The sequence below is a fragment of the Anomaloglossus baeobatrachus genome, chromosome 5, assembly GCF_048569485.1.
Source record: "Anomaloglossus baeobatrachus isolate aAnoBae1 chromosome 5, aAnoBae1.hap1, whole genome shotgun sequence".
NCBI classification, from domain to species: domain Eukaryota; kingdom Metazoa; phylum Chordata; class Amphibia; order Anura; family Aromobatidae; genus Anomaloglossus; species Anomaloglossus baeobatrachus.
In genome coordinates, this window is record NC_134357.1 from 237,723,214 (window position 1) to 237,867,392 (window position 144,179).

General features: G+C 46.7%; 1 protein-coding gene across 1 annotated transcript; it reads left to right on the forward strand.

Moving 5' to 3' along the window:
* The first annotated feature begins 1,391 nt into the window (after positions 1 to 1,391).
* LOC142312713 (uncharacterized) lies at positions 1,392 to 105,066 on the forward strand. Its single transcript, XM_075351701.1, has 14 exons — positions 1,392 to 1,512; positions 2,169 to 2,293; positions 2,398 to 2,559; positions 14,707 to 14,827; positions 15,998 to 17,590; positions 44,993 to 45,084; positions 45,175 to 45,324; positions 45,415 to 45,594; positions 75,419 to 75,541; positions 82,881 to 83,021; positions 89,147 to 89,267; positions 94,121 to 94,203; positions 101,914 to 102,022; positions 103,455 to 105,066. Exons 1-14 carry the CDS (start codon positions 1,503 to 1,505, stop codon positions 105,023 to 105,025), a joined length of 4,581 nt encoding a protein of 1,526 aa, XP_075207816.1. The 5' UTR covers positions 1,392 to 1,502; the 3' UTR covers positions 105,026 to 105,066.
* Positions 105,067 to 144,179: the final 39,113 nt, after the last annotated feature.

The following is a 144,179-nucleotide window of genomic DNA, read 5'->3' on the forward strand; positions in this document are numbered from 1 at the left end:
CCCCATCGCCGATTTCTATACTTCTGGACGCCGCCCACTGCTCCAGCCATCCCCGCGCATGCCCAGTGCTCATCTCTCGTGGATGAGCACTGTGCCCAGTGTCACCGGTGGTGACGTGCACGCAGGGTTTAGATTATGGGCGGTGCTGTGATGTTAATTACCAAGCAACCGCCCATAATCGCGGGACCGCGCATTCCCCCTCGGCCTGCTTTCTGCGCAAGCGCGCTGCAGCTGAACTCACGTCACCTCCTTCCCATCTTGCCCTGAGGCAGGAAATAGATGGGAAGAGCGCGGAGCAGTGACTACACCGATCAGGAGGAAAGTATAGAAATCGGCGATGGGGGCGGCATACAGGAACAGGGGGCAGAATAACGGCCATCAGGCAGCCCGCCCCCGTGACACATTTAGAGAATCAGAAGCCAAAAAGGTACCTCGATATAAACTCTTTTTTTGGGTCAGAAAGGGGGCAATATAATAACAGGGACCTTTCTAGAATGCAGCCCAGGAGCTGCAGAGGGGGAATCTGTTAGGTTTTAGTCGAAATTTCTGCTGACAGGTTCCCTTTAAGCGGGCTTTACACACTGCGATATTGGTCCCGATATCGCTAGTGTGGGTACCCGCCCCCATCTGTTGCGCGACACGGGCAAATCACTGCCCGTGCCGCACAACATCACCCAGACATGTCACACATACTTACCTGCCCGGCGACGTCGCTGTGACCGGCGAACCGCCTCCTTTCTAAGGGGGCGGTCCGTGCGGCGTCACAGCTGCGTCACTGAGCGACCGCCCAATAGAAGCGGAGGGGCGGAGATGAGCGGGACGAACATCCCGCCCATCTCCTTCCTTCCGCATAGCGGCTGGGAGGCAGGTAAGGAGAGCTTCCTCGTTCCTGCGGTGTCAGACGGAGTGATGTGTGCTGCCACAGGAATGAGGAACAACCTCGTTACTGCTGCAGTAACGATTTTTGAGAATGGACCCCCATGTCACCGATGAGCGATTTTGCACGTTTTTGCAACGATGCAAAATCGCTCATCGGTGTCACACGCAACGGCATCGCTAATGCGGCTGGATGTGCGTCACAAATTCCGTAACCCCAACGAGTTCGCATTAGCGATGTCGTAGCGTGTAAAGCCCCCTTTAAAAAGACAATATCACGCTGTATCTCCCTTATATTGCATATCTGAGACTCTCATACAAGGGTGCAACAGATGTGTATAAACTGACATGAGAACCAAAAGAAGTCTGAATAACGCTTGTAGTGATCCGTAGTACGGTTAAATTGAGCCACAACATGAGAATGGCAGGTTGCCCACAAGCAAGATGGCGCTGGCTCCTCTGATCAAACGGTCATGTGACCACAGAATAGTAAAGAGTGGTGATGTGGCCGTAAACAGGAAGAGCGACGCAGTATTATTGCACACAGAGACAAAAGGTCAGGAAGTGAAGGGTGCATATAGAAGAGCCATGTGGATGTGAAGTATACGCTGAGCTGATGAAAGCAGATGATGGAGATGTAATTATTGAAATGTGATTACCGTATGTAACTTGGAATGTCTTTATATACCCGTTATTGACATGTGGCATGAACACTGTTGGAGAAAGGTCAGTTTCTGACCGAAACGTTCTGTGTTATGGGCCATTAAAGAAAGACAAACCTGAAGATAACTGGAGTGCTGATTTGTTGTATACATTGAACAGACGGTAGGAGGCTGTTTGTGAAGGATTCTTGCACCCAATTATAATCTCTCGGTGCTGCTCTGAAACATTTCTATTATATACATGATTCTGCCTTCTGATTTTATATATTTACGTATATATATATATATATATATATATGTGCGTGTGTGTATATGTATGTGTGTGTGTATATATATATATATTAGTATATACTGTGATATCTGGAACTTGTGAAAAAGCGGTAGATTTGCAGGGAATACAACATGTGAGCGTTGCCTAGGTAAGATGATATTGAGTTGAGGCCACACGGCTTTGTGAAGGTTTTTGAGGTGTAACAAGTAAAGCTAGAAATGTATTCGGAGCAGTAGTGTCTGTGCCGTATACTTCTGTTCTGAATGGTCCCACCCAGTTACATGGCCTCAGAAAACCCGACGGTGTGGCCTCACTCTTCCAACATTATGTGGCTGATGTTTGACTTGGTCTCTTTTTAGTTTTTTTAAACAGAAAAAAAGGCATTTTTCGGCCTGACCTATTAAAGATGGATGAGGACAATAAACAGATGACGGAGAGGCTATTAAGCCTCACCCTAGAGATGATCTACCTGCTGGCCGGAGAGGTGAGGGATTCTGGGAATTATGTCACACGTCATGATTTGGAATGGACATGACCAGAGAGATGATGGGAATGTATATTGTGAAATCAATGTCTCTCCGTATACAGGATTACATAGTGGTGAAGAAGATAACTGATGAAGGTGGAGGATGGAGCAGGACCCCGGATACTGTCATGGAGTCTTCACCTCACTCACTGATTGATGAGAGAAGCCATTATCAAAAAATCCTAGAACTCACCAGGAGAATCACTGAGCTGCTGACGGGAGAGGTGAGCACTGCCGGAAACTACAGGTGCCAACACCACATCAAGAGATGTTTTGGTATAGGGTGTAGGACTTGTGTGTAGGCAGTTAAATGGAATTTGTCACTAAGTTTTTGCCACCTAATCCAAGAGCAGCATAACATAGGGGAAGAGATCCTGATTCCAGCTGTGATTCTGAACTGCTTTGTGTAGTTTTGGTAAAATCACTGTTTAATCAGCAGGAGATTATCATTACATAACTACTTGGCCTGCTGCCAGGTAGTCCAGCATATTCATGAGCTCTGTATAACTGCTAGATCTGCAGCAGAGAAAACCTTGATTTTTATCAAAATGACAGCAAACAGCTCAGTAAGTGACACATCACTGGAATCAGGGTCTCTGCCTCTACATTTTGCTGCTCTCAGATGGGGGAGCAAAAACCTGGTGACAGATTCCCTTTAAGGAAATCTGTTCTTCCTATCCATTCTGTGTTTTTTGCCATACCCAAAGTCAACATGATTTAGTGCCCTAATTCCATTACATTATCTTTTGCCCTTAAAGGAAAGCGGTCAGATTGTTCATGCAGCTTGGTCTGTGGACAGCACATTATAGAGAAGGAGAAACCGAGAAGAATGATATTTTAGGTTTGTGGGAAAAGTTTCAGTAAAACTTGTATTTTGTTGATTGAAATCCCTGGTGTTTGTATTTGAGTCCAGTGGGCGGTCCTACTAGTGATTGACAGCTTTTTTGTATGACCAGTCATACACAGGAGACTGTCAATCACTAGTAGGACCGCCCACTGGACTCAAATACAAACACCAGGGATTTCAAACCATAAGATACAAGGTTTACTGAAGTTTTTCCCACAAAATGAACATTAATCAGCTCCTGCTCTATAACTTCCCGCCTTCAGATCAGACACCATTTTTAACTTGACAGGTTCCCTTTAAGCGCTAAAATTAGTTCTCTCACTGGGTGCAAATAGCTGTGATTCAGTCTAAGGCCCTGTGCACACTAGACGGAATTTCCCGCTGATTTGCTGCATGTTTCGCTGCAGAAAATGTTCGTAACATCTCTGCAGTGAATCACCAGCAAATCCTATGGGGAAAAAAAAATGCTGTGCGCACTATGCAGATTTTAACAGCTGCATGTGTTGTTGCAGGATTCCCGCAGCAAAAACAATTGCATGTCACTTCTTTTCCGCACGTCGCTCCATTGACTGCCATGTAATCGTGAAATCCCGCAGGGAATAACGCAGGCAGCAAATTCTGTGCGGTTCATTGCGTTTTCCTGCGTTATTCCCTGCGGTATTTCACCTTTTTCAGGACATAATGTACATCGCTGCCTGCGGTTTGCAGGGAAGTGATGTCATTATGACAGGAAGAGGAAGCGGAGCAGAGAGTAAACAAACACAGATCACATACACACATACACACACAGACATATAGAATACACATAGAAATCAAACGTACATATTAAAAAATAAAAAAAAAAAAAAAAAAAAGTGTGCTCCACTGTACCGTACTTTACCATCCAGCCAAGGTAAACTCACAGCAGCGGCCCGGTATTCTCAGGCTGGGGAGGGCGAGGGCCAGGGTGAATGCCCCCTCCTCCCGCAGCCGAGAATATCAGCCCGCAGCTGCCCCGGGATTGTCGCATCCATTATGCGACAGTCCCGGAGTGTTCCCGGCTTTTGCCGATTGCCGTGATGCGGTGACAATTCGGGGTTGTAACGAGTTCATGGCAGCGCATCGCTGCCACTAAGTCCAAGCTTAATCGTGGCAGCGTCTATGAGGCAGCTTACATGATTAACCCGTAGGTAAAGTTAAAAAACACACACACTGAAAAATCCTTTATTTTAAATAAAACACAAAAACAACCCCTCTTTCACCACTTTATTAACCCCTCTCACACAGCTCCGGCGTAATCCACCGTGGTCCCACGACGCTTGCATCCAGCCGCGTCTGACACATACTCAATGCAGCCGCGTCTGACACACTGTACTGAATCGAGCCTCGTAACGAGACTGCAGGGGTAACCACAGGCCATTTCTCACGGTCGGTAATGTGAACACATTACCGCTCGGGAGAACTGCAGTCTGTCTTCACAGGGACTCTATCTGTTGATTGATTTGTTCTCTATCTATTGATTATCTATCCCTCTATTTATCTATCTATTTATCTATCCATTATCTATCTATCTATCTCAGAAGGAAATTACTTTTTTTTCTTTTTTCTTCAGTGTGCTTTATTGCATTGAAAGCATTAAAACACATGTACCAACCTGCGGAAAAAACGCATGAAAACCGCAACAAAATGCATGCGGATTTCGATGCGTTTTTTTTTTCCGCGGGTGAGGAAATCTTTCAGTGCCTGCGGAATTTTCTTAAGAAAATTCCATTTTCTAGTGCGCACAGGGCCTTAAGTGGAAAGGTTTTAGCATAAAACATAGTATAATGTAATGAGAGAACTTGGTCCTGAATTACACTGCCCATGGTTGAAGCATCAATGTGATAAGTGTCCTTTACCTTCTTCCCAACCCATGACACACTATGTCATTCACAGCTGGGCCTTAATGGAAACTGCCATACCATTACAGCAATACTGATGTGTCCTCTGGAAATTTTATAATATATATATATATATATATATATATATATATATATATATATATATATATATTGCCTTATTCTGTCTGTCTGTCTGTCTTGCTCCAAAATTCTGTCGTTACCGTGACAAGCATCTCATTGGTCGCTTGCCTCGGCTCCGCCCCCCACACGGATTGGCCGCTCGCCCAGGCTCCGCCCCCCACACGGATTGGCCTCTCGCCCCGGCCCCCTGCACGCATTGGCAACTCGGCCACGCCCCGGCCCCCTGCACGCATTGGCAACTCGGCCACGCCCCGCCCCCCTCACGCATTGCACGCTCGCTCTGGCCCCGCACGCATTACCCGAACCGACACGGAGCCCCGACTCCCAGGTGAGTGCTGTACCCCCAGAAGCCCACACCAGCGTACGCCGGCAAACCAGCCGACACATACCCTCGCATTACTGGGGTTGCCGGCGTACGCTGGTGTGGGCTCCCGTGCGTGCGGGGGGCGGGGTACACTGGTAACCATGGTATACATCGGCTAATATTGTGTAGCATGGTTACCAGCGTATGCCGGCTCCCTGCCCATTCAGATCGTTGGTCTCCCACTGTCACACGCCGATGCGTGCTACACAACAGGAGACCAACAAGTGACCCAGCACTGTCTCTTTGACTCCTCACCCCCAGGACTACTCCTCCTATTATCCTCCTCTCCCACCAGGAATACTACTCCTATTATACTCCTCTCCCCCCAGGACTACTCCTCCTATTATCCTCCTCTCCCACCAGGAATACTCCTCCTATTATACTCCTCTCCCCCCAGGACTACTGCTCCTATTATCCTCCTCTCCCACCAGGACTACTCCTCCTATTATCCTCCTCTCCCCCCAGGACTACTCCTCTTATTAGACTCCTCACCCCCAGGACTACTCCTCCTATTATCCTCCTCTCCCGCCAGGACTACTCCCCCTATTATCCTCCTCTCCCCCCAGGACTACTCCCCCTATTATCCTCCTCTCCCCCCAGGACTACTCCTCCTATTATCCTCCTCTCCCCCCAGGACTACTCCTCCTATTATCCTCCTCTCCCCCCAGGACTACTCCTCCTATTATCCTCCTCTCCCACCAGGAATACTCCTCCTATTATACTCCTCTCCCCCCAGGACTACTCCTCTTATTATCCTCCTCTCCCCCCAGGACTATTCCTCCTATTATAGTCCTCTCCCCCCAGGACTACTCCTCCTATTATCCTCCTCTCCCCCAGGAATACTCCTCCTATTAGACTCCTCTCCCCCAGGACTACTCCGCCTATTATACTCCTCTCCCCCAGGACTACTCCTCCTATTATCCTCCTCTCCCCCCAGGACTCCTCCTCCTATTATCCTCCTCTCCCCCCAGGACTACTCCTCCTATTATCCTCCTCTCCCCCCAGGACTACTCCTCCTATTATCCTCCTCTCCCCCCAGGACTACTCCTCCTATTATCCTCCTCTCCCCCCAGGACTACTCCTCCTATTATCCTCCTCTCCCCCCAGGACTACTCCTCCTATTATCCTCCTCTCCCCCCAGGACTACTCCTCCTATTATCCTCCTCTCCCCCCAGGACTACTCCTCCTATTATCCTCCTCTCCCCCCAGGACTACTCCTCCTATTATCCTCCTCTCCCCCCAGGACTACTCCTCCTATTATCCTCCTCTCCCCCCAGGACTACTCCTCCTATTATCCTCCTCTCCCCCCCCCAGGACTACTCCTCCTATTCTCCTCCTCTCCCCCCCCAGGACTACTCCTCCTATTCTCCTCCTCCCCCCCCCCAGGACTACTCCTCCTATTCTCCTCCTCTCCCCCCCAGGACTACTCCTCCTATTCTCCTCCTCTCCCCCCCAGGACTACTCCTCCTATTCTCCTCCTCTCCCCCCCAGGACTACTCCTCCTATTCTCCTCCTCTCCCCCCCAGGACTACTCCTCCTATTCTCCTCCTCTCCCCCCCAGGACTACTCCTCCTATTCTCCTCCTCTCCCCCCCAGGACTACTCCTCCTATTCTCCTCCTCTCCCCCCCAGGACTACTCCTCCTATTCTCCTCCTCTCCCCCCCAGGACTACTCCTCCTATTCTCCTCCTCTCCCCCCCAGGACTACTCCTCCTATTCTCCTCCTCTCCCCCCAGGACTACTCCTCCTATTCTCCTCCTCTCCCCCCAGGACTACTCCTCCTATTCTCCTCTTATTATATATATATATATATATATATATATATATATATATATATATATATATATATATATATATATATATAGATTGTGTTTAGTTGCCAAGTGTTTGTGTAGGGGCTGTAAATGTTCTGGGTGTTGTCTGGGTGTGTGAGAGAAGTGTTGTTTGTGTGTTGCGTTGTTTGTGGAGCGCTGTGTGTGTGGTGCTGTATGTGTTGCACGGTTTGTGTGGGTGTGTGTGTGTGTGTGTTTTGGGGGGAGGTATGTTTTGTGCAGTGTGTGTGTGTTGGAGGAGTAGTCCTGGAGGGAGTGGAGTATAATAGTAGGAATAGTCCTGGGGGAGAGGAGGATAATAGTAGGAATAGTCCTCCTATTAGACGCCTCTCCCCCAGGACTACTCATCCTATTATCTTCCTCTCTCCCCAGGACTACTCCCCCTATTATCCTCCTCTCCCCCCAGGACTACTCTTCCTATTATACTCCTCTCCCCCCAGGACTACTCTTCCTATTATCCTCCTCTCCCCCCAGGACTACTCCTCCTATTATCCTCCTCTCCCCCCAGGACTACTCCTCCTATTATACTCCTCACCTCCAGGACTACTCCTCCTATTCTCCTCCTCTCCCCCCCCAGGACTACTCCTCCTATTCTCCTCCTCTCCCCCCCCCCAGGACTACTCCTCCTATTCTCCTCCTCTCCCCCCCCAGGACTACTCCTCCTATTATCCTCCTCTCCCCCCAGGACTACTCCTCCTATTCTCCTCCTCTCCCCCCAGGACTACTCCTCCTATTCTCCTCCTCTCCCCCCAGGACTACTCCTCCTATTCTCCTCCTCTCCCCCCAGGACTACTCCTCCTATTCTCCTCCTCTCCCCCCAGGACGACTCCTCCTATTCTCCTCCTCTCCCCCCAGGACTACTCCTCCTATTCTCCTCCTCTCCCCCCCCAGGACTACTCCTCCTATTCTCCTCCTCTCCCCCCCCCCAGGACTACTCCTCCTATTCTCCTCCTCTCCCCCCCCAGGACTACTCCTCCTATTCTCCTCCTCTCCCCCCAGGACTACTCCTCCTATTCTCCTCCTCTCCCCCCAGGACTACTCCTCCTATTCTCCTCTTATTATATATATATATAGATGTTGTTGTGTTTAGTTGCCAAGTGTTTGTGTAGGGGCTGTAAATGTTCTGGGTGTTGTCTGGGTGTGGGGTGTGTGAGAGAAGTGTTGTTTGTGTGTTGCGTTGTTTGTGGAGCGCTGTGTGTGTGTGGTGCTGTATGTGTTGCACGGTTTGTGTGGGTGTGTGTGTGTGTGTGTGTTTTGGGGGGAGGTATGTTTTGTGCAGTGTGTGTGTGTGTTGGAGGAGTAGTCCTGGAGGGAGTGGAGTATAATAGTAGGAATAGTCCTGGGGGAGAGGAGGATAATAGTAGGAATAGTCCTGGGGGAGAGGAGGATAATAGTAGGAATAGTCCTCCTATTAGAGCCTCTCCCCCAGGACTACTCATCCTATTATCTTCCTCTCTCCCCAGGACTACTCCTCCTATTATCCTCCTCTCCCCCCAGGACTACTCTTCCTATTATACTCCTCTCCCCCAGGACTACTCTTCCTATTATACTCCTCACCTCCCCAGGACTACTCCTCCTATTATCCTCCTCTCCCCCCAGGACTACTCCTCCTATTATCCTCCTCTCCCCCCAGGACTACTCCTCCTCCTATTATTCTTCTCCCCCCCAGGACTACTCCTCCTATTCTCCTCCTCTCTCCCCAGGACTACTCCTCCTATTCTCCTCCTCTCCCCCCAGGACTACTCCTCCTATTCTCCTCCTCTCCCCCCAGGACGACTCCTCCTATTCTCCTCCTCTCCCCCCAGGACTACTCCTCCTATTCTCCTCCTCTCCCCCCAGGACTATTCCTCCTATTATTCTCCTCTCCCCCCAGGACTACTCCTCCTATTCTCCTCCTCTCCCCCCAGGACTACTCCTCCTATTCTCCTCCTCTCCCCCGAGGACTACTCCTCCTATTCTCCTCCTCTGCCCCCAGGACTACTCCTCCTATTCTCCTCCTCTCCCCCCAGGACTACTCCTCCTATTCTCCTCCTCCTCTCCCCCCGGGACTACTCCTCCTATTCTCCTCCTCTCCCCCCAGGACTACTCCTCCTATTATCCTCCTCTCCCCCAGGACTACTCCTCTTATTCTCCTCCTCTCCCCCCAGGACTACTCCTCTTATTCTCCTCCTCTCCCCCCAGGACTATTCCTACTATTATCCTCCTCTCCCCCAGGACTATTCCTACTATTATACTCCTCTCCCTCCAGGACTACTCCTCCTATTATCCTCCTCTCCCCCCAGGACTATTCCTCCAACACACACACACACACTGCACAAAACATACCTCCCCCCAAAACACACACACACACCCACACAAACCGTGCAACACATACAGCACCAAACACACACAACGCTGCAGACACACAGCGCTCCACAAACACAACACACAAACAACACTTCTCTCACCCCCCGTCACACCCAGACAACACCCAGAACATGATTTTTTTCTAGTCTTCAGGCTGCAATTCACATGCTTGTAATGTTGCATGTTTATTGAACATTTGTCACAGCTCAGTTTTTTTTGGTGTTTTTTGTCTGTTATCTTGCTTTAATGCAAGTTGGGGGTGCAGCCCTCCTGATACTGATACTGAGGCTGAACAATTACCTGCTTCTCACTTTTTGCTGTGTATTTAATCTGGGACCCAGCTAACCACTTTACCATCCATATTGAAGATTTGACATGACACTAGTCAGGTACAGAATATGTTTTTAACTTTAGTAGGTTAGGGACTGTCTCAGATGGGTACACCGTGACGAGGTGAGACAGCTTCTTACCTTTTTGCAAAAATGTATATACTAAGTACCCTGTTTATTAAGCACTTGCAATTTATTTATTTATAGTCAGGGTATTTTTTCTACAATTTTCTCCTTGGTTTTTTTTTTTTTTTTTTCTAGTCTTGAGGCTGCAATTCACATGCTTGTAATGTTGCATGTTTATTGAACATTTGTCACAGCTCAGTTTTTTTGGTGTTTTTTAACACCCAGAACATGTACAGCGCCCTACACAAACACTTGGCAACTACACACAACAACATCTATATATATAATAAAAATCATACAGTAACTACACAATAAATTCTAGAATACCCGATGCGTTAGAATCGGGCCACCTTCTAGTGTGTGTGTGTGTGTGTGTGTGTGTGTGTGTGTGTGTGTGTGTGTGTGTATATATATATATATATATATATATATATATGTACATAAACATATGAAAAAGTCTGGGCACCCCTATTAATGTTAACCTTTTTTCTTCATAACAATTTGGGTTTTTGCAACAGCTATTTCAGTTTCATATATCTAATAACTGATGGACTCAGTAATATTTCTGGATTGAAATGAGGTTTATTGTACTAACAGAAAATATGCAATCCGCATTTAAACTTTGACCGGTGCAAAAGTATTGGCACCTCAACATATTTACTGTGGGTAGCAAGTGCTTTTCTTGGAATGCCGTGTTTTTTTTGCCTCCATGCATAATGCCTTTTTGTATGACCAAACAACTCAATCTTTTTTTTCATCACTCCACAGGACCTTCTTCCAAAATGTAACTGGCATGTCCAAATGTGCTTTTGCATACCTCAGGCGACTCTGTTTGTGGCGTGCTTGCAGAAATGGCTTCTTTCGCATCACTCTCCCATACAGCTTCTCCTTGTGCAACGTGCGCTGTACTGTTGACCGATGCACATTGACACCATCTGCAGCAAGATGATGCTGCAGGTCTTTGGAGGTGGTCTTTGACTGTTCTCACCATTCTTCTTCTCTGCCTTTCTGATATTTTTCTTGGCCTGCCACTTCTGGGCTTAACAAGAACTGTACCTGTGTTCTTCCATTTCCTTACTATGTTACTCACAGTGGAAGCTGACAGTTTAAATCTCTGAGACAACGTTTTGTATCCTTCCCCTGAACAACTATGTTGAATAATCTTTATTTTCAGATCATTTGAGAGTTGTTTTGAGGAGCCCATGATGCCACTCTTTATAGGAGATTCAAATAGGAGAACAACTTGCAAGTGGCCACCTTAAATACCTTTTCTCATGATTGGATACACCTGCCTATGCAGTTCAAAGCTCAATGAGGTTACAAAACCAATTTAGTGCTTTAGTAAGTCAGTAAAAAGTAGTTAGGAGTGTTCAAATCAAGAAATTGATAAGGGTGGCCATACTTTTGCATCGGTCAAATTTTGTTTAAATGCGGATTGCACATTTTCTGTTAGTACAATAAACCTCATTTCAATCCAGAAATATTACTGAGTCCATCAGTTATTAGATATATGAAACTGAAATAGCTGTTGCAAAAACCCAAATTGTTATAAAGAAAAAAGGTTAACATTAATAGGGGTGCCCAAACTTTTCCATATGACTGTGTGTGTGTGTGTAACTCTGTCAGATAATACTCAGTGTCTTCTTGAAAATAATTGCAATCACAAATTATTTGGTATTATTATCTTCATTTAATCTTTCTTCAATGAAAGAAAAAAAAAATAAATTGTCATTTAGCCAAAATGGATATAATTCCACCAAACATAAAATAAGGGGGTGGACAAAAGTATTGGCACTGTTTGAAAAATCATGTGATGCTTCTCTAATTTGTGTAATTAACAGCATCTGTAACTTACCTGTGGCACCTAACAGGTGTTGGCAATAAATAAATCACACTTGTAGCCAGTTGACATGGATTAAAGTTGACTCAACCTCTGTCCTGTGTCCTTGTGTGTACCACATTGAGCATAGAGAAAAGAAAGAAGACCAAAGAACTGTCTGAGGACTTGAGAATCCAAATTGTGAGGAAGCATGAGCAATCTCAAGGCTACAAGTCCATCACCAAAGACCTGAAAGTTCCTGTGTCTACGGTGCGCAGTGTCATCAAGAAGTTTAAAGCCCATGGCACTGTGGCTAACCTCCCTAGATGTGGAAGGAAAAGAAAAATTGACGAGAAATTTCAACGCAAGATTGTGCGGATGGTGGATAAAGAACCTCGACTAACATCCAAACAAGTTCAAGCTGCCCTGCAGTCCGAGGGTATAACAGTGTCAACCCGTACTATCCGTCGGCGTCTGAATGAAAAGGGACTGTATGGTAGGATACCCAGGAAGACCCCACTTCTTACCCCGAGACATAAAAAAGCCAGGCTGGAGTTTGCCAAAACTTACCTGAAAGCCTAAAACATTTTGGAAGAAATGTTCTCCGGTCAGATGAGACAAAAGTAGAGCTTTTTGGGAAAAGCCATCAACATAGAGTTTACAGGAAAACAAAAAGAGGCATTCAAAGAAAAGAACACTGTCCCTACAGTCAAACATGGCGGAGGTTCCCTGATGTTTTGGGGTTGCTTTGCTGCCTCTGGCACTGGACTGCTTGACTGTCTGCGTGGCATTATGAAGTCTGAATACTACCAAAAAATTTTGCAGCATAATGTAAGGCCCAGGGTGAGAAAGCACACTTCAAAAAGCACTAGAAAATGGTTTGATAGAAAGCACTGGAGACTACTAAAGTGGCCAGCAATGAGTCCAGACCTGAATCCCATAGAACACCTGTGGAGAGATCTCAAAATGGCAGTTTGGAGAAGGCACCCTTCAAATCTTAGGGACCTGGAGCAGTTTGCCAAAGAAGAATAGTTTAAAATTCCAGCAGAACATTGTAAGAAACTCATTGATGGTTACCCGAAGCGGTTGTTCAGTTATTTTGGCTAAAGGTTGTGCAACCAGGTATTAGGCTATGGGTGCCAATACTTTTGTCTGGCCCATTTTTGGAGTTTTGTGTGAAATGATCAATGATTTGATTTTTGTTTCATTCTCTTTTGTGTTTTTTCATTGCAAGTAAATTAAATGAAGATAATACCAAAGAATGTGATTGCAATCATTTTCAGGAAGAAACTGAGTATTCTCTGACAGAATTGCAGGGGTGCCAATACTTTTGGCCAGCACTGTACGTACACACACACACACACACACACACACACACACACACACACACACACACACACACACACACGCATACACACACACACATGCATACCCGCACATACATAACATATATACACACACATACATACACACAGACGCACACACAGACACACGCACACGCACAGACACACATGCATACCCGCACATACATAACATATATACACACAGACGCACACACAGACACACGCACACACACATGCATACCCGCACATACATAACATATATACACACAGACGCACACACAGACACACGCACACGCACAGACACACATGCATACCCGCACATACATAACATATATACACACAGACGCACACACAGACACACGCACACACACACACACACATGCATACCCGCACATACATAACATATATACACACAGACGCACACACAGACACACGCACAGACACACATGCATACCCGCACATACATAACATATATACACACATACATACAGACGCACACACAGACACACGCGTGCACACACACACACACACATACATGCATACCCGCACATACATAACATATATACACACATACATACACACAGATGCGCGCACGCACACAGATGCGCACAAAGACGTGCACGCACACAGACGCGCACAAAGACACGCGCGCAGACACAGACACACGGACACACGCACGCAGACGCACGCACACGGACACACGCACACAGACGCACGCAGACGCACGCACGCTCGCAGACGCACGCACGCAGACGCGCGCAGGCACACACACACACACACGCGCGCAGACACGTGCAGGCACGCACGCAGACACGCGCGCACGCACGCACACAGACAGACAGACACGCGCACAGACACACGCACACACACTTTCAATGGGTTTATGAAACATTCTAAACTGGTTAACCCTGTAATAAAATCAAGAAAAAAAGCGCCACAATTCACAATTTATGCTTTAGTCACCTTGTTCACCTTCAAAAATGTGATAAATATGGTTGTTAAAAAATGTACACAATACCTATGTGTAAAAACAAGTGACCTAATTTACATAATGGGTGCAGAGATTCAGCAATATCAGAAGCTTATTTTGGGAATGTAATCTTACAGTCCATGGGGCTGTTAATGTTAGAAATGTTTTGTGGACTGCAAATGTGCAGCGTCAAAATCTCATCGTGTGCACACTGCCTAAAAGTGTAGAACTAGTAATATTTGCAAAGCATAGTACAGTATGTTCAGTGAATGAAAGTACTAAATAATGGGCTGTAATCATATCTGGTGGGCTATTTGCAGTACAGAAGCCAGAATGGTTCATACATTGCACGGATAACCATTTCGCCCCTGAGTTTTTAATCTTTGTATATGTCAGGTTCCTATAAGGTGTCAGGATGTCACTGTCTATTTCTCCATGGAGGAGTGGGAGTATGTAGAGGGGCACAAAGATCAGTACAAGACCATAGCGGAGAATCATCAGCCTTTTACATCATCGGGTAAGGAAACCTTCCATGTATAGACAAGAATTGAATGTGCCTGATTTTTTTCAAACATTGGAATTCTCCAGAAGTATTTTTTGTTTAAATTTGCTTTGAGCAAAATCAGTGAATTGTAGTGAGCAAACTGGCAGAAAACCCCCACTCACTGCTCATGTGTCCTGCAGGCCAAAGCTCGGCTCTCTGTTGTCTTCAGTGAGCTGCACTCAGCGACAGATGTGACAACGTGCATTAATGGGGCAGAGTCAGTTTCTCGGGTGTTGTATGTTGTGACGTTATCCTGTCATGAAGTTTGAGGCTTACAAGATGCCGAGGCATTGCAGAAGCAGATATGAGAGGGCACACTGAGCACAAGACGATGAGCGTCGGTAGTTGGGCAGATAAGCAACAAGCAGAGTATTATTTATTTCATCACGTTTGTGTTCTGGGATCTGCATAGACTCCATTGAAGAATAAGGAACATGTGATACATTTGATACAATTTGGATTTCTTTGCAAAATTGGAAAGATCTACTGAATGTTTTGTTTTTATGAATTTGACTCTCGTCAGATTCGCTTGTCTCAATTTCATTGCCCTTGATTAAAAAAGATTAAAAGATTAAGAGCAATTTGTTTTCTAAGATGTCTGCTTTTTTTTTTTCTATTTTTGTGTGCTTTTTTCTATTAGGGTGATTTTTTTCTGGCTAGGGAAAATTGTCAGCAAGTATTGTAGCTTGCCGAAGTCTAAAGGCCCTGTCACACACACAGATAGATCTGTGGCTGCAGTGAAATTGTGGAGTTGTGGACAATCAGTGCCAGGTTTGTGGCTGTCTGCAAATGGAACAATATGTCCATGATTTCACTGCAACCACAGATCTGCCAAAGATTTATCTCTGTGTGTGTGTGACAGGGCCTTAACAGTACCTACGCAGTTGGGTTTCAACTCTGCTTGTCATTTTGACTGCAACAATGTGATCTGCTTACTTTTCGCAATGTTCTTTATCACTAACCCGCTAGCAGAACCAAATAATAGCCTCTTTCCCAGAATACCCCTTTAAATATGTTACTGTTATATATAATATAAGACAGAAAAATGTGCATAACTTATTGGCAGTATTGTATGTGATGTTCCTTGAAATATCCAAGCTATCATGTTCTGCAGAAATGTAATTTTGTTTCTATTTCTAACAGAAGAATACACCAAAAATATGGAAAATCAACTTTTACCTCCAGATTGTGATGTAAAATATAAGAATATCATAGAAGACAATGTTGGAGAATATTCCATAACAGTCCTTACAAACAATATACCGACAGAGCTTCAAAATGAAGATCTATTTACTGATCCCAGTAATCACAAGGAACCTGCACCCAGAAAATTGTATTTTGTTAAACAAAGTGCAAGTGAGATTGGAGATAAAAAATTTCCTTGTTTTTATTGTGGGAAACATTTTAAAAAGAAATCTATTCTGTACATTCACAAAAGAATTCACAGAGATGAGCGGCCATTTCCATGTTCAGAATGTGGGAAATGTTTTCGCCAGAAATCTGTTCTTAATGTACATCAAAGGCGGCACAGAAGAGAGAAACCATATTCATGTCTAGAATGTGAAAGAGCTTTTCTACAGAAATATGATCTTATTGCACATCAAAGAACTCACACAGGAGAGAAACCATATTTATGTTCTGAATGTGGGAAATGTTTTAGTCGAAAGTCTTCTCTTGTCACCCATCAAAGGACTCACACAGGGGAAAAGCCATATACATGTTCTGAATGTGGGAAGTGTTTCACCCAAAGGTCAGTCCTTTCTATACATCAAATTACTCACACAGGGGAGAAGTCCTTTTCATGCACTGAATGTTGCAAATGTTTTAGCCAGAAGTCTGATCTGGTTAAACATCAGGTAATCCATACAGGAGAGAAGCCATTTTCATGTTTAGAATGTGGAAAACGTTTTACCCAAAGATCAACCCTTGTTACTCATCAGAGATCTCACACTGGAGTGACTCCATATTCTTGTTCTAAATGTGGGAAATATTTCCGCCAGAGCTCAGATCTTCTTGTGCATCAAACTAGCCACTTGAAGGAAGATTCATTTTCTTGTCCTGAATACAATAGGGATTTTGTTCAGGCATACAATCTCATTGCACATGAAGTAACGGACACTGGGGAGAAGCTATATTCATGTTCTGAATGTGAGAAATGTTTTACCCAGAGGTCGTCCCTTGTCACACATCAGAGAACTCACACAGGGGAGAAGCCATATTCATGTTCTGAATGTGGGAAATGTTTTACTCAGAGATCAGTTCTTGCCATACACCAGAGTACTCACACAGGGGAGAAGCCATTTCCATGTTCAGAATGTGGAAAACGTTTTAGTCAAAAGTCCAATCTTATTAAACATCATGTAATCCATACGGGGGAGAAGCCATTTTCATGTTCAGAATGTGGGAAATGTTTTGGACATAAGTCTGATGTTGTGAAGCATCAGAGAATTCACACTGGAGAGAGGCCTTATCCATGCTCAGAATGTGGGAAATGTTTTGGTCACAAATCCTCACTTGTTACACATATGAGAAGTCACACAGGGGAAAGGCCATTTTCATGCTTGGATTGTGGGAAATGTTTTAGCCAGAAGTCCGATCTTGTAAAACATCAGGTAATCCATACAGGGGAGAAGCCATTCTCATGTTCACAATGTGGAAAATGTTATAACCATAAATCAACTCTTGCTCAACATAAAAAGCGAAGCCATTTTGATGTTCAGACTGAAGGAAATGTTTAACCTCAGATGTAGCCACACAAGGTAATAATTTGGAAAAACATTATCAACAGAATTTAATTTATTTAGTTTTAAGCAAATTTCAGGGGAAATATAGTTAATATAATGATTAGTGTTTTGAACAGTGCTGCAGGTGTCTTGTGCCATCTTCTAATTTTCATACTGGATATAGAAGACCCTTTTTAAATACAGTTTTTATTATCTGTCTCAATGGTAGAGGTAAGCAAAGTAGTACTACAGGTGCATCTCAGTAAATTAGAATATCATAAAAAGTTAGTTTATTTCAGTAATTCAATGCCGCTGGCACAGACAGGAGGACATCGCAGTTCTACAGGGGAACGGGGATGGCTCCACTCAGCGGCCGCCGGCAGCCAGGAGGAGATCGCGGTGCTGCAGGGGAACGGTGACAGGTGAGTATACTGATTCACTGCACCCCGCGCTGATGATGGTGCACGGAGGGCAGTGAATACAGCCCAACATGATCACTCCAGGCTGTAGTTGCCAGGGGTGATCATGTGGGCCGGCTGTTTATCCCTCTCCCACCATCCCGCCCACCTGTCAGCGCTGAGAGATGGTGGGCGTGCATATTAAATGAGCGGGTCCACGTGGTCACGGCAGGCGCTGCTGCAGCCTGCTCATGCCCCCGATGACCCGCTCCACTGCAGCACCCTCATTCCGCGCAGCCCTACATTCAGACCATAAGACGCACCCCCCCCCACTTTCCCCCAACATTTGGGGGAAAAAAAGTGCGTCTTATGGCCCGAAAAATACAGTATATAATATATAGGAATAGATCTGTGTGTAATGACTTATATAATATAATGTTTCCCTATTTGTTTTGAAATACTGAAATAAATTAACTTTTTGATGATCTAATTTATTGAGATGCACTTGTATATTCGCATCAATAACTAGGGAATATAGAAAGGAGAAACTAAAGAACTGGCTTTCTCTATGGCAAACAGCAGTGCACAAGATCGAAATCGTTTGACAACCAATTGTACATTTTATTCGGAATCTCAGTCCTAGCACATAAAGTGTACTAATTCAAAGAAATATTAAGATAAAAAAAACTTGATACACACTCTGATCCGCAGGATATACAGAACTATATGTAGTTTTCAAAACCCATTTACACATGATTGAAATAATATCCAGTTGAAAACATGGTGCAGATTTTCATACTCTATCTGCTGTATTTCAACTGAGCCTTTAGACCTTACAGGAATCATGTTGTGTTTTTAAGCAGAAATGTTGATCTACATTATTATTTTATCACATATCCACATACTGCTGTGAAGTATTACTATTAAAGGGAATATGTCACCACATTTGACCTATCTAAGGGGTACTTTGCACGTTGCGACATCGCTACTGCGATATTGTTGGGGTCAAATGGAAAGTGACGCACACCCGGCGCCAGTAACGACGTCGCAACGTGTAAAGCCTAGATGCACCGATAAACTATCGCAAAAGCGTCGTAAATCGGTGATCTGTGCAGTGTCGGACATTTCCATAATGTCGCACCAATAGGAGATACGATGTTGTTCCTCGTTCCTGCAGCAGCACACGGCCGCCTGCCGTGTGACGTCGCTGTGACGCTGCACGACCCGCCCCCTTAATGATAATGTTCGCTACGGCAGCTATCACAAGATATCGCATGTGCGACAGGGGCGGGGACTATCGCACTCGGCATCGCTACAATCGGCTAGTGATGTCGCAGCGTGCAAAGTACCCCTAACCTATTACTATGGGCATACAGGTTATAGATTGCTGAAAAAGTCATACCTTCATGTCTCATATCAGATGCGTTGTGGATAAATCATCTTTTAGCACTTAATATAAATGAGCTCTTCCAGGCTATGGGGCGGATGCTGCCTTGAAGATAACTCCGTCTCCTGAGATTATTTTAACCCTTTTACCTCCAGGTGATTTTCCGTTTTTTTGGGGTTTTTTCTTCTATTTCTTCCGAGAGCCTATTTTTTTTGCGGGACGAGTTGTACTTTTAAATGAAACCATGAGTTTTACCATATAGTGTATTGGAAAACAGCAAAAAAATTCAAGTGCGGAAAAACTGCAAAAAAAAGTGTGATCGCGCAATAGTTTTTGGGATATTTTATTCACCATGTTTACTATATGATAAAACTGATGTGTCGGTGTGAGTTTCTAGACACCAAACATGAATAAGTTTACTTTTATCTAAGGGGTTAAAAAAAATTCACAAGGTTGTCCAAAAAAAGTGGCGCACTTTTTGCGCCATTTTCCAACACTCATAGCGTTCTCATTTTTTTGGATATATGGCTCAGTGATGCCTTATTTTTTGCGAGATGACGTTTTTAATGGTACTATTTTTGTGCAGAAGCTACGTTTTGATCGCCTGTTATTGCATTTTGCACAAAATTTGCGGCAACTAAAAAAACGTAATTTTGCCGTTTGGATTTTTTTTTTTGACGCTACACCGTTTACCAATCAGATTAATTGATTTTATATTTTCATAGATCGGGCATTTCTGAATGCCGCGATACTAAATATGTGTATATTTTTCATTTTTTTAACCCTTTAATTTTCAATGGGCCGAATGGGGGGTGATTTTATTTATTTTTTAATTTTTTAAAACTTTTTTAACTTTTTTTTTGTTTTACTAGTCCCCTTAGGGGTCAATAATGATCAGCAGTCTGATCGCTCTTCCATTTCTCCAGATCACAGCTACACAGCTGAGATCTGGAGAAAAGTGGCTTTACTCTCACACACTGCCCTCTACCGACAGTGAGAGAAAGTGACTCATGATAGCTATAGGAGTCATCACATGACCCTGTGTTACCATGGCAACCACCGGAAGTCACGTGATCACGTCATGCGACTTCTGATGGGGGTGGGTAAGTTATGCTAATGGCGGCACGCTCATACAGCTTGCTGTCAGATTTTGGCAGCAAGATGTAAGGGGTTAATAGGCGCAGGTGGAACAATTCCACTCACGCCTGGCAGTCACACATCTCACCTGTTGAAATCAGCTGAGATGTGCGCTGATCGCCGCAGACTGCCCACGGCAGCCTGCAGGGATTAACCTCACACGATCGATAACGTACCCAGTATGTCATGTGTAATGAAAAGGTTAAATAAAAGGGGCGTTACCAGTTTGATGGCTGCTCTCCAGATCTCACTACAAAGCTGTGTGTGAATATAAAGGCTCTTTTCCACCTGCAATTTTCATGTGTGAGTGCAATCCGATAAAAAAATCGGATTGCACTCGCACCGGTGTTAATTAATGAGGCAGTATCCTCTGTGCTGATTTTCTCCACACGAATCATGCTCTTGGTGCAATCACAGCATGCTGCGTTTTGCACTGAGTCTCGGCTCTTGTGTGTGTAAATTCGCACTGCACTCGCATGTTATGCAACTACAGTGCGGTGCACACAGAGACAGACAATGGAGGAGATGGGAAAAGATGCTCCCTTCATCTTCTCTGTATCTGTGATGCGATCGCAAGATTGCATGATAGTCGCATGACCCTCGGCTGACACTGCAGCAGGGGGTCATTACCATATCGCTTTCGATGCCCCTGCATCGGAAGCGGTATGCAAGTGGAAAAGAGCCCTAACTGAGACTTCTGCAGGTGCCTCTCAGCTTCAGCTTTAGGCCTAAGACACACTGCATGAAAATCGGATCGAGTGTAATGCGATGTTTTATCGCATTCCACTCGGACCAATATTAGCCTACGTCCCAGCTCCCATGAGCGATTATTTTCTCAGACCTAATCGGACCGAGAAAACAATCACAGCATGCTGCGAGTGTAATGCAAGTCTTTTTCTCTCACACCCATTCAAGTCTATGGGGCGAGAGAAAAATCGCGCTGCACTCGCATTACACCGGTATACCGCGAGTGCAGAGCGAGAATGGCAATAGCCGGCAACAGAGGAGAGAGGGAGGTAAATACGCCCCCCCTCCCGTCCTCAGCGCCCGCCCTTCCCTCCGCAGCACCGGCCCTCCCCTCCTCAGCGCCGGCCCTCTCCTCAGCGCCGGCCCGCCCACCGCAGCTGAGGTCCGATCTCCTGATTGGACCTCAGTCGCAGTGACACTCGCATGACAATCGGCACCTGCAGTACTGCTAGTGTGAGCCGAGTGTCATGCGAGGATCGTAGTAGATCCCCGTGTGGCCCCGGCCTTAGGCGGGCTTTGCATGTTGCGACATCGCAAGTCGATGATGCGATGTCGCACGCGATAGTCCCCGCCCCGTCGCAGGTACGATATCTTTTGATAGCTGGCGTAGTGAACATTATCGCTATGCCAGCTTCACATGCACTCACCTGTCCTGTGACCGTCGCTCTGGCCGGCGACCCGCCTCCTTCCTAAGGGGGTGGGTCGTGCGGCGTCATAGCGACGTCACACGGCAGGCGGCCAATAGCGGCGGAGGGGCGGAGATGAGCGGGACGTAAACATCCCGCCCACCTTCCTTCTCATTGCAGCCGGGACGCAGGTAGGAGATGTTCCTCGCTCCTGCGGCTTCATACACAGTGATGTGTGCTGGCGCAGGAATGAGGAACTACATCGTACCTGTCGCTGCATCGGCATTATGGAAATGTCGGAGAATACACCGAGGATACGACAACGACGCTTTTGCGCTCCTTAATCGTATCAAAAAAGGTTTTACACACTACGACATCGCAAGTGACGCCGGATGTGCGTCACTTTCGATTTGACCCCACCGACATCGCACCTGCGATGTCGTAGTGTGCAAAGCCGCCCTTAATCTCACAGGCAGCCAGGGTTGCAATATTGTTGCAATACAGCAAAGCTGTGAGAGCTTTAGAAAACCTTTTTGTAAGAAGACAAAGTTAATTTCTCTTGTTCTGTGTTAGTTACTTTTCTCACACTGGTAACGTCCTCTTTTAATTTAAATAATATCTTCAACAACATCCCCCCCATAGCCTGGAAGAGCTCATTTACATTAAACAATAAAAGATGATTTATCCACAACAAGGCATCTGTTATGAGGCAAGCCATTTTTCAGCAATCTATAACCTGCATGCCCATATTAATAGTTTAGATAGGTCAAATGTGGTGACATATTCCTTTTAAGTACGGTAATATACAGTGGGTACGGAAAGTATTCAGACCCCTTTAAATTTTTCACTTTGTTTTATTGCAGCCATTTGGTAAATTAAAAAAAAAAAAAAATCTTTTTTCTCATTAATGTACACCCTGCACCCCATCTCAACAGAAAAAAAACCCAGAAATGTAGAAATTTTTGGAAATTTATTAAACAAGAAAAACTGATATCACATGCTCATAAGTATTCAGACCCTTTGCTCAGACACTCCTATTTTAGGCTGCTTTCACACTACGTTTTTTTAACATGCGTCATGAACGTTTTTTTTGCTGTAAAAGCAAATCCTGCTTTTACAGCAAAAAAACGCATGCAAACGCATGTGTTATTTTGCAGGATCCTGTCACTTTAAGTTTATGGGCGGGCATTGGAGTCATGTGATCGGGAGTCAGTGGAACTGAATGTGATAGACTGGGAGCCGGCTTCTGACAGCTGCGGAGGCTCGTAACCAAGGTAAACATCGGGTAACTTGCTTGGATACCCGATATTTACCTTGGTTACGAGCATCCGCAGGTGCTAGGAGTCGGGCTGCCTGCTCCCTGCACACGTAACCAACATAAACATCGGGTAACTACGAGAAGCGCTTTGCTTGGTTACCCGATATTTATCTTGGTTACGAGTGTCCGCAGCTCTCAGGCGGGGGAGAGGAAGGGGGAGAGAGGGAGGGGGAGAGAGGGAGGGGGAGAGAGGGACTAATCACCCGAGGCTGGTTTCTGGGCATGCTCAGTAGAGCAAGCAGGATCCTGTCTATGAGCATGTCAGCGGTCACGTACGTTTGTGTGCAGTATAGTCAGGATCCAGCAATTTGCAGTATTTGGACGCAGCTCAAAAACGCTACAAGTAGCGTTTTTGAAAAATGTTAAAAAACTGCAAGTTGCTGGATCCTCACTATAACTCACGTGAACGCATGTTGACGCGAGTCCATTGCAAATGCATTGAAATGAAAACGCATTTACACAAGATCCGTTTTTGCGTTAAAAAAAACCATTCAGGACGCATGTTAAAAAAACGTAGTGTGAAAGCAGCCCAAGCCACATGCTGTCCATTTCCTTCTGATCCTCAATGAATGACAGAGGATCCCCAAATGGCAGAGGATCCCCAAATCCAGGTGTGAAAAACTTGTTGCCTCATTGCCAAGAAGACTCATGGCTGTACTAGCTCAAAAGGGTGCTTCGACTCAATACTAAGCAAAGGGTCTGAATACTTGTGACCATGTGATATTTCAGGTTTTCTTGTTTAATAAATTTGCAAAAAATTCTACATTTCTGTTTTTTTTTTTTTTTTTTTACAAGATGGGGTGCAGGGTGTACATTAATGAGAAATACATTAACTTTTTTGAATTTACCAAATGGCTGCAATGTAACAAAGAGTGAAAAAATTAAAGGGGTCTGAATACTTTCCATACCCACTGTATGAGTATTCTTGGAGGTTGTAGTTGACAGAAAATGGATACATTTGTATCCAATCTAAATAAATGTTTTGGGAATGAAATACATGAGCTGCATGAATGTCTGACAAGGCTAGGTTCACAATCATACAGTGCGCTCAGCTGATCACTATATAGGGATTTCTGTTGGAATCAGCAAAAACAGGATTGCGACTGGAACCTCAGTAGAGCCATTTATTTAAATGAAGCTGAGGAAGTCACTGTGAACACACCGTTTGACTTCCAGTCATCAGAATGGCAGCGGGGCCAGTTCAGCCAATGCTCTATGTATACGCTCAGTGTATACTGAGCCGTGGCTGTATCCTTAGCACTGACTAATGCCAGCTTCACACGGTACGATATATCGGGCAATATGTCGGCGGGGTCACGTCGTTAGTGACGCACATCCGGCATCGTTTGATATATCGTAGCGTGTGACAGCAACGGTGAACAAGCAAAAATACTCACCTTATCGTTGTTCGTTGACACGTTGTTCATTTTCATAAAGTCGTTTCTTCTTCTCTGCGCCGGTTGTTCCACGTTCCCGAGGCAGCACACATCGCAGTGTGTGACACCCCGGGAATGATGAACACAGCTTACCTGCGTCCCATCGGCAATGCAGAAGGAAGGAGGTGGGTGGAATGTTTACGTCCTGCTCATCTCCGCCCCTCCGCTTCTATTGGTTGGCCGCTGTGTGACGTCGCTATGACGCTGAACACCCCTCCCCCTTCAGGAAGTGGATGTTCGCCGCCCACAGCGACATCGTCCGTGAGGTAAGTACGTGTGACAGGGGTTAACGACTTTGGGCGACATGGGCAACTAATTGCCCATGACGCACAAACGATGGGGGCAATTGCTCGCACAATAGATCGTACCGTGTGACGCCGGCATAACAGCCACTCGGCATTAGAGCCTACTGTCAGTCAGTGCCGAGGGTTACAGCCACTGCTCACTATACACAAAGCGGTGACTGAATTCGCCCCAGGCAGGTTCAGAGCGCTATTATCCTGCAAATTAACCCCATATAATGCAATGCACAAGTATTGCAACATATTTTCAAAAGCATAATTCAAATGGAAAAATACTCTTTTTGCCTTGTATTGACAAAAATTGATTTATTTTGAGGAAACAAAGGGAATTTTGACAAAACTGTAACAGTCCTTTACAATGAAATCAACCAACGATTAACTCTGCTCAATGATCACTGTAAAAAGTAATATATATATATATATATATACACACACACACACACATACAGTTCTGTGCAAAAGATTTAGGTAGGTGTAAAACAGATGCTGCAAAGTAAGAATGTATCACAAATAGAAGTGTTGGTTGGTAGTTTTTTTTTATCAGTTAACAAAATACAAAGTGAGTGAACAAATGAGAAATGTAAATCAAATCAATATTTGGTGGGAACACTCTAGCCTTAAAAGAGGCAACAAACCTCAATTACTATACATACACTAGAAGAGCTTTTATCTTCAGACAGAGTAGAGAAGCATTATAAATATATAAAAGACTGACCCGCACATCCCACAGGTCTGAACAGGTGCTAGCTAAAAACACATTATAACTACAAAAATATATTCAGCTGCACACTGAAATGCTAACAATGAATACGGGAACTCTGGTAAATATTCCTATAGCAGTAATGCAATAGCAGAGTTCCCTTATTCACTGTTAGAATTTCAGTGTGCAGCTGTATATCTTTTGTAGTTAGTATGGCCTTCTCTACTCTGAATATCACTGTGATGCCAATTAAATGGATACCTGCAGTGAGGAAATCTGCAAAATCTTCAATTAACCCTCCGTCACATACAATATCAGTTCTAACGAGTTCATATACAATGTGACTGTCAGGCGCAGGCTAGAAAAATACCTATAATATCTAATGTTTGCAATTTCAGTGCTCTAAAAGTGATCAGTGACCTTCATAGGGATGTAATAAAAGAGACTACACATAATCAGGTGCAAAAAAAAACCCATTTACTTAACATAAAACTAATAACTCTGAAATACAAACATTTCAAAACTCCCGCCAAATAGTCCCCAGTTCGACTCTGTCAAAAAACTCTGCAAAGAAAATTTATGGAAACAAACTTAATTTTAAGGTACCTTAAGTACTATTAAACACATATTCAATCAGAATTAGATCCTGAAGTTTCCCCAGAAAAATTACACTTGCAGAGCATGTGATGAATAAAAACATAAAATACCAACCTTATTGAGTGTGACGTGTTCACATACAATGAGCCTGAGAGATTAGCGCAGTTATATCTGTCCTCCTGAAGCTCTGCAATCCATATGTGGTATGAGGTTTCACAGAGCTGCTAGAGACAGGAGACTACCTGGAGGGAGGGGATTTCCTCACAATCTGGTGAGGAAGGAGAAATGAAAGTAAAAGAGATGTGCCTGTCAGGCCTATTGTATGTGACGGAGGGTTAAAGTTTTCATGATGACATCATCGTGCATCGCTTGTGCATCTGGGTGGGATTAGAGGGTAAGGTCTTCTTCTGCTTCTCCGCTCCTTTAATGACATTGGCTGTATGATTGGAGTCATTGTTCTGCTATAGAATGTATTTAAAGCCAAACAGACGCCTCCCTGCTGTTATTGCATGATGTAATATTAATTCGGCAGCAGGACAATGACCACCAAACATACAGCCAATGTCATTAAGAACTATTTTCAGCATAAAACAGACTAAAGGCCCTGTCACACACACAGATAAATCTTTGGCAGATCTGTGATTGCAGTGAAATCATGGACATATTGTTCCATTTGTGCACAGCCACAAACCTGGCACTGATTGTCCACAATTTCACTGCAACCACAGATTTGCCACAGATTTGCCACAGATTTATCTGTATGTGTGACAGGGCTTTAAGGAGTCCTAGCCGTGAACCCTGATCTCAGCATCAAGTGTCTGGGATTATTTGAAGCAACAGAAGGATTTGCGTAAACCTAAAGCACAGAAGATGTGTGGTTCTTTCAGATGACTAATACAACCTCCTGCAATAACTGTTTGTAGAGTACATAGACAAATTGATTCCTTGATATTGTTTTGAAGTCAGAGTGGTCACGATAAGTCTTGATTTAGAATGGTCATTAGGTCAGTCACTTTATTTCTATCAATTTGCAAAGTAAAAATGGGCCCAAAACATCCCCATATGTGCAGACCCTTCTGTTGTCTGAACACCGTCTCTGCCATTTGCTCCGGATGCAGTGAAGATATTGGGAATTGCCTACTTTGCATCTATTAAATTTACACACTATTGTCAATGTGAGGTTTGAATAATAACTACTACTTTATTTCCATGAAAACTTAATCTGGATAAATGAAAATTGAAGAAAATTCTGTGTTATGTTTTTTTTTTTACATTATGATACTTATCAGAGCACGGGGATGACTGCTAGTTTGGCATTACTTACACAATGCATAGCAACTTTCAAATTCCAAGATTAGGGTCTTTCCTTTGATCTAAACCAGTCCATTGTAGCTCTAGCAGTATGTTTAGGCTACATTCACATGACCGTTCCGTTTTTCGCAGTCTGCAAAAAAACGGCCCAGTTTTTCCACTAATGCATCTGAGTGACAACTGCATCCGTTCCGTATATGGTCTATGTGCAATCTGTGTGACTTACAGGGTTTTTTTGCAAACCGCCAAAAAAACTGAAGGAGGCATTTTATACACAGTCCACAGTATCTGGCCAGATGCTCGTCCCCATATAACGTCTATGGGGAACAGAATCCAGCGCAAAGGGTTAGGAGCAAGCACTACATATTCACCGATTACTGGGGCGGCTCACACTGCTCCCGCGGCAGCTCTTTCTTCTACCCGAGCCAGCCACTCATTAGGCTAATACATATTCACTGCTTCCCTCGCTCACTGGCATCTGTGATTGGTTGCAGTCAGACACACCCCCATGATGAATGACAGCTGTCTGACTGCAACCAAACATAGCCGCCAGTGGGCGAGTCTATATAGTACAGTAAAATTAATAATTTAAAAAAAACTGCGTACGGTCCCCCCGATACCTAGCCAAGATAAAGCTCCACAGCTGTAGGCTGGTATTCTCAGGCTGCAGAGACCCACGTTATTGGGAGCCCCTAGTCTAAAAATTTCAGCCAGCAGCCACCCAGAATTGCTGCATCCATTAGATGCGACAGTCCCAGGACTTTACCTGGCTCTTACCGACTACCTGGTGCGGTGGCAATCGGGATAATAAGGAGTTAATAGCAGCCTATAGCTGCCACTAAGTACTAGATCAGTGATGGCAGCCGTCTATAAGGCACCCCCTTGTGCCGCCCCCACGCCAGCAGCCGGGCTGCTCGGATCCGGACCCGCAGTGTGGCTCAAGGGATCTTCCGGACCCGGGGGTCGCGCGGACACATCGAATAATAGGGGGGACGATTATGTACGGTGATTGCCGTAGGTACTTCGTGACGCCGCCCACGGTGGGGGGTGAAATGTAGCACCACCGCTGCTGTTGGGGAGAACTTGGGGGCGATGGGATAGCAGCAGGATATTAACCCCTCCGTGGGTAGGGATGGATGCCCCGGGGCCCAGTGTCTCTGTGCTGAGGATGGTGGCTTGCAGGGGGCCGGCGCACCTGGTCAGACCGGGGGATGTTAGCTTACTCACAGTCAAATGAATCACACGAGTCCAATGGTAAACCAAAGTGTCGGTGGCCCGCCGCCGCGGCCGGGTGTACTCTGGTCCCTCACCCGGGGTGATGGTCTGTGTCACTTTCCTCTGTACTATTTTAGTTCTCTTTGGACTTCTCGGTGTGGAACTCAGGAGTCTGCTCCCAGAACTATGGATGGGAGCCTTGCCCGCAGACGCTGACTCTTGGGATCTAAAGGGGCCCTGGCAGATGCCCTATTCCCCGCAGTGGGCTGTTGTCTGCCTTTTGGGACTTTGGGTGGGACAGGACCTGTAATCCTGTCCTCAACTGGTAAATTACCAAAGCCGGTGGTTCCAGACTCTGCTTCGGGGTCCAGTTACACCCTCTGTGCACTGTTTCCAGGTCGGTTCTCCGGTGTCGGTACCGGCGGGCTCCTACCCTGTCCCAGTCCACCTCGGATCTCCAGCAGCCGTCTTCCCGTCTCCTGACACATGGACCACCGTCTGCCACCTAGCCAGCACGCCGGGGCTCCAACCCCGACGCTTTTCCTTTCTGACTTCACTTGCACTTTTCTCCTCTCCTCTTGCTCCTCACTCGAACTCGACTTGAACTTAGCTCAAACTGAACTCAAACTGACTCTTTTTCCGCCCCTGGTTCTCTAGACCCCCTAGGTGGGCGTTCTCCATCCGCCTGGTCCCGCCCACTGGTGTGCCTGTCCTACCCTGGGGGGGGGGGGGGTTACTAGGGTTTTGTTGGCTTGGTGTAACCCTGAGGGAAGGTGTTGTGCGGGGGCCTATTTGGTGTGTGATCACCTGGCGGCACCAGGGTGTCACATTCCCCCTTGGTTTAATACAGACCGTCCGCGGGCTGTCCGACCACCGGCATTTATTTTAACTGCAACTGCAAATAGAAAAAGGGGTAACATATAAAACATAAAAACATTTAAACATTTCTTCCCTTTATGGGAGGCACCTTTCTTAAACGTTGCAAAAATGGAACGGACCACATTCCCTGTTGCACCCGCCATCGAAAACAACCTGTTCCCTGGTGCCACTTCTAAAACTGGTGGACACCCCTTGCCCAAAGGCTGCCAGGCAAAAAGTTCCTTACCCGGCAGCCCTTGCCCAGGGCTCCATAGTCCAGGGACCCCTGGCCTGGAGGTTAGTCACCGGTTGCAATAGTGACTGGGCCTCGGCCTACTCTACCGCAGGCCCTTCCTCCAATGAGCCTCTCCAGAGGCCGTGCCGGTGCACAACAAGAAGGTGGATTTAAATATAACAAAACGTTTCAATACCGCTGCCGGGGCAGCCTCCTTCTGCAGCTTTTCCCACAAGACCACCGCCGAACAACACGGGTCCCCAATGCCACCTGCACTCACGGGCTGCACTGTCCAAAAGACTCCGTCTTCCTACTGCTGGCGGTGCGGGTACAGCTACTCCTCCGGGTCCGGCTCCATCCTCCACCAGGGGCTCCGACCCCTGATGGCCTCTTCACTTTCAACAGGCAGGGGTGAAGACGTTCAACAAGAACGGAGCTTTTTAACACTTAACTTTTTCAACTGCCCTGCCGCCCTCCACCTGCGGTGCCGATGGCCTCCTCTGGAAACATGAGGACGTTCAACAAGGGTGACCGGACTTCAAACAGTCAATTCTTAACTTAAAACTTTGAACTTGTTAACTCACTTTCGGACCCCGGTCTCTTTAAGGCCGGGTGCCTCCTGGGCACACACTGGCAAAGGGCCCAGGCAGACCACAGCGCCGACAGACTGGCACTATCACTCTCCCAACGGCAGGCGGGGACTCATCCTCCGAGGTAGACTCCGCTTCCATCTCGTACACCTCTAGCGCGTGGTACGTCCGAGACGATAAAGACATCCGGTATCCGTTCCCGCCACTTTGCGGAATATACTCAGCTGCTGGGGTGCTAGTATCGGAGTTACTCTCATCCGTCTCCTCTGACTCCGACCCCGCGGCCATAGAGTCCATTGGGCCGGGTGCCATCTCCGTCGCGGCCGGGCGGACTGCCGGAGCCGACAGCATCACTGTTGTGGAATCGTCACTGCTGGCTGGTGCCTCGGAAGTCACTGCTGGGGCTGCGGGTGATATTCCAGCGGTCCCGATCTCCGCTGCTCCTGCGTCTGGAGCGGGAGCTGCCGCATCTTCGCCATCCGCCATGTTCGCGGGCGCTGCAGCTCCAGCGGGAGGCGCTGCCCCGTCAACAACATTCGGCGCATACATCTTCCCGCTTCTCCCTCTTGGTTTTTCAGGAGTAGTGTCTTAGCGCGTCTTACTGGTTTCTTTTCTTCCAGTTCTTTTGGAGTCACTTCCGCACGCCCGCGTTCCCAGGGGGCGGGGCTTCCACTTCGCGCTCTTTCTCGGGGAAGAAGACGCTGGGTTGTCGTTTTTTTCGCGCCCAAAGATAGTGGCAAGATTGCGGCTTTTCAAGATTTTTTATAGTGGAGCACCGCTGACAGTCCAGAACAAGGCGCACTTCCACCAGGTAGGTGGATGGGTTACAATCCTGTTCGTGACGCCAAGTTTTCGAGTTGTGCCGCCCCCACGCCAGCAGCTGGGCTGTTCGGATCCGGACCCACAGTGTGGCTCGAGGGATCTTCCGGACCCGGAGGTCGCGCGGACACTTCGAATAAAAGGGGGTAGGGATGGATGCCCCAGGGCCTAGTGTCTCTGTGCTGAGGATGGTGGCTTGCAGGGGGCCGGCGTGCACAGTCAGACCAGGAGATGTTAGTGTACTCACAGTCAAATGAATCACACGAGTCCAATGGTAAACCAAGATGTCGGTGGCCGGCCGCCACGGCCGGGTGTATTCTTGTCCCTTACCCGGGGTGATGGTCTGTGTCACTTTCCTCTGCACTATTTTAGTTCTCTTTGGACTTCTCGGTGTGGAACTCGGGAGTCTGCTCCCAGAACTACGGATGGGAGCCTTGCCCGCAGATGCTGACCCTTGGGATCTAAAGGGGCCCTGGCGGATGCCCTATTCCCCGCAGTGGGCTGTTGTCTGCCTTTTGGGACTTTGGGTGGGACAGGACCTGTAATCCTGTCCTCAACTGGTAAATTAACAAAGCCGGTGGTTCCGGTCCTTGCTTCAGGGTGAAGGTACCCCCTCTGTGCACGGTTTCCGGGTCGGTTCTCCAATGTCGGTAACGGTGGGCTCCTACCCTGTCCCGGTCCACCTCGGATCTCTGGCAGCCGTCTTCCCGTCTCCTGACAGACACGGATCACCGTCTGCCACCTAGCCAGCACGCCGGGGCTCCAACCTCGACGCTTTTCCTTTCTGACTTCACTTTGCACTTTTCTCCTCTCCTCTTGCTCCTCACTCGAACTCGACTTGAACTTAACTCAAACTGAACTCAAACTGACTTTTTTCCCGCCCTGGGTTCTCTAGACCCCTAGGTGGGCGTTCTCCATCCGCCTGGTCCCAACCACTGGTGTGCCTGTCCTACCCTGGAGGGGTGACTAGGCTTTTGTTGGCTTGGTGTAACCCTGTGAGGGAAGGTGTTGTGCGGGGGCCTATTTGGTGTATGACCACCTGGCGGCGCCAGGGCGTCACACCCTCTTCACTAATCTGTAAGTGAAAGTAAATAGGCACAAACACCTAAAAAAATACTTTATTTGAAATAAATGACAAAAAAACACCCTCTTTCACCACTTCATTAACCGCCAAAACACCCCTCCAGGTCTGACGTGCTCCACACAAGGTCCCACGACGCTTCCAGCTCTGCTACATCTGAATCTCACAGCGAAAGCCATAAAACATACCGCCTGCTGTGAGATTCAGGTCGCAAGTGAAGTGAGCCGCGTGGTCAGCCGAGACGTCACTCAGGTAATTTCCAGTCACTGGTGGAGGACTTCAGCAGTGACCATACATCACCTGAGCGACGTCACCGCTAGTCACAGCCCGCGATACTTGATATCAGAACTCGGAGGACCATGGAACTCAGTGACGAGCGCTGACGTCACGAGTTCAGCAGACCTCATCACGGCAGGTAATGAACTTAGGTAACCTCATGATGTCGGCGCTCGTCATAGATAGATGAGAAAGACATATATAATATTCCATTCTCCTGCATTTTGTAATCTTGCACCCTGTTTAGCCTTGTACTTAGCCAAAAAATAAATAATTAAAAAAAACTGACATGCGGTCCCCCTATTTTTTGTAGCCAACTCAGGTAAAGCAGATAGCTACAGCCTCCAGACCGCAGCTGGCAGCTTCACCTTCACCTTGGCTGGTAATCCAAAACACAGGGCACCCCACGCTGTTATTTTAAATTAAATAAATAGTTTAAAACAAAAAATGTGGGGTCCTCCAAAATTTGATCACGAGCCAAGGTAAAGTGGACAGCTGTGGTCTAGTATTCTCAGACTAGGAAGGTCCACCGTTATCTGACACTCCCCAGCTGAAAAATAGCAGGCCGTAGCTGCCCCAAACGTGGCGCATCCATTAGATGCGCTAATCCTGGTTCTTCGCACTAGCTCATCTCGTTGCCCTGGTGCTGTGGCAAAGGGGGTAATATATGGGGTTGATGCCGGATGTGTAATGTCACCTGGCATCAAGCCCTGGGGTTAGTGATGTCAAGCGTCTATCAGATACCCGACATCAAAAACCCAGTCAGTAATAAAAAAAAAATAGACTACAAACAAGTTTTTATTTGAAAAAACACTCCCCAACCCATTTCCTCCTTCACTTTATTGGAAAGAAAAATCAAATTCGGGTCCGCCGTAATCCAATAAGGGGGTCCCACGACAATTAATACTCATTGTCCCAGTCAATCAAGAACAGAATGTTCCCCATTGGCTGGGTGAGCAGTGCAGTGACCTGAGCTAACATCATTAGGTCAGGCCAGGTCACTGCAGGGCATGATGAGCTTTGACGTCATGAGGTTAGCTAGCTACACTGTGTTCCAAATTATTATGCAAAAAATATTTTCTCATATTTTCCTAAATTAACTTTATGAATTGCAGTCATTGTTATTTTCCAGTCATCTACAATTCGAGCATAATTGAAATGGTTTTGATCAAACTGCCTATGAAAACAGTATATTTTTAAAAATAATAAACACTCAAAATGCACTCAAAATGCATGTTCCAAATTATTATGCACAGCAGAGTTTTCAACCTTTTTTATTTTAATTTTGAAAAACAACATGGTCAATTGTGACATTATAAGCATTATCAGCTTATTAAAAAATGAAATCAAACAGTTTTCAAGTCAAAACTTAATTCTAGGTGATGTTACATTTGCACATAGGACCCCTTGTTGGAAAGAAGCTTCTGAACTCTCTCGTCCATTGAATTTGTCAGTTTTTGGATGGTTTGTGCTTCAATTGTTTTGCATGTGGACAGAATACCCTCCCAGAGCTGTTGCTTAGATGTGAACTGCCTCCCGCCATCATAGACACTCCTTTTGATGATGCTTCAGAGGTTCTCAATGGGGTTGAGGTCAGGAGAAGATGATGGCCACACCATAAGTTTGTCCTCTTTTATGCCCATAGCAGCCAGAGATGCAGATGTATTATTTGCAGCATGAGACGGTGCATTATCATGCATGAAAATGATCTTGCTGTGGAATGCACGGTTCTTCCTCCTGAACCATGGCAGGAAGTGCTGTTTTAGAAACTCCACATCGATTATGGAGTTCATCTTTACCCCTTCAGGGATCCTAAAGGGGCCGACAATCTCTCTCCCCATGATGCCAGCCCAAAACATTACTCCACCACCTCCTTGTGGGCGCCTTAGCCGTGTTTTCATGGAGTGTCCATCAACCAGCCATCCTCCACTCCATCCATCTAGACCATCAAGCGTTGCACGGCACTCATCGGTGAACAAAACAGTTTGGAAGTCAGTCTTCATGTATGGTTTGGCCCACTGGAGCCGTTTCTGCTTGTGTGCAGTGGATAGAGGTGGTCGACAGGATGGCTTACGCACAGCTGCAAACCTCTGAAGGACCCTGCATCTTGTTGTTCGGGGGACGTTGGCGGCACCAGCAGCTTCAAAAACCTGTCTGCTGCTATGACAAGGCATTTTAGCTGCTGCTCTTTTAACCTGACGCAATTGCCTGTTGGAAAGAGTCCTCAATTTATTCTTATCAGCACGCACACGTGTGCTGTGAATCAGCTACATTCCTCTTGATTGTGCGATGATCATGATGAAGTGTCTTGGCAATGTTGATTTGTAGTCATGCCTTGACCTAAATACTCTACAATTTGTTGCTTCTCAGCAGCCGACACATCCTTTTTCTTTCTCATTTTGGCAAAATATGTAGGCTGCTTAATAATGTGGAACATCCTTCTTAAGTAGTCTTGCCTTTATTTGGACACACCTCCCAAACTAATGTGCACAGGTATCTGCAATTGCTTTCAGTGATATAAAGAGCCCTGACACCCATCACCAGCAATGAGTTTACATGACAAAAAGTTTCTAACCTTATCACTCCTAAACTCTTTTTGCATAATAATTTGGAACACAGTGTATATTACCAGTGGTGATGAACTCCGCTGTACTCCTAACGTCAGTGCTCATCACTGACTTTCATTGTCCGCGGGAGCCCGTGACATCACCACACCCACGAGACTTGATGTGACAATGTGTCGGGCATGGAAGTCAGTGACGAGCGCTGATGTCAGGAGTACAGCGGACTTCATCACTGCAGGTAATGAACTTAGCTAATCTCCTGATGTCAGTGCTCGTCATCCCCGTGGCTGCTCGCAAACTGCTGTGCGCACAGATGCTGACACACTGCAGTGCGAGCAGCTGCAAGGCTGGCAGGGGAGTGGGACAGACTGCAGGGGCACCCGACAAAAGATACATGGAAGTGGTTCCGTGCGGCTTCCGGGGATTTTGCGGACTTATTGACTTGCATTTTGTCACGGTTCGTTATTACGGAACAGAATAGGACATGTTCCATAATAATGGAACGGACATACAGGATCCAATGTGTTTGTTGTAGGAACTGATGGCACATAGAAGTGTTCCATGTGCCATCTGATCCTACACAAAAGACATTGAAAAGATGGTCTTGTCAGTAGGTCTGCAAAAATCAGGAACTGACCAGGCAAACAGAATTGTCGTCTGAACGAGCCCTAAAGGCTGCTTTACACGTTACAATTAATCGTGCGATCGCATTTGTTTGTGCAATTTCTTGCCCGTGTCGCACAATGTTGTAACCCCCGTCACAAGTACTTACCTTCCAAACAACTTCGCTGTGGGCGGCGAACATCCACTTCCTGAAGGGGGAGGGACGTTCGGCGTCATAGCGACGTCACACAGCGGCCGGTAGGTTGGCGGTGACTGTCTCTCCCTGCACCTTTGATGTGTTTTCGGCCCCCGATGGCTTCCCACCGGTGACCCGCTCCCCAGCGGTGTAGTTGCCAGAGGAGCCCCTTTTGCCCTCAGGCGCTGGCCCTGGGAACTCTAGCTGTGGCGGTAGCTGTATTTCCCTTCACGGTTGAGCGGTTGCCTTTGATCGGGTCTTTGCCGCTGGGAAACCCCGGAGGTTCCCGTCGCTGACGGATTTGACCGGTTTAACGGCGACTCCAAGCCTGGTCGGGGTCTGTAGGCCCTGCCGAATGGTGCTGGCTTCTCTTCGCTCCCCGGTCTGGTACCGGCGGGCCACAGCCCGACCCCGGTCCTTACGGTTGTGCGGCAATCGGCCTCTCCGGCAGACGGTCACCACCATCTGCCAACCTTGTTGTAGGTGCCCGGGCCATGTACCCGGACACGGTCAGTCTGCTCCTCTACTACTATTTCCCTCCTTCCACTTCACTCTCCCTCACTGTTCTCTACTCTTTTTACCGCCTCCAGGACGGTGAACTCCTTGGTGGGTGGAGCCAACCGTCTGGCTCCGCCCCACCTGGTGTGGACATCAGCCCCTGGAGGGAGGCAACAGGGATTTGTGTGTGACTTTGGTGTTCCTAACCGGGGTGTGGGGTGTGTTGCTGTAGTACCTGTGACGACCTGGCTTGTCCAGGGCGCCACATTCCCCCTTGGTTAAACGCAGACCGTCTGCAGGCTGCCCGTCCACCACCGGTTTTATTTTTTTTTTTTTTCAATTCTATAGAAAAAACAGTAGAACATGTAAAACACAAGCATTTTTATAAAACTTCCCTTACGGGAGGCACTTTCTTAAACGTTACTAAACGGCAGTCAACTTTATCAAACAAACGGCTTCCGCTCTCAACCCGCCCAAACAACCTGGCCCTGATGCTGCCCCTAAGAAGTGGGCAGCACCCCTTGCCCCAATCCAGAACCAAATTGCCCGAGCGGGTACGGTCTCTTTCAGGGGACCCATGTCCATGGGGGACCCCTGACCCCCGGAGGATGGCCACCGGTCCAGGTGGTGGCCGGGCCCCAGCCTACTCCACTGCGAGCCCTTCCTCCAATCTGCCTCTCCGGAGGCGGTAACGGTATAAGCCAACATTTTTATTTACATGCCACTAGTTTGTGGTTGCCCTGCAAGTTCTCGGGCTTGTCCGTAAGCAGTTTCTTACGCAACGGTGCAGAAAGTCCCAACGGGGACTAGTTGCCGGCAACGGCCGGTTCAATCACGGTGAAAATCAGGTTACATCTTCGGCTGATTACTTTCCTTTCATTCGGTTACTTAACGGTACTGGTGGTCCCAACGGGGACAACTTGCGGCGGAGGGACCGCTGACATCACTGCTGGTTCACTACAGCGGCCGGAGGAGGGGGCTGGGCTGGTGCTTGGGCCTCCTGACTGCCCCTCAGTTTGGCGTCCAGGGCAAACCAGCCCCTCTCTCCACAGTGCCGTGTGTACTGCGCTAGGTCCCCTGGGAGCAGGTTATGGTCCGGGTGGTCCTCCGGTAAATGTGCGTTGACGTCCCGGCGGGCCACGAAAACTTCGGCCTCCAGGCCCGGTTCGAAGAACCCGTATCCCCTACGGACATCGAACCTCCTCACTTGCCCCTCATGGATCGGGCCCCGTACCCAGAAGGTGGCTCTGCGGAGGCTCTCCTTCTCTGTGATGGTGCGGGCTATCATCTCCGCTCTCAGCCTCTCCCTCTCCGCGATTTCTCGGCCCAGCGGGGTCGGTTCCCTGTCCCAGTAAGGGGCTACTACTTGCCCCTGCGCGCGGGTCGGGCCCCGCGAGACTTCCATCACGCAGCCTGCCAATGGCGCCCTCTGTGGAAGATCCCGCGGTGTCGTGGCCTGGGGTGCTGCCTCACAGCAACGACCCGGCGCAGCCTCAGCCAAGGCGTGGGGGGTGGGTACAGGGTTCCTCTCCCGCTCGACCTCCGCCTCCTCCTGCACGGGACGGGCTGCCGGAGTCGGTATGGGATCAGGCACGGTCACTGCATGTGCCTCCGGTACATCTCCGCCGACGGGCTCGGTCTTCGGCAGCTTCCAGGGGAGCGGGTCAAGACTGTTATAGGCGTCGGCTGCAGGTCGGTCCGCTTGGGCGGACGGGCAGGATACCGCTACCGGTTGGGCAGGTAGCGGGCCTAGTGGCGGGGTGGTAGCAACCAATACGGGTAGCGGGAGAGGCAGCAGGGGAAGCGGGTGCAGGCCAGGCCCCTCAGCCGCTACGGCCGATCCCTTCGGACTACAGGGGCGTGGGTCGCTTACCCACCTCTCCATCTCTTCCTCCACTTCGCGTCTCCGCATAGCCACCACCACGTCCGCCATGTCGGCCTCCCACTCCTCCAGGAGGAGCTGCACACGGACTCTCAGACGGCTGCTTGACTGGACGGTCCGGGCCTCCACCCACGCCGCGGTGCCGGGCGCGGGGGCTACGGTGTTGCTGGCTGGACGGTGCATCGCTGTGGCGGCCTCTTCCAGGAACCAAAAGATGGCCGCAGAGTCCTGGCGTCCCTGCTTTTATAGCCGCGATCTACATGCGGCCAGACGCCATCCGTGCCCCCTTGGTTTCTTTCCGGCACCACCTCTTCAGGGGCGGAGCTTTGGCTTTCGCGCCTCCACTGCTCGGGAAGACGCTCGAGCGGGGAACTTTTCGCGCCCAGGATGGCGGCTTCTGAAAATTTTCGGCCGGACACCTCCAGCGGGACACAAGGCGCACTTCTACCAGGCGGTAAAACGGTAAAATCCTGTTCGTGACGCCAAGTTGTCGCGGGCGGAGGAGGGGACGCTGCGCTCACCACGCTCGGGTCCGGCGCTGCTGCTGCTCGGTGGCTCGAGCGGTGGGCCGGATCCGGGGACTCGAGCGGCGCTCCTCGCCCATGAGTGAAAGGGATGGTTTGGGTTTTGGGGATGTAGTCCGTGACGCCACACACGGTTTGTGGTGATAATGGGACACCACCGCTGCTCTGGACGGGGATCCCGGGAGCTGAGACAGGGAGCAGCTGAGGTGTTTCTCTCCCCTTCGTGGGTAGGGGGGTTTGGTGGTCCCGGGGCCCGGTGATAGCGACTGGAGTGTGGATGGCAGGAGTTGGGGAGGTGGGGCGGCAGCGCAGTGCCAGGCGGCATGGTGGTACTCACTCAGCCAGTAACGTACACGGAGTCTCCGGTAAAACAAACGACTGGATGGACTGGTCCCACAGACGGCTGCGGTGGTCACTCCCGGTAGGTTGGCGGTGACTGTCTCTCCCTCCACCTTTGATGTGTTTTCGGCCCCCGATGGCTTCCCACCGGTGACCCGCTCCCCAGCGGTGTAGTTGACAGAGGAGCCCCTTTTGCCCGCAGGCGCTGGCCCTGGGAACTCTAGCTGTGGCGGTAGCTGTATTTCCCTTCTCGGTTGAGCGATTGCCTTTGATCGGGTCTTTGCTGCTGGGAAACCCCGGAGGTTCCCGTCGCTGACGGATTTGACCGGTTTAACGGCGACTCCAAGCCTGGTCGGGGTCCGTAGGCCCTGCCGAATAGTGCTGGCTTCTCTTCGCTCCCCGGTCCGGTACCAGCGGGCCACCGCCCGACCCCGGTCCTTACGGTTGTGCGGCAATCGGCCTCTCCTGCAGACGGTCACCACCGTCTGCCAACCTTGTTGTAGGTGCCCGGGCCACGTACCCGGACATGGTCAGTCTGCTCCTCTACTACTACTTCCCTCCTTCCACTTCACTCTCCCTCACTGTTCTCTACTCTTTTTCCCACCTCCAGGACTGTGAACTCCTCGGTGGGTGGAGCCAACTGCCTGGCTCCGCCCCACCTGGTGTGGACATCAGCCCCTGGAGGGAGGCAACAAGGATTTGTGTGTGACTTTGGTGTTCCTAACCGGGGTGTGGGGTGTGTTGCTGTAGTACCTGTGACGACCTGGCTTGTCCAGGGCGCCACAGTTCGATTTTTAGAAAATGAGCGATGTGTCAACGATGAACGAGAAGGTGAGTATTTATGCTCGTTCATAGCTGTCACACGCTACGATATCACTAACGGTGCCGGATGTGCGTCACTAATGACATGACCCCGACGACATCTCGTTCGATATATCGTAGCGTGTAAAGCCCGCTTTAGGGTAATCCTACTGGAAGGTGGATATACACCTCAGTCTCAAGTCTCTTACAGCCTCTATCAGGTTTTCCTCCAGGATTTAGCTCCATCTATCTTCCCATCAACCATGACCAGTTTCCCTGTCCCTGCTGAAGAATAGCCTCCCCACATGTGATGCTGCCACCAACATGTGTAATATATAGGTTTAATTTTCTGCCACATAGTATTTAGCCCAAGTATTTTTCTTTGGTCTCATCTGACCAGAGCACCTTCTTCCACGTACCATGTAGGGGACAAGAGCTTCCATGTAAGTATAAACAGTTATTAGGCTCATTCTTTGTATTCATTCTTTTTAGTACACCCATTTATATGGTGAGATGGAAACCCAGGACAGAGCGGCTTTATCCAGACATATGTCTGGTGCCATTGAAAATCAGCCCTGGGCTATGTGCACAGGTCATTGTTAATCCAAAGGCCAAGCTGTGGCAGTTTTCAACTACAAAGCTTCTTATAGGTAAGGTCTCGCGTTTTTTTATTTTCATATTAATAATAGTGATTATGAAATCAAGTATTTTTAATACAAAATTTAATTCACTGTTTATTTAGTTTTTATTTAATTCTAGTTTTACTGAAGCACTGGGGGCTGCCATGCTGGATTTTCTGTTTGTAACGACAGTTACTCACCTCATTTACGGCAGCGCCCAGGGTACTGGGTCTGATAGACGGACTCCGAACCTATACTTTATGCAGAGACAGCGTCTGCTGTGAAATGGACTCGCCCCCTGGGCTGTCCAGATCACAGCAGAGGGAGGAGATCACCGCTACCTTTGTGGAGCTCACAACGTATGCTGTGTGCTCCACTTTCCTCCTGTCACCCGCCGGGATGGATGGTATGAGTATCGGCGCCGGGCAACGGTGATTGCACCGTAACTGATCCTGCCGCGCCCCCCCTTCACTCTGCCGTACACACCCGCACTCTGCCGCGCCCCACCACACTCTGCCTCGCCCCCCTGCACTCTGCCGCGCCCCTCCTGCACTCTGCCGCGCCCCTCCTGCACTCTGCCGCGCACCCCCCACCCACTCCGCTCACCTGACCCACTCACGTCGGGCCTCCGCTGCTCTACTATGATCGCTGACAGGACAGGCGGCCGGGGGCGCAGGTCTGAGGTGAATGCATGCGGATGGAAACGGTGAGTGCGGCATGACATCTGTAGTGCAGTGCCACTCAGGCTGCAGATCACCCCACCTCGCCGCATGTCACCTCGAACCTCCAATCCTGGCCGGCAGCACTGTATATGGGGGCACGGGATACAGCCAGCGGGGCATAAGGAAACAGTCAGCAAGGCATAGTGAAACAGTCAGCAAAGGATAGGGAAACAGTCAGCAAGGCATAGGGAAACAGTCAGCGGGGCATAGGGAATGTCAGCAAGGAATAGGGAAACAGTCAGCAAGGCATAGGGAAACAGTAAGCGGGGCATAGGGAAACAGCCAGCGGGGCATAGGGAAACAGCCAGCAAGGCATAGGGAAACAGCCAGCAAGGCAGAGGGAAACAGTCAGCAAGGCATAAGGAAACAGTCAGCAAGGCATAGGGAAACAGCCAGCGGGGCATAGGGATACAGCCGGTGGGGCATTGAGATACAGCCAGTGAGACATAGGGATACAGTGGAGCACTATGCAGCTGGCCTTATTGACACTTTAGACATATTAGGATCACTTTGTGGCCACCAACAAAATGGCTCCACACTGTGATCCTAAATTTCATTCTCCCTTATCCTCTCGGAAACCCCCAGATTGGGAGGGGGAGGTGACATCACACACAGGAGAGCGGATTCTGCCCACTTTTACTGCAGCTGTAATGTGAGCTAGTTCTCAGTAGGATTTCTGTAGGATTTCAGCAGCTGCTCCCCCTAGTGTTTAAGAGTGGAAAATATCTAACTTTTATTTTTTTTTCTTTATATTTTTCTCAATTAAAAACAAATAATTTTCTGTAAACATAACATTAAAACATTAATACTTTATATTTTTTCAGTTATTGGAAAAAAATTTTTTATGACACCTTCCCTTTAAGGAAAAAGACTATTTTTGTGTTAAAGCGCCTAGACCAGCAGTTTCTCCGTCTTTTAGTGTATCTTCTATAACAAAGAGCAGATGGCTTCCAAATGACGCTGCCCAAAGAATGAGCTTCAAGGTTTGTGAACCCTGAAGCAGATAAAAGATTGGAATATGTGCAGTGCTACGGGGATTCTACAACAGGGATGTTGATATGACATGGTTGAGCATCATCTGCACTTTATGGGTCACTTAGCCACGTTTCTTGCAGGCAAATTAAGTGCTGGATCTGCCTGGAAAACATGACGTGCACATACCCTTAGGCCATGTGCGCATGTTGTTTTTTTCTTGCGTTTTGGTTGCGTTTTAAACTGCAGCGTGTCAGTGACAAAACGCATGCGTTTTGCTTCCCCAGCAAAGTCTATGAGAAGTCAGAATTTCCATCCGCACGTTGCTTTTTTTAGGCAGCGTTTTGTTTGTTAAATATTTGTCAAAATCGTTGCGTAAAAAAATGTCACTTCATTGTGTTTTGTGAACATTTTCCACCCATTGAAATGAATGAGGTGTGTCAAAACACAACCAAAATGTTTAGCTGTGAGTCTGCTCTGCATTTTGCATATGTTTTTATCAACAAAAACGCAGGTCTCTCGCTCTGTCGGTCTCGGTCTTACCCTCTCTCCCTCACTCCCTCCTTCATACTCACCGATCACTGGCGCAGCATAGCTGTCACACAACTCGTGCAGCCTCTCTTGCTTCTGAAAATGCCAGCCGCTCATTAGGCTCATCTCATATTCACTGCTTCCCCCGACCCACCCCCTCTGATTGGTTGCAGTCAGACGCACCATGGTGATGAGTGACAGCTGTCTCACTGCAACCAATCACAGCCACCAGTGGGCGGGTCTATATCGTACTGTTAAGTAAATAAATAATTAAAAAAAAAAAATACATGCGGTCCCCCCAAATTGATACCCAGCCAAGATAAAGCCTCACAGCTTCTGGCTTGTATTCTCAGACTGGGGAGGCCTATCATTTTTAGGCTGCCCCCGAGCCTAAAAATATTAGCCAGCAGCCTCCAGGAATGCCGCATCCATTAGATGCGACAGTCCCGGGACCTTACCTGACTCATCCCGAATTGCCCTGGTGCGGTTGCGGTGGCAATCGGGGTAATAAGGAGTTAATGGCAGCCCATAGCTGCCACGAAGTCCTAGGTTAATCATGACAGGCATCTATGAGACCCCCCATGATTAATCTGTAGGGAAATTAAACACATACACCCAAAAAATCCTTTATTTGGAATAAAAGACAAAAAAAAAACCCCTTTCACTACTTTATTAACCCCCAAACACCCTTCCAGGTCCGACGTAATCCACACGAGTTTCCATGACGCTTCCAGCTCTGCTACATTGGAAGCTCACAGTGAGTGGCCATAGACCATGACCGCTTGCTATGAGCTCCAGGCAGCAACTGAAGTGAGTTGCGCTATCAGCGGTGACATCACTCAGGTTACCTGTGGCCACAGCTAGAGTCCTCCACCTGTGACAGCAAGTCGCCCAAGTGACTGAAGTGAGCCGCGCGATCAGTGGGACGTCACTCAGGTGATTTGCGGTCACACCTGTCACCGCAAATCAGGCCACGACACAGAGACAGAGCTGCGCGATGACAATGAGCTCGGGTGAAGCTCTGATGTCACAGCTGCGGGCACCGCACTACTGCCTGTGTCATGGCACTGACCTCAGAGGTTCACCCGAGCTCATTCTCATCGCGCGGCTCTGTCTGTTGTTTGCGGGCAGTCATGCTATCTACTCTTTCTATCCCTCTATGTATTCTAGCTCTCTATCAAATCCTATCCTATTCTATTTCTCCTTTAAAAACGCACTGTCCCAAACGGAGCCCAAATGCAGGGAAAACGCATTTAATACACATCGTATGCATTTTTAGCTCAGTTATTCAGTCTGCCAGAATGTGTATTTTTTTTGTCAAATCCAGAATGCAGCGAGTGGATACAGCCTAACTGGTCACCTCGGGGAGATGTCCGCTAATGACCAGCCCGTGCTGCACACCTTGTGTCTCCACACTGCCATCCACAGAACTGCAGCCAGGAACTCCTCCAGTTATACATGCCCCTCCCCCACACGTGACTGATCACATGCCCGTAATGGAATCACAGGTCCTTTACTGTTTCCTCGGACGCAGCACTCTAAGCGTAAAGCTGTGCAAACCTTGAATATACTGTTTCTCTTACGGGCCTGCAGTAAATATGCCATCTATTCAGTGTCTGCACACATATTAGCCCTTACAGTGGGCTGTGTATTATGCAATCATAGCAGCCTGCACCGCCTCCCCCCATGTGACTGATCACATGACCAGAACATCGTCACAGACTCCTCCCCCCATGTGACTGATCACATGACCAGAACATCGTCGCAGACTCCTCCCCTCCATGTGACTGAACACATGACCAGACCTTAACATCATCGCAGACTCCTCCCACACATGTGACTGATCACATGACCTCAACATCATCGCAGACTCCTCCCACACATGTGACTGATCACATGACCAGAACATCGTCACAGACTCCTCCCCTCCATGTGACTGAACACATGACCAGACCTTAACATCATCGCAGACTCCTCCCACACATGTGACTGATCACATGACCTCAACATCATCGCAGACTCCTCCCACACATGTGACTGATCACATGACCTCAACATCATCGCAGACTCCTCCCACACGTGACTGATCACATGACCATTGCCACAGTAGGTCCTTTCGCTGTTCTGCAGACAGAGCCGTTCTCCAGCTCTATCCTCTGGACTGTTATGGTCAGAATGTGATTATGTTGTACGGAGCTTGTGACATCACTATATCTGTGCAGGTGAGTATTAACCATTCGTGTTCTGTGCAGGTGAATATTAACCATTTGTGTTCTGTGCAGGTGAATATTAACCATTTGTGTTCTGTGCAGGTGAATATTAACCATTCGTGTTCTGTGCAGGTGAATATTAACCATTTGTGTTCTGTGCAGGTGAATATTAACCATTCGTGTTCTGTGCAGGTGAATATTAACCATTCGTGTTCTGTGCAGGTGAATATTAACCATTCGTGTTCTGTGCAGGTGAATATTAGCCATTCGTGTTCTGTGCAGGTGAATATTAACCATTCGTGTTCTGTGCAAGTTAATATTAACCATTCGTGTTCTGTGCAGGTGAATATTAACCATTCGTGTTCTGTGCAAGTTAATATTAACCATTCGTGTTCTGTGCAGGTGAATATTAACCATTCGTGTTCTGTGCAGGTGAATATTAGCCATTCGTGTTCTGTGCAGGTGAATATTAACCATTCGTGTTCTGTGCAGGTGAATATTAACCATTCGTGTTCTGTGCAGGTGAATATTAACCATTCGTGTTCGGATAATGCTCACTGTATACCGAGTAGTCTTCCAGTATTTGTGACAAGAGAAATGCTCTTTTTCCCCATTGACTTGCATTAGATTCGTTATTATTGGTGACGAATACCAGGATAGTAGTGTGGGATTCGCTACGAATAATTCGAACACGAGTAGTTAGTGTTCGCTCATCTCTAGTATTCGCTTATACGGACATACCTATGAATTAAGTATGAAAGATCACTCCAGGGGAAGAAAGAAGCAGATTTGTCTGATTTTTTTAATATATATATATATATATATATATATATTGTGAGGCAGCGTCGTCGGCTGCGCTGCAGAAGACACGGGATCCAGGCACCAAGGTTCACAGCACACGGTTTATTCCAAAGAAAAAGTCCACAATATTACATATGTGCCTTTCCGGCAGAGAACTCAGGGAGATGTGATCACCCCCTCACACCCAGCACACCTGCCCTTGTTCCTGAATCTATTTATCCCTCCCTTCAGCCTGTAGGGAAAACAGCATTAACCCTATAGTGGATTATCATGGAGTGAGCACAACCGGGGCGAGACATACCGGCCGTCATAGATAACCCCGGTCACAGTCTCACATACCCCCCCCCCTCAGTTCAAGCGTGCGGGGTTGAACTCCTGCCATCAAACATGGGCCGCGGGACAAGGCATCGGCGTTGCCCTGCAACCTACCGGCCCGGTGTTCAACCGTAAACCGGAAGTTCTGCAGAGAAAGGAACCACCGGGTAACCCGGGCATTCCGTTCCTTGGCGGACCTCATCCAGACCAGTGGAGAGTGATCCGTCACCAAGCGAAACTGCCGTCCCAGCAGGTAATAGCGTAGGGACTCCAAGGCCCACTTGATCGCCAGACACTCCTCCACTACGCTATAATTCCGCTCGGGAGGGGTGAGCTTCCTACTTAAGAAGGTGACGGGGTGTTCCTCCCCCTGAACCACCTGAGACAGCACTGCCCCCAGGCCGACCTCCGAGGCGTCAGTCTGTACTATGAACTCTTTCCGGAAATCAGGGTTTACAAGAACGGGCTGTCCGCACAGGACCTCCTTCAGGGCCCGGAAGGAGTCCTCGGCCTGCGGAGTCCAGCGCACCATGACGGACTTCTTGCCTTTGAGAAGGTCCGTCAAGGGGGCTGATAGTCCCGCAAAATCTTTTACAAACCTCCTGTAGTACCCCACGATACCCAGGAAGGCCCTAACCTGCTTCGTGGTCAGGGGTCTAGGCCACTTCTGGATCGCCTCCACTTTGTTAATTTGGGGCTTAATCACTCCTTGGCCTATTACGTAGCCCAAGTAGCGGGCTTCCGTGAGTCCCAACGCACATTTCTTGGGATTGGCTGTCAATCCGGCTGTTCGAAGCGCGTCCACCACCGCTTGTACCTGTTCCAAGTGGGTCTGCCAATCGGAGCTGTAAATAATGATGTCATCAAGGTACGCTGAAGCATACGCCTGGTGGGGTTCCAGCACTAAGTCCATCAACCTCTGGAACGTGGCCGGAGCGCCATGTAACCCAAAAGGCAAGACAACATAGTGGAAGAGACCCTCCGGCGTAACAAAAGCGGTTTTCTCCTTGGCGGACTCCGTTAGTGGCACCTGCCAGTACCCCTTGGTCAGGTCGAGCATGGTAAAGTATCGCGCCTGTCCCAGCCTATCAATCAGCTCATCCACCCGGGGCATGGGGTAGAGATCAAACTTGGATATTTCGTTCAATCTCCTAAAGTCATTGCAGAACCTTAAGGAGCCATCGGGTTTTGGTATTAGGACAATCGGACTAGCCCATTCACTCCGGGATTTTTCGATGACCCCCAGGCGTAACATTGACTTTACTTCCTCTGATATGGCTTGTCGTCGAGCCTCCGGTACCCGGTATGACTTCAGGCGTACCTTCAGGTGGGGCTCGGTGACAATATCATGTCGTATCAGACTGGTCCTACCGGGCAGCTCGGAGAAGACATCGGGGTTCTGCTGAACCAACCGTCTGGCCTCTCGCCTCTGTGTCTTGGTGAGGGCTTCTCCAATCCTTACTTCCGGTTCGTCCCCTCCGGAGGTCGCTGGAGCCGGATGTGAACGACCCGAAGAGGAGGGAGGTGGGGAAAAAACAGCCATCAGGTTTTCCCGTTCCTGCCAAGGTTTTAATAGGTTGACATGGTATATTTGTTCAGGTTTCCGCCTACCGGGCTGCAATACTTTATAGTTAACCACCCCGACTCTTTCCTTTATCTCGTAGGGGCCTTGCCACTGAGCCAGGAATTTGCTCTCCGCCGTGGGGATCAATACCAACACCCGATCCCCGGGTTTAAAGGTCCGCACGGTGGCTTGTCTATTGTAGCGGCCGCTTTGCGCGGCCTGAGCCTCCTGTAAATGCTCCTTCACAATTGGCATGACCGCGCTTATGCGGTTCTGCATACCCAAAATGTGTTCAATCACACTTTTATGGGGGGTGGGCTCCTGCTCCCAGGTTTCTTTTGCCAGGTCCAACAATCCCCGGGGATGTCGCCCGTATAACAATTCAAAAGGCGAAAACCCCGTGGATGCCTGTGGCACCTCTCGTATGGCAAACATCAAATAGGGAAGCATCATATCCCAGTCTTTCCCGTCTTTGGAAATCACCCTTTTGAGCATGGTTTTCAGGGTTTTATTGAATCGTTCCACTAAACCATCCGTCTGAGGATGATACACAGACGTACGCAACTGCTTGATCTGGAGTAGCCGGCATAGCTCTTTGGTCACTTTAGACATGAATGGGGTCCCCTGATCCGTAAGGATCTCCTTGGGCAACCCCACCCGGCAGAACACAGCAAACAACTCCCGAGCTATAAGCTTGGCTGCAGTATGTCTGAGAGGTATCGCCTCTGGATACCGGGTGGCATAGTCAACGATCACTAGGATATGCTGGTGCCCTCGAGCAGACTTTACGAGGGGCCCCACCAGATCCATCCCTATCCGTTCAAAAGGGACTTCTATAATGGGTAACGGTACCAACGGACTGCGAAAGTGGGTCAGGGGTGCGGTAAGCTGACACTCCGGGCAGGTTTCGCAGAACCGTTTTACCTCCCCAAAGACCCCGGGCCAATAGAACCTTTGCAATATTCGCTCCTGCGTTTTCTTGACCCCTAGGTGACCACTCATCAGGTGTTTATGAGCCAAGTCGAGGACCCGCCGGCGATACGGCTGGGGCACCACCAACTGCTCTACCCCTACGCCCCGTATTTCATCTACCCGGTAGAGTAAATCCTGCTTAAGAGCGAAATGGGGGTATCTTACCTGGGCACCAGGCAGCTGTGCCACCCCGTCAACTACTGTCACCCGACTCCGGGCATGTATTAATGTAGGGTCCTGGAGTTGGGCTGTCCCAAACGTATCCGGGGACGCCTCCAACTCTGGGATGGGCTCGACCGTCTCAGCCTCTCCTGCCAATACCTCTAGGGGCGACCTATCAGGTTCACATCCTGTCCCTATCATGGGGACCCCTACGGCAGGCGTCCCGGATTCAGGATTGTAGGGCTCAGGTCCCGGACTGACCAATATCTGAGGGGACTTAGGAGGTCCCTTCCATAAAGTCCAAAAATAGGGCAGATCCCTTCCTAGGATCACATCATAGGGAAGAGTATTAATAAGTCCCACCTCATGTTGCACCTGACCGCAAGGTGCTGTGATGGTGACTATCCCCGTGGGATAGTCTCGGCGGTCCCCATGTATGCAAACCACCCCCACGGTACGTCCGGTGGCCTTTACTTTAGCCCTTAGGGTTGATCGCACAAGGGTCACTAAGCTTCCGGAATCCAACAAGCCTGTAACCGGACATCCATTCACCTGAATTTGGCACAAGTGGGGCTCAGTCTCTGGGTAGACCAGGTCAGCGGTACACACCACCTGAGCATACATTGAACCCCGCCGGGTAACCCCACAATCCATGGGCTCCGTGGTGAGTGGACACTGGGCTTCCATATGTCCCACCCGCTGGCACCGCCAACATCTAATAGGGAAGGACACCCCCTTGACGAGTTGTCGTTTAGGGTACATAGTTTTCCGGACCTCAGGGACGGAGGGTGCAGCTTCAGACGGGACGGTAGCGGACTCCCGCACCGGTGTCAGCGGTGGGTCCTTGGCCCTAGGCTTGGAGGGGCCGAACCGCCGGGCGGTACGCAAAGTCTCAGTGTCCCGTATCAAGTCCTGCGTAGCCACATGCCGCTCTACCAGGGACACTAATTGGTCCAGGGTACTCGGGTCACCCTGTCCGACCCACCGTTGAACGGTGACGGGTAAAGTGCGCACAAAACGATCCACTACTACCCTTTCCACCATTTGCGCCGGGCTCAGAGTGTCAGGCTGCAACCACTTTTTTACAAGATGTAACAAGTCATAGGCCTGGGAGCGTACGGGTTTGGCTTCCTCAAAGAACCACTGATTTACCCGCTGAGCCCGTACATAGGTATTCACCCCCAACCGAGCCAGTATTTCGGCTTTCAGGGTCACATAGTCAATGGCGTCCTCGGTACAGAGGTCCAGGTATGCTTTTTGGGGTTCCCCCGTCAGATAAGGTGACAATACCTCAGCCCACTGCGGGGTCGGCAGCTTTTCCCGCTCGGCCACCCGTTCAAACACCGCCAGGAACGCTTCCACATCATCACCCGGGGTCATCTTTTGCAACGCTTGTCTCACCGCTTTCCGGACGCTGCCGTCATCACCCGATCCCGGGGTTGTTGCTGCCGGTCCGGCACGGATCGACTTGGCCAGGAGAACCATCTGTTCTTGGTGCCTTTTTTCCTGCAATTGCAAGGCTTGCTGCTGACGTGCATTGGCCTGCTCCATCTGTTCTTGGTGCACTTGCAAGGATTGCTGCTGACGTGCATTGGCCTGATCCATCTGTTCTTGGAATTTTTTTTCCTGCATTTGCAAGGATTGGAGCAGGTGTGCATTGGTCTGTTGCTGCTGTGCATTAGCCTGAGCCAAATGCTTTAGTATGTCCTCCATGGCGTCGCCGGGTTTGGGCTGTAGTATAGCCGCTCGAATCCAGGACATGTGCTACTGGGTCACCAGGAATGGATGCTACACCTCACCGGCTGTCATGCCCGCATTCTCCACCATATGTGAGGTAGCGTCGTCGGCTGCGCTGCAGAAGACACGGGATCCAGGCACCAAGGTTCACAGCACACGGTTTATTCCAAAGAAAAAGTCCACAATATTACATATGTGCCTTTCCGGCAGAGAACTCAGGGAGATGTGATCACCCCCTCACACCCGGCACACCTGCCCTTGTTCCTGAATCTATTTATCCCTCCCTTCAGCCTGTAGGGAAAACAGCATTAACCCTATAGTGGATTATCATGGAGTGAGCACAACCGGGGCGAGACATACCGGCCGTCATAGATAACCCCGGTCACAGTCTCACAATATATATATATATATATAATATTTCATGTGTACTATTGAATTACGTAATAAAAGTTAAAGCGATGCTTACTCTTTAACATTTAGAACAGTAACAGTATTTGACTATCATTCAGGGACCGGTCTTCGCTTCTGACTTGGCTATTTTAGTACATTACCCTGTTAGACCGCTGTGTTGTGCGGATCCTCTGTTATTCCCCCTTGAAATCTGTGAATAGAATGACAATTGGCTGCTTCTATTCATCTTTTTAGTAGATCTCCGTGCAGTCTGATATTCAGGCCTATGTTTCGCATTTTGCATTATTTGCATTTTGTTAAAGGTTTTTTGAGTATTGCAATATATAGTGTGAATCTTGGACTTCTATGAAGCACAGTCTGTGGCTTGGCTTCATTGGAGTACCCGTATGGCATTTATGGGGGCCTTCAGAAAAACCCCAGATGCCATGGCACCCCACAATCGATCATGTGCATCGGCATCTGTTCCATTTGAATGCTGTTCTCATGGATTGACAGCTAGGGAGGGGCGAACCCGAACTGTAAAGTTTGGGGTCCGTACTGAACACATAGTGTTCGTGCACACGAGCTGAGCTTTCTGGGACGTTCGTGTTACAGTTCGTGTAACCGTTCGGGTCCATGAGCTGTTGAAAAAAAAAAAAAAGCACGTTATTAAAAAAACATTCTGATAATACTTACAGGTCCCGCAACGTCCTGCAGACTCTGTCTTCCAGCGCTTCTGCTAACGCGTCCATCTGATCATTGCTGTTCCCCCTGGTAAGCTCCTCTGGCTAAAAGGACCTGCCATGACCGTGATGTCATACCCAGTCATGTGTAAATGTTGTACTACCTCATTGGCTACAGACTGGTCATGTGAGTATGACATCATCACAAGTCCTGGCGCCCCGTGATGCGAGTGTTATCGCATCACGGCGCACAATCTCCCGACGGCAGCGGCTCAGCTGTATGTATTTCCACAGCTGAGGCGCTGCTGTCGGGAGAGTGGGGTGATGCACTGCGAGACGCAAGTGCAATCATCCCGTCACTGTCAGCCTCTGCTGCATCGCTCTGTCCAGAACGATGCAGCAGACCTGACATGGCTCTGTGCTTCTCACTGTGTATAGACTGTCTCTGAACATTGATGAAGCAGAGTTGACTTTGCTCTTTGCTTCTCACTGTGTATAGACTGTCTGTGAACAGTGATGAAGCAGAGTTGACATTGCTGTCCCTGTGGATTACATCGGACTAAGGATTTTTTTTTTTATAATAAAGATGGAGTCTCTAAATGTTTTTTGTTTTATTTCTAATAAAATAAAATTCTCTGTTGTCTTTTTTACTGTTTCCTAGAAATTCATGGTGGCCGTGTCAAACTTGGCATGACACCATGAATTTCGGGCTTAGTACCATTTGAGAATACAAAGCTGGTATTAACCCCTTTTATTACCCAGCGAGCCTCCGCCATCACGGCCGCTGGATGAGCCGGGTAAAACACCTGGAAATGGCGCTAAGAAACAATGCGTCATTTCCAGGGGTGGCTGTGGGCTGCTGAGAATCGCAGTCCTCAGCTGCCTGGCTTTACTTGACTGGCGAACAAAATACGGCAGGACTCCACACATTTTTTTTTTTTTTTAATTATTTTTTTAAATAAAAAAAAAATAATGGGCTTCCCTGTATTTTGATTGCCAGCCAAGGTACCGCCAGGCAGATGGGGGTGGCAGCCCCTAGCCGTCTGCTTTATCTGCGCTGAGAATCAAAAATACCGCGGGGCGCTACGTCATTTTTTTAATAATTTATTTTTACAGCACTGTCATGTCAGGCAATCAAAATACAGGGAAGCCCATTTTTTTTTTTAGTTATTTAAATAAATAATTAAAAAAAAATGCGTGGGCTTCCGCTGCATTTTTTGTATTGCTAGCTAAGGGTAATCCAAGCAGCTACTGGCTGCCAACCCCCACTGCTTGGTGTTACCTTCACTGGCAATGGAAAATCCAGGGAAGCCTTTTTTTTGCCAAAAAAAAATAAAAAAAAAAATGATGTGGGCTTCGCCATATTCTTGTATGCTAGCCAGGTACAGCAGGCAGATACGGGCTGCCCCCAACTCCCAGCTGCCTATTTCTACCCGGCTGGGAAATAAAAATGTAGGGAAGCCCTTTTTTAAATTATTTAATGTAATAATTAAAAAAAAAGCCAACATGGGCTGCGCCCCATTTTTGTGTCCAGCCAGGTACAACTAGGCAGCTGGGGATTGGAATCCGCAGCGCAGGTTGGCCCAAGCTTTTTGTCCCCCCCCTTCCTGCTGCGAATTGCAGTCCGCAGCCGCCCCAGAAAATGGCGCTTTCATAGAAGTGCCATCTTCTGGTGCAGTATCCAACTCTCCAGTGGCCCTGGTGACGGGTGGCATGCTGGGTAATAAGGGGTTAATACTAGCTTTGTTTTTCTAGCTAGTATTAAGCCAGAGATTCTTAATGTCAGGCAAGTTTGACCCGGCCATTAAGAATGTCCAATAAAGGGTTTAAAAAAAGACACCACACAGAGAAAAAATACTTTAATAGAAATAAATACATAGACACACTTAGAGATTCCATGTTGATTACTCCCTGTCACCCCTCCACGATCCTGGTCTTCTGTCTTCTTTCTCCTTCAACCCATGCAGCTCTGCTACATCAGACAGCACAGCATGGGAGGAAGATGCTGCTGCTCCCGTGCAGTCTAATCACTCAGTGAGTGAGCAGAGGCTGCGGGTTATAAGCGGTGACGTCACCGCTGCCACCGTTGCTAATGATCTTGCACTGGCCCTAGAACCACTCCACTTAAAGGTATTTGTATAACATTCCTCCATATACCACCTTCTCCTACTATTCACCGTGCATCTAATAGTCTGTATATTACCTACACAGAGACCCTGCTGAGACTATCATATACTTTACTTATGAAACATGATGTGATATCGGGTCAGAGGGTAATATATTTTTCTTTTCTTTACCCTTACCATGATTCCTATAGTGGTCCTTTAACATCCTTTTTCATGTGGCTCCTCTGACATTGTGTTTTATTTTCTTTCATTAGTTTCTCTGATGTACAAATCATACTATAGCCTAACAGCATTGATCAATTGAGCTTTTTCTCACGTCTACAGGTACTAAAACCAAGTTTATTAACTTTGGCTTGTACATAGACTCATTTTCCTTGTTTTCCTCATATTTTTGTGCTATGATACATAAATTCATTTAACCTTTCAGATACATATTATCCTCTTGGATAGATTTTGCTGTGTGGCTAAACAGTTTTGACCTTATCCTGTGAGCAAGGATGATTGACCTTAGGGAGATCAACATCCACCACTGCGGAGACACCATCACGTGTTTCTCAACGCAGTGATTCTAGAGCAATGCCCCCTGGGAAATATTCAAAGCAAGAAGGCCTGCGGAGACACCATCACATGTTTCTCAACGCTGGCAGGTAACTAGCCAGGTCTTTCACCGGGAAGGAACAACCACGGGAAGGGCAGTCTCCAGTCAAGGAGACCACCTATGCCAAACATGGTATCCATCCACAGACAGCCGTTTCGGGGTATTTGCCCCTCATCAGTTTGGAGTAGGAATCTGGCTAGTGGGAGCATTGCCTAGTAAAAGACTATGTGAGCAAGGATGATTGACCTTAGGGAGATCAACATCCACCACTGCGGAGACACCATCACGTGTTTCTCAACGCAGTGATTCTAGAGCAATGCCCCCTGGGAAAATACAAAACAAGGCATTGCTCCCACTTGCCAGTTTCCTACTACACACTGATAAGGGAAAATATGTTCTAGTGTCACTGCGTTGAGAAACACGTGATGGTGTCTCCGCGGTGTTAGATGTTGATCTCCCCGAGGTCAACCATCCTTACCTATGTAGTCTTTACTAGGCATTGCTCCCATTAGCCAGTTTCCTACTCCTCACTGATGAGGGGCAAATACCCCGAAACAGCAGTCTGTGGATGGATACCATGTTTGGCATAGGTGGTCTCCTTGACTGGAGACTGCCCTTCCCGTGGTTGTTCCTTCCCGGTGAAAGACCTGGCTAGTTTCCTGCCAGCGTTGAGAAACATGTGATGGTGTCTCCGCAGGCCTTCTTGCTTTGACCTTATCCTGCGCATTCTTCTCATATGCACGCAGGTATTTTTTCCAATATATTCCTTTGGATATACCCCGTAACCCCATATCACATTATACTGATACATATTTTTCCTAACAGTTGTTCTGCATTCTCCATCTAGACTCATTGTATAGCCCATCCTGTTTGAGACATCTCTGTACAGTTCCTATTGGTGCGTTGTGACTACTTTTTCTGATATTTAGGTATGTCTACATATCGTCTCTTCTATCATACAATGAATGGACTTTAAGTGTAATGACAATGTTTATTAGTACCTGTATTCTTTATTTTACTGCCCCCCGCCCCATCCCGTAACTGTAAAGTCCAAGTTTGGTGTTCGGACGCAAGTTCGCGTTATCTCAGAACCCGAACGTGAACTTTACAAAACGTTCGGGCGAGTCTCCCGAATATCGGGGGGTTCGCCCATCCATATTGACAGTGTCATCTAAATGATGAAATTGCTGTAATTAGAGCTTAGCTCTCATCGCTGCTGTTAGAGACACATGCGGGCTCAGGTCCTGACCCCCCTCCACAAATGCAGATCCCAGTGTAGACATACAGGTACAGACATAGCCGAAAGTGTTGGCACCCTTGAAATTGTTCAAGAAAATTAAATATTTCTCACAGAAAATTATTACAATTAAACATATTTGTTATATACATGTTTATTTCCTTTTGTGTGTATTGTTACAAAACAAAAAAACTGAAAAAAAGGCAAATTGGATGTAATTGTACACAAAACTTCAAAAATAGGCCAGAAAAACATGTTGGCTACTTTCCAAAATTGTGCGTAAACAACTTTGTTTAAAGCATGTGATGCTCGATCAAACTGCCCTGTGGTAGCAGGAGTGCGCAATATGAAAATCACACCTGAAGCCAGATAAAGTGGGGAGAAGTGGATTCTATCATTTCATTGTGTGTCTGTGTGCCACATTAAGCATGGAGAACACAAAGAGAAGACAACTCTCTGAGGACTTGTAACTTTGAGATTGTTGATATTTTTCAACAATTTTGGTCCTCAAGTCCTTGTCCATAGATATTGATGTTCTTTTATCCACAGTGCGCAACATGATCAATAAGCTTACAAGCCATGACCCTGTTTCTGTGTCTCCCTGGACATGGATGGCAGTGAAAAGTTGCTGAAAGGTTGCAGCGCAGGATAGTCTGGATGGTGAATAAGCAGCCCTAATCAAGTTCCAAAGAAATTCAAGCTGTCCTGCAGGCTCAGGGTGCATCAGTGACCAGCACAAACTATCCGTCGACAATTGAATGAAATTAAACACTATGGCAGGAGACGGACTCCACTGCTGACACAGATATATAAAAATGCTAGACTGCAGTTTGCCAAAATATACGTGAGTAAGCCAAAATCCTTCCGGGAAAGTGTCCTGTGGACAGATGAGACCAATATATTGCATTTTGGTTAAGCAGATTATTCTACTGTTTACCAAAAACGGAGAGCGGCCTAGAAAGAAAAGAACACAATTTTTATAGTCAAATATGGTGGAGGTTCAAAGATGTTTGTGGATTGCTTCTCTGTCTCTGGCACTGAGTAGCTTGACAGTGGGCAAGACATAATGAAATCTGAAGATTACCAAAGGATTTCGGATCACAATGTAGTGTAAGAAAGCTTAGTTTGTGTCCTAGATCATGGGTCTTCTAGCAGGACAATGACCCAAACATACTTCAAGAAGCACCAGGGCTGTGGAGTCGGTAAGCCAAACCTCCGACTCTGACTCCTCAATTTCCCTGACTCCGACTCTGTCATACATGGCTCATGTTTAAAGAGAATCAACCATCGGGATTTTCATATATAAAGTAAAGCCGGTGCTATACTGGCGCTAGGATGCTGTATGTGAGTATACCTTGTGTTCAGAGATTTGGATGTTTTATTTCAGAAATATGTGCAAGTAAAGTTCCAGCAACGCACTGCTATTTGATTGAAATCTGGTCAATCTGTTGGAATCTTTTTCCCTGCAGCAATGTTTAGCCTGCTTCTTCCCATCCAAATACTTTTCAAAATTAAACTCCTCATCTGATGAGGTTGAAGATATGGCAGCACTAACCCTGCAGGAGCCAAGTCCTCTGGCTCTTGGCAGTCCTGTAACCCACAAATCCTACCTCTGTCAGAACTTCTTTTCCTTTAGTAAGCTGTTGATCATCAAGCAGTATACGATGACTTGGGTCCACATAAACAGCTGCCAGAAGAATTTTATTTTCTAATAGCTGTGTTTCTCTCTGTTTCATTGACGCAACAATGCCATCTGCAATTAAACCTGCTCTTTGGGACAGGCAAAATAGCAAGTTCTTCCACTCCTTCGTGAAAATGCCAGGAGGTACCGTATTTTTCATTTTTTAAGACACACCGGATTATAAGACACGCCCCAAATTTAGAGATAATAAAAGGTAAAAAAAAAATATGGGGTCTGTTTTATAATCTGGTGGTGTCTTACCATGGAGATGGGGCGGCAGCGGTGATGGAGCCGGGTCACAGGAGGCAGGGGCAGTGAGGAGTAGGCGATGCTGCAAGTGGTGCAGAGGGGGTCTCAGATGGTAACTGCGGGCTGCTGCTCTGTGCTTGTGCAGCGGGCGCCTCTCTGTGCTGCGGCAGCGGGCGCTACTGTGTGCTGGGGCAGCGGGCTCTGCTCTGTGCTGGTGCTCGCTGCAGGCGGAGAGGCACGGGCGATTCTGAAGATGTCGGCAGTACAGGCTTCAAAGAAATGGTGGCCAGAGTCTGCACGTGTGCAGGTGAGAGCTTGAGCCAAGAGCTCTATCAGTGCGTGCGCAGACTCTGGGCACCATTATTTGAAGCCCTTACCACTGACATCTTCAGAATAGCCCGTGCCTCGCTGCCCGCCGCACGAAGCCTCGCTGCCCGCCGCACGGAGCCTCGCTGCCCGCCGCACAGAGCCTCGCTGCCCGCCACACAGAGCCTCGCTGCCCGCCACACAGAGCCACGCCGCAGAAGGAAGGAAAATGAATGGCACCACCTAAAAGTGGGATATCCTAGGTACACAGTACAATTGTGACAAAAAAGGAGAAGAATGTACCTAATGAAGCGGGATCACCACATATACAGTATCAAAACCAAATTTCTTTTATTTGATAAATCACACATAAAAAGCCACACATGACATAGAATACAAAATGTATGTGTAATGTGAAATTTGTTTTTGATACTGTATATTTGGTGATCCTGCTTCATTAGGTACGTTCTCCTTTTTTGTCACAGAGCCACGCCACAGCACAGCGCACAGCATTGCCCTGCTTCCTGTGACCCCCCCCTCCATCATGCCCCAGTGAACTACATTTGGATTTTAAGACACACCACTCATTTTCCTCCCAAATTTTTGGGAAGAAAAGTGCGTCTTATAATCCGAAAAAGACAGTAAATCCTCACCTGGTAATTTTTTAGTCACTTAATGGGTGATGAAACAATTCTTTCAATTCAGTCACCTGTATCCATTGATTTTCATTTAGTGTTACCTGAGGGATGGTCATGTCTACAAGGAAAGGTTTCAGCTCAAGCAATCGCTAAATCATTAAACAAGTGCTGCCCCATTGAGTGGGTTGATAATTGCCCCTTTCCCAGCACGTCTCTTCAAGACATAATCAATTTCAGGGGTTCTGGCGGCAATAACCAATTTCCTCACTTTGCCAATCAGAATTCCAGCTGGTCCCTCTTGAAGACTATCTCTTATTGCCGGCTAAAGCGTGTGCACAACACAGCGCATGTGATAAATAGGAGAGAGATGTGAAGCAGCTTCAACAAGATCATCTAATTCTAAAGTATCATTTTGCTGTTTTTCTATACTAATATCTGCTCATTCCTCAGTTACAGGAGCAGGACTGTGGCTCCATCTCACACATACTGAATCTTATATTTTCTTCTAGCTTCTCTTAACCTTCATTACTCTCATTCATCAGTTTAATTGCACTGGTCATGAAGTATACTGAAGTATTATCAGTTACAATAGCAAGAACCTGTGTCCATTTTATTCCGACTCCATCAAAATGGACACCGACTCCAACTTCACGACTCTGACTCCACAGCCCTGAGCAGCCCCCAGAAATGGTTGGAAACAAAGCGCTGGAGAGTTCTGAAGTGACCAGCAATGAGTTTGGCTCTAAATCCCATTGAACACCTACGGAGAGATCTTAAAATTGCTGTTGGGAGAAGCCACTCCTCAAATACAGTGCTGGCCAAAAGTAATGGCACCCCTGCCATTCTGTCAGATAATACTCAGTTTCTTCCTGAAAATGATTGCAATCACAAATTATTTGGTATTATTATCTTCATTTAATTTACTTGCAATGAAAAAACACAAAAGAGAATGAAACAAAAATCAAATCATTGATCATTTCACACAAAACTCCAAAAATGGGCCAGACAAAAGTATTGACACCCTTAGCCTAATACTTGGTTGCACAACCTTTAGCCAAAATAAACGCGAACAACCGCTTCCGGTAACCATCAATGAGTTTTTTACAATGCTCTGCTGGAATTTTAGACCATTCTTCTTTGGCAAACTGCTCCAGCTCCCTGAGATTTTAAGGGGGCCTTCTCCAAACTGCCATTTTGAGATCTCTCCACAGGTGTTCTATGGGATTCAGGTCTGGACTCATTGCTGGCCACTTTAGTAGTCTCCAGTGCTTTCTATCAAACCATTTTCTAGTGCTTTTTGAAGTGTGTTTTGGGTCATTGTCCTGCTGGAAGACCCATGACCTCTGAGGGAGACCCAGCTTTCTCACACTGGGCCCTAGATTATGCTGCAAAATCTGTTGGTAGTCATCAGACTTCATAATGCCATGCACACGGTCAAGCAGTCCAGTGCCAGAGGCAGCAAAGCAACCCCAAAACACCAGGGAACCTCCGCCATGTTTGACTGTAGGGATCGTGTTCTTTTCTTTTCCCTGTAAACTATGTTGATGGCTTTTCCCAAAAAGCTCTACTTTGGTCTCATCTGACCAGAGAACATTCTTCCAAAACGTTTTAGGCTTTCTCAGGTAAGTTTTGGCAAACTCCAGCCTGGCTTTTTTTATGTCTCAGAGTAAGAAGTGGGGTCTTCCTGGGTATCCTACCATACAGTCCCTTTTCATTCAGACGCCGATGGATAGTACGGGTTGACACTTGTACCCTCGGACTTCAGGGCAGCTTGAACTTGTTTGGATGTTAGTCGAGGTTCTTTATCCACCATCCGCACAATCTTGCGTTGAAATCTCTTGTCAATTTTTCTTTTCCTTCCACATCTAGGGAGGTTAGCCACAGTGCCATAGACTTTAAACTTCTAGATGACACTGCGCACCGTAGACACCGGAACTTTCAGGTCTTTGGAGATGGACTTGTAGCCTTGAGATTGCTCATGCTTCCTCACAATTTGGATTCTCAAGTCCTCAGACAGTTCTTTGGTCTTCTTTCTTTTCTCCAGGCTCAATGTGGTACACACAAGGACACAGGACAGAGGTTGAGTCAACTTTAATCCATGTCAACTGGCTGCAAGTGTGATTTAGTTACTGCCAACACCTGTTAGGTGCCACAGGTAAGTTACAGGTGCTGTTCATTACACAAATTAGATTTTTCAAACAGTGCCAATACTTTTGTCCACCCCCTTTTTATGTTTGGTGTGGAATTATATCCAATTTGGCTTTGACAATTTTTTTTTTTTTTTTTACTTGAAGACAAATTAAATGAAGATAATAATACCAAAGAATTTGTGATTGCAATCATTTTCAAGAAGAAATATTATCTGACAGAATTGCAGAGGTGCCAATACTTTTGGCCAGCACTGTATGAGAGACCTGGAGTAATTTGCAAAAGAAAAATGGTCCAAAGTTCCAGTTGAGAGGTGTAAGAAGCTTATTGACGGTTATAGGAAGGATTGATTGCAATTATTTATTCCAAAGGGGGTGCAACCAAATATTACATTGAGGGTGACAACAATTTTCTCAGGTCCATTTTCGGAGTTTTGTGTGAAATTATGTCCAATTTACCATTTTTCTGGGTTTTTTTGTGTTGTTCCAATACTCAGGAAATATAAATGTGTATAACAAAATGTGTAATTGTAATAATTTTCTGGGAGAAATAATTAATTTCCTGGAACAATTTCAAGAGTGCCAGTACTTTTGGTGATGACTGTAGGAATAAGGACAAATAGTGGCCCTATAGCCAAGGCAATGTACAGTTAAATAATGTCCAGCCCAGGTACTTACTATCACAAGTGTGGCACGGCCTGTTGTGATCTCGGGGCGATCTTGGATCAGAAAATCACAGCGCATTGTGGATCACAGATCTGCGTTAGTGCCCGCTTACCCCGAGATGGAGCATATTTAATTCCATTATATCAGATAGTAATAACCTCAGCTGCAGCCACTCCCTTTTGCTACAAGTATATAAATATCCTCACTCCACTCCATGTTGGCCATAGCTCAAACTAAAGCTGTCCATGTGGAAGGAGCTTGTCCATGCTGAGCTGTGGTGCTGTCACAGTTGCAGCTGCAAAGCTCCTGTTGAAGACACCTTGGAGTTCTTGTTGTGTTTTTCCCCACCTATTTGTCTTACCTATCTGGTGTTGTCGTATTGTAGTAGCAAGACTTGCGTCTCGCTGGCTCTCACCTGCCAGGGTGAGTTTAGGGTCAGCAGGGCCTAGGCACATGATGGAGCGTATAGGGACGTTAGGAAGTGCAGGGATCAATGTCAGGTGATTATCAGGAGGTGACCCTGCTCTTTTCTCCCTAGCGCCAGGGCTCTCCATTGTATCGTTTTCCTGGTGTACCTTGTCTTTAGCAGCACTTTCTGGGAGTTCCCTTATACCTGGCAGAACCCGGTAGCCACTGCATGACTCTTACTCAGGTAATGGAAGATAAGAGATGAAGGTCCCCACCATCCCAATGCACGTTTCATTTGCACTTCCTCAGTAGGTGTGTGTTGGGAAGGGAGGGAACACTAGGATTCATATAAAGACAAGGCATGGCTGATTGGAGGAGACTTAAGGGGACTTTACACGCTACGACATCGCTAATGCGAACTCGTTGGGGTCACGGAATTTGTGACGCACATCCGGCCGCATTAGCGATGCCGTTGCGTGTGGCACCTATGAGCGATTTTGCATCGTTGCAAAAACGTGCAAAATCGCTCATCGGCGACATGGGGGTCCATTCTCAAAAATCGTTACTGCAGCAGTAACTAGGTTGTTCCTCGTTCCTACGGCAGCACACATCGCTCCGTGTGACACCACAGGAACGAGGAAGCTCTCCTTACCTGCCTCCCGGCCAAAATGCGGAAGGAAGGAGGTGGGCGGGATATTACGTCCCGCTCATCTCTGCCCCTCCGCTTCTATTGGGCAGCCGCTCAGTGATGTCGCTGTGACGCCGCACAGACCGCCCCCTTAGAAAGGAGGCGGTTCGCCGGTCACAGCGACGTCGCCGGGCAGGTAAGTATGTGTGACGGGTCTGGGCGATGTTGTGCGGCACGGCCAGCGATTTGCCCATGTCGCACAACAGATGGGGGCGGGTACCCACACTAGCGATATCGGGACCGATATCGCAGTGTGTAAAGCCCGCTGAAGGCTATGTGCCCACGGGGGAAAGTGTCCTGCGGTTATATCCGCAGGACATTCCGCAGGAGCTCCCAGAAAACCGCAGCACAACTTTGTTTCAATGCTGCGGTTCATTTGCGGAATGTCCTGTGCGGGCATTCTGCATTGAGGATACAGTACCATGGCTTGGGCACTGCATCCTCAATGCAGAACAAGTGCTGCAGTGATCAGGGGAGTTCATACTTACCTCCATCACGCAGCACTTCTCTCCGGCGTCTGTCAGCGTCTCTACACTGTGCAGGAGAAGGTGGGCGGGCCTGAACTAGCTCTGGCTGTCACATGACCGGAGCTCGTGCAGGCCCCGCCCACCTCCTCCTTCCTGCTCATGGATCCACCGCGCTCCAGCCTCCTGTGCACCGAGGGAAAGTGACCGGGTGCCTGCTATCAAGGCAGGTAAGTATGCGACCATCCGCAGGTAAATCCGCAGGAATAATTGACATGCAGTTATGTGCGGCTGCGGGACATCCGCAACATATTCCGCAGTCGCATATTCCACAACGTGGACACAGACACTCCACATTTCCCACAGGATAACATGGGGAGTGTCTGTCCATGCTAAAATCTGCGGATTTATCTGGAAAAGCCAGATAAAGCCACAGGTTTTCCGCGGCAAAATCCGCAGAAGCAAGCTCCCGTGGGCACAGGGCCTTAGGGTGTATATCTGTCATTCAGAATGGCCAGACTCAAAGGGTTGCGTAAAATGATGTTGTAATGAATTCACACATACCCATCAAGCCATAGAAATACCACATGCTTGATGGGCAGGGAAAAATAAGAAAGATCGCCGTATTATACATTGTTTGGTGGGGTAATATAATAAACACCGAAATAGAAGAACGCTGCGTATGTAAAGTCTAGCGTTTACTGGGTTGCAACGCAACCATATTGCAATTTGCCAGAACTGAGAGGGGTGGGGAACATAAGCCGCCCTGCGCATGTGCAGCCACATAGTGCTCATTTGGTTTCTACTCTACAGTATAGCAGAAATGGTCACCTAGGTATGGAACGCGAACCACCCATCGTTATAATAGAACTGGTGTATGTGAAAGTTAGGGTATGTATAAGGATATGGGTACATTGGACACTAAAGTATAAACCAGCCTAATTTATAATGAATTTAGAAGGCAGCCTGAATCATAGACGGAATGAAAATAAAATATTGAGACTAAAGGCCGCTTTACACGCTATGACATTGCTAAAGCGATGTCATTTGGGTCACGGATTTTGTGACGCACATCCGGCCGTGTTAGCGATGTTGTGTGTGACACCTATGAGCAATTTTGAATCGTCGCAAAAACGTTGAAAATCGCTCATCGGTGACATGGCCCCCTCTTCTCGATTATCGTTGCTGCTGCAGGTACAATGTAGTTCGTCGTTCCTGAGGCAGCTCACATCGCTCCGTGTGACACCGCAGGAACGATGAACCTCTCCTTACCTGCAGCCACCCGCAATGAGGAAGGAAGGAGGTGGGCAGGATGTTCGTCCCGCTCATCTACGCCCCTCCGCTTCTATTGGACGGCCGCTTAGTGACGTTGCTGTGACGCCGAACTAACCGCCCCCTTAGAAAGTAGGCGGTTTGCCGGTCACAGCGACGTCGCTAGGCAGGTAAGTAGTGTGACGGGTCCGCGCAATTTTGTGCGCCACAGGCAGCGATTTGCCCGTGAGGCACAAACGATGGGGGCGGGTACGCACACTAGCGAGATCGCAGCGTATAAAGCGGCCTTAAGGGACAGTACTAATGGGTGTGTGCGTGACTTGGAAAATAAGCAAAATTAAATTAATAGATAAACAAGGTAAAAACAACAGAAAAAAAGATGAAAAATACATGAAATGGAGTGCATAAACAATGTGCTAATGAGGATGATGATGTACCAATTAGAGGGGGAGGGATATGAGTGTATGACAATATTGAATAGAGGTGTGGGTAATGTGAGGGAGGAGAACCTGAGTAGTGGTTGACAGGTTGGAGATGAAAGAGTGAGTGTATGTGGGTTACTTTGGTGCACAACCCAATGTGCGCTATAATAACCTATATATCATTAGTTGCAGTTTTAGTCTCAAATTCATCAAAATGGAGCACACCATTCATCAATTGGGCGTAAAGTTAAAAATGGCGCCAAAAGTCACAAAAATTTGTATTGAAATACTGGCATACTCAAACATACATCAGTGAGTGGGTAGCACAGAGTTGCACCAAATTTTGCGACTTTTTAAAAAAACTGCCAATTAATGAATCAGACGAAAATATCTGGAATTACTAGACTCTGCCCACAAAGTGGAGAGCAAAAATAAAAAGGCAAGCACATATAAAAGACTTAAAGGTGCAAATAGAATAACAAAATGGGTACAAACCAAAAAGGCACAAAACTAGACAAGAGAACACTCAAAGACAACAATGAATCACGGATTTGTGCTCAGTCAGTCTACAGAAAGACTTACGGTATTTCTTCTCCTGTCACAGACAGGGAAGTGGAGTCAGAGTTGTGGGGTCAGAGTCGGTGTCCATTTTGGTGGAGTTTGTATAAAATGAAGCGACTCCTAAAATATATAATAATTTGAGTACAGCGGTTCAATGCAGAATGTGATGAATATTTTTTTCTTTGAAAGTTATGAAATGTCCTATAAATGTCTGTTCTATTCCTGATCAAAGAATCTAGGCTTTTAGCTGAGATGAGTCTGTGCTGCACTTCAGCTTCATGATATAAGTAGTGACGCTCCTCTTCTACAGAGAAGGGTAAAATCAGAGACCCAAAGAATGCTTGCAATCATCTCAGAACTGCTAGAAACTCTAGAGTGAAGTGGAAAACGTTCTGCAAGATTATGAACTCAAAAAAGAAGGTTCTTGCTTTGTAACAGACAATTCTTCAAACATGATAAGTACAATCAAACTGATGAATGAGAGTAATGAAGGTGAACGGCAGCTAGAAGAAAACATCAAATTCAGTATGTGTGAGATGGAGCCACAGTCCTGCTCCTGTAACTGAGGAACAAACAGACATTACTACAGAAGAACAGCAAAATGATACTTTAGAATAAAGGCCCATTTACACACAACGATATCGCTAACGAGATATCGTCGGGGTCACAGTGTTGGTGACGCACATTCGGCCTCGTTAGCGATATCATTGTGTGTGACACCTTTTTGCAATCAGTAACGATCACAAAAAGGTGTGAAATCGTTCGTCGTGTACACATCATTTTTAAAAAATCGTTCCTCGTTTGGAACGCAGGTTGTTTGTCGTTCCTGCAGCAGCACACATCGCTATGTGTGACACCGCAGGAACATCACCGTACCTGCGGCCGCCACCAATGAGGAAGGAAGGAGGTGGGCGGGATATTCCGCCCGCTCATCTCCACCCCTCCGCTTCTATTGGGCGGCCGCTTAGTGACGCCGCTGTGACGCCGAACAAACCTCCCCCTTAAAGGAGAGCGTGTTTGGCAGCCACAGCGACGTCGGTGAACAGGTAATTGCGTGTGATGCTGCCGTAGCGATATTGTTCGCTACGGCAACGATCACCCCGTGATACGCCACCGACATAGGCGGGTGCTATCGCTCGTGACATTGCTAGCGATGTCGCAGCATGTAAAGCCCACTTTAGATGATCTTGTTGAAGCTGATTCACAGCTTTCTCCTATTTATCACATGCGCTGTGTTGTGCACACGCTGCAGCTGGCAATAAGAGATAGTCTACAAGAGTGACATGCTGGAAATCTGATTGGCAAAGTGAGGAAATTGGTTATTGCTGCCAGAACCCCTAAAATTGATTCCATCTTAGAGACATGCTGGAAAAGGGGCAATTGCCGATCAAGCTACTCAGTGGGGCAGCACTCGTTTAATGAATGAGTGATTGCTTGAGCTAAAACCCTTTCTTGTAGACATGGCGAACTCTCAGGCAACACTACATGAACTGCAATGGACACAGATGACTGAATTGAAGGAATTGCTTCATCACCCATTTACAGTAACTAAAAAATTACAAGCTGAGAATTTAATGCTTGACATGTTCTTAAAGGAGTGGAAGAACTTACTGTTTTACCTGTCCCAAAGAGGTTTATTCGCAAGATGGCATTGCTGTTTCAAAGAAACGGAGAGAGACTGCTATTAGAAAATTAATAGCTTTGTATGTGGACCCAAGTCATCATATATTGCTGTATGATCAATAGTTTACTAAAGGAAAAGACGCTCTGACAGAGGTAGCAGTTAGGATAAGCGGCTACAAAATGGCCGAGAGAGCATGTGGATCCTGACAGTGCTACTGCTGCTGTATCTACAGCCTCATCAGATGACAAATTTAATTTTGAAAAGTATTTGGATGCCATTGAGCAGGCAAAGCGTTGCCGCAGGGAAAAATATTGCACTCTAATAGAAAACAGATTGACCAGAGATCAGCTAAATAATCACTTGCTCTCAAAGTAGAAGAGTTGAACCGTTCATCAAAACTGACTGTGCATGAGGCAATTCCTTTTATACCCTGAGATAATTGCAGATGTTGCCCATGTGGTTACGGCTTTGACACCAACCCGAGTTACTGTAGAGAGTATTTTCTCCAGCCTTAAAATGATTAGGTCAGATTTGAGGTCATCTATGAAGGAGGATCTGATGGAGGCAATTCTATTTCTTACAACAAATTCATAGACGGCACATACGTTTTTGTTGAAAACTTTTTTTTTCCACTTACTGCACAGTGTATTGCATATTTACAATTTATTAAATATTTTTATGTTCTAAATTTGTATCCAATAAATACTGTAGATTTTATGTTGTATCATAATGGTGATGGAAAGCCTGATGTTACCATTGTGCTACAGTAAATTTATCACTTAAACATGAGCCATGTATGAGCGAGTCGGAATCTGGGAAGATGAGGAGTCGGAGGTTTGGCTTACCAGCTCCACAGCCCTGGTCACAGCCCTTCTCCAACAGCCTCAATATGTGTGCTTATGAGCTCCTGTCACTCGAAGCAAACAATATTTTTTTTTACCGTAGCAGATATTAATAATTTACGGACCATTAACAGTTTCCTACGTTACAGAATTGCAATGTATCCGGAAAAATCGGCTGCCATACAGTGGCAAGTGGGCCAACAGCCCTGCCTCATTGAAAAACATTGGTCAATGTGCTCTCTATAAAGAATCGGATAGCACAAGTCTGATTTTTACGGTGGTGCGAACGAGCCCTAATACTGATTTATGACACAAAAGAGTAAACATCGTTTACGTTTTATTTCATAAATCAATAGTACACACGTAAATAAGAATCTTTGCAATATATCTTATCAAAGAAATCCACTTCTTTCTTATCTTGCATTGATGTTTCCCTCTCATTTCATGCATAAAGTCTGTATTCAGTCAAGACAGATTTCCCATTGATGTGGTAGCTTATGACAGTTGGTGCTCTTAGGAAGACCTAGAGGTGAATACAGACATTCTGCTGCAAGTTTACCTCAAAATTCAGTTACAGTTCTCCATAAACCTTTATGAGCACCAACCGTCATCTCCTGTCACCTATCTACACTGTGTGCTGAATTATTGTTAAATGAGTATTTTGATCACATGATACTTTTTATACATGTTGTCCTACTCCAAGCTGTATAGGCTTGAGAGCCAACTACCAATTAAGTAAATCAGGTGATGTGTATCTCTAATGCAGAGGGGTGTGGTGTAATGACATCACACCCTATATAAGGGGTGCTTAATTATTAGGCAACTTCCTTTCCTTTGGCAAAATGGGTCAGAAGAGAGATTTGACGGGCTCTGAAAAGTCCAAAATTGTGAGATGTCTTGCAGAGGGATGCAGCAGTCTTGAAATTGCCAAACCTTTGAAGAGTGATCACCGAACACTCAAGCGTTTCATGGCAAATAGCCAACAGGGTCGCAAGAAGTGTGTTGGGCAAAAAAAGGCGCAAAATAACTGCCCATGGATTGAGGAAAATCAAGCGTGAAGCTGCCAAGATGCCATTTGCCACCAGTTTGGCCATATTTCAGAGCTGCAACGTTACTGGAGTATCAAAAAGCACAAGGTGTGCCATACTCAGAGACATGGCCAAGGTAAGGAAGGCTGAAAAACGATCAACTTTGAACAAGAAACATAAGATAAAACGTCAAGACTGGACCAAGAAATATCTTAAGACTGATTTTTCAAAGGTTTTTTGGACTGATGAAATGAGAGTGACTCTTGATGGGCCAGATGGATGGGCCAGAGGCTGGATCAGTAAAGGGCAGAGAGCTCCACTCCGACTCAGATGCCAGCAAGGTGGAGGTGGGGTACTGGTATGGGCTGGTATTTTCAAAGATGAACTGGTGGGACCTTTTCGGGTTGAGGATGGAGTAAAGTTCAACTCCCAGATGTGCTGCCAGTTTCTGGAAGACAAATTCGTCAAACAGTGGTACAGGAAGAAGTCGGTATCGTTCAAGTACAACATGATTTTCATGCAGGACAATGCTCCATAACATGCATCCAACTACTCCAAAGCGTGACTGGCCAGTAAAGGTCTAAAAGATGAAAAAATAATGACATGGCCCCCTTGTTCACCTGATCTGAACCCCATGGAGAACCTGTGGCCCCTTATAAAATGTAAGATCTACAGGGAGGGAAAACAGTATACCTCTGGGAACAGTGTCTGGGCGGCTGTGGTGGCTGCTCCACGCAATATTGATCGTAAACAGATCAAGCAATGACAGAATCTATGGATGGTCGGCTGTTGAGTGTCATCATAAAGAAAGGTGGCTATATTGGTCACTCATTTTTTTGGGTTTTGTTTTTGCATGTCAGAAATGTTTATTTCTAAATTTTGTGCAGTTATATTGGTTTACCTGGTGAAAATAAACAAGTGAGATGGGAATATATTTGGTTTTCTTCGGCGCTCCATTGGGAGACCCAGACGATTGGGTGTATAGCTACTGCCTCCGGAGGCCACACAAAGCATTACACTAAAAAGTGTAAGGCCCCTCCCCTTCTGGCTATACACCCCCCGTGGGATCACGGGCTGCTCAGTTTTCAAGCTTTGTGCGAAGGAGGTCAGACACCCAGACAGGGGATTCTGGCGACCACACACCCGCTGTTAAGCGGGCGGTAAGCAGCACCTAGGTGCTGACCCCACTAGTGCCACAGTGTTGTTTTGTGTACATTTGTCTGTACCTATATATTGCACTGTACGGTCGCTTCTTGGCTTATACCCCTATATTGCTCTGAGGAGACAACAGCATGTCATCCGCAAAAAGCAAGGGTGCCAAGGCACAGGCTTTATATGCTGCCTGTACCGCATGTGGGGCTGATCTACCGGCAGGTTCCACTGACCCCCATTGTGTGCAATGTTCGGTCCCTGTGCCACTTCGTCAGCCGGAGTCTATGCTAGTAGTGGCCCAGGCAGAGACGCCTGTGAAACCTGCCCCGGTGACGGGGACAGAGTTTGCATTTTTTGCTGATAAGATGTCTGTGACTATGACAAAAATTCTAGAAACTTTGCAGTCCAGGCCGGTCACTCAGACTATGGGCACTGCTGATTCAATGTTCCCCGGTCCCCCTCAGTTGGAACTAATCCGTGCTCCAAGGGGGTCCCAGGCATCACAGGCTGAAGGCTCTGACTCGGACGACAGTCCCAGGCAGCCTAAGCGAGCTCGCTGGGAGAGACCCTCGGCGTCATCACGCTGGTCAGGGTCTCAGCGAGAGGATTCTCTGTATGATGAGACAGAGCTAGGTGATCAGGAGTCTAATCCTGAGACTGCTCTCAACCTGGATACCCCTGATGGTGACGCCATGGTGAATGATCTTATAGCGGCCATCAATAGACTGCTGGATATTTCTCCTCCAGCGGAGGAGGCAGCAGCACAGCAGGAGAAATTCCATTTCAGGTATCCCAAACGTAAATTGAGTACTTTTCTGGACCACGCTGACTTCAGAGAAGCAGTCCAGAAACACCATGCTTATCCAGATAAGCGTTTCTCCAAACGTCTTAAGGATACACGTTATCCCTTTCCCCCTGACGTGGTCAAACGCTGGACCCAGTGTCCAAAGGTGGACCCCCCAATCTCCAGGCTTGCGGCTAGATCCATAGTTGCAGTGGAAGATGGGGCTTCACTTAAAGATGCCAATGACAGACAGATGGACCTTTGGTTGAAATCTGTCTATGAAGCTATCGGCGCGTCGTTTGCTCCAGCATTCGCAGCCGTGTGGGCACTCCAAGCTATTTCAGCTGGTCTGGCGCAGGTGGACTCTGTCATACGTCCATCAGTGCCGCAAGTGGCGTCCTTGACCTCGCAAATGTCTGCGTTTGCGACTTACGCTATCAATGCGGTCTTGGACTCTACCAGCCGTACGTCAATGGCGTCCGCCAACTCTGTGGTTTTACGCAGAGCCTTATGGTTAAAGGAATGGAAAGCAGATTCTGCTTCCAAAAAATGCTTAACCAGTTTGCCATTATCTCAAGACAGACTGTTTGGGGAGCAATTGGCTGAAATCATTAAACAGTCCAAGGGTAAGGACTCTTCCTTACCCCAGCCCAGATCAAGCAAACCTCAACAGTGGAGGGGACAGTCGAGGTTTCGGTCCTTTCGAGGTTCGGGCAGGGCCCAATTCTCCTCGTCCAAAAGGACTCAGAAGGAGCAGAGGAGCTCAGATTCCTGGCGGACTCACTCACGCCCAAAGAAAGCAGCCGGAGGAACCGCTTCCAAGCCGGCTGCCTCATGACTTTCGGCCTCCTCTCTCCGCATCCTCGGTCGGTGGCAGGCTCTCCCGCTTTTGCGGCATTTGGCTGCCACAGGTCAAAGACCGGTGGGTAACAGACATTTTGTCTCACGGGTACCGGATAGAGTTCAGTTCTCTTCCTCCGCCTCGGTTCTTCAGAACTTCCCCACATCCCGACCGAGCCGATGCTCTTCTGCAGGCGGTGTGCTCTCTAAGGGCAGAAGGAGTGGTGATCCCTGTTCCTCTTCAGGAACGAGGTCAAGGTTTTTACTCCAATCTGTTTGTGGTGCCAAAAAAGGACGGCTCTTTCCGTCCTGTTCTGGACCTAAAACTGCTCAACAAGCACGTGAAAACCAGGCGGTTCCGGATGGAATCTCTCCGCTCCGTCATTGCCTCAATGTCTCAAGGAGATTTCCTAGCATCAATAGACATCAAGGATGCTTATCTCCACGTGCCGATTGCTCCAGAGCACCAGCGTTTTCTACGCTTCGTTATAGGAGACGAACACCTTCAGTTCGTAGCCCTGCCATTTGGTCTGGCGACAGCCCCACGGGTTTTCACCAAGGTCATGGCAGCAGTGGTAGCAGTCTTGCACTCTCAGGGAGTGATCCCTTACTTGGACGATCTACTTGTCAAGGCACCCTCTCAAGAGGCATGCCAACACAGCCTGAACGTTGCGCTGGAGACTCTCCAGACTTTCGGGTGGATCATCAACTTTTCAAAGTCAAATCTGTCACCGACCCAATCACTAACATATCTTGGCATGGAGTTTCATACTCTCTCAGCGATAGTGAAGCTTCCGATGGACAAGCAGCGTTCACTACAGACAGGGGTGCACTCTCTCCTTCAAGGCCAGTCGCACCCCTTAAGACGCCTCATGCACTTCCTGGGGAAGATGGTGGCAGCAATGGAGGCAGTCCCGTTTGCGCAGTTTCATCTGCGCCCACTTCAATGGGACATTCTCCGCCAATGGGACGGGAAGTCGACGTCCTTAGACAGGAAAGTCTCCCTTTCCCAGACGGCCAAGGACTCTCTTCAATGGTGGCTTCTTCCCACCTCATTATCACAAGGAAGGTCCTTCCTACCCCCATCCTGGGCGGTGGTCACGACAGACGCGAGTCTGTCAGGGTGGGGAGCAGTTTTTCTCCACCACAGGGCTCAGGGTACGTGGACTCAGCAGGAGTCCACCCTTCAGATCAATGTTCTGGAAATCAGGGCAGTGTATCTTGCCCTACAAGCCTTCCAGCAGTGGCTGGAAGGAAAGCAGATCCGAATTCAGTCGGACAACTCCACAGCGGTGGCATACATCAACCACCAAGGCGGGACACGCAGTCGGCAAGCCTTCCAGGAAGTCCGGCGGATTCTGATGGGGGTGGAAGCCACGGCCTCCACCATATCCGCAGTTCACATCCCCGGCGTAGAAAACTGGGAAGCGGACTTCCTCAGTCGCCAGGGTATGGACGCAGGGGAATGGTCCCTTCACCCGGACGTGTTTCAGGAAATATGTCGCCGCTGGGGAAGGCCGGACGTCGACCTAATGGCGTCCCGGCACAACAACAAGGTCCCAACTTTCATGGCACGGTCTCGCGATCACAGAGCTCTGGCGGCAGACGCCTTAGTGCAAGATTGGTCGCAGTTCCAGCTGCCCTATGTGTTTCCCCCTCTGGCACTCTTGCCCAGAGTGCTACGCAAGATCAGGTCCGATTGCCGCCGCGTCCTGCTCGTCGCCCCAGACTGGCCGAGGAGGTCGTGGTATCCGGATCTGTGGCATCTCACGGTCGGCCAACCGTGGGCGCTACCAGACCGGCCAGACTTACTGTCACAAGGGCCGTTTTTCCATCTGAATTCTATGGCCCTGAACCTGACTGTGTGGCCATTGAGTCCTGGATACTAGCATCTTCAGGATTATCTCAAGGGGTCGTGGCCACCATGAGACAGGCTAGGAAGCCCACGTCTGCTAAGATCTACCACAGAACGTGGAAGATTTTCTTATCCTGGTGCTCGGCACAGGGAGTGTCCCCCTGGCCATTTGCATTGCCTACTTTTCTTTCCTTCCTGCAATCTGGTTTGGAAAAAGGCTTATCGCTCGGCTCCCTTAAAGGGCAAGTCTCAGCGCTATCGGTATTTTTTCAAAAGCGGCTAGCACGACTTCCTCAGGTACGCACGTTCCTGCAGGGGGTTTGTCACATCGTCCCTCCGTACAAACGGCCGTTAGATCCATGGGATCTGAACAGGGTACTAGTTGCTCTCCAGAAGCCGCCCTTCGAGCCTCTGAGGGATGTTTCACTTTCTCGACTCTCACAGAAAGTGGCCTTTCTGGTAGCGGTCACGTCTCTTCGGAGGGTATCCGAGCTGGCAGCGCTGTCATCCAAAGCTCCCTTCCTGGTTTTTCACCAGGACAAGGTAGTGCTGCGCCCGATTCAGGAGTTTCTCCCTAAGGTGGTATCCTCTTTTCATCTCAATCAGGATATCTCCTTACCTTCCTTTTGTCCTCATCCAGTTCATCGGTATGAAAAGGATTTGCATTTGTTGGATCTCGTGAGAGCACTCAGAATCTACATTTCCCGCACGGCGCCCCTGCGCCGCTCGGATGCACTCTTTGTCCTTGTCGCTGGTAAGCGCAAAGGATCGCAGGCTTCCAAATCCACCCTGGCTCGATGGATCAAGGAACCAATTCTTGAAGCCTACCGTTCTGCTGGGCTTCCGGTTCCATCAGGGCTGAAGGCCCATTCTACCAGAGCCGTGGGTGTGTCCTGGGCATTACGACACCAGGCTACGGCTCAACAGGTGTGCCAGGCAGCTACCTGGTCGAGTCTGCATACTTTCACCAAACATTATCAGGTGCATACCTACGCTTCGGCGGACGCCAGCCTAGGTAGAAGAGTCCTGCAGGCGGCGGTTGCCTCCTCGTAGGGGAGGGCTGTTTTGCAGCTCTAACTTGAGGTATTAATTTACCCACCCAGGGACTGCTTTTGGACGTCCCAATCGTCTGGGTCTCCCAATGGAGCGCCGAAGAAGAAGGGAATTTTGTTACTTACCGTAAATTCCTTTTCTTCTAGCTCCAATTGGGAGACCCAGCACCCGCCCTGTTTCCTTCGGGATTTTTGTTTTTTTCGGGTACACATGTTGTTCATGTTGAACGGTTTCAGTTCTCCGATGTTACTTCGGATTGAATTTGTTTAAACCAGTTATTGGCTTTCCTCCTTCTTGCTTTAGCACTAAAACTGAGCAGCCCGTGATCCCACGGGGGGTGTATAGCCAGAAGGGGAGGGGCCTTACACTTTTTAGTGTAATGCTTTGTGTGGCCTCCGGAGGCAGTAGCTATACACCCAATCGTCTGGGTCTCCCAATTGGAGCTAGAAGAAAAGGAATTTACGGTAAGTAACAAAATTCCCTTCTTTATTAAGTTGCCTAATAATTCTGCACAGTAATAGTTACCTGCACAAAGAGATATCCTCCTAAGATAGCCAAATCTAAAAAAAAACCACTCCAAAAATATTAAGCTTTGATATTTATGAGTCTTTTGGGTTGATTGAGAACATAGTTGTTGATCAATAATAAAATAAATCCTTTAAAATACAACTTGCCTAATAATTCTGTACACAGTGTATTCACTCAAGACTGATTTTACTTGTGAATTGAGATTGATTAATCAGTCCAGAAGAAGCAGACTTCGTTGATAACTTATGTTACAGAATTTTTTTATTTTCAAGTGCATCATTGATTTATGGAAAAAAAAGTTAAAACAATGATTACTCTTCAAGTTTGGGTCATTAGGCGGTAACTTGTGAATATATTGCGTGCTTGTGAAATTTGCCTTCATGTGGTTATTTCTGCATTCTAGTGTAGGGAATTTATAGGCTGCAGCTTGCTTTATATTTATTGCCTGATATGCATTTTCTGATATAAATTTCAATGGGTAGTATTGTGTTATTCACATAGGATGAAAGTCTTGGTATTATTTCAGTTTTTCTCCTTTTTTCCTCTAGGTTCTTTAAAAAAAACCAAAACAATTATTTTCCTGATTTCCCTACTAAGGACGGAAATGAACAGTGAACAGATGACTGAGAGGATATTGAATCTCACCCTACGGCTAATCTACCTGCTGACCAGAGAGGTGAGGGATTCTAGAAAATATGTCATGTTTTGTGTCAGATAAATAAAAGATGGAGAAAATTCTCACAAAAAATGAAAACCTAGTGGTTGGGGAAGATCAGGGGACTTGATAGGATTCCTTTAACCCCATAGCGACGGCCTAACGTCTCAAGACGTCGGAAAAACAGGGTACTTATTCTGTTCCGACGTCTTGAGACGTCAGGCCGGAAAAACCCTGTAGCGCCCCCCAGTGACGAAAAATCTCGGGGGTTTCAGCTACCGGGGGAAGCTGAGACCCCCCAGATTATGAATCGGGGTGTTTTTTATGCACCCCGTTAATGCGATCGCCGGTATACACCGTATACCGGCGACAACATAAAAAAAAAATAAATGGCTGGTAAAATTTATTTATTTCTCATCTGACGTGATCAAACATGTCAGATGAGAAATAAATGTGAGCCCTTAGTGCCCCCAAAGCCCCCGGTACCGGAGAAATCCATCCAACCCCCCCCCCCTCCGGAAAATCCAAGATGGCGCCGACGCGCGCTGAAAACCCCCGCCGACGCCGCCTCTGCATTCATTTCCCTCCGATCTGAAATGATCAAACATTTCAGATCGGAGGGAAATGTCCCCCTCCTGACCCCTCCTCCGGTACACCGGAGCTCTTTGGTCCCTGGAGCCCCCTCCAGTTCTTCAGAGCCCCCCTCCGGAGCGTGCAAGATGGCGCCGACGCGCGCTGAAAACTGCCGCCGCCGGCTCTGCATTCATTTCCCTCTGATCTGAAATGATCAAACATTTCAGATCGGAGGGAAATGTCCTCCCCCTGACCCCTCCTCCAGTCCACCGGAGCCCTCTGGTCACCGGAGCCCCCTCCGGGTCTCCAGAGCCACCCCCCCTCCCCCGCATTCATTCTGCTCTTTCTGCCGCATGTGACACGTCACATGCGGCAGAAAGGTGTCCCCAGGTCCCCCCAGGTCCCACTAGGTCACCCCCCATCACCCCCCCCAGCCCCCCAGCCCCCGGTCATACGTTACCTGTCTGGTGATCCGTCCTGCGATCACGCCGCCTCCTTCTTGAATGCTGGCGGCGCATGCGCAGACAGCGGCTGTCAGCTGGATTCCTCCCCCGGTCCACAGTGGAGCAGCCTGTGCATCAGCGACGTCAGTCTTGCAGGGACGCTGACGTCGCTGATGCACAGGCTGCTCCACTGTGGACCGGGGGAGAGTGAGTGCAGTAATCAGCAGTCTCTCCATGTGAGGAGTGTGGTCCTCACATGGAGAGACTGCTGTTCCAGAAAATGGAGGGTACGTTCTGTGAGCGTGCCCCTCATATTCTGGAATGAGGTTACTGCAGGTCACTCTGCCCTAAGTTGGACCGGGGCAGTGTGAGTGCAGTATTCTCAGATTACTGCACCCACACTGCTCATGGAGAGCTTGCTCTTCCAGAAAATGGGGGATACGTTCCCTGAACGTGCCCCCCATATTCTAGAAGATCCAGAGCCGGCGTGGGACCTCCAAAATGGATTACAGCGACCGGAATTTCTTTATTTTCAATAAATTGGGGAAAGAGGAATGTTTCGGGGAGTGTTTTTTCAAATAAATTTTTTTTTTGTCTTTTTTTTTGTCTATTACTTACTGGGTTAGTGATGTTGGGTATCTGTTTAGATGCCGTGACATCACTAACCCCAGGGCTTGATGCCAGGTGACATTACAGCTGGTATCAACCCCGTATATTACCCCGTTTGCCACCGCACCAGGGCGCGGGATGAGCTGGGGCGAAGCGCCAGGATTGGCGCATCTAATGGATGCGCCACTTCTGGGGCGGCTGCAGCCTGCTATTTTTAGGCTGGGAAGAGTCCAATAACCATGGCTCTTCCCACCCTGAGAATACCAGACCCCAGCTGTCCGCTTCACCTTGGCTGGTGATCTAATTTGGGGGGGACCCCACGTTTTGTTTTTTTTTAAAAAAAAACCGCCTGGGGAGCCCTCCAAATTGATCACCAGACAAGGTGAAGCTGTCAGCTGTGGTTTGCAGGCTACAGTTGTCTGCTTTACCCTAGCTGGCTATCAAAAATGGGGGGGACCCCACGTCGTTTATTTTAATTATTATTTTTTTGGGGGGCTAAATACAAGGCTAGGCACCCTTTAGTGCCACATGAAAGGCACTAAAGGGCGCCAGCTTAGAATATGCAGGGGGTGGGACGTTATATATGTTTGACATCTATCCATTCATCCATTGTAGCATTTTAGGCTGTGCGCCCACAATCAGGATTTGCAGCGTTTTGGGCGCAGAGTGTTTTCCCTGCGTCCATAACGCTGCATTGTGCAGTAGAAGCACAGTGGAAGGATTTTTAGAAATCCCATGCCCAATGTGCTTGCCCAATGTGCTTCTTTTCTCCGCCACATAAACTGACCTGTGGCGCAGCTTCCCGAGCCTCAGCATGTCAATTTATGCTGCGGAGATGAGTGTTCTCTGCAGGTAGCATAGAGCTCCACAGCGGCCTGAACCCAAATCGTGGGCATGGGCAGCTGCGTTCTCCCGTGGATAACACTCACATCTCTGCAGGAGGCTGACACTGTGTACTAGACGCCGTGTCGCTGGATCATGGCCACATAGCCTAAAAGTGAGACATTGGTTGCTACAGCAACATTTTTGTGAAGTACCTGTGGATTCAAAATGCTTACTATACTCCTGAATAAAATCCAGTTTCCAAAATGGAGTCACTTGTGGGGGGTTTCTAATGTATAGGTACCCAAGGGGCCCTGCAAATGTGACATGGTGCCCGCAATTTATTTCAACTTTTCCAGAATTCAAATGGTGCTGCTTCCATTCCAAGCCCTCCCATTTATCCAAACAGAGGTTTTTGGCCACATGTGGGGTATCCCTGTGCTCATAAGACATTGGATAACAACCTGTTGGGTCCACGGTTTGTTGTTGTCTCTTGAAAAAGTGAGAAATTTGATGCTGAAGCAACATTTTTGTGAAAAAAATGAAAATTTTCAATATGGCAACCTAAGCTTATCAAATTCTGTGAAGTATTCGTGGATTCATACTGCTCACTATACACCTAGATAAAAGCCTTGAGGTGTCTTGTTTCCAGAATGGAGTCACTTGTGGGGGACCTCCACTGTTTAGGCACCTCAGGGGCTCTCCAAATGCAACCTGGCGTCCGCTATTGATTCCAGCCAATTTTGCAGTCAAATGGCACTCCTTCCCTTCCGAGCCCTGCCATGCGCCCAAACAGTTGATTTCCACCACATATAAGGTATCGCCAAACTCAGGAGAAATTGCACAATAAATGTTATGCTGAATTTTTTCCTTTTACTCTTGTAAAAAAAAAAGCTACCTGGTTGAAATAACAATTTTGTGGTAAAAATGTTTTTTTTGTTTTTCATGGCTCAACGTTATAAAATTCTGTGAAGCACCTGGGGGTTCAGGGTACTCGCCAAACATCTAGATAAATTCCTTGAGGGGCCTAGTTTCCAAAATGGGGTCACTTGTGCGGAGTTTCTGCTGTTTAGGTACCTTAGGGGACCTCCAAATGCGACATGGTGCCCGCAATCTTTTTCAGCCAAATTTCCTTTCCAAAATTCAAATATTGCTCCTTTCGTTCCAAGCCCTCCCATTTCTCCAAACAAAGGTTTCAGACCACATGTGAGGTATCACCGCGCTCATAAAAAAGTGGTTAACAAACCTTGAGGTCAAATTTTTGGAATTACCTCTTGAAAAAGTGAGAAAATTGATGCTAAATCAACATTTTTGAGAAAATGATTAAAATTTTCAATATGACAACGTAACGTTAACAAAATCTGTGAAGTACCTGTGGATCTAAAATGCTCACTATACCCCTAGATAGAAGCCTTGAGGGGTCTAGTTTCCAAAATGGTGTCACTTGTGAGGGGTTTCTTCTGTTTAGGTACCTTAGCGGACCTGTAAATGCAACATGGTGCCCGCAATCTATTTCAGCCAAATTTGCTTTCCAAAATTCAAATATTGCTCCTTCTGTTCCGAGCCCTCCCATTTGTCCAAACAGAGGTTTCTGACCACATGTGGGGTATCGGTGCACTCATAAGAAAGTGGGGAACAAGTTTTGGGGTCCATTTTGTTGTGTTAGTTCTTCTAAAAGTGAATAAATTTGGGTTAGAGCAACATTTTTAGGTAAAATTTAATTTTTGCTTTTTTTCATTCCACATTGCTTTTGTTCATGTGAAGCACCTGAAGGGTTAATAAACTTCTTGAATGTGGTTTTGAGTACTTTGGGGGGTGCAGTTTTTAGAATGGTGTCACTTTTGGGTATTTTCTGTCATCTAGGCCTATTGAAGTCACTTCAAATGTGATGTGGTCCCTAAAAAAATGGTTTTGTAAATTTTGATGTAAAAATGAGAAATCGCTGATAAACTTTGAACCCCTCTAACTTCCTAACAAAAAAAAATTTTGTTTCCAAAATTGTGCTGATGTAAAGTAGACAAGTGGGAAATGTTATTTATTAACTATTTTGTGTCACAGAAATCTCTGGTTTAACAGTATAAAAATTCAAAAGTTGAAAATTGCTAAATTTTCAAAATTTTTGCCAATATTCAATTTTTTTCTTCAATAAACGCAAAAAATATTGTCCTAAATTTGGTACTAACATGAAGTCCAATATGTGACGAAAAAACAATCTCAGAATCACCGGGATCCGTTGAAGCGTTCCAGAGTTATAACCTCATGAAGTGACACTGGTCAGAATTGCAAAATTTGGTCTGGTCATTAAGGTGAAAATTAGCTCTGTCACTAAAGGGTTAATTTTCTCCTTTTCCTTAAACCTATTTTGTCACATAATACAATTTCAGACTGAGAAATCTACAATGAAAGCTTGTCTGTGTCTCAGGTGCTGAGCCATGTACTCCTCCTCCTCCTCACTTTCTGCAGCAGAAGCCCCTGCTCAACGGGATCTGCAGAAGGATCAAACATCAAAAGCGCTCTACGATCATAGTTCAACCACTTACATGTTGTTTTCAGTTTCTGACAGTGGCATTTAAAGGGAATTTGTCAGCAGGTTTTTGCTACCTCATCTGAGAGCAGCATGATGTAGGCAAAGAGACTCTGAATCCAACAATGTATCACTTAGTCTGCTGAGTGCAGCTGTCCTGACACAATCAGAGTTTTTAAATTTAGCATATAGCAGACTGAGAGAGCTGTCCCCGCCCAAACTAGGCTCTCTACGTACAAAGTCTATAGACAGAGAGGTGCTAATCAGAAGATGAAGGGGCATGGTTGGACTAGTGTAGTCTGGGCAATGATAATCCCAAGTGATAAAACCTTCACTATAAGTAAACAACAGTACAGCAGGGCAATAAATGACACATCATTGAACTCTGTGTCAGCCTCTATCTCATGGTGTCTTCAGAGTACATAGCAAAAACCTGCTGACAGGTTCCCTTTAAGTAATCTCAGTGGAGTTGCAGTGAACCCATGGGATGTTATGGGATGGGATGAAGGCCCCTGTTGTTGCCATCTTGGTCACATCGTTTTCACTATATGTCTTGAAACATCTTACTGTGGTATATAGTACTATAATAATTCCTGTAAACGCACAAACGCAAGTCCCATAAGGGGACTGACAAATTAAGTAAGAATGAAAAAGAAAAAAGAATTCTCCTTTTCCCCCATTAAAAATCAAGAAACAGGATAAAGGAAGAAATAAACATAGTTGTTATTGCCACATCTGTAAATATCCATTTCTGTTTATTAAAATATGAAATTAAATAACCCCATGGATAAGTGGTGTAATAACAACAAGGAGAACTGCCAGCATTGTGGTGTTTTATCGAATAAGAAGCAATCAAATGATTTGTATCTACCGATCGTGACTTGGCCATGCCAAAAACAAGCTCCCACATAGCTTCATCAGTGGGAAAAAACGGTAACATGTCTCAGTACGTCCACACAAGCAAATTATGTATTTATTTTGTCTACTAGGTATCACGCTGTACTCTAAGATGTACAATAGCAGTACAGCGCAGTAATGTGGGACTGAGAGGATTCCTGACACTATCTGAGAAGGTAGTTAACTGGTAAACCACTAGGGGGCGTAAAAGTGGAGGAAACGTATGAGCAGAGAATTCCCTAGCAGAGGTAATACTAGTCAAGCCCACCAGATGGCAGTAGAATTGTCAGAAAGCCGTATCACAACATGAGCTCTTGTAAATACACAAGGGCAAAGTCTAAACGTAGTCAGAGGGAAGCAAATAGTCAGTAGCCGGGAAATCAGAGCCTAGAAGCGAGGGGGAGTGGGAAGACAAGACACAATTAAGGTAAACAGATAAGGAACGAACAGGGAGACAGCGGGAGAGACACTGATGGAAACAGACAACAGAGGAGGTTAACAGGTCAGGTGAACACGGAGGTCAGGAGGGGGCAGGGCAGACAACAGGTCACTCAAGAGCAGAACACAGCAGAGCCAGAAATATCACTGGCGAAGTCCAAGAGAAACAGTGCCCTAATAAAGCAGCCTGACCTCCAGAACGAGGCAGAAAGGATTAACCCCTAACGTGACTTGCATCAGAAGTGAAACTAAAAAAAGGCTCAGCTCCAGCTGAGCCAGGAGTCAATCATGACACTAAGTTTGGAATTTTATTTCACCACTTTAATGGTAAAAAAATATTAATACTCTACGGAAATTGCACACAACTCAGATAAGTAAAAATAGGATTTCTTTCCTGAGAATATCTGAAACCATATTTATCATATATATAATATGTACCAGGAAAGTGCAGAACGCAAAAAAGCGGCTACAGTAGAGGAGATCTATGGTAATAAATTACACCGCCATAAATATTCAAGGATTGCTGCAATAGTAGACATGAGCTATGTATAATATCTAGGATTATTCATGTGAGGAATGTCGCTAGGATAAATGTATCCAATTATACTTCATATGGCGAACAAATAAAAATCATCCACTGTATAAATGTCATAAATACCCAGAGCTCACAATAAGTACTGGCACCCTGGTGCAAGAGTCACACACATATATATGTTACCATCATATTATCATGAAGAATTATGTTACCAGGTAAATTGTACCACACAATGATCACCGTAAAATAGATAACCCCCCATAAAAACAAATCCAAACAAAACGGCTATTTTTCACTATTTTCCTGTATATTGAATGGTTAAATAAATAGTACCATTCAAATCTACAACTCAGAATTACAACTTATGTCTGTTTGGATGCAAAAATGGAAACGTTATGGCTCTTGGAAGGAGAGAAAAAAAGAGACGCAAAAGCTGTGAAGATTGGGAAGGTGATAATACATTAAGAATAGGACGGGAAGGGTAAAAGAGATGAAATCAATGTCTTTCTCCTTGTACAGGATTACATATTAGTGAAGAAGGTAACTGATGAGGGTGACGCATATAGCAAAAGTCAAGATCACTCACTGATCAATGAGAGCAATGGTTATCAGGAGATCCTGGGACTCACCAAGGAGATCACTGAGCTGCTGACTGAGGAGGTGAGTACTACTGGGAATGATGACGGTAGGTTTCTGTGAAATTTGGTATTGAGAAACTGGCTGCACACTTCGCCTGCTCTAACCATAGACAACTTTGTTTAGTGACCGTTGCCGGAATTAGATCACACTGTTTTTACTGTACGAATTGGGTGGATCACGTCCTTTTTCTCCCCACTCTGCCTAATATGATAGCTCTCTCCATGTAAACTGATAGCCTTTATTCAGTGTTAATACTATGATTTTGCTAAAAATACAGTGGAGTCCGTGCACCTGTCGCTGAGTCCGATGCTCGCAGGCAGTAATCTGACATGTTACCTCTAAACTAAAATATGGTGGAAGGAATTTACTGGTTTAGGCTTGGCCCTTATGTCAGAAGTGTAACCAAATGATTTAATCTTTTTATTGTAGTATACGAGGGGCGATCCAAAAGTAATGATAATCAATAATAAACACAATGAATATATTAAAAAAAAATATATATTTTTCTACATAGTCTCCTAACAAGTCTATACATTTAGTCCATCTCTTTTCTAAACTTAGAATTCCCTTCGAAAAAAATTCTTGATCTTGACCCTCAAAAAAATCCCCAACAGCGGTTATCACGTCGCTATTGTCGTCAAATTTCTTGCCCCGGAGGTGTTCCTTGAGACGAGGAAAGAGAAAGAAGTCACTGGGGGCTAGATCTGGCGAATAGGGGGGTGTTCCACCAGTTCAAAGCCCGCTTCTTGAATGGTTGCCATGGCAACTGCAGCTTTGTGAGCCGGCGCGTTATCTTGGTGAAACAGTACTCCAGCCCACAGTTTGCCGCGCCTTTTCTCCTTGATAGCCTGCCGCAATCTTCTTATTTGTTCTGCGTAGTAGGAGCCCGTAATAGTGGCTCCTTTCTCCAAATAGTCCACCATAATAATTCCTTCAGCGTCCCAAAAAACAGACGCCATAACCTTCCCTGCTGAGCTTGACACTTTGAATTTCTTCGGCGTCGGTTCGTCGGCTCGTTTCCATGTCATCGATTGTTGTTTAGTTTCGGGATCAAAGTGGTGGATCCATGTCTCGTCCATGGTCAAAAAACGTGACAAAAAATTCTCCTTGTCTGCTTGAAACTTTTTGAGATTTGCTATTGAAATGTCAACTCGTTTCTTCTTTTGCTCGTCAGTTAACATTTTTGGCACCCAACACGCGGAGACCTTTCTCATATGCAATTCTTTTGCAAGGATTCTTTGAATACTGCCATATGAGATCCCTGTGACCTCAGCTACATGCCTCATAGTCACTCTTCGATCTGCCAATACTTCTTCAACTTTTTTCACGTTTTCTTCATAGAGGGACGTGGATGGGCGTCCTTCACGATGTTCATCTTCCGTCGATGTTCTTCCCAGCTTAAATTCCTTGGCCCAGCGTGCAACTGTGGAATATGGAGGAGAAGAGTCCCCCAATGTTTCCACCAAGTCGCAGTGTATGTCTTTGGTAGTCGTTTTTTTTTCAAGCAGAGGTATTTGATGACAGCTCTGAGCTCGTTTTTTCCATTTTGATGTTCACTCCTCGGCAGTTCATATTCAAATGAATGTAGCTCCCGGGAATCTGGACTAGTGGGTACCTAAGAGAGAAGAAAACATTTCATTTTAATTTCTGTGTGCAATAGAAATAACCGATTATCATTACTTTTGGATCGCCCCTCGTAAGACTTAAGCTTTTGCACTCATCACTGTAAATAACATTTGTCCCTATATTGCATCTGTATTATAAACAACCACTTTGAACATGTGTCCATGTTCAAAAAAGAAGTGACAATATAAATAGATTAAAAACAATGTTTTTATTGAAATATAAATTAAAATCATACAAGATATGCAATAAAAAACAGCAAGAAAAAGTGCAAGTTGATAAATACAGTACTAAGGGTCATGGACTAGATATCTCCTCCTTGATAAAGCAACAGGGCGAAACACGTGTCAGAGTGAGGGGCCGTGGACTATCTATTATACCACCTATACATCTGGGTAAATATATTGTCTTTAACATTTTGCCTTAGGAACTGCCATTTTGTGTTTGTATATACTTATGGTTGGGAGTATTGTATGTTGTAGGATGGCCACTTAAACTATTGCTTGAATTTTAATACGAACATCTAATTATTTATATGCTTATTTATTCTATGTATTTTGGTGGCTTCCTTATCTCCTCCCCCCAGCACATAGGTACTTTAAGTGCATTAGTTGTGAGAAAAATCTCCTTTTGAGACAATCTCTTCCGGATAGTATTTAGCTATATACATTTAGTATAGGTGGCAAATAATTTATAATAAAAGAAACCTCCATGAAATGGTTATATATGGAGTTTTCATTGTACAATTAAATATGATATCTAGTCCATGACCCTTAGTACTGTATTTATCAACTTGCACTTTTTCTTGCTGTTTTTTATTACATATCTTGTATGATTTTAATTTATATTTCAATAAAAACATTGTTTTTAATCTATTTATATTGTCACTTCTTTTTTGAACATGGACACATGTTCAAAGTGGTTGTTTACATTGCATTGAAGTGCTACTTTATTAAGGACTAAATGTTGAGAATGCATCTGTATTATGTGGAAATTGAAACATTGAGGCTGCATCAGTAGGGTAGGAAACGGACAATCTGGTGGGTGTATAGATCCTTCAGAATATAGATATCTTTTAGCAATCCAAAGAGTAGAGGTGAGAGCACTGCAAGATCTGGTGGACCACAGTTGTGCTGTCAAAGGGTGTTTGAGAAGTAGAAGCATATTATATTGGTCAATGTTTCCAGAGCTGTTTGGTCAGTGCCAATTTGTGTTCCAAAATATCCTTATTTCTCAGTCTTTGTATTCTCCCCTCACATCACCTGGGAACTCTGTTCCAACTCTTCAACCAAGATAAATTTCTGGCAAAATCTAAATGCTTCCAAGGTAGACCCTGAATTCCAAAACGCGTGGATGCTCGTCTCAACGCTATGACTTTTGGCATGCGCAAGGCTTGCGATCACACAGCATATGCCCAAAGTAACAGTGTTCACGATCACGAGTGGGATTTAGGATTCAGAGAAGAGAGGGCAAGGATGGCTCAGAGATGTCCGTCAGGCCTCTGTGGACGTGCGATCAGCAGACTGGGCAGGACTGGTCCGAACGCAGGGCACACCTTTTGACTATTCCTAGTCATTAGGCTATGTGACCAAGGTAAATTGATAAGCGGAGAATCGTTATATACTGTGAGCTTGTTCTGCCCAATGAAATTACATTTAAGTAGCTTTAAAAGGGCTGGCCATTACTTGGACTACTCCTGTTTCATTCCAGTGTTTCCCCTCCAACAAAATAACAACACCTACCCTCTCCTCCGATGTTGACACCTTTCCAGTGGTGTGAGCACTCACACTTCCTGAGCTCACTGGACTTTGTCACGCGATCCCCACAGCCAATCAGCGCTGGCTACGCTGTCCTCTCCTATGGACATAATCAGATATTCAGAAAAAGTGAAAGTGCCGCAACTCATTTCCTCAGGATGTCTTACTGCCTTACTCACTTTCTTTATCTAAAGGAGCGGAGACTGAAGCCAGAGGTGATTGGCTGTTAGGGATCATGTGACATAACAAAGTCACGTGAGCCCCAGGAGAGCCAGTGCTAACACCGCTGGAAAGGTGCCAGTACTGTAGGTGAGTTTAGATATGTTATTTTGCTGGGAGAAACATAAGGATTGAGAAGCCATGTAACTAGTTTCTAAGTATCGATTCTGCTGTCAGGTTTACGTTAATTTGCACAGCACAAGTGTGTATAATGCGTTCATCTGAACATGCTATAAAAGCAATCAAAATATTATCTGTCCCAAACTGATGATCAATAAAACGTTTGACTCATCCTGTAAAAAACAAATTCTCTCTCAGGTCTGTCATCTGTCAACATAAAACAGGTTGTTTCCACTTTGTTGGTAGCTCTAAGGCTATGTGCGCACGCTGCATTTTTTGCCGCATTTTTGTGCGTTTTTCGGGTGCGTTTTGCTCTAAAAAAAAAACTGCATGAATCTCCTTCCCCAGCAAAGTCTATGAGATTTCATTTTTGCTGTCCGCACAGTGCAGGTTTTTTGTTTTTTTGTTTTTTTTGCTGCGTTTTTGTGGTGACCACAAAGTTGTCAATTCTGTTTGCATTGTTCCCTGGGTTTTTCACCCATTGAATTAAAAGAAGAAAAACGCTGCAAAAAATGCACAAAAATACATGCGTTTTTGCTCCCCTCAAAAATAAATCCGGCAAAATCCGCTCTCCCAAAGTCAAATGCACCCACCCTTCCTTCTGAGCTCTGCAGTGCGCCTAAACCACAGATAGCATCCACATTTATGACATAACTATAGCAAGAAGAAGAGGTTGTCCACTACTTGGACAATACCCTAATCATTCCCTGTGTCTGTACCCAATAAAATAAAAAAGCTTATACTCACCTCATGCGTGTTGAACGGGAACAGGGCTATTGGGTTCAGGTCCGGCAATAATCGGCAGTGTATCAAATGCTTATATTCCCTGCTGTAGGTTATTACTGCAAATGGGAAACATTGCATAACAAATTTTGGGGACCATTTTCTCCTATTATGCCTTTTTGATCATGGAAAATTTGGGGCTAAAACATAATTTTAGCTGAAAAATGAAGGACCTGATTCATTAACTGGCATTGTGCACGCCGGTCCCAGTGATGTAAAAGTGATGTAAAGTAAAAGGCATCGGATTCATAGAGGCTTACTCCATTTAATGAATTAGTCGTATTTTACAACTGCGTGAGCTTCCACCAGAAATGTTACTGTAGTCAAAGCCTGGGGTAACATTTCTGGCCTAAGGTACACCACAACATTTCATGAATTCGTCAGGAAGGCTTCACCACACTCCGTCCCACCCACTTTGCCTAAAGTTGACCGAAACCGCCTCAAAACACCAAAGGTCGCAAAACTTTTGCGTAACTTCATGTTGCACAAACATTTCACAATATCTAAAGGTGTTTTATGACAGAAAATTGGCAAAAAAAACAGCTTCATGAATCAGACCCTACGTTTTTCATTTTCGTGGTCCAATATAATTTTGTGAAACAGTTGTTGGTAAAAAAATTCTTACCACAAAATAAATTCTTTGATGGGTTTAGTTTCCAAAATGGCATCACTTGGTTTAGTTTTATTTTGACACCTCATCCCCACATTGACATTGACCGACATCTCTGGAGCACACTGATAGTTTAGTGACAAGAAAGGTATAATTGGTGGAGAAAGGTTGAACTTAATGAACCTACTCTAAAGGGCCATTTACACGCTGCGACATCGCTAACGATTTATCGTCAGGGTCACGGTATTTGTGACACACATTCGGCGTTTTTAGCAACATTGCAGCGTGTAACACGTACGAGCGACCTTAAACGATCGCAAAAGAGACAAAAATCATTGGTTTTGGAGAGGTCGTCCAAACACCAAAAATCGTTGTCTGGTAAGTAGCGATGTTGTTTGTCGTTCCTGCGGCAGCACACATCGCTATGTGTGACACCGCAGAAGCGACGAACATCTCCTTACCTGCGTCCACCGGCAATGCGGAAGGAAGGAGGTGGGCGGGATGTTACGTCCCGCTCATCTCTGCCCCTCCTCTGCTATTGGACGGCTGCTGTGTGACGTCGCTGTGACACCACATGACCCGCCCCCTTAAAAAGGAGGCGAATCGCCGGCCAGAGCGACGTCGCAGGGCAGGTAAGTCCGTGTGACGGGTGTTAGCGATAATGTGTGCCACGGACAGCGATTTGCCCGTGACGCACAACCACGGGGGCGGGTACGCTCGCTAGTGATATCGGTACCGATATCGCAGCGTGTAAAGCCCCCTTTAGTCTTTATTTAACCTACGTAACTACCGTATGTAACATTGCTGCTGGTTGGAACTGTGAATCAAACAGGAGTTCACCACTCCACCAGCAAGTAGGAAGCACGGGAGTGGTGAAGATGGGACAGTCCCTTTAAGGGAGAATACCATTGTGGTCCCTAGGTTATTGGGCAGTTATCATAACCAAATATGTGCTAATGGCACAACAAATGCCAGAATGGCTAAGACATTTATAGGCTGACTATGTCTCCCCACTATATCTTTGTGCTGATCAGGTTCTTATAAGATGTCAAGATGTTGCTGTCTATCTCTCTTTGGAGGAGTGGCAATACCTAGAAGGAAACAAAGGTCTATATAACAACATTATTGAGAATCACACAACTCCAACATCACCAGGTAAAAACAGATCTTCTTTGTTCATACAGTTCTTGGCTGTTACGATTGTGGCATAGGTCTATGAGCTGTTTGGTCAGTAATGATGGTCATCCCAGTGTATATGTCCCCCATCCCGGTGTACATGTTCCCCATCCCGGTGTATATGTCCCCCATACTGGTGTGCATGTCCCCCATCCTGGTATATATGTTCCTCATCATGGTATATGCCCCCTATTATGGACCCATCCTGGTATATATGTCTCCTGTTAAGCTAAATACATAAAAAAAATATATATTTTACTCCCCTTCCATCTGCTTCTCTGGTGTGTGGCATCCTCTTCTGATGCCAGCAACTGACTTCAGTGTATAAGCGGGGCATGCATGACATCACTGCCATGCAACCCCAGTCACACATCGAGGTCAACTGCTGGCTAATCTCAAATGAATATTCACTGCTCCCCACGCCTGGAATTATGGGTGTGGGGAGTAGTGAATATTGATGTTGATTAATAGCAGACACACGATCGCCCCAGTCACTGCAGTAAGCTGGCGCCTGGGGCAAACGTGTGCCTGCTATTAAAGAAAATTTATGTTCACTGCTCCCCACGCCTATAATCCTCCCCACCTCTTGGTGCCGGCTTCAGTGCAGTGAGGTGGGCGGAATTATGGGTGTGGGGAGCAGTGAAATGTTCATTTTCATTAATAGTGGCACCAGTAAGGTTTGTACCTTTGCAGAATATTCCGACACTTAAATTTCTATGTTATACGTGTATACACGTCATACACTGTCTATTGTTGTTTGCTCTTTAGCAATTACTTTGTTTAATAAAAATGATCTGATTTAAAAAAATACTGGCATCGGTGTTAACCTCAGCTGCCGCTGCAGCCTGCTTCTGTCTCCTGTGACCCTGCTCAATCGGTGCTGCCGATGAGATGTAGTCAGTATCACAAAACTAGTTACATCCAGGTACCTTTATAGAGGACATCTTCTCTGATTGGAGTCCTTTCTGTCCCTTTTTTCTACACGTACTAAAGATGCCATGATGAGATTTCATGCCCAGAGCTTGTCTTTCCAGACTTCACTCTTCTCTGTCTTCAGCAGCACTTCCCGACATAATGCCCTTAAAAATAAAAGTATCATTATACTACCTCATAAAAATGAATATCTTGCATGCTGTGCCCCTGAATAAATAATTGCCCATCAATGTGCTTCCTGCACAAAATATACCCACACACGCTGTAATATAACTGTCATTATTATTCCTCCACACACACACACAGCCCTTCTTTATACTATTACCCCACACCACACTGCCCCTCTCCATACTGTCACTCCCCACACAGCCCCTTCCCATTATATCAACCCCACACAGCTGCTCTCCATAATATTGCCCCCCAGAGTGCTCCTCTCTGTAATATCCCCCCACTGAGCCTCCACATAATAGCCCCACACTGAGCCTCTCCATAATATCCCCCTCCTCTCAGGGCCTGAAAAGGCTGATCTCCTCATTGTACACATACCTACTGTCTGTGGGGAACGAATCCCAACCTTTGGCAGTCAAAGGGAAGTGGGAGCTTCTGATTCCGAATCTGCAGGGGGAGGAGGTTTTAGAATCTCCTACTAAGGTCGTCCCGTTAATCAATAATAAAATGATCCAAATCTATATAGTACGCCAGGCGTATCTTATCTCACTGAGATTATTCACGATGCGACACCGGGAGATGTCAGAGTGCCCTTGTTACGGGGAATACGCACGCAGACTTTGTCCACATGATTTGGAGCTGCCTGGTAATCGCAGCATTTTGGTGGGAGGTTGTTGCACTCCTATCCTCCCTGGCCTTCCCCCCTATACCTCTGGATCCACTACTCTGTTTATTTGGAGTCTTGGATGAGGGAACTTGGTCTCATCACCATCAAATTTTTCTGCGCGAATCCCCCTTTATGGCAAGGAAGGTTATTGCCTTGCGGTGGATGGGCAGCTCCCTCCCGACCATACGTGCATGGATAGAACTAGTCAATGCAATGCTTCCTTATGAGAGGACGTTATATCAGAATTGAGGCTGCCCTGAGAAATATAATAAGGTCTGGGAAATGTGGAACTCTTCTCCCTTAACATTATCAATGTCAGGGTAATCGCTTTATGGGCTATTTACTCTCGGTTGTATTATGTTAAATATATTAAAGACTTTTACTTTACAGAGTTAATGTCTTGTAGATTGGTGCCTAAAATAGATATGGTCACAGCGATATGTACAGTCATGTGAAAAAGTTTGGGCACCCCTATTAATGTTAACCTTTTTTCTTTATAACAATTTGAGTTTTTTCAACAGCTATTTCGGTTTCATATATCTAATAACTGATGGACTGAGTAATATTTCTGGATTGAAATGAGGTTTATTGTACTAACAGAAAATGTGCAATCCGCATTTCAACAAAATTTGACCAGTGCAAAAGTATGGGCATCTCAACATAAAAGGGACATTAATATTTTGTAGATCCTCCTTTTGCAAAAATAACAGCCTCTAGTCGCTTCCTGTAGCTTTTAATGAGTTCCTGGATCCTGGATGAAGGTATATTTGACCATTCCTGTTTACAAAATAATTCCATTTCAGTTAAGTTTGATGGTCGCCGAGCATGGACCGCACGCTTCAAATCATCCCACAGATTTTCAATGATATTCAGGTCTGGGGACTGGGATGGCCATTCCAGAACATTGTAATTGTTCCTTTGCATGAATGCCTGAGTAGATTTGGAGAGGTGTTTTGGATCATTGTCTTGCTGAAATATCCATCCTCTGCATAACTTCAACTTCGTCACTGATTCTTGCACATTATTGTCAAGAATCTGCTGATACTGAGTTGAATCCATGCGACCCTCAACTTTAACAAGATTCCCGGTGCCGGCATTGGCCACACAGCCCCAAAGCATGATGGAACCTCTACCAAATTTTAGCAAGTGCTTTTCTTGGAATGCCGTGTTTTTTTGCCTCCATGCATAATGCCTTTTTGTATGACCAAACAACTCAATCTTTGTTTCATCAGTCCACAGGATCTTCTTCCAAAATGTAACTGGCTTGTCGAAATGTGCTTTTGCATACCTCAGGCGACTCTGTTTGTGGCGTGCTTGCCGAAAAGGCTTCTTTCGCATCACTCTCCCATACAGCTTCTCCTTGTGCAACGTGCGCTGTATTGTTGACCGATGCACATTGACACCATCTGCAGCAAGATGATGCTGCAGGTCTTTGGAGGTGGTCTTTGGATTGTCCTTGACTGTTCTCACCATTCTTCTTCTCTGCCTTTCTGATATTTTTCTTGGCCTGCCACTTCTGGGCTTAACAAGAACTGTACCTGTGTTCTTCCATTTCCTTACTATGTTCCTCACAGTGGAAACTGACAGTTTAAATCTCTGAGACAACTTTTTGTATCCTTCCCCTGAACAACTATGTTGAATAATCTTTGTTTTCAGATCATTTGAGAGTTGTTTTGAGGAGCCCATGATGCCACTCTTCATAGGAGATTCAAATAGGAGAACAACTTGCAAGTGGCCACCTTAAAAACCTTTTCTCATGATTGGATACACCTGCCTATGAAGTTCAAAGCTCAATGAGGTTACAAAACCAATTTAGTGGTTTAGTAAGTCAGTAAAAAGTAGTTAGGAGTGTTCAAATCAAGAAATTGATAAGGGTGCCCATACTTCTGCACCTGTCAAATTTAGTTTAAATGCGGATTGCACATTTTCTGTTAGTACAATAAACCTCATTTCAATCCAGAAATATTACTGAGTCCATCAGTTATTAGATATATGAAACTGAAATAACTGTTGCAAAAACCCAAATTGTTATAAAGAAAAAAGGTTAACATTAATAGGGGTGCCCAAACTTTTCCATATGACTGTATGTTATGTTGTTCCTCTTGTTCTTGGAATTTTGTTTAGGTGTCTTGACACCCCAGGTATCTGGATTATGCACTTCATTAGCATTGAACTCTGGTACAACTCTGTAAATGTATATTATAGTCGCCTTTATTCTGTACCTGGTGTATTTCTGTTATTCAATAAACAAACTTAAAAATCTATTGACCTAAATTTGCCATTTAAAGGGTTGTCCTCTACTGGGACACTCCCATCTTAAATACTATATTTCCCATTTGTAAAATATAGGCTCCTTATTTTCACTTTCCAGTGATGTCAGCTCCAGGTCTACCGAGTCTCGTCTGTCATTGTTATGCCACGTGAGCTCTTCAGCTAATCAGTGATGGAAGAAGGTGACAGGGACCAAAAGTAGGGATTGAGCAATCAACACTTTTAAGCCAGAATTCTTTCATAAAAAGCTTTCAAAACTCGCGCAAGACTAGGCTAATATTCTGTGCCCTTTGGTGTTCATACTCCATTTTGGCCATATTTAGGCAGGACGTGGACAAGGCGACTGCCACTCATCATGAATCTTACTTCACCAGAGATTGGGGTAGGATATGTGGAGAAGTGCACACAGAGGTGTATGCCACATATCCAGCACTGTGTAAGTGTCTTCATGTGTCAGGACCGTCTGACTCCAGCACATTGCCTCATCAAGTCCGGTGTGAACAACGCTGGTCTTCATGATACTTTAGTTCAAAGATCCAAGGACTGGGATTAAAGCTCTGTATTCTGGTGGTGGTGTGCTAGGTACAATGTAGGAGATAGGGCAGCACCGTCAGACTATCCATGGAAGACTAGCTTGCGCAATCTCCTGTTCAACTGCCTATCAGTCATAATTTTGCATAATTTTACAAAGTGATTTTTTAACATGTACAATATTCCCCTAAATTAAATAATAACTTAACAACAAATTTGGGCCATTGTGTGTAGTCACTGTGTGTGTGTGTGTCTTCTACAGATAAATCCAGTAAGGAAGATTTAGTGAAATGTTCCATTCCTTTACGTGCCAACGATTTTCCAGAGATCCCGAAGGATCATGAGGTAGATAGAACTGCCAAATGCTAAATGTCATCGTGGTACAAAATATTGACCCTTTTTTTTTTTTACATTTAGAGATGTAATTAAGTATTTTATTGAACTATGTCATGTAACTATCCACTGCTGCCATAGAATATTTTATTTATATTGATAGCTAAAAATCAGAGCTGTAATAGTGTGATACATGAAGGAGAGCGCAGGCCACCTGCTTCTTAATATTAAACTAATTGCATGGGCACAGTCATTGTGTCCTCATGATCAGCAGAATCACAACTGTAATTCACAGCCAGGTTACTGCCACAACCGCCAAGATCAAAGGTTTCTCCAATCCTGGCAGTTTATCCATTGAAGTCCGTTGATATCACTGGGTGTGGATTGGGTGCGGTTTATAGTTTAATTGCTGAGCTCTGGAAAGGTCGTCCTCTGTTGCTCCAGACTTCTGTAGTTGCTGCAGCTCAGATAAGCTACCGTGTTTTTCGGACTATAAAGGCCCCGTCACACTAAGCAACATCGCTAGCAACATCGCTGCTAACGAACAACTTTTGTGACGTAGCAGCGATGTTGCTAGCGATGTTGCTGTGTGTGACATCCAGCAACAACCTGGCCCCTGTTGTGAGGTTGTTGGTTGTTGCTGAATGTCCTGGGCCATTTTTTAGTTGTTGCTGTCCCGCTGTGAAGCACAGATCGCTGTGTGTGACAGCGAGACAGCAACAACTAAATGTGCAGGCAGCAGGAGCCGGCTTCTGCGGAGGCTGGTAACCACAGTAAACATCGGGTAACCAAGAAGCCCTGTCCTTGGTTACCCGATATTTACCTTTGTTACCAGCCTCCGCCGCTCTCACTGTCAGTGCCGGCTCCTGCTCTGTGCACATGTAGCTGCAGGACACATCGGGTTAATTAACCCGATGTGTGCTGTAGCTAGGAGAGCAGGGAGCCACCGCTAAGCACTGTGCGCTGCTCCCTGCTCTGTGCACATTTAGCTGCAGCACACATCGGGTAATTAACCCTATGTGTACTGTAGCTAGGAGAGCAGGGAGCCAGCGCTCAGTGTGCGCTGCTCCCTGCTCTCTGCACGTGTAGCTGCGTGCTCTGGTAACCAAGGTAAATATCGGGTTGGTTACCTGATATTTACCTTAGTTACCAAGCGCAGCATCTTCCACGCGGCGCTGGGGGCTGGTCACTGGTTGCTGGTGAGCTCACCAGCAACTCGTGTAGCGACGCTCCAGCGATCCCTGCCAGGTCAGGTTGCTGGTGGGATCGCTGGAGCGTCGCAGTGTGACATCTCACCAGCAACCTCCTAGCAACTTACCAGCGATCCCTATCGTTGTTGGGATCGCTGGTAAGTTGTTTAGTGTGACTGGACCTTTAGACGCACTTTTTTCCCCCCAAATGTTGGGGGAAAGTGAGGGGTGCATCTTATAGTCTGAATGTAGGGCTGCAGGGAATGAGGATGCTGCAGTGGAGCGGGTCATCGGCGGCACGAGCAGGCTGTAGCAGCGCCTGCTGTGACCACGTGGGCCCGCTCATTTCATATGCATGCTCATCTTCCTGCCTATCATCTCTCAGCGCTGAAGCTGGCGCTGACAGGTGGGCGGGGTGATGGTCCGGGGGTGCATGCATAGTAAACAGCCGGCCCGCGTGATCACCCCTGGCAACTACAGCCTGGAGTGATCAAGTGCGGCCATATTCACTGCCCCCCACGCATCATCATCAGCGCGGGGGCAGTGAATAAGTACGGTATACTCACCGGCCACTGATCCCTGCAGCACCGCGAAGTCCTCCTGTCTGCCGGCCAGCTGATCTGTGTAGAGAACATTGAGCACAGCGATGACGTCATCGCTGTGCGCCCCACTCTTCATACACATCAGCGAGCCGGCAGACAGGAGGACATCACGATGCTGCAGGGGAACGGCACCACACAGGTCAGCGGCGCTGCTGCCGACACAGACAGGAAGATGATCAATGCTGCAGAGAGATGGGAAAGGTGAGTATAAATGTTAATTTTTTTTCTGTGCTATATTATACAGGCCATATAGCAGGATGGGGTATATAGCAGGATGAGGGCATATACCAGGATGGGGGTATATTATGAGCAGGATGGGGCTATATAGCAAGATGGGGCTATATAGCAGGATCAGGGTATTTATCAGGATGGGGGTATTTATCAGGATGGGGGTATATACCAGGATGGGGGCTATACCAGGATGGGGGTATTTATCAGGATGGGGGCTATACTAGGATGAGGGACATATATACAAGGATGGGGATCATATACAAGGCAGGAGGATCATTACCAGGATGGGATACCTTAGTAGAGAATTTGTGGACATTACCCCCATAACAGTGTCAGCAGCAGATCCTCGCCCCCATAACAGTGTGTCATGACCACATTTTTTGCTTAAAATTTTATTTTCCTATTTTCCTCCTCCAAAACCAGGGTGCGTCTTATGGTCCGGTGCGTCTTATAGTCCGAAAATGACGGTATTTTGTCTTTGCTATCTACCAGGGCTCTGGTGATTGCAGTTGTGTTTCCCCTGTGCTGTTCCTTTGTGTCTTCCTTTAGTGTTAGTGGTGTTGACGAAGAGCTCACACCCTCCATCCTTACTTAGGGCCCATTTACCAGGGTAAGAGAGGGCCCCAGGTCTTCCGGCTCGGCGAAGGTGCGAAACCGGTATAGAGATGGTGAGGGTGAGTTACAGGTCATAGTCAGGGGTCACCACTTTCCCCATTTCCCTAGCTATATAGCATGGCATTACATACTACAAATATCAACCATTCAGCATAACTGTAAATAAATGACCGACACAATGGATCTGGTGCATAAAATTGGCCACAGCCTTTATTACATTTTTTAAAAACATGCAAATTAGTCAAAACCAAATTTATTTATTTCATTTTAAAAACCTACCAAAATTAACTATATGTAGCTAATCACAAATACGCTCAAGCTCGTTTACTATCACCCATGTCCCTTCATTAATGAAGGACTTACCCCAAAGCCGTGACAAAATAATCAACGGAAGGGCGGGCGGGCAAGTTCAGGTAAGCAGCGTCACTCACCCTTTATCAAATACCACCACATATTTACAAATAGGACATACCAATCACAGCCCATCATCACTAGGGGAGACTAACAAATCTCTCCCATCAGCAACGCACTGCAAGTGGCCCAAACGTAGCCACTCACCATGACCTGGGCAACTCACCCAGGACATGGAGAATAATGGCACAAAAAAAGAGGGAGAAGAAAACATAGCAATGGGTATAAAAGGCACTAACAAATTAACCGTAAGAATACAAAGAGCGGTCCCGCACTACCTTTTATGCCCAGACAGGTGTAACATGCAGAGAAAGTCTGCTCGGGGACTCCACAAATAAACACGGTCCGGGGATGCTGGTCCAGAATACAGTAGAAATCCAGTATTAAGTCCAAGGAAGAAGAGAAAGACCGCACTCTCCACTTTATAACCGGAATCTTTTTTTATTGTGTGCAAAAAACAGGATAAAACAGCGGGAGAGGAGCTGGGTGCAGGCCCTCTCACAGACAACGGCTGTTTTGCATCTGGTTATGCTTCAACGGGTCCATGTGGAAGGCCTGAAACCACCTCCCTCTGTATAGAGGGACACCCAGTCCACGTCATCACCACTTAAAACAATGGGGAGTGCATAAAATCAACGGTAAACAAATGTGCAGACAGAACATACATTTACAATTTACTGGCACAGAGATGCGGTTTCGTTCCTCTGTGCCAGTAAATTGTAAATGTATGTTGTGTCTGCACATTTGTTGATCGTTGATTTTATGCACTCCCCATTGTTTTAATTGGTGGTGATGTGGGCTGGGTGTCCCTCTATACAGGGGGAGGGGGTTTCCATCCTTCCACATGGACCCGTTGAAGCGTAATCAGACGCAAACCGTCCATCATCTGTGAGAGGGCCTGCATCCAGCTCCTCTCCCGCTGTTTTATCCTGTTTTTTGCACGCAATAAACAAGATTCCGGTTATAAAGTGGAGAGTGCGGTCTTTTTCTTCTTCCTTGGACAAACAAATTAACCCTTTCAGCAGTGAAACACATGGTATATAGGAATGCCATGTGTTCCCTTCCTGAGGGGCTCGGGGAACTTCATTCCTTCCCCCTTCTTGTGTGTTGTCCTATATGGCAGGTATAGTCTTTCTCCCCTGCCGTGACAGGAACGTACCCCCAAATTTTCCCATAAAAAAAACAAATGCTGATATAACTATAGTGAAAGATATATAGACTGTATGGAATAAACACCTCTGCCTAAATTCTCATAAAATGTTGAATATAGTCAGTAATGGATGGTGAATAAGTCAGTCACAGTATTAATTGCAAGGACACATCAACCATTGATGCATATATATGGACTTGGAAATGGTGCCAAGAGCATCTGAGCAGGTAAAAATGACTTGATTTAGTAATTATTCCAGTAAAAAATGAGAACATAAGCAACTTACAATGACCATTAAATGATCTTACCCACACTGCTATGATGGTCAGGCTGCATGCACACTACACAAATATAGAGCAAGCAAGAACTGAACACGCTACCCCCACACGTTTTAATCTAGCATACATAACATGAGGTGACCTTTGAAGGGCACGTACAACACTTGGACAACCCCTACTCATTCCCCTTGTTCACCCCCATAAAAATAAATAAGCCTATACCCCTCTCCGTTGCGGCTGCGGTTCCAGCGATGTCTGAAGTTGTGTTCCCAGGTCCAACATGACATTGTTATGACACGGGAGCACCGCGACCAGTCAGCGCCTGGCGTCTGTCTCCAGCCTTCAGACATTTGACCAGGATGTGAGGGCTTCGACCTCGTACTGACCTGGTGACTCATATTGTCAGGTTGGTGAGCAAGGTAAATAAAAAAAACCCAAACTATTGTGGAATTGCATTTTTTTCACCTCACTTGAAGTTTTTTTCCCCCATTTTCCAGTACAACATAGGGCAGAATGAATAATGTCATTCATATGTACAACGCGTCCCACAAGATAAAGCCCTCATATGGCTATATTGACAGACAAATAAAAAAGTTATGATTCTTGGAAAAAGGGGAGAAAAAAAATGAAAAACGGAAAATTGCCCTGAAGGTGTAGAAGTTAATAGCTACAATTAAAACTGCGCACTGCAGGAAGATGAGGCAGCCCTGTCGGCACATATCATATATACTTCATGAAGCCAGCTCAGTTCTGGAAAAGTATTCTATGGACAGATGAGACAAAGATCAATCTGTACCAGAATGAAGGGAAGAAAAAAGTTTGCAGAAGAAAGGGAACGGCACATAATCCAAGGCATACCACATCCTCTGTAAAACATGGTGGAGGCAACGTGATGGCATGGGCATGCATGGCTTTCAATGGCACTGGGTCACTTGTGTTTATTGATGACATAACAGCAGACAAGAGTAGCCGGATGAATTCTGAAGTGTACCGGGATATACTTTCAGCCCAGATTCAGCCAAATGCCGCAAAGTTGATCGGACGGCGCTTCATAGTACAGATGGACAATGACCCCAAGCATACAGCCAAAGCTACCCAGGAGTTCATGAGTGCAAAAAAGTGGAACATTCTGCAATGGCCAAGTCAATCACCAGATCTTAACCCAATTGAGCATGCATTTCACTTGCTCAAATCCAGACTTAAGACGGAAAGACCCACAAACAAGCAAGACCTGAAGGCTGCGGCTGTAAAGGCCTGGCAAAGCATTAAGAAGGAGGAAACCCAGCGTTTGGTGATGTCCATGGGTTCCAGACTTAAGGCAGTGATTGCCTCCAAAGGATTCGCAACAAAATATTGAAAATAAAAATATTTTGTTTGGGTTTGGTTTATTTGTCCAATTACTTTTGACCTCCTAAAATGTGGAGTGTTTGTAATGAAATGTGTACAATTCCTACAATTTCTATCAGATATTTTTGTTCAAACCTTCAAATTAAACGTTACAATCTGCACTTGAATTCTGTTGTAGAGGTTTCATTTCAAATCCAATGTGGTGGCATGCAGAGCCCAACTCGCGAAAATTGTGTCACTGTCCAAATATTTCTGGACCTAACTGTATATATATATATATATATATATATATATATATATACACATTTTATATGTTATGGCACAAACTATATGTGCCAAAGTGTAGGCAAAAAAAGTGAAAAATCTGCCACTACTCACATGTGATTTCTCGGTGCGACAAAGGAGTGGGCTTCCAAATACAAAGAAAAGGATTCCGGTGGTGCTCAACTTCCAGACAGTGGTGTATGAATAACACAAGAACAGAAAGATAGTGGCACATCACCTTCCTTGTAAAATCATTTTTCTTTATTCATGGTTCTCTAAAACACAATGTAGCAGGAGTCGCTAGGAGCATGTGGACGACAGCTGTTTCGTGTTACATGGAATACACTTTAACAGTCCATGTGCTCCTGGCGTCTATCTCCTAGTTTGTGTTTTAAAGAGCCATGAATAAAGGAGAATGATTTTACAAGGAAGGTGATGTGACCACACACACATATGAGAACGCGCGTTCGCACGCACACACACACACACACACACACACACACACACACACACACACACACACACACACACACACTACAGATCACATACACACACTCACCACATCCAGCAATATCGCTTGCTTCTCGGCGTGCGTAAGGACTTGCGACGCTGTGCAGTGGATCTTCCAGGACCTGCAGGAGGATCACATGGCCGGAAGCACGTGGTATCTCCGGATGTTGTGAATGTGAGCGCGTGATTGTACAGGTATGTGCGATATCGTGAGTGTGTGTGAGTATATGCAATCGGATGTGTGAGTGTATGATGTCTGATGAGTGAGTGTATTCGATCGGATGTGTGAGTGTGTCCCCTGATGTGTGAGTGTTGGCCGGACGCAGGGGAGTACGGCGTGCAGCACATCTGCCTGGAGCGCCCACTGGAGATCACAGGGAGGAATGATGTGGAATCTGTGTGTGTGTCTGTCTATATTAGTGTATGCTATCTGACGTGTGTGTGTGTGTGTCTATATGTGTGTATGCTATCTGATGTGTGAGTATGTGTTCTGATGTATGTGTGTCGGCCAGACACAGGGGAGGGCGACATGCTGGGAGATCTGGGAGCCACACAGACGCCCGGGGCTGGTAAGTATGATGATCCTGGCAAGGGGGGGGGGTCTGCTTTTTGTGGGGGGTAAACTTACCCCATCCCATGTCTCCTCGAGAATAAGACACCCCCTGAAAATAAGACCTATTGCTTTTTTCAGGGCAAAACAGAATATAAGACAGTGTCTTATTTTTGGGGAAACAGGGTAGTAGATGCCTACTCCTGTCAAAATACAGAAATAATAAACCTACCAAAAGAAGCTACTGAAGATCTGGCGGCATCCACAGCCTGACTCTCAGCGTTTTGTGTATTGTTTCACCCACCGACTAATAAATATGCGAAGTACGTGTGAGGTTGGGGGCCGCCTGATCTTCAGTAGCTTCTTTTGGATATTTTCATTAGTGTTTACTTTGTCCGGAGTGGTATTATTGCTATAGTAGTCATACACCTTTTTGCTATATTGGGTCTGGTTGGTTTACCTTAGGTGTCATAGTGAAAATTAACATTAAGGGAGCTTTGTTATATAATTACAAGAAAAGCAACCACTTCTCCCATTATCATTGTAACTTGTTCCTTTTTCTGTGGTGAATTAGGTGACAAATGTAAGTGCCGTAAAAGTTGAAGACTTGACAGAAAAAGAGATGTATGTGGGTGTAACCCAGCTGTGTGAGATCGAGGACGCGCCCACAGATATCAGCTCCGGTAAGTGATGATCATTAGGTGCTAAAAGGTTATTCTCATCTCCAAGATCCTATCCCAATATGTAGTAGGTGTAATAATAATAATATTAGCAAATACCTCCAATGAGAAATGTAGTATAGGTCTCCTTATATAGCCATGTCTCTTACCTCATGTGCTGGGCATTGCAGCTTAGGTATTCATGGTTACGACTACTAGCAACGACTACTATGAGTGGATGTAACCATGGAAACCTAAGCTGCAATGCCCTGCACATGAGGTAAGAATCATGGCTATATCAGGTGAACTATACTACATTTCTCATTGCAGCTATTTACTACCATGTTTTCCCAAAAATAAGACCTCCCCCAAAAATAAGCCCTAGCAGGGATTTTCAGCATGTTTGGAGTAAGGCTTAAATATTATTCCTACCCAGAAAATAAGCCCTAGTCACAGTTCAATAATGAAGTGTCCATGCAGCTAAAAAAGTAAAAGAATGGACACTTGATTATAGACAGCGGACACCCTGCAATCATACTCACCAGAAGCCTTACCCTAACTGTTATTTATATTCTGTGTGTATACATTTTTCATGTTATATTTACAACGTATGGGTGGTTTGATTCAGACGACTATGCTTTTATATTGTGCCATGGGTCTAAGAATACATAGGTGCGCATGTGCGGACTGGAGAAGTCTCTGCTGAGAAAGGGTGTTTATTGATAGGCGAGGAATGTTTTCTGATACACTGTATAAATTATATATTGTGTAACTGAAGAAATGGAGAATTTATCTTAATTTTACTTAACTGATGTAGGGTTGCAGTCAGACAAGTTCTGTGTGTTTGGTGTGTGTCACCGAGGTGGCTAGCCTTAGTGATGTAGGACTTGGAGAAGCAGTCTCCAGCATGGATAGTGCTGAGAGGTTTTTTTTCTATAGGTCCGAGTTTTAGGAACAGCCGGAAGACCTGGGCGGCACTGGCCATTCCCATGCCTCCAATTCGAGGCCTTAGAATGGCCATTTTCAGGCATTTCAGCTCTCTCATTCGTTGTCTGTCTGTTAAAGGAGGGAAATACCTGTGTGATACTGGGCAATCTATTGTAAGAGGCTGACCAGAAAGTACTGTATTTTAAATGGGTTAGCCTCTACCTGTTATCTAGAGAACTGCTCCTGTTTATTGTTACCTTTATGATAAGTAAAGGCTGTTTTCTTTTCTGTGGAGATTTATGGATTTTATTACATCTACTGTACCAGTTTTGCACCAACCTACTTTCTGTCGCTACGTAACTCAACAGGTGACAAAGCAAGTGATCCTTTACACTGGTTTGAAAACTATTTGATACATGTCTTAGTCTTTTATATATAGAATTTCATATAGGAACGTATTAAAATAACTACTTATTGTGTTTTTCAAATGATGAAATAAAAGCTGGGTTTTTTTGTTTTGTTTTTCCAGATAAGTGCACCAAAAACTTTGTGAGAAATTCCCTTTTGTCTCCAGATTATGATGGAAAATATAATAGCACCAAGGATAATCATAGCGAACATTCCACAGCACTTCTTAGCCCTATACCATTAGTTCTTCACAGTAATCTATCTACTGATCCTACTATTGTCATAGAACCTTCATCTCCTCAAGTACAGATTTTTAAACAATGTACAAAAGATACTGAGGCTAAAATATTTTCATGTTCTGAATGTGGGAAACATTTTAAAAAGAAATTTATTCTTTCTATGCATGAAAGAATTCATCGAGATGAGAGGCCATTTTCTTGTTTAGAATGTGGGAAAAGTTTTAAAAGAAAATCAAGTGTTATTGAACATCAGGTAACTCACACAGTGGAAAGACCTTTTCCATGTTCGGAATGTGGGAAACAATTTAAAAAGAAATCTGTTCTATCTATGCATGAAAGAATTCATCGAGATGAGCGGCCATTTCCATGTTCAGAATGTGGTAAAAGTTTTAGACAACGGCCAGCACTTTTTAAACATCAAAGAAGGCACAGAAAGTTGGAGCCATTTTCATGTTCAGAATGTGATAGAAGTTTTCAACAAAACTCTGATCTTATTGCACATCAAAGAACTCACACAGGGGAAAAGCCATTTTTATGTTCTGAGTGTGGGAAAAGTTTTCGTCAGAGAGCATACCTTGTTACACATCTGAGAACCCACACAGGGGATAAGCCATATCCATGTTCTGAATGTGGAAAAAGTTTTATACAGAAATCAATCCTTATCCTACATCAGAAAACCCACACAGGGGAGAAGACATTTTCATGCACTGAATGTGGGAAAGGTTTCATGCAGAAATCAGCACTTGCTATGCATCAGAGAATTCACACAGGGGAGAAGCCATTTTCATGTTCAGAATGCGGGAAATGTTTTCGCCATAAATCAGATTTTATTGTTCATGAAAGAAGGCACAGAAAGGAAGAGCCATATTCATGTCGAGAATGTGAAAAGGGTTTTCAACGGAAATCAGATCTCATTATACATCAGAGGACTCACACAGGGGAGAAGCCGTATTCATGTTCTGAATGTGGTAAATGCTTTACCCAGAGATCATCTCTTTTTGCACATCAGAGAACTCACACTGGGGAGAAGCCATTTTCATGTTCTGAATGTGGGAAATGTTTTATGCAGAAATCAGTGCTTGTAGTGCATCAGAAAATTCACACAGGAGAAAAGCCATTCTCATGTTTAGAATGTGGGAAGTGTTTTCGTCAGAAATCTGATCTTTTAGTACATCAAAGAAGACATAGAAAAGAGGAGCCATTTTCATGTCGAGAATGTGATAGAGGGTTTTTACAGAAATCAGCTCTTATTGTACATCAAAGAACTCACACAGGGGAGAAACCATATTCATGTGCTGAGTGTGGAAAATGTTTTACACAGAGATCATCCCTTGTTAGACATACACTAATTCATACAGGGGAGAAACCATTTTCATGTTCAGAATGTGGGAAGTGTTATAGCCATAAATCAGCAGTTGCTCAGCATAAGAAGCGAAGCCATTTTCCACTGTAGTAAATGTTTTACCTCAGATGTATTACTATATGAAAATAATAAAAAACCTTCATCAATAAAAAAAAATTTTGATCTTGACATTTTGTCCTTACATTTTCCCACATGTTCTAACCTTACATGTGCATGGGCATGAAGTAAAGCAGGGGTCTCAAATTCAGTTGAGTGTATGGGCCGCATATAGAAAAAAAAATTGAGAGGGGCCACATTGTTTGTAGGACAAAGTGACATTTTTAATGATTCCATGTTTTTTTTTCTATACAATTTTGGATCACTTTTTTGAACATTTTTGGCTTGTTTATTATGACAAACCTGCACTTTTTTGTTAAGTTTATATATATATATTGTGAGGTAGCGTCGTCGGCTGCGCTGCAGAAGACACGGGATCCAGGCACCAAGGTTCACAGCACACGGTTTATTCCAAAGAAAAAGTTCACAATAGTACATATGTGCCTTTCCGGCAGAGAACTCAGGGAGATGTGATCACTCCCTCACCCCCGGCACACCTGCCCTTGTTCCTGAATCTATTTAACCCTCCCTTCAGCCTGTAGGGAAACAGCATTAACCCTATAGTGGATTATCATGGAGTGAGCACAACCGGGGCGAGACATACCGGCCGTCATAGATAACCCCGGTCACAGTCTCACACACCCCCCCTCAGTTCAAGCGTGCGGGGTTGAACTCCTGCCATCAAACACGGGCCGCGGGACAAGGCATCGGCGTTGCCCTGCAACCTACCGGCCCGGTGTTCAACCGTAAACCGGAAGTTCTGCAGAGAAAGGAACCACCGGGTAACCCGGGCATTCCGTTCCTTGGCGGACCTCATCCAGACCAGTGGAGAGTGATCCGTCACCAAGCGAAACTGACGTCCCAGCAGGTAATAGCGTAGGGACTCCAAGGCCCACTTGATCGCCAGGCACTCCTTCTCCACTACGCTATAATTCCGCTCGGGAGGGGTGAGCTTCCTACTTAAGAAGGTGACTGGGTGTTCCACCCCCTGAACCACCTGAGACAGCACTGCCCCCAGGCCGACCTCCGAGGCGTCAGTCTGTACTATGAACTCTTTCCGGAAATCAGGGTTTACAAGAACGGGCTGTCCGCACAGGACCCCCTTCAGGGCCCGGAAGGAGTCCTCGGCCTGCGGAGTCCAGCACACCATGACGGACTTCTTGCCTTTGAGAAGGTCCGTCAAGGGGGCTGATAGTCCCGCAAAATCTTTTACAAACCTCCTGTAGTACCCCACGATACCCAGGAAGGCCCTAACCTGCTTCGTGGTCAGGGGTCTAGGCCACTTCTGGATCGCCTCAACTTTGTTAATTTGGGGCTTAATCACTCCTTGGCCTATTACGTAGCCCAAGTAGCGGGCTTCCGTGAGTCCCAACGCACATTTCTTGGGATTGGCTGTCAATCCGGCTGTTCGAAGCGCGTCCACCACCGCTTGTACCTGTTCCAAGTGGGTCTGCCAATCGGAGCTGTAAATAATGATGTCATCAAGGTACGCTGATGCATACGCCTGGTGGGGTTCCAGCACTAAGTCCATCAACCTCTGGAACGTGGCCGGAGCGCCATGTAACCCAAAAGGCAAGACAACATAGTGGAAGAGACCCTCCGGCGTAACAAAAGCGGTTTTCTCCTTGGCGGACTCCGTTAGTGGCACCTGCCAGTACCCCTTGGTCAGGTCGAGCGTGGTAAAATATCGCGCCTGTCCCAGCCTATCAATCAGCTCATCCACCCGGGGCATGGGGTAGAGATCAAACTTGGATATTTCGTTCAATCTCCTAAAGTCATTGCAGAACCTTAAGGAGCCATCGGGTTTTGGTATTAGGACAATCGGACTAGCCCATTCACTCCGGGATTTTTCGATGACCCCCAGGCGTAACATTGTCTTTACTTCCTCCGATATGGCTTGTCGTCGAGCCTCCGGTACTCGGTATGACTTCAGGCGTACCTTCAGGTGAGGCTCGGTGACAATGTCATGTCGTATCAGACTGGTCCTACCGGGCAGCTCGGAGAAGACATCGGGGTTCTGCTGAACCAACCGTCTGGCCTCTCGCCTCTGTGTCTTGGTGAGGGCTTCTCCAATCCTTACTTCCGGTTCGTCCTCTCCGGAGGTCGCTGGAGCCGGATGTGAACGACCCGAAGAGGAGGGAGGTGGGGAAAAAACAGCCATCAGGCTTTCCCGTTCCTGCCAAGGTTTTAATAGGTTGACATGGTATATTTGTTCAGGTTTCCGCCTACCGGGCTGCAATACTTTATAGTTAACCACCCCTACTCTTTCCTTTATCTCGTAGGGGCCTTGCCACTGAGCCAGGAATTTACTCTCCGCCGTGGGGATTAATACCAACACCCGATCCCCGGGTTTAAAGGTCCGCACGGTGGCTTGTCTATTGTAGCGGCCGCTTTGCGCGGCCTGAGCCTCCTGTAAATGCTCCTTCACAATTGGCATGACCGCGCTTATGCGGTTCTGCATACCCAAAATGTGTTCAATCACACTTTTATGGGGGGTGGGCTCCTGCTCCCAGGTTTCTTTTGCCAGGTCCAACAATCCCCGGGGATGTCGCCCGTATAACAATTCAAAAGGCGAAAACCCCGTGGATGCCTGTGGCACCTCTCGTATGGCAAACATCAAATAGGGAAGCATCATATCCCAGTCTTTCCCGTCTTTGGAAATCACCCTTTTGAGCATGGTTTTCAGGATTTTATTGAATCGTTCCACTAAACCATCCGTCTGAGGATGATACACAGACGTACGCAACTGCTTGATCTGGAGTAGCCGGCATAGCTCTTTGGTCACTTTAGACATGAATGGGGTCCCCTGATCCGTAAGGATCTCCTTGGGCAACCCCACCCGGCAGAACACAGCAAACAACTCCCGAGCTATAAGCTTGGCTGCAGTATGTCTGAGAGGTATCGCCTCTGGATACCGGGTGACATAGTCAACGATCACTAGGATATGCTGGTGCCCTCGAGCAGACTTTACGAGGGGCCCCACCAGATCCATCCCTATCCGTTCAAAAGGGACTTCTATAATGGGTAACGGTACCAACGGACTGCGAAAGTGGGTCAGGGGTGCGGTAAGCTGACACTCCGGGCAGGTTTCGCAGAACCGTTTTACCTCCCCAAAGACCCCGGGCCAATAGAACCTTTGCAATATTCGCTCCTGCGTTTTCTTGACCCCTAGGTGACCACTCATCAGGTGTTTATGAGCCAAGTCGAGGACCCGCCGGCGATACGGCTGGGGCACCACCAACTGCTCTACCCCTACGCCCCGTATTTCATCTACCCGGTAGAGTAAATCCTGCTTAAGAGCGAAATGGGGGTATCTTACCTGGGCACCAGGCAGCTGTGCCACCCCGTCAACTACTGTCACCCGACTCCGGGCATGTATTAATGTAGGGTCCTGGAGTTGGGCTGTCCCAAACGTATCCGGGGACGCCTCCAACTCCGGGATGGGCTCGACCGTCTCAGCCTCTCCTGCCAATACCTCTAGGGGCGACCTATCAGGTTCACATCCTGTCCCTATCATGGGGACCCCTACGGCAGGCGTCCCGGATTCAGGATTGTAGGGCTCAGGTCCCGGACTGACCAATATCTGAGGGGACTTAGGAGGTCCCTTCCATAAAGTCCAAAAATAGGGCAGATCCCTTCCTAGGATCACATCATAGGGAAGAGTATTAATAAGTCCCACCTCATGTTGCACCTGACCGCAAGGTGCTGTGATGGTGACTATCCCCGTGGGATAGTCTCGGCGGTCCCCATGTATGCAAACCACCCCCACGGTACGTCCTGTGGCCTTTACTTTAGCCCTTAGGGTTGATCGCACAAGGGTCACTAAGCTTCCGGAATCCAACAAGCCTGTAACCGGACATCCATTCACCTGAATTTGGCACAAGTGGGGCTCAGTCTCTGGGTAGACCAGGTCAGCGGTACACACCACCTGAGCATACATTGAACCCCGCCGGGTAACCCCATAATCCATGGGCTCCGTGGTGAGTGGACACTGGGCTTCCATATGTCCCACCCGCTGGCACCGCCAACATCTAATAGGGAACGACACCCCCTTGACGAGTTGTCGTTTAGGGTACATAGTTTTCCGGACCTCAGGGACGGAGGGTGCGGCTTCAGACGGGACGGTAGCGGACTCCCGCACCGGTGTCAGCGGTGGGTCCTTGGCCCTAGGCTTGGAGGGGCCGGACCGACGGGCAGTACGCAAAGTCTCAGTGTCCCGTATCAAGTCCTGCGTAGCCACATGCCGCTCTACCAGGGACACTAATTGGTCCAGGGTACTCGGGTCACCCTGTCCGACCCACCGTTGAACGGTGACGGGTAAAGTGCGCACAAAACGATCCACTACTACCCTTTCCACCATTTGCGCCGGGCTCAGAGTGTCAGGCTGCAACCACTTTTTTACAAGATGTAACAAGTCATAGGCCTGGGAGCGTACGGGTTTGGCTTCCTCAAAGAACCACTGATTTACCCGCTGAGCCCGTACATAGGTATTCACCCCCAACCGAGCCAGTATTTCGGCTTTCAGGGTCACATAGTCAATGGCGCCCTCGGTACAGAGGTCCAGGTATGCTTTTTGGGGTTCCCCCGTCAGATAGGGTGACAGTACCTCAGCCCACTGCGGGGTCGGCAGCTTTTCCCGCTCGGCCACCCGTTCAAACACCGCCAGGAACGCTTCCACATCATCACCCGGGGTCATCTTTTGCAACGCTTGTCTCACCACTTTCCGGACGCTGCCGTCGTCACCCGGTCCCTGGGTTGTTGCTGCCGGTCCGGCACGGATCGACTTGGCCAGGAGAACCATCTGTTCTTGGTGCCTTTTTTCCTGCAATTGCAAGGCTTGCTGCTGACGTGCATTGGCCTGATCCATCTGTTCTTGGAATTTTTTTTCCTGCACTTGCAAGGATTGGAGCAGGTGTGCATTGGTCTGTTGCTGCTGTGCATTAGCTTGTTGCTGCTGTGCATTAGCCTGTTGCTGCTGTGCATTAGCCTGAGCCAAATGCTTTATTATGTCCTCCATGGCGTCGCCGGGTTTGGGCTGTAGTATAGCTGCTCGAATCCAGGACATGCGCAGCTGGGTCACCAGGGATGGATGCTACACCTCACCGGCTGTCATGCCCGCCGATTCTCCACCATATGTGAGGTAGCGTCGTCGGCTGCGCTGCAGAAGACACGGGATCCAGGCACCAAGGTTCACAGCACACGGTTTATTCCAAAGAAAAAGTCCACAATAGTACATATGTGCCTTTCCGGCAGAGAACTCAGGGAGATGTGATCACTCCCTCACCCCCGGCACACCTGCCCTTGTTCCTGAATCTATTTAACCCTCCCTTCAGCCTGTAGGGAAACAACATTAACCCTATAGTGGATTATCATGGAGTGAGCACAACCGGGGCGAGACATACCGGCCGTCATAGATAACCCCGGTCACAGTCTCACAATATATATATATATATATATATATATATAATTGCCTTATTCTGTCTGTCTGTCTGTCTGTCTTGCTCCAAAATTGTGTCGTTACAGTGACAACCAGCGGATTGGCCGCTGGGCTCGGCATGGCCCCTCCCCCCCGCACGGATTGGCCGCTCGGCTTGGCCAGGCCCCACCCCCTCACGCATTGGATGCTCGCCCTGGCACCGCCCCCCGCACGCATTCCCAAAACCCACACGGAGACCCCCGACTCCCAGGTGCCGTGCCCCCCCGCACGGATTGGCCGCTCGGCTCGCCCCGGCCCCGCCCCCCGCACGCATTCCCCAAACCCACACGGAGACGCCCGACTCCCAGGTGACTGCTGCAGCCCCGGAAGCCCACACCGGCAGGACTAAGTGGAGAAACACCACTAGCTTACCCCGCCTGCTGGCACACGTGTGCCGGAGGCGGCGTAGGCTGGTAACTATAGTACACATCGGGTAACTATAGAAACCGCTTTCCTTAGTTACCCGATGTAACTAGCTTACCCCGGGTCCCGCACTCGTCGGCACTGTCGCTTTTAATAGTTACCTTTTCTCCACTTTGTCAACACGCTCCCGTGCACTGTGTACACTACAGTTGCCACGCGACAAGCTCCGATCACATGTTGTCATGTGACCAGGAAGTTGCGGCGCAGCCACTGTCCTGTACACAGTGTACGGCTGCTTTCAGACGTCCGTGTCACACATAGCACACATGCATGTATATACACACACAGCAGACACACATGGATACACCGAGCGCATACACACATACCGCACATGCATGTACACACACATACACACACACACACTCTGCTGTACACTCACTCAGCGATGCGGTCCCCGGCACTGAAGTCCCCAGCGCTGTTCCTGCTTCCAGCTCCTCAGGGCACTGAATATTCAGTGAGTATAATAAGCGGCGGTAAGGAGCGGGAGGCAGCAGAGCCGGAGACAGCATCGCTGGAGAGAGGTAAATATAGAAAATATTTTTATTAAAAGCAAAACCTATGGAAAAAATGTGACAGCTGCATGTTTTGCTGCGGGATTCCCGCAGTGAAAACAATTGCATGTCACTTCTTTTCCGCAGATAGCTGTGGGATTTCACTCCATTGACTGCAATGTAATCGTGAAATCCCGCAGGGAATAACGCAGGCAGCAAATTCTGTGCGGTTCATTGCGTTTTCCTGCATTATTCCCTGCGGTATTTTGCAGTTTACCTGCGGTAATGTTCATCGCTGCCCTGCATTTTGCAGGGAAGTGATGTCATTATGACAGGAAGAGGAAGCGGAGCAGAGAGTAATCACACACAGATCACACACAGAGACATATAGAATACACACACATCACATCACATCACACACAGACATATAGAATACACACAGAAATCAAACGGACATATAGAAAAAAAAACATGGGCTCCGCTGTATTTTTACCATCCAGCCGCGGTAAACACACAGTGGCGGACCGGTATTCTCAGGCTGGGGAGAGCGAGGGACAGCGTTAATGTACACCCCCTCCCACAGCTGAGAATATCAGCCCGCAGCTGCTCCGGGACTGTCGCATCCATTATGCGGCGGTCCCGGAGTGTCCCCGGCTCTTCCAGACGCCGTGATGCGGTGGCAGTCCAGGTAATAAGGAGTTAAATGACAGCGCATCGCCGCCATTTAAGTCCCGGCTTTTAATCATGGCAGCGCCTATGAGACAGCTTTCATGATTAAAACCCGTAATTAAAGTGAATAAACACAAACACCGAAAAATCCTTTATTTTAAATAAAACAAAAAGCTCCTCTTTCACCCGTTTATTAAGCCCCCCAAAACACACAGCTCCGACGTAATCCACGTCCTCCGATGCCTGCATCCAGCTGCGACTGACAACAGCGCTGAATTAATGCAGCCTCGCAGGGAGCCTGTAGAGGTAATTACAGGTCATTTCCCACGGCCGGTAATATAAACACACTACTGCCCGGGAGAAATGCAGGGTGTCAATCTGTCCTCTATCATCTATCTAGATATCTATCTCTCTCTCTATCTATCCCTCTATCTCAGAAGGAATTTTATTTTTTTTTAATGTGCTATATTGCATTGAATGCATTAAAACACATGTACCAATCCGCACGCGGCAATACCGCGAACAATACTGCGGTAAAGCCGCCACAAACCGCATGTGGTTTTTGGGTGCGGTTTGCTGCGGTTTTTTACCGCAGGTGCGGTAATCTTTCAGACCCTGCAGAATTTTCTTAAGAAAATTCCATTTTCCAGTGCGCACAGGGCCTAATACTTACCTTTTCTCTACTTTGTCGGCACGCTCCCGTGCACTGTGTACACTACAGTTGCCGTGCGACAAGCTCCGATCACATGTTGTCATGTGACCAGGAAGTTGCGGCGCAGCCACTGTCCTGTACATAGTGTACAGCTGCCTTCAGACGGCCGTGTCACACATAGCACACATGCAAGTATATACACACACAGCAGACACACATGGATACACCGAGCGCATACACACATACCGCACATGCATGTACACACACACACACACACTCTGCTGTACACTCACCCAGCGATGCGGTCCCCGACTCTGAAGTCCCCAGCGCTGTTCCTGCTTCCAGCTCCTCAGGGCACTGAATATTCAGTGAGTATAATGAGCGGCGATAAGGAGCGGGAGGCAGCAGAGCCGGAGAGAGCATCTCTGGAGAGAAGTAAATATAGAAAATATTTTCATTAAAAAGACCCATATTTTCTCCGGTATGTTTTACACTGATGTTGCACGGATCACATCAGTGTGCGATCCATGTGACATCCGTGCTGCCGGAGATGCCTGCGTGTGTGTGCATGCGGGGTCATGAAAAGTCACATGGTCCGTGTGCAAACACGGACGTGTGAGGCACATCAGAGAAAAACATGGGTACGTGTGACATCCGTGTTACAAAACGCATGTCACACGTACCTAAAACACGGACGTCTGAAACCAGCCTACGGCAGCGCGCCGGATCCGACAAAGTGGAGAAAAGCTAGATGTGTGAAACCACTAGCTTACCCCGGCACACGTGTGCCGGAGCCGGCGTAGGCTGGTAACCATGGTACATATCGGGTAACTATAGAAACCGCTTTGCTTTGTTACCCAATGTGTAACATGGTTACTAGCTTACCCCGGCTCTCGGCACACGTGTGCCGGAGCCGGCGTAGGCTGGTAACCATGGTACACATCGGGTAACTATGGAAACCGCTTTGCATAGTTACCCGATGTGTACCATGGTTGCTAGCTTACCCCGGCTCCCTGCCCATTCAGATCGTTGGTCTCCCACTGTCAAACACGCCGATGCGTGCTGCACAGCAGGAGACCAACAAGCAAAAAATAAACCAGCACTGTCGCTTTGCATAGTTACCCAATGTGTACCATAGTTATCAGCTTACCGACGTATGCTGGTAACAAATGGTACACAATCCTGTAACTATGGAAAGCGCTCTCGTTAGTCACCCAATGTGTACCATGGTTACCACCTTACCCCCTGCTCCTGGCACACATGTGCTTGAGCCGGCGTATGCTGGTAACCATGGTACACATCAGGTAACTAAGCAAAGCGCTTTGCATACTTACCCGATTGTGTAACATGGTTACCAGTGTACGCCGGTTCCCAGCCCATTCAGATCGATGGTCTCCCACTGTCAAACACGCCGATGCGTACTGCACAGCGGGAGACCAACGAGCAAGAAATGAACCATCATTATTCAAGACTTGATGATTATATTATTATTCAATCTGCTAACCTACATACACATTCTAGACTACCCGATACTACGTTAGAATCGGGCAACCTTCTAGTGTATGTGTATGTATGTGTATATATATATGTATATATATATATATATATATATATATATATATATATAATAAAAAAGCATTTTTAATGGAAAAAAAAAAATAATTCATGCTTTATTTTAATTTTTTTTTACATTTTATCGCCTTCTTGTAATATTGTTTAACAATTAGCGGCATCATATAGTAATCTTAGCCAAAATCTTGTAGTAAAGTCCACATGCTTCAGTAATGTCCCCCATCCTTGTGCCCTCAGGGCCGCAGCGGACAGAGAGCAGCGGCGTCAGATGCAGGGGCGCAGTGGGAGGAGAGCAGCGGCGGTGCAGGGGAGAAGCAGATGGAGGAGAGCAGCGGATGATCTGGGGCTGTGACTCACAGATGGGCACCTGCAGGGATCGCTCTCTTCAGCTTCCACGGATGGAGAAGCTGAGGAGAGCGATCTCCTACAGATCACCGGTCCCAGATGCACGTTGCTTGGAGAGATCGGCCACAAGGCCGATCTCTCCAATCAGAGCTGGGGGCAGATGCAGCAAAGGTCACCCAGCTGCAGCCAATGATCAGTGCTATAGCTGCACTGATCATAGCTGGATTTCAATGTTTCAGCCATTTTCAATGGCTGAAACATTACACTGGCTGTGATTGGCTGAGCGGTGTTCGTCAGACAATCACAGCCTCTGTAGGTCCGGGGAGGAGACACCACCCCTCCTGAGGTCAGGTACAGGTCCTCTCCTTCCCGAATCTACAGTTTTTGAAAACCGATCGCGGTCACCGGGGCTCCGGAGCCACGATTTCGCCATGACGTTATATCCGTCATGGGTCTTTAAGTACCAGATAATAATGACAAGGGAAGTGTTACATACCAAAATATATATATGACCCTTAAAAAGTTCAATTTTTATTAATTTACGCTAAAATCCAAACCCAGTGTATATCAAAAATGTAAAAAAAAGAGAAAGGGAGGAGGGTAAAGTTCTCACCCTAAAATGCACCTCCCTCCTGTCCACTACCTACCGCGGAGGTCAGCACCCTAAATCTGATACGAATGTGGCGCCCCCACTCAACGGTGGCTGTCCCTGTAGAAGCCCTAATAGGCCCTTGCACCAGTCATGAAAATCAAGGACAGATAGGCAGGATATGCTTTGTATATATAGTGGACAGGCTAGACAGAAACACACACATATCCCTCCAATATTACAGATATCGAATGGAGGATAATAGGTATATATAGAGGGGTCCCCAACTGTACATAGTCAGACAGGACCTCATCCTTTCTTTCAATCCGGTGAGGGGTCAGATCTTATGGATAAAGGTTCTGATACCCCAAGTGTGAACTAACCTCTGGTTGCAACCCTCTATCCTCTAGATCAAGAGGTCTGAGAGAAAAAAAACAAACTATAACAGTAGTAAGCAAATGATTACACCTATAAGATAAAGTGCCAAGTGCACGATGCAAAAATGCTACTGTAATGTAATGTACAAGAGTCCCAACTCGCATCTCATGCAGAAAAAGTGCAATTGTGTACTAAAGTGCAAATGCTAGCATATAAAGTGCTGATACATATCGTGCAATGGGACTCTGAGCAACCATTTGGTAGGAATAGAGGTAGTCATAAAACACTTATCTTATGGAGGTAACATGCATGTTTCAGCGATGCCTCTATAGTGCCTCAACGCGTTTCCCCATCAGTGGATCATCAGGAGGCTTGATAGGTGATGTGTCAGGCGTCAGCAGGATAGCATGATATCATGATAGAAGGGGGGAACCCGATGTAATGGGATCTCCTTAAGTAATGCACCAAACAGGATGTGACCAGCCTTCAGCCCTCCCACCTAACCTCCCCCGGATCTGATTTACGTTCGCGTTCCAAATCGGAACGCACCGCTACAGTGCCAGGCAGATATATAACCAGGACGCAGGTGCGATGTCCCTAATCAAAACACATCGCATCAGAAGGGCGACTTCAAATGGACGGGACACAAGTGCGATTATTAAAGCACACTTACCTCACCTATATATAGTACCCGATTATGGTACAGGCAGTGTTAAGTAAAATAGAATATGATATCAACCACCTAGAAGGGGAGGTAGTGTACTGGCCAGAGGGATTCCCAGCCAGTCTCCCATACCGGCACTTGCCCGGCCTCAAACTGCGTAGCAGCTGCGATCTGACGAGGGCAGGCACATTCAGTTTAGAGTGGCCGTTGCCATGATCCAGGCCCTCGTTTATTAATGTCCAGATAGTTCCCAGTGGTACCAAAATTCGTTGTTAGAAATCATTTTTATATGTCTATTCCCCCCAGAGGGAGAGGGGGGAGATGAGAGAAAGGACGAGGGGGTGGGTGGGGGGAGAAGAGTGGACGGGACAGGGGGGCAGAAGGGCAGCGCCAGCCACTTCCGGTGCATAGATGCTTTCCATAACTAATCCATTCTAGTCAAATATAGTTAAATTTACCTCCCTATAGCGGGATACAAGTCAGCAGAACCGGGAACCATAAACAGTAACCCCGGGCTTCAAAGGAAACAGGCATAAGAGATCTGCTCATTTAAGCTATCAGGGTATACAGATTCCATCCTAAAGATCCATTCACATTCCTTCCTGAGGAGGGCTCTATCATGGTCACCCCCTCTAGGATTACTCTTGACCACCTCCAGAACCCTAAAATAAACCTGATGAATATCTCCTCCATGGTGGCTATTCATATGCCTACCTAGGGGAGTGTCCCGTTGATTGCGCACGTCGCCAAGATGCTCACCCACCCTTCTACGTAGCTCCCTCTTGGTCTTACCCACATAATCCATTGGGCAAGAGCAAGTAGCCACGTAGATGACTCCTGTGGTCTTGCAGTTGGCAAAGGACCTTAGAAAAAACTCCTTCCCGTTCCTTGCGCTCCTTATAGATTTAGAGGGTCTCATATTATTACAATATATGCAATCACCACATCTATAGAAGCCACACAGGCCCCTATTCAGCCACGTACCAGGATGTTGAGGTCTCAAATAGCAGCTGTGGACAAGCCTGTACTTGAGAGACCTACCCCTTCTATAGGTGACACTAGGTCTGGGTGAAATCATGTGTCTCAAATCTGGGTCAAGGGTAAGGATGTCCCAATGTTTATCCAACACCTTACGGACCCGCTTGTTTTGGCAATCAAACGTACCGATCAATCTGGTGACGTCATCTTCCTCTCTCTTCCTCTTGCCACACCCATGTAAAAGTACTGCTCTATCCTGTCTTACAGCATGATCCCGGGCATAATATAGGATATTTTGAGGATAGCCTCTATCAAGAAAGCGTCTAGTCATGTCTCTCGCTTGTAAATGGTAGCTCTCTAGTGTCGAGCAGTTACGCCTCAGCCGCAAGTATTGGCCTTTTGGAATGCCATTTTTTAGCGGAATCGGGTGATGGCTGTCCCACCGTAAAATATTGTTTGTGGCGGTCGGCTTACGGTAGGTGCTAGTGGAGAGGACCCCGTCTGGCTCCTTTCTGATGTTTACATCAAGGAAGGGCAACTCATTCACATTTATCTCAGAGGTGAAATGAAGATTCAGATCATTAGTGTTGAGCAGTCCTACGAACTTCTGGAAGAGAGTACTGGACCCAGACCACAGAATAAATATGTCGTCGATATACCTTGACCACAATAAAATATGTGGCTGCCACCAGTGGTCCCCATCCATAAAGACGACAGTTTCTTCCCACCAGCCCAGGAAGAGATTACCATACGAGGGAGCACAGGGGCTCCCCATAGAAGGGGTAGGTCTCTCAAGGACAGGCTTGTCCACAGCTGCTATTTGAGACCTCAACATCCCGGTACGTGGCTAAATAGGGGCCTGTGTGGCTTCTATAGATGTGGTGATTGCATATACAGTTAGGTCCAGAAATATTTGGACAGTGACACAATTTTCGCGAGTTGGGCTCTGCATGCCACCACATTGGATTTGAAATGAAATATCTACAACAGAATTCAAGTGCAGATTGTAACGTTTAATTTGAAGGTTTGAACAAAAATATCTGATAGAAATTGTAGGAATTGTACACATTTCTTTACAAACACTCCACATTTTAGGAGGTCAAAAGTAATTGGACAAATAAACCAAACCCAAACAAAATATTTTTATTTTCAATATTTTGTTGCGAATCCTTTGGAGGCAATCACTGCCTTAAGTCTGGAACCCATGGACATCACCAAACGCTGGGTTTCCTCCTTCTTAATGCTTTGCCAGGCCTTTACAGCCGCAGCCTTCAGGTCTTGCTTGTTTGTGGGTCTTTCCGTCTTAAGTCTGGATTTGAGCAAGTGAAATGCATGCTCAATTGGGTTAAGATCTGGTGATTGACTTGGCCATTGCAGAATGTTCCACTTTTTTGCACTCATGAACTCCTGGGTAGCTTTGGCTGTATGCTTGGGGTCATTGTCCATCTGTACTATGAAGCGCCGTCCGATCAACTTTGCGGCATTTGGCTGAATCTGGGCTGAAATTATATCCCGGTACACTTCAGAATTCATCCGGCTACTCTTGTCTGCTGTTATGTCATCAATAAACACAAGTGACCCAGTGCCATTGAAAGCCATGCATGCCCATGCCATCACATTGCCTCCACCATGTTTTACAGAGGATGTGGTGTGCCTTGGATCATGTGTCGTTCCCTTTCTTCTCCAAACTTTTTTCTTCCCATCATTCTGGTACAGGTTGATCTTTGGCTCATCTGTCCATAGAATACTTTTCCAGAACTGAGCTGGCTTCATGAGGTGTTTTTCAGCAAATTTAACTCTGGTCTGTCTATTTTTGGAATTGATGAATGGTTTGCATCTAGATGTGAACCCTTTGTATTTACTTTCATGGAGTCTTCTCTTTACTGTTGACTTAGAGACAGATACACCTCCTTCACTGAGAGTGTTCTGGACTTCAGTTGATGTTGTGAACGGGTTCTTCTTCACCAAAGAAAGTATGCGGCGATCATCCACCACTATTGTCATCCGTGGACGCCCAGGCCTTTTTGAGTTCCCAAGCTCACCAGTCAATTCCTTTTTTCTCAGAATGTACCCGACTGTTGATTTTGCTACTCCAAGCATGTCTGCTATCTCTCTGATGGATTTTTTCTTTTTTTTCAGCCTCAGGATGTTCTGCTTCACCTCAATTGAGAGTTCCTTAGACCGCATGTTGTCTGGTCACAGCAACATCTTCCAAATGCAAAACCACACACCTGTAATCAACCCCAGACCTTTTAACTACTTCATTGATTACAGGTTAACGAGGGAGACGCCTTCAGAGTTAATTGCAGCCCTTAGAGTCCCTTGTCCAATTACTTTTGGTCCCTTGAAAAAGAGGAGGCTATGCATTACAGAGCTATGATTCCTAAACCCTTTCTCCGATTTGGATGTGAAAACTCTCATATTGCAGCTGGGAGTGTGCACTTTCAGCCCATATTATATATATAATTGTATTTCTGAACATGTTTTTGTAAACAGCTAAAATAACAAAACTTATGTCACTGTCCAAATATTTCTGGACCTAACTGTATTGTAATAATATGAGACCCTCTAAATCTATAAGGAGCGCAAGGAACGGGAAGGAGTTTTTTTCTAAGGTCCTTTGCCAACTGCAAGACCACAGGAGTCATCTACGTGGCTACTTGCTCTTGCCCAATGGATTATGTGGGTAAGACCAAGAGGGAGCTACGTATAAGGGTGGGTGAGCATCTTGGCGATGTGCGCAATCAACGGGACACTCCCCTAGGTAGGCATATGAATAGCCACCATGGAGGAGATATTCATCAGGTTTATTTTAGGGTTCTGGAGGTGGTCAAGAGTAATCCTAGAGGGGGCGACCATGATAGAGCCCTCCTCAGGAAGGAATGTGAATGGATCTTTAGGATGGAATCTGTATATCCTGATGGCTTAAATGAGCAGATCTCTTATGCCTGTTTCCTTTGAAGCCCGGGGTTACTGTTTGTGGTTCCCGCTTCTGCTGGCTTGTATCCCGCTATAGGGAGGTAAATTTAACTATATTTGACTAGAATGGATTAGTTATGGAAAGCATCTATGCACCGGATGTGGCTGGAGCTGCCCTTCTGCCCCCCTGTCCCGTCCACTCCTCTCCCCCCACCCACCCCCTCGTCCTTTCTCTCATCTCCCCCCTCTCCCTCTGGGGGGAATAGACATATAAAAATGATTTCTAACAACGAATTTTGGTACCACTGGGAACTATCTGGACATTAATAAACGAGGGCCTGGATCATGGCAACGGCCACTCTAAACTGAATGTGCCTGCCCTCGTCAGATCGCAGCTGCTACGCAGTTTGAGGCCGGGCAAGTGCCGGTATGGGAGACTGGCTGGGAATCCCTCTGGCCAGTACACTACCTCCCCTTCTAGGTGGTTGATCTCATATTCTATTTTACTTAACACTGCCTGTACCATAATTGGGTACTATATATAGGTGAGGTAAGTGTGCTTTAATAATCGCACTTGCGTCCCGTCCATTTGAAGTCGCCCTTCTGATGCGATGTGTTTTGATTAGGGACATCGCACCTGCGTCCTGGTTATACATCTGCCTGGCACTGTGGCGGTGCGTTCCGATTTGGAACGCGAACGTAAATCAGATCTGCCCCCTAGGCCTGGGATGCAGGCTCCTTGCTGTGAGTGTTCCTGCTTCCGTTCCCTATAAGCGCACATGGCACGCGGTGGAACGCAAGCTAGCGTGGAACACAAGCAGTGGGCTGGCTGTGTGTATATCACATAGTGGTTCCGCTTCCGGTTTCCCATGTATCACGTGAGCGGGACATGGTACGCTCCGGATACAGTTGGGAGGTAGTTTCTGCAACTTGTTTTAATGTATATGAGGGGAAGGGGGTCTATATAATATAGACCCTCAAATCATCTTAATATTGACACTCAGAGGGGAGTACTGTGTAATGGAGGGGCGGAGCTACACTGGGGGAGGTTAGGTGGGAGGGCTGAAGGCTGGTCACATCCTGTTTGGTGCATTACTTAAGGAGATCCCATTACATCGGGTTCCCCCCTTCTATCATGATATCATGCTATCCCGCTGACGCCTGACACATCACCTATCAAGCTTCCTGATGATCCACTGATGGGGAAACGCGTTGAGGCACTATAGAGGCATCGCTGAAACATTAATGTTATCTCCATAAGATAAGTGTTTTATGACTACCTCTATTCCTACCAAATGGTTGCTCAGAGTCCCATTGCACGATATGTATCAGCACTTTATATGCTAGCATTTGCACTTTAGTACACAATTGCACTTTTTCTGCATGAGATGCGAGTTGGGACTCTTGTACATTACATTACAGTAGCATTTTTGCATCATGCACTTGGCACTTTATCTTATAGGTGTAATCATTTGCTTACTACTGTGATAGTTTTTTTCTTTTCTCTCAGACCTCTTGATCTAGAGGATAGAGGGTTGCAACCAGAGGTTAGTTCACACTTGGGGTATCAGAACCTTATCCATAAGATCTGACCCCTCACCGGATTGAAAGAAAGGATGAGGTCCTGTCTGACTATGTACAGTTGGGGACCCCTCTATATATACCTATTATCCTTCATTCGATATCTGTAATATTGGAGGGATATGTGTGTGTTTCTGTCTAGCCTGTCCACTATATATACAAAGCATATCCTGCCTATCTGTCCTTGATTTTCATGACTGGTGCAAGGGCCTATTAGGGCTTCTACAGGGACAGCCACCATTGAGTGGGGGCGCCACATTCATATCAGATTTAGGGTGCCGACCTCCGCGGTAGGTAGTGGACAGGAGGGAGGTGCATTTAGGGGGGGAGAACTTTACCCTCCTCCCTTTCTCTTTTTCTAAATTTTTGATATACACTGGGTTTGGATTTTAGCGTAAATTAATAAAAATTTAACTTTTTAAGGGTCATATATATCTTTAAATACCAGGGCACCGGACGGATACATCCGTCAAAGGTCATGAAGGGGTTAAAAAAAAGAAAAATATGAAAAAGCTGCGTGTGTGTAGTGATGTGGAATGGACATATATATTTTTGTCAATGTGAAAAACTGTACTTATGGGTAAAAAGTGCTGAAAGGTTACAGATAGTCGTGCAAAAAATCTTTTATATCCAGTGTGTATGTACAGAGATCCCATACAGCATTGTACATATGCAATTAACGTCCTGGAAGATTTCAAGAGGTAGGCAAAAAAAACAATGTGTGGAAAGTGAAGAATTGTGTATGGGCCCTAAAAAACTAGTTTGAACTCAATGGAGGCAGCAGTCCACCTGTGGGTTTAGATGTGCTCCACTTGGCAATCACCAGTGAAGAATACTCCGTGGAGCAATGTAGCCAATGAAATTTTCCTCAGTTTAAGGGCTCGTGTGCACGTTGCGTCCTAGCTAGTGCAGAAATAAATGCACCCTCTGGCAGACTTGATGCTGCGTGTTGATAAAAATAATGCATCCAAAACGCATGTATTTTGGATGCATTTTGCCTGCATTTTACATGCGTTTTGGATGCATTTTTGTCATTGCGGTCCCTCGGCAATTCAGCTCTGCTACATGCCCGCTGACAGCAGACACAGAGCCGGGCAATGAGAATGAACTCGGATGAACACCCGACTTCATTGTCATCCCGCGGCTCTGTCTCTGTGTGCTGTCATGAACTCAGATGAACCTTCGAGGTCAGTGCCAGGACATAGGAGTCCGCAGCAGTTGACGTCAGAGCTTCACCCGATTTCACTGACATCGCGCGGTTCTCTCTCTGTGTCGCAGCCTGATTTGTGGTCACATGTGAAGGACTCATCTGTGATCGCAAATCCCCTGAGTGACTGCAGTGAGCCACGCGATCATCTGTGCTTTCACTCAGGTTACTCGTGGCCACAGCTGCAGTCCTCCACCTGAGAGCGGTGGCCGCGAGTAACCTCAGTGACAGCACAGCTGATCGCGCGACTCACTTCAGTTGCTGCATGGAGCTCACAGGAGCGGCGGTGTTCTGCTGCCGCTCCTGTCAGCTTTTGATGTAGCAGAGCTGAAAGCGTCGTGGGACCTTGCGTGGATTACGTCGGACCTGGAGGTAGTTTTGAGGGGTTAATAAAATGGTGAAAGAGGGTATTTTTTTGTCTTTCATTACAAATAAAGGATTTTTTGGATGTGTGTGTGTTTATTTTCTTTAACTTACAGGTTAATCATGGAAGGTATCTCGGGGAGATGCCTGCCATGATTAACCTAGGACTTAGTGGCAGCTATGGGCTGCTGCCATGAACTCCTTATTACCCAGTTTGCCACCGCACCAGGGCAATTCGGGATGAGCCGGGTTGAGTCCCGGGACTGTCGCATCTACTGGATGCGGCAATTCCTGGCGGCTGCTGGCTGATATTGTTTGGCTGGGGGGCTCTCCGTAACGTGGCGCTCCCAATCCTGAGAATACCAGCCTTCAGCCGTGTGGCTTTACCCTGGCTGGTATACAAATTAAGGGGGAACACACGTTTTTTTAAATTATTTTTTTTACTGCTCGATATAGACACGCCCACCGGCAGCTGTGATTGGTTGCAGTCAGACACGCCCCCACGCTGAGTGACAGCTGTCTCACTGCAACCAATCATAGGCGCCAGTGGACGGGGGAAGCAAGGAATACGAGATTGATTAATGAGCGGTTGACATTTTCAAAAGAGAAGCCGCCACAGTGTGAACGCCGTGCAGCGCAGCGCCAGTGATTGTGGATCGGTGAGTATGAGAGAGGGGGTGGGAGACGAGAGACCGACATGGACAGAGAGAGAGATAGAGACAGAGATAGAGAGACCGACCGACAGAGAGAGACCGAAAGCGTTTTGTTATGTTAAAAAAAACATTCGGATCGCAACAAAAATGCAGTGCAAACGCACTGCTTAACATTTTGGTAGCTTTTTTTCTACAACTCATTGATTTCAATGGGTGTAGAATGCTGCCAAAACGGACAAAAGAATTGACATGCTGCTTTTCTAAACGCAGAGATTTTGTCAAACTTTTGACAATCAAAACGCTGCGTTTCAAAAAGCATTGTGCGCACGGATTTTGCATGATTCTCATAGACTTTGCTGGGGAATCAGAACGCATGCATTTTGACAATGTGACGCTGCTGCTCAAAACGCTGCAGAAATGCAAAAAAATAAGCAACGTGCGCATGAGTCCTAAGGCTCTGTGCGCACTGGGAAGTGGAATTTTCTTGAGAAAATTCCGCATGCCCTCAAAGATTACCGCACCCGCGGTAAAAAACCGCCGGAAACCGCACCCGAAAACCGCATGCGGTTTGCCGCGGTTTGCTGCGGTTTTACCGCGGTATTATTCGCGGTATTGCCGCGGTTTTGCCGCGTGCGGGTTGGGATGTGCTTTATTGCATTCAATGCAATAAAGCACATTGAAGAAAAAAAAAAAAAAAAAAAAAGTCATTTAATTCTGAGAGTAGATAGACAGAAGAATAGATAGAGGGATAGATAGACAGACAGAGGGATAGATAGATAGAGAGATAGATGACAGATCGCTGCATTTCCCACGGTCGGCAGTGAGTTCACATTACCGACCGTGGGAAATGACCGGTAATTACCTCTGCTGCTTTCATTCAGCCTGTGTCTGACAGTCGCGGCTGGATGGAAGCAGCGCTGGACGTCGGACCTGGATTACGCCGGAGCTTTGGTGCGGGAGGGGTTAATAAAATGGTGAACGAGGCTTGTTTGTTTTATTTAAAATAAAGGATTTTTCGGTGTGTGTTTTATTCACTTTACTTACGGGTTGATCATGTCAGCTGTCACATAGACGCTGCCATGATCAAGCCTGGGGTTAATGGCGGTGGTCCCCCACCATCATTAACCCCTTGTATTACCTTGTCACCACTGCTACACGGTGGCAAGAAGAGCCGAGGACACGCCGGCAGTGCCGCATATTGCATGCGACAGTGCCGGGGCAGCTGCGGCTGATATTCTCGGCTGCGGGAGGGGGAGTGAGGCGGGGGACATTAACCCTGCCCCTCTCCCTCCCCAGCCTGAGAATACCGGCCCGCCGCTGTGTGCTTACCTCGGCTGGAAGGTAAATATGCAGCGGAGCCCACGTGCTTTTTTTTCTATATTTCCGTTTTCTTTCTATGTGTGTTCTATGTGTCTGTGTCTATGTGTTCTATGTCTGTGATGTCTGTGTGTGTCTGTGATGTGTGTGTGTTTACTCTCTGCTTTGCTTCCTCTTCCTGTAATGACATCACTTCCCTGCAAAACCGCAAGCAAGTGATGCACATTACCGGAGGTAAACCGCGAAATACCGCAGGGAATAACGCAGGAAAACGCAGTGAACCGCACAGAATTTGCTGCCTGCGTTATTCCCTGCGGGATTTCATGATTAACATTGAGTCAATGGAGGGAAATCCCGCAGCGATGTGCGGAAAAGAAGTGACATGCACTTGTTTTTGCTGCGGGATTTCCGCAGCAAAACACGCAGCTGTCAAATTCCGCCCAGTGCGCACAGGATTTTTTTTCTCCATAGGCTTTGCTGGTGATTCACTGCAGAGATGTTATCAACATTTTCTGCAGCGAAACATGCAGCAAATCCGCGGCAAAATCCGCGAAAAATCCGGTAAGTGCGCACATAGCCTTAAAGGAAAAATTAAAAAAGGGAATTTAATGGAATTAATGACTTTTAGTTGAGATAATGAATTTTACTTATTGGTGGGGAGTGTTGATGTGTAATACATATCTATTAACATAGTGATTCTACCTTGTGAAAGTTCCAAAAGCCTGCTTTCATAGAAGGGGAAGAGGTCTGAACTCTTAACCCCCACACGTGCGATGTGGTTCTCTCCCATGGACCTGAACTCCTGTTAGCCCTAGCCAGGGGCGAGCACACAGCAGTGGCCTATGAGTAGCGGGCCATCCTTATTGTATTTACCTCCAGCTGCTTAATATAGGGAATAGAGGTAACAAGGCTTTAAAAAGATAAAGCCAAAGTAATGATGATATAGTTGTGGTGAAATGCCGACTAAATTCTCATACACATCTATCAGTGTCCTACTGAGAGAGGTGTCCGGGACTCTAATCGGCACGTGACCATAACTGTGCAAAATGCATACACCAGATCACTACACTGGGAATACAGGGGAGTCCTGACAGTGTGTGTGGCACCCTTGGGCTTCAGGCGCCACAGGGTATTACACCACTTTTCAGGGGTAATATCTGCCCCCGCATCAGCAGCCAGGCTGCTCGGATCCGGGTCCGCGGTGGCTCGAGGGACGTCCGGACTCAGGGGGGCTCTGCGGCCACTCGAATGAAGAGGGCTATGTACAGGGGATGCTGTGGAAAGTTCGTGACGCCACCCTTGGTGTGTGGTAAGGGTAGAGTATCACCGCTGCGGCTGGGAGTACCCGGTGGCGACGGTGTGGGCAACCAGGTGTTTAACCCCTCCACGGGTAGGGGGGATGCCCCGGGACTCGGTGATGGTGTCGGGGAAGTGCCGTCGGGCCGGTAAGGGTTAATTACGTATTCACTCAGTCCAATAACGCTGACGCTAACAACCGTGGTAAACCAAAGTTCTTGATGCCACTGCAGCAGGGAGGGAGCACGCCTGGATCCCGTGCCCATTGGTGTTGCTTGTTAGCCAGTGACCTTAACCTTGGCACCTCCTTTCTGTAGTTGGTCCCTTTTAGCATGAAACTAAACGGGTCCCGCTCACCCGTATGGCTAACGGAGTGAGCTTGCTCTCAGGATTCACGCTTTGGATTTTCTGGACTATGCAGTGGGAAAGTCCTATCCCCCCTCGTTGCGCTAGTACCCTGATTTTGGAGCGGGTGATCTTAACAGATCTTAAAAGGTCCGTCCTCGCCGGGTAAATTACCAGGACGCCTGAAGCTACTTCCCAGCCCAGGGTCTACGTACCCCGTCGTGCCCTGGTCCCTGCCCGGTGATGGCACAAGACCGCCGGCTGTCCTCCTCGGCAGTCCGTGCCCCTTGTCACGATCCCCTGCGACTGGGGTCCAGCTCCTACCAGGCCCAGACCAACGTCTGCCACCTAGTATATGAGGAGCCCCGCTCCTGACCTCTACTCTTGAGAGTCACTCCACACTCACTTGTGACCTCTCCTCTTGAGAGTCACTCCTCAACTTACTGTCTCCTAACACTCCTGACCTTCCATTAACCAACCCCTAAAGTGGCCAGCCCTATTCCCTTCAGGCTGTCCACTGGTGGGTGTGGTGCAGAGTGCTCCTAGGGTTTTGTTTAGCTTGTTCATAGCAACACCAAAGGTCAGGAACCTGTAACCAAGGAGGAGGTGGATATCCTGCAGAAGGGCAGATTGCACAATACACTGTGATGACCTGATAGGCCAGGGCATCACAAAACACACACAAACAACAGCAGGTGTTTACTCATAGGGGGTTGTACTAGGGCAGACAGGGTAGCCAGCCATCATGAAGCATGGGACTTCCCGGTCGCTAGGACAACCACTGCGGGCGGGCACCAAATGGGGTAGAAGTAGGAGCAACCATCACACTTCAGACAGAACCTTCCTGGGCACCTCTGGTTAATTACCCGATGTGTACTCCAGCTACGTGAGCAGGGAATAGGGAGCCGGCACTGGCAGCGTGAGAGCACACCGCTTAGCGCTGGCTCCCTGCACACGTAGCCGGAGCCGGAGAACACATCGGGTAATTAACCCGATGTGTACCCTGGCTAGGAGAGCAGGGAGCCAGCGCTAAGCGTGTGCGCTGGTAACCAAGGTAAATATCGGGTAATGGTTATCCGATATTTACCTTCGTTACCAAGTGCAGCATGGCTTCCACAGTGATGCGTGTTGTTATGATCGCTGCTGCGTCTGCTGTGTTTGACAGTTAAGCAGCGATCATAACAGCGACTTACTAGGTCGCTGTTGCGTCACCCAAAATGGTGATGTAACAGCGACGTCGTTGTCGCTATGTGTGAACCTAGCTTTACACTCACTGTACCCAGCTGGGAGCCTCACTTATCCAGATTACCGGGTCTACCACTGTAGATAACAGGCAGCCAACTGAGAAGAAGAGACCAGACCTGGGAGAGGAGAAAGTGACCTGGGAAGTGTTGGTGAGCAGTGAGAGGAAGTGATAGTGAGAGGAGTCTGCGGTAGACAGTGAAAAAGGAAGGGTGTCAAGATTAGAGATGAGCGAACCGGTCGCGGTTCGGCTCGCCGAACCAAGGTCTGGTTCGAGTTCGGTTCGGCGAACCACTCGAACCCCATTGAAAACAATGGGAGGCAATCACAAACACATAAAAACACCTAGAAAACACCCACAAAGATGTCCAAAAGGTGACAAACAACTCACAACACAACACAAACACATGGGAAAGTGACAAGGACATATACTCATGCGAAAACAAAAGAGCTGGACAAGGAAAAAGAGGAGGAGACACAGATATATCAGTATATGCAAGGGAACATCGATGCCATTACTGTGCAACTTGAGCCCTGCTCATTTTAGGCTTCCAATCTGGATAAATTGCCTGAGCTCACCACGTACGCCTTGGGGATCTTGTCGTGTCCCGAAGCCAGCGTTCTCTCGGAACGTGTCCTCAGTGCTGCTGGGGGTGTGCTGACAGATAAGCACACGCGTCTGTCCACTGACAATGTGGACATACTAACATGCAACCAAGATGAGGAAGTCATGGCTCTCAGAGGACTTTTCTTCCCCTGGGTCATCCAGGGGAGGCGAAAGGCACGTGTATTTTTGAGAGTGCTTCATGCAAAGCATCTTTTTCATCTTGAAAATGGGGGTGAACTGATGCCAGTCAAGTGGGGTGTGTGTGGCCCAATTAGTGGAAACGAGGGAGACTGTGGTTGGAGTCCCCTCGCTTTTGAAAAAAGAACCAAGATGAACAAGTCATGGCTCTCAGAGGACTTTTCTTCCCCTGGGTCAGCCAGGGGAGGCTAAAGGCACGCGTATTTTTGAGTGCTTCATGCAAAGCATCTTTTTCATCTTGAAAATGGGTGTCAACTGATGCCAGTCAAGTGGGGTATGTGTGGCCCAATTAGTGGAAACGAGGGAGACTGTGGTTGGAGTCCCCTCGCTGTTTTTTACATGATTTTCGAAGTGCATGACATGCCTAAGAGGTTTAGTTTCAGCATCTCAAATTTGTTGGCTACAGAAAGGCTGCCTTTACACCCTTTTGTCACCGAGGATTTTCGAGACCTTATGCCCATTGCAGTGCCCCAAGAGCCGATGGCCATTCGGCATTCCTTCTCCAAGAAAGGGGTGCCCGCGCTAACACAGCAGGTCGCACACAGCATCACCGATTCCTTGAGAAACTCTGTGTGTTTCATCACAGATACTTGGAACAGTAAGCATGGACAGGGGAGTTACATGTTGCTAATTGGGCACTGGGTAACTATGGTGAGAGATGGAGAAGGGTCTGCTGTATAAGTATTTCCGTCCCCACGAGTTGTGTGTCAATCCTTCCTCTGTATGTACAATTTCCTCCACTGCTTCTGCCTCATCAACCTCGTGTTGTTCCTGCACCTCAGCACAAACCCTGTGTGGTCAGGCCACCCTTCCTTGTAACTGTGCCCAAGGAATCCCACACACCTCCTTACTATGCTAGCAGCAGAGCTCAAGGCCATCAGGCGGTCAAATGTTTACTTTGAAATTTAGGGGAAATGTGAGACACCGCTGAGGAGTTGTGGACGGTTAGCTCTGTAGAGTGAGACCGAGTTTCATCAATGGTTGTCTCCACTCAACCAGCAGCCAGGGAATGCCGGGTGCGACAATGATGCAAAACAGTCTGTGGCCCTTCTTCAGGGCAATGTGACACACGTGCCTTGTATGGCTCATGTGTTGAATCTGAATCTCCAGCAATTTGTAAAACACTATCCCGGCCTACATGTCCTTCTGTCGAGGGCACGGTGTAACGCCTGCCTGGATCGACACACTCAGACGGGCTGTAAAGGATAGGCTAGAGGGAAGCCACCCACCAAGCTGGACCCCCAGAACCCTGAAACCCTTTAACCCCTATACAGTGATTTTGAATGACACAGGGCCCAAGTTGATCAATACCTGTTGAAGGCTGCAGTTCCAGAGAATAGTAGTCATGCAGGGTCAAAAACATTAATTGAGGAAGAGGAACAGAATGGGAGGGACAGGGCTTAATCAGAAAACAAGCAGAGGTGAAATGCGAATCGGCCAACGAGGTACCTAAACAGCAAGCAGGAAAAGTAGTCAGGTAACAAGCACACAAACTCATAAAACTAAACTGGGGGTAACAGTAACCAGAGGTTCATAGCTATGTCTGGCAGTGGTCTTCAGACAGGAGGGGCCTAAAAAAGGGTGTTGTCTTCCCATTGGTTGTAGCTGAATGATGGTACTTCATCTGTGAGATACCCACCACCTGCATTCAGCCATTGGTTCTGCATATGTCAAGGTAACACAGCCCAGTGGGTGAGCATAACCTGCGTCCACCTGCGCCGCTGGCGTCGACACCTCTCCCATCATCAGCACTATGCACGAAAGGAACACCTTGTCACCTTGCGACAGGAGTACAAATTGACATAGCGGACTCCGGTGGTGACTTAACAGCCGTGTGCGGCAATGATGCAAACATGGTAGCGTGCCTTCGTCAGGGCAATGTGACACACGTGATTTGTATGGGTCACGTGTTTAATCTGATTCTCCAGCAATTTTTAAAACAACATTCCGGCCTACATGGCCTTGTACAGCAGGCACGTTCGCTATGTGCTCACTTCCATCGTTCGCACCCAGTAGCTCAACAACTTTCATCGCTCCTGAAGTCTTAAGGTCTGGCGGTTAAACGTCTGAAATGCGATGTTCCGACATGCAGGAATTTGAATCTGCACATGTTGCAGCGTCTGTGGCAGCACCGCAGAGCCCTGCTGAAATACGTTATGATGTATACCCTGGGCTAACTTGATCCGGAGGTGGTGCAGATCACGCTGCTGGAGTGGTGTCAGATCAAGGACCTATGCACCGTTCTACACAGTTTACAAATGTCGACGCAGATGTTTAACACTGGCGATGACATTCTCAGTGTGACAATTTTGGTCATCTACATGATGGAGCACACTGTAAGCATTATTCGGAGTCAGGTGTTGGTCCAAGAGGAAGGGGAGGAAGTACTGGAGGAGTCATATGCGGAAGGGATAACAAGATCTACAAGGTCCAGACGGTCAGCGGCACCTTGGCGGCAGTCATGGTACTGTGGGGGAGAGGGATTATCAAGGGCGCATAGTATGAGCAAAACAGTTGAGGAAGGTGCAAGAGCCCAGGAAGAAATGGAGGACGAACTGGCGATGGGCATGGAAGACTCAGCAGATTAGTGAGAGCTTGCTCACATTTCGGTTGTGCGAGGTTGTGGGGAGAGGGCAGAGGAAGGAGGCACGATTCTCACCTCTCCGCCACCAACACACCAAGGACTTGGTCCTCCGGGATGCACAAGACACATGAGCGCCTTCTTGCTGCACTACCTACAACATGACCCTCGGATTGTATGAATTCCAAGTCATGCTGACTACTGGGTTGCCACACTGTTAGATCCGCGGTAGAACACAAAATTTTGCGAAATAACTCCTGCCATAGAAAGGGACTTACGTATGCAGGAGTATCAGCAGAACGTGTTACGCAATCTTACATCTGCTTTTCCACTAAACACCAGTGGTGCACAGAGTGAATCTCAACGCTTTTTCATCAATAGGAGGAAATGGTCTTACTTGTCCACATCTGAGGGACCGAGGGCTGTCTGCTGTGCTGAGGCGGCGTTGAGTACGGTGTCCCTGCATAGTTGCATTTTTGGTCATATACAAACTGAGTTGAAAAAGGACAGATGCTGGTGGGAAGGGGAACAGGTGTGTTGGAAAGGGTAAAAAAGTTTGTGTCCGTGGGTTTGGTGGTTAAGCAACAGTAACATTTGCTGAAGAAACAACATCTGGTATGGTGGGACTGGCAGATTTGGATAAGGTGGTATATACTATGTTACCGCTATATAAAAAAATTAAGAAGAAAAGAAAGAGAAAGGTAGATATCCCCATCGCCATTCGGTGTCCACCGTGCTCACAGATGGAAAAGGAGAGGTTGGCAACTGGAAGGTTAGGTGGAGGATACAGGGCAGGTTGACTCTCAAACAAATAGTAGCCTGAACCAAGTTAGACGCCACTCGGATCTGGAGACTGGGAGCCCTGTTAGCGTGACAGGGTCCACACGACCACCCAGCCCCGGAACTCCCTGTTAACAACACAGGGGCCATTGGGTACGCTGTCCGTGTGCGTAGGGGACACACCTGTGGACAGCAGGCGCATCAGCAGCAGCAGGCCTGTTTATGCCACTGGGCTGCACTAGCAGGACTGGTAGGACAGGAGCTGTTCTTAAACGTTCTGCGTTACCAACTGTGGTGGCGGCCTGCATCGATGACCTATCCCTGCCTACCTCTGGGCTAAAGCTGCAATGTGTTCAACACATGGAGGTGTGCTGTTTTGTAGCATAATAGAATACTGGGCACCTTCTTGTTGACTCCAGCCCCTTTTATAACCTGGGTCTGCCCCAAACCAGGGTGGACCACAATGCACCTCCTGGAGACAAAAGCAGAGTGACACGTCATGAGTGGTATAACTAGCATTCTATTTTGAACCGCCACTTGAATGATGACCTCATGGCTGCCATAACCAAAACACCTCAACAGTCATCGTCTGACCAACAACAATGAGGTGACAACTCATAGGGGCGGGCCTCTGCAAGCCTGTTGGGAGTGGCCTGGCCAAATTTTCAGGACACCTGATGCCCTGTGGTCTATATGGTTAGTTTTAGTGGCCTCCCGAGAGTGAGTCAAGCCCCAGGGCCCTGTGTAAGTGTGTTGAGCCGCAGGTCGCAGAATGACTCGGGCACAGTCCAAACGAGCATGCGCTGTAGCCCAAAATTAAGACTTTGCCTCAGAAATGACACAGTCAGGCTGAGCATACTCAGTAGGCGAAACACTGGAGTTAGGCTGCGACTGGGGTAAATCGGCACACGCATGCGCACTGGCCACCTCTCCACACTTACACGTGGTTGAGAAAGCAGCCAGCTGGACAACCCGAGGCACAGCCCTAAATGGCAGCTGACGCCTGGGCGCAACTGGAACCGCAGCAGGTTGCTTGCGTTTACGGCGGCACCAATTCGGATCAACAAATAACAGCTAAAATAACTGGTGTACTTCTTCCCGTAGAAGAAGGTCTCTCCGAGTGATGTGGGCGGGACTCTGTGACGTCACCAGGGTTTTCCCTGACCCGCGACGTCACTCTGAGGCCGGAAGTGATGCGGCCGTGTTGCCCGCTCGCGCTGCGCATGCGCCGCATGTGGCGGTAATCTCACAGTTACAGAGGGCTTTAAAAAGCCCGGCACACACAATCAAGGCATGGCCCCCCGAGGAAGCCCTACGCGAAACGCAGCGTCGGGGCCCCCTGGACAGTCCTACCACTTTTCATACTATGGGTGAGCATTTATAACTTCATGTAAATTTTCCATCTTACTTTGGCTGTTGTGCAGCTCTGCTATACATCCGATGTAATCAGTCTTATTGTATGTGCTGAGCTCTGGATGCTTGTCTTTCACTATACACCTGCGATATAATTCTATGTGGCCACTGGGATCTCTGCCTCTACAACCATATTACAAATACTCACTATAATGTTACAGGCCTATAGTATATGGTGGGAGGAGGATCCCTAGGGTTACTGATGTTACTACAGTGTGTTGAAAGATTTGGCTAATCCAGATTGCGGCACTATTGTACTGTTATTAACCGCACCGGATGTGGGTTGCACTACAGCTATTTGAATCTTCTTATACTCACCAATTACTTTTACTGTGGTAGTATAGCTGTTCCTTGCACCTCATTCCCCCAGTTTTTACTGTGTGTTATTTGTATGAATTTTGTATTGAATAAACTTATACCTTTTAATATAAACTTTGGATTATGACTCCGCTTTTTCTGAGTTCTCATATCTTTTGGAGTATCCACATGTAAGAAATATGTTTATGATATACCGGATGTATTTGATTGTATATATGTTCTGTGTTTTCACAGCTACATCATCTGGTAAAATGGACTTTAAGGGTATGTGCGCACGTTGCTTTTTACCTGCTTTTTACCTGCTTTTTTGCGGCTTTTTCTTCTGCGCTGTTTAATGCCAAAATGGATGTGTTCTTCTATTCAAGCAAAGTCTATGGGAATTTGGGTTTCTTGTTCACACTATGTTGTTCAAACTGCAGCCTTTTTGTAGCAGAACTTTGGTCAAAAACTCAGCTTTGCAGTGCAAAACCCAAATGGCAAAAACAATTGACATGTTGCTTCTTTGAAAAGCTGAGTTTTTGACCAAAGTTCTGCCTCAAAAAGGCAGCATTTTGAACAACATAGTGTGAACAAGAAACCCAAATTCCCACAGACTTTGCTTGAATAGAAGAACACATCCATTTTGGCATTAAACAGCGCAGAAGAAAAAGCAGCAAAAAAGCAGGTAAAAAGCAGGTAAAAAGCAACGTGCGCACATACCCTTAGGCACGTGAACTTACATGGCGTGCACAACTTGGCCAAGTGTTTGGGGGAGAAAGTGGTGCAAGCATTGATTTTAACTCTAAGGATTCTACTGATCTTACTAATAAATATAAAGAGCTCATGCATAAAAGACTACGTTTATGGTGGAATAAAGCCTTCCTGGAGAGGTATCTGACCTGTGGCCTCATCCCTAGAGGGTTACGGGTTCAGGTTTTTCCTGCTTTCCTCACGGAGGATGATGTATTTAAAAGTGATTGGGAGGAGTTAGCAACTAACTGTTCAAGGGGGTTCATTACATTGTTGGTAAAATCCAATGAGAATTCCTTAAATGAACTTGATGCTGATCTGGGTACTACCCAGGATGACATTAAGAAATTACTTTCTCCTGAGAGATCTTCAAAATTTTATGCTGATCTCGATGCTGAAATCGTTAAATGGGAAAAAGAAATCATAGCAACCAAGACCAAAAAATATCAAAGGGATCTCTTGGATTTTCAGAGCAACAAAGTTTATAGGTGGAGGAAACAATACAAAAATCCTAGACAGTTGCAACGTGATCGCTCTGCCTCCTTCTCGTTGGTCTCGTCTGTTGAGGACAATTCAGTTCGAAGGGAGGATGCTGAGGCTGGGAATGATCGGATGGGCTTTATCAGAAATTTGAGGTCTACTACACAATTGACCAAACGTAAGACAACACCACCTACACAGACTGATAAGAGAGCCAGGAACAGAACTCTGGAGGTAATTAATTTATCCTCTCATTCTATTACCCCTCAACAACGGGAGGTTCTGTCCCTGGGTCTCACATTTGTTCCATCTAATCATTTTGATTATTTTACAGCCTTAAAGGATTTGCATCTCTTCTCAAGGAAAATTATTTTAAAAAACTACATTCCAAGAACAATCTTTCTGAATTGGGCCTCAACAGTCGAGCTGAACGGGAGGCGGTTCGTGTATTGGAGGAATTGGCAAGTGAGTCCACTATGGATTTACCAGATAAGTTTCCCCGCTCTATTTTCCCCAGGTCCACCACATTCCCCTCACTGTCCATCTGTCCCCAGGTTGAGATCTTTACACAGTTGGTGGCTAATGATCTGAAACAGATTAATAATAAAAAGAAAAAAGATAACCTTACTTCAGATCAAAGATTGGCCCTATATGAGTTGAAATCCTGGGATGACGTACTTTTTAAACCTGCGGACAAGGGGGGGAATGTGGTTATCTGGCCTGTGGAGAAATACGAGCGTGAGGTGTTTAGGCAGCTCCGTAGCAAGGAGGTTTATACCATTCTGACCCAAAACCCTATGGGAAGCTTTTCCTCCATCTTACTGAAGATTCTGGAGCGGGCATTAAATGCGGGTACTATTACCAAAAAAGTCTTTGATGGTCTTTTGGTAAAAAATCCCATCATTCCTACATTTTATTTGTTGCCAAAAATTCACAAAGACCCCCTGAATCCACCTGGACGTCCAATTGTTTCTGGCATAGGAGGGCTATGCGATCCAATTTGTAAATTTATAGAACATTATTTGCACCCTTTAGTGGAAACGCTGCCCTCCTATGTCAGGGACACTATGGACGTCCTTCAACGTCTTGATGGCATGACCCTGGAGCCAGATATGTTCCTGGTGGTTGCGAATGTCGAAAGCCTCTACACAAGTATTAAACATGTTGATGGTTTAGAGGCATCACAATTCTTTCTGACCATGAGTAATCTTGATGGGGATTTGGTTGGTCTGGTGTTGGATTTGTTGCGGTTCATACTTACACATAATTTTTTTATTTTTAAGGATAGGTATTTTTTACAGCAACAGGGTACAGCCATGGGAGCGGCGTGTGCCCCGTCGTATGCCAACCTCTTCCTGGGACTTTGGGAGAGGGGCATTTTCGGCGGGGCAGACGTTGCTCCCCAGGTACAAGGATGGTACAGATACATCGATGATGTACTGTTCATCTGGCAGGGTTCACTTTTTGATTTAGATAAATTTATGAAAGGATTGAACTGCAACGACTCCAACATCAGACTCACCTATAAGGCTGACAAACGGGAGATTGACTTCCTGGACATAAAAATCTTGGTACAGGCTGATGGTACTGTACATACTGACCTGTATAGAAAGGAGACCTCTGTTAATGCCCTCCTGCACGCCTCCTCGGCCCACACACCATCTACCATCAGGGCAATTCCGACAGGCCAGTTCCTCAGAGCTAGAAGGATTTGCTCTACGGGCTTTTTGAGGAACAGGCCAATGATCTAAGAGACAGGTTTACTGAGAGGGGCTATAGCAGGAGGTGCATTAGGAAAGGTTACCTTAGGGCCAAATCCAGCAAGAGGAATGACCTTTTAACACCCACCTCCAGACAGTCATCTCCTGGTGCCATCCGATTTATCTCCACTTATAACCACCGATGGGAGCGGATGCGTGAAATCCTACAGAAGCATTGGTCCATTCTGCTCACTGAGCCAACATTGGCTGGTGCTTTACCTACATCTCCCCTGATGACAGCGAGGAGGAGTATGAACTTGAAGGACCATTTGGTCAAAAGCCACTATGTGGCAAAGGTGAATAGTCCCTGGGCTGTGGGTGGGAGAAGGGTCGGCTTTTATCCTTGCGGTGATTGCCGTACATGCTCCAATATGGTGAGATCTACAGTATTCTCTTCGGCGGACGGATCGAGAGAATTTAAAATATTGGATTTTATATCATGCAATAGTACCTATGTGGTGTACTACGCAACATGCACCTGTAATTTAATTTATGTGGGCCTCACCTCTAGGGAATTGCGTGTTCGCACACGTGAACACGTAAGAGACATCTTGGCAGCACGCACCGCTGAAGAGCCGTTCCTCCTCAAACCCATACCGAGGCACTTCTTTGCCCATCATAATTGTGATCCTGGTGGTTTTCGGGTCCGGGGCATTGAACAGGTTAAGATAGGTGCGAGAGGGGGCGATATGAAGCGCCTCCTGGCACAACGTGAATGTCGTTGGATCCATATTCTGGGAACGCTTAGACCAGGTGGTCTTAATGAGCAACAGAGCTTTGCTCCATTTTTGTAAATTATGCTGAGCTCTTTTCTTGGGTCCTTAGTTTTTAATGTGTGTTTTCTTTTATTTATCCTTATTTGTGTTTTTTATCTATTTCTTGTTTAGGCTGATGGGATCCATATCTCTTTCAACTATTGATATTATCATCTCGAGCAACAATAAACTCTCTATGGTGCACATTGCTATAAATAATTGTTGCTCTGCCCTATGTATCATATAAATGTGTCACATTCTGGGTAAACTCCATATGTTTGATCTCTCTTCCTACACTTACGTGCTTTATGACTCTGTTTACCTTCTGTCTGTGTGATTGCTGGTGCGCATGCGCGCCGGGAGCCGGCGGCTTAGACGCATCCTGGAAGGTCTCTCCGAGTGATGTGGGCGGGACTCTGTGACGTCACCAGGGTTTTCCCTGACCCGCGACGTCACTCTGAGGCCGGAAATGATGCGTCCGTGTTGCCCGCTCGCGCTGCGCATGCGCCGCATGTGGCGGTAATCTCACAGTTACGGAGGGCTTTAAAAAGCCTGGCACACACAATCAAGGCATGGCCCCCCGAGGAAGCCCTACGCGAAACGCAGCGTCGGGGCCCCCTGGACAGTCCTACCACTTTTCATACTATGGGTGAGCATTTATAACTTCATGTAAATTTTACATCTTACTTTGCCTGTTGTGCAGCTCTGCTATACATCCGATGTAATCAGTCTTATTGTATGTGCTGAGCTCTGGATGCTTGTCTTTCACTATACACCTGCGATATAATTCTATGTGGCCACTGGGATCTCTGCCTCTACAACCATATTACAAATACTCACTATAATGTTACAGGCCTATAGTATATGGTGGGAGGAGGATCCCTAGGGTTACTGATGTTACTAAAGTGTGTTGAAAGATTTGGCTAATCCAGATTGCGGCACTATTGTACTGTTATTAACCGCACCGGAGGTGGGTTGCACTACAGCTATTTGAATCTTCTTATACTCACCAATTACTTTTACTGTGGTAGTATAGCTGTTCCTTGCACCTCATTCCCCCAGTTTTTACTGTGTGTTATTTGTATGAATTTTGTATTGAATAAACTTATACCTTTTAATATAAACTTTGGATTATGACTCCGCTTTTTCTGAGTTCTCACTTCTTCCCGTAGATAATCTGATATGATCTTTTTTTCACGGTCACGACCATCGTTAACAAAAGTAGAGGAGGCACCCAAACAGCAGCTGCTTCAATGGATGTGAAGTGCGCAATAAAGTGGGCTCTCCTACCCAACAAGTTCAATATCACAAATACTACATTCCACAGTGGTGTAAACCCAATCGCACTTGCTTCATAACTGCTCTCAAGTTTCTACCAGCACTGCTGAATAAGGGGTAACAGAGATGGTTGAGTCTGCAGAGCCGTTCAGTCACACTGTAGCCTGGGAATCAGATGTCTGCTATAAAGCTCCAGTGAGTACAGACAAAGAAGTTCTTATTATTAGTATTATTATTATTAATATTTATTTATAGAGCACCATTGATTCCATGGTGCTGTACATGACAAGGGGGTTACATACAGAATACATATACAAGTAACAATAGACAGACTGGTACAGAGGGCAGAGGACTCAGCCCTTCCGTGATTACATTGTAATGTATTTTGTGGAGTAGACAGTGGGTGGGGTGTAGGTTGGGCAGAAGCTCCGCACCATGGTGGTGTCATTTAATGGTTATAGTAATTTATGAACAGATGATTTTTCAGGTTCCGTTTGAAGCTTGCGGGTGTAGCAGATAATCTGACGTGTTGAGGCAGCGAGTTATAGGAGACAGGGGAAATGATCTGCACAGATGGCCAGAAGCTTTGTGAGTTGGATCCAGGCCCCGATGAAGAAGGTGCTGATCATAATGTACACCCTCATTTCCAAACCTTACATCATCCTGGTGGAGACAATGGGTAACATGATGACGAGACTCAGATACCTGATTGTAACGTCAACTTTGCTATTGGGTACGGGCAGGAAGAGGTTGTCATGGAGGACTCAGGACGAGGGGAATGAAAACACACAGGGTGATGATGAGGTTGGAGACACCACTTACTGTCAAACCAAAGTGAGCCAATCCATGACGTCAGCTGTGGAGGTGGAGGAGGATGCTACTGACGACGAGTTTACGTTGTGTCTTCATGGACAAAGACAAAGTACTGGAAGCAAGTCAACAACTGAATCCTCGGCAACAACTCTGCCTATGAGCATAAGTCATGTTGGCTATGCAGTTCTCATGGGCTGTAAGCCTTGCCTAGCCTGGTAATTTTTTGGACATATCAAAGGATCACACAAGTCATGTAATCTGTAACAATCTCTAAGTAGAAGTCAAAAAATTTCAAGTTTGAGTACTACCACCATGAAGTGTCACATGGATATGAATTGATAGCGTGAGGATGTATTGCTCAGCTTTAGCCACTGTCAATGCAACATGCTTATTTGCTATTCATTGCATGCATTGTTGCAGACTACACACAAGGGGCTGCAGTTTTTTTTGGAGCTGCTTTTGTCTGTTTGTTCACTATAGCAATAGCAAAACGATCTTCGGGTGTGGACTTGGAGATGCTGTCTATGAACAGAATGAAAAATAAAGGTGTTACAGCAAGGAGCAACAGCGGAAACACGTGGTTCAATTGTGAGGGGAGTCATTTTGGAGTTTGGTGAGGAGGACCGTAACGCCAGTGAGCAGCATCCTGTGCCACAGACCAACATTCTTCCGGTGCTGTCTATACAGTTAACCATGATAGGAGCATAAAGTCTGTCTTTATGGCAACTGGACATCACAGTACCCGGTTACGGTAGGCTGTGCCCAGACAGTAATGCGTGCACGCAACACTTTGTTTTATTATGAAAGCACATATCTGTTCTCGGTAGGACGACTATATAGACAATCAAACTTGCTGCCTCTGCACTGTCAAATTGTCACGTACAGTTTAAATCATAGAGGGACAGCGACACATGTTTGCATTGAATGTTGCTTTTCAAGATTTCCATGACTGTGTTGCAGAGCTGTGTGGTTTGCATTCACATTGTTATCATCTGCCTTATCTGTGAGGCTTCAGCTAACAAGGGTGTTCAGGGTGGGTGATGTGTTTTGTCTATGTTTAGGTAGATAACTGGGAAGCTCTTGTGATGCGCCACTAGTAAGTTGTCTTCGCACACACACACACACACACACACATACACACACACACACACAAACACACACTTACTGCTGCTACGCAGAGGGCTTAGCAAGCAGTAGGCAACTGAATAGATTGTTCTATTATTTCAATTTAATGCATGGTTCTTATTGTTTGTTTTGGGAAAGTGAATCAATCATTTATGAACCCAACTTCATACAGTGCTTTTCATGTTGCGTGGTTTTGCTGCATACTGGGGATCCCACCAAATGCAAGACTTAAAATGAAGCATAAGTCGCAATGGGAATTTCACTGTGCTACAATGCGGCCTAGCAGGGCTGTGCAACCACCGCCTGCCCCATCACGTGCATCTGCGTGCTCTTCATCCTCTGTGACTGTGGGGACAGCAGTCACACATGCTTTTTCACACTGAACTTCCACCCCGTTACCCGTAAGCCGGAGTGTGATTGGCAGGTCGTCACTTGTTTTGTAAGTGCAAACAGATGGTATTGTTGAGCTGTCAGACATCGAGAGAACCACCATTGGATGAAGGCAACATTATATCCACGCCTGCACCTTCGTCACAGATTGGCTGGACTACCTGCATTTAATAATTGCATTCCACAAATGGAAAGGAGTGTAGAATGCACATGTGTTGCACCTTGCTTGGCAGCAAAGGAACAATAACTTAGTATTCCAGACAATTTTATGATGGCAGAAAAAGAGTCAGCTCTTTGGGCAAATTAAAGAGCGGGGCAAAAGTGGGCAGGTGGGTACATTGGCCGTGTTCTGTGGGTACCAGGACGGTATAGGAAGCCTCACTTTCTATCCATCCTAATTATGAAATGCAGCAAGGAATTCCATGAGTTTGCTATAAAAATAGCGTAGCTAAATGAGCAGGAGGGTGTAATGCAGAGGTGCTGTAAATAGCTTGGCACCAGTGGGGCACAAATGGACTACAACAGCCACTTTTTGGATGCCACTAACTGACAGCATTTTTTACTATTATTATAGCTTATTAAAAACAGAACAGGAGGGTGTAATGGAGAGGTGCTAGAAATAGCTTGGCACCAGTGGGGCACAAATGGAGTACAACAGCCACTTTTTGGATGCCACTAAGTTGCAGCATTTTTTGCTATTATTATAGCTTATTAAAAACAGAGCAGGAGGGTGTAATGCAGAGGTGCTAGAAATAGCTTGGCACCAGTGGGGCACAAATGGAGTACAACAGCCACTTTTTGGATGCCACTAAGTTTCCTCAGTGTTTGCTATTATAATGGAGAGATAAGGTATGCACACCAGTGACTATGTAAGGGGAATACATGTAATAGCAGAAACTGCTGTGTGAATACTGACATGAAAAATTCAATAGCTATATGTAAGAATAAAATGTGAAAAATGTAACCTGCATTACTGCCATGAATATATAAATAAAGAGAAATTTAGCTACTGAATTGATCAATGCAATAGAGCCCCAACACTACGCCAAAGTATTTCTCTACGTTGGGGTCCCTAGCTTGTGTGTGTCCTCTCATGCAGTTAAAAAACTTACCGTGTATGGGAAGCTGAGACCCAGGCTATATATACGATGTGGATTGGCAATAGGTGTGTATGGGGAGGGTTCACAAACGAAAAACTACTAACAAATAAGAAATAACGTTTGGAACTCCATTCTATGTCTGAACTGGGTGCAAAAACCTAAAAAAACATCACTATGGGGAGATAAGGTATGCACACCAGTGACTATGTAAGGGGAATACATGTAATAGCAGAAACTGCTGTGTGAATACTGACATGAAAAATTCAATAGCTATATGTAAGAATAAAATGTGAAAAATGGAACCTGCATTACTGCCATGAATATATGAATAAAGAGAAATTTAGCTACTGAATTGATCAATGCAATAGAGCCCCAACACTACGCCAAAGTATTTCTCTACGTTGGGGTCCCTAGCTTGTGTGTGTCCTCTCATGCAGTTAAAAAACTTACCGTGTATGGGAAGCTGAGAACCAGGCTATATATACGATGTGGATTGGCAATAGGTGTGTATGGGGAGGGTTCACAAACGAAAAACTACTAACAAATAAGAAATAAGAAATAGAATGGAGTTCCAAACGTTGGAATTACTTGAACACGTGAATATGTATTTTTCCTGCAGAAACACCCCCCCTCCCCCCCCCCCCCCTGAGAGATAATGTTATTTGGTCACATGTGCAGTATTACTGCCGATTATATGTATCCCCTTCCACTGTTGGCTGATACACGGCACTGTTTTCAATATGCACAGTGCAATACATTACGCTCCATATGGTATGTTTGGCCCTTTGGAGGGACAGTGGGTGGTCTTGAAGCATGTAATCCCTCCGTTGTTGATACGATGGCAGGGTGGATCACGTGGTTTGCATCACGTGACATCTCTTCCATATGTGGGGGATTCCCTGATATAAAACTACATTTACATAACTGAGTATAATAATAACACTATAACCCAATGGCTTACTCTAAGGGATATGTACTTTGTGCGTGATTATTGATTGTGGGCTCTGTGGGCGTGCCCGATATCGGAGGACCACACTGAAGGGCATTGTGATGTGTCTTATCACATGTCTGATCACGTGGTGCGGAGTGCACCACGTGATGCGGAACTGGCCTCTGTCTGTGGGCGGGCCTGATATCGGAGGTCCGCACTGAAGGACATGGTAACGCGCGAGATCACATGTCCGACCACGTGGTGATGAATGCACCACGTGATGCGGATCAGGCCTCCCTCCCGTGACCGCCACCCGGAAGTGCGGCACACGCCGGGGCATAATGGAGTTTGGACAACATGATAATGCCCGGGACACGTGGGAAGCCGGCGGCATGGTGACAATCATTATTCAAATGGTGAGTTCTGAGTTTATTCATGAGTTGCACCTGATTGGAGGTTGTTAGGATTGGCTGTGCGGGCCCTTAACTATATACTTATAGATGACTAATGAGGGGGCTGGCGGTTGGCAGCATTTGGTGTTTGGACTCTGCAGGTCACACACCACTCTTTTGACCCACTACATGATCTTTCATGCTTGGACCCCTGAGGAGTCACAGAAAGTGACGAAACGCGTCGGGAGGCGGGAGGCATGTGGGACTATTTTTTGCAAGGACATAGGTTCAGATGTGGACCGTCCTTGTAAGGACGGGAGACAAGGGGGTTTAGGGCA

Coding starts and splice junctions, on each gene's coding strand:
- LOC142312713 (XM_075351701.1), top strand. Junction 83,022..89,146: donor CTGAGCTGCTGACTGAGGAG/GTGAGTACTACT, acceptor TGTGCTGATCAG/GTTCTTATAAGATGTCAAGA. Junction 102,023..103,454: donor GCCCACAGATATCAGCTCCG/GTAAGTGATGAT, acceptor TTGTTTTTCCAG/ATAAGTGCACCAAAAACTTT.